The sequence below is a fragment of the Elaeis guineensis genome, chromosome 1 (genome assembly GCF_000442705.2).
Source record: "Elaeis guineensis isolate ETL-2024a chromosome 1, EG11, whole genome shotgun sequence".
In the NCBI taxonomy this organism is placed as follows: Eukaryota; Viridiplantae; Streptophyta; class Magnoliopsida; order Arecales; family Arecaceae; genus Elaeis; species Elaeis guineensis.
In genome coordinates, this window is record NC_025993.2 from 123,301,742 (window position 1) to 123,420,238 (window position 118,497).

At 36.6% G+C, this 118,497-nt stretch overlaps 2 protein-coding genes across 5 annotated transcripts; one reads left to right on the top strand and one right to left on the bottom strand.

The window, feature by feature from the left end:
- The first annotated feature begins 37,578 nt into the window (after window positions 1–37,578).
- Window positions 37,579–53,937, top strand: LOC105038885 (probable UDP-N-acetylglucosamine--peptide N-acetylglucosaminyltransferase SEC). Of its 3 annotated transcripts, XM_073261677.1 has the most exons (29): window positions 37,579–38,028; window positions 38,288–38,433; window positions 38,623–38,721; window positions 38,812–38,862; window positions 39,693–39,809; window positions 39,896–39,952; window positions 40,461–40,580; window positions 45,769–45,831; window positions 45,924–46,002; window positions 46,471–46,580; window positions 46,679–46,732; window positions 46,816–46,883; window positions 46,970–47,072; window positions 47,238–47,440; window positions 47,585–47,681; window positions 49,447–49,518; window positions 49,612–49,688; window positions 49,770–49,886; window positions 49,962–50,046; window positions 50,134–50,301; window positions 51,644–51,754; window positions 51,851–51,937; window positions 52,019–52,146; window positions 52,312–52,394; window positions 52,502–52,607; window positions 52,702–52,848; window positions 52,949–53,069; window positions 53,229–53,539; window positions 53,687–53,937. In XM_073261677.1, exons 1-28 carry the CDS (start codon window positions 37,794–37,796, stop codon window positions 53,340–53,342), a joined length of 3,018 nt encoding a protein of 1,005 aa, XP_073117778.1. In that variant the 5' UTR covers window positions 37,579–37,793; the 3' UTR covers window positions 53,343–53,539; window positions 53,687–53,937. The 3 variants fall into 3 exon arrangements, with proteins under 3 accessions (XP_073117778.1, XP_073117781.1, XP_073117785.1); XM_073261680.1 differs by lacking the exon at window positions 53,687–53,937 and having other exon boundaries at window positions 52,949–53,157; window positions 53,229–53,366; XM_073261684.1 differs by lacking the exons at window positions 52,702–52,848; window positions 52,949–53,069; window positions 53,229–53,539; window positions 53,687–53,937 and having other exon boundaries at window positions 52,477–52,562.
- Window positions 53,938–61,496: 7,559 nt separating this feature from the next.
- Window positions 61,497–66,977, bottom strand: LOC105038886 (small ribosomal subunit protein eS8). 2 transcript variants are annotated; one of them, XM_010914807.3, is made up of 5 exons: window positions 66,844–66,977; window positions 66,677–66,749; window positions 65,584–65,920; window positions 61,879–62,048; window positions 61,497–61,746 (listed from the first exon to the last, which is right to left on the bottom strand). In XM_010914807.3, the coding sequence occupies exons 1-5, from the start codon at window positions 66,845–66,847 to the stop codon at window positions 61,662–61,664; spliced, it is 669 nt and encodes a 222-aa protein (XP_010913109.1). In that variant the 5' UTR covers window positions 66,848–66,977; the 3' UTR covers window positions 61,497–61,661. The 2 variants fall into 2 exon arrangements, with proteins under 2 accessions (XP_010913109.1, XP_010913108.1); XM_010914806.3 differs by having other exon boundaries at window positions 61,879–62,054.
- Between the last annotated feature and the right edge of the window lie 51,520 nt (window positions 66,978–118,497).

A 118,497-nucleotide genomic window follows, 5' to 3' on the forward strand; every position in this document is an offset into this window, starting at 1 on the left:
CTTCTCTTAAATTTCTTATCAAATTTGACACGTTTCTTTATTTTCTTGTGTCATGTGATGACTCTTGAAATTATAGACGTAAAAGAGAAGAAAAAGTCCTTCTCTAGCAAGGAGTTTGAACGTCAAATTAAATGGGATGCCACATATATGCGTTGGATGATATGGAAGAGTCTTTAATATCATAGACTCTTTGTTTTTCACGCGTTTCCTTATCCCACGCACCATATGATGGCATTTTATTTTTTCTTGACAGAGAAATAGTCCTTCTGCAGATAAAATACTTCCTATTTCACACCTTGCTCTTGGGATTCCATGCTAAAAATTTATGTTGTGGCATGTAAGAATTAAAGGACACCAACATGGTGTCGCCCCTTCTTTCCTATAAAAAAGGGGGCGCTACACCTGGTTCCATGTGCCAATTTTGGCTGAGAGTAGGCATGAAAATGAGAAAAAAATGATAGAAAAAAGTCTAAAAAAATAAGAAAAAAAATGGAAAGGAAGAGAAGAAGAAAAAGGAAAGCACGTAATGCTTGTCCTAAAATCAGATTGTTCAAGTGTTGAACATGAAATCTGATTATTTTTGTGGTGTGTTATTGTGACAAATAGTTTTTAGAGTAGTCTTAGTGGAGATCTCAAAGGTATATAAGTGATGGTGCAATCCATTCTTACGAAGGACGATCGACAGCATACTTGTGAAGAAGGCTGCAGCACTACATCGAATTGGGAAGGGCCCTGATCAGTCCCGTGTGACTCATCGTTGGAGGGCTTCTACTTTGGAATCTTGTGGAGATCTCAAGATTATCAGTTTGTGATCTTCATGATGGTATATGGCTTCTAATCTCTTCTTGTTTTACATGCTAATATTGTTTGATTGTAATCATCAAGGTGTTCCTAGGGCTTTTGTATTCTGGTAGTCTAGTTTCATTGTTAAACTTTATTTTTAATTATTGATTACATATAAAAATTTTGAAATTTATATTCCACTACATTATCAAAATTCAACAGTGGTATCAGAGCCACTCTTGATTGATTCAATCAAATTTTATGTTATTATTGTGATATGGATTAGATCTAGTTCAAACTATGTCAAATCAGATTTTCTAACTGATGTTTAGTTGATATTTTTGATGCATCTTTTGTTGATGATAAAATATTATCAATCCATGATCGAACTTGGATATGAAAATTTTATGGTCTTTTGACTTGTGAGACAAGTTTAAATTAAATCTCATGATTTAATTTTTGATGAAATTGAAAAGTTAGTGCATATGTTGCGCGGAACCTTACAATGCTACATATGGATGTACATTACTAAGACTTAAGATTTTTGCATTTGATGCACTCACCTAAGATCCAAGGGCCGACCACCATGTTATTGGACACTCACCATTGTGGGTCTTCTATCTTGGTTATTGTCCAAGGTATGTGTGGAGCCAAAAAAATTGTTCATGGAAAGGATGCATCAGATATGGATTAGAATTTTTGACCGATGGATTTGTTTAACTATAATTCATTATTCTAATATAATTAAAATTAATGATTATAAATTAAATCAAATTTATAGTTCTAATTTGATTAAAAATTATGTTTAATTTAGGTTAATCAAATTATCATTTCTTTAATTTAATTAGGATTTGAGTTATGGTTGACCAAATCTATGCTAACCTAATTGATTAGGATTAACCTAAGAATTGATCAACATAACTCAAAACGATGACAAATGATTGACTTAAAATTATAAATTGAGTCAAGTGTTGAACCTTAATCAAAAATCCTAGATATGCCTTATGCCTGAATATTTAAACATCTTCATTGACATATTTATGAATGATATCACAATTAAGATAACATAAAAAGTTTGTTACTAATATTTTATAATTATTATAAAAATACATGTTGAGTAGTTATAGACTATGGTACATCCATGTGAAAGATGTATGCATGAATGCTTCCTTATTGACTGATTATATAAATACATCTGCAAGAGTTGCAATAGGGGCTGGGTGCCCCTGATGCATTGTATTATCAGTCATATCTTTCTTTTGTATGTTCACAACTGTTGATTGAAATTTTTATATATTAATGTAAAATTATAAAAAAAAAATTATTTGAGAATAGATAGAAATTGTTTCTTTCTATTTTCAAATAAAGATCAAGCATTCATGATAAACTTCATGGAGATGAAAACTTGACTACCAGACATTTGGAGAGCAGAGGTACATTAAGATTGATTATGAGATTGTTCAATCTATAATGCACCTAGGGTTAAACCCATAAATCATCTTATGGCTCGGATGATTTTTCTGAAATCCATAATCATTAGTTTCTCTTTATTTGCTCTTACATACTGGTAGTTTGAATTAGAATTTAGGTTGCAAATGATGCATCTTTCTATATGTTATGGATGTGCATGAGACCTAAGTCCCTCGTTTAAATTATATTAAGTCTTAATGGTGAAGTGTTAAGAATACTATCCATGCCTTCCTTCATGTCAAGTCAGTATTATGTCAAGAACCATAGTGGCTTGTTGTGCTATCCACAAGGCTTGCTATGGGGATTGATTTGATACGATCTTGATGCATAATGAAGCTAATGATATTTAGCTCATACTAAGTCAATAGAGTATGTCAAAAACTGCAGTGAGTTTGTTGTGCTATCCACAAGAGTAGTATTATTCAGATATGACCATATAAGATTGAAGGGTATGACTTAATTAAAATACTATAGTTTGTTGTGCTATCTACAAGGCTATAAGTATTTTAGAGATAAAAGTTACATTGAGAGTTGTATGAGATGCAATTGGTAAAGAGTTATTTACCTTTGAACTCATAGGAGCTTGTTGTGCTATCCACAAGGCTTTTTATGAGAAATTGGGATCTCAACCCCATTAAGAAACTTCATGATAAGATTTTTTATTTTCATACTTGAAGACTATGAAATTTACTAAAATAGTGAGAGACACAATTAGATAAAAATCTCGTCTAAATTATGTATGTCATCATGAGTAGTCCTTTTATGTTCTTATATACATATTTGCATCTTTACTATTACTGCATAGGATATTTTTAAAATTGATCGAACATCATGGAATGGTTGAGGAACCTAAGAATAGTTCTCATATAGGAGATAGTCTCCTATTCTCTTAATTTCGATTTAAACGGAGTTGATATTATATAGAAGAAAAAACTGCATATAAGATATGATGGGGATGACAGTATGACTATCAAAATATATCCTGATTGATTTAATCATGCGATTAAGTCATTATCATGGATGGTGAGTTAATCTAGGATTAGATCCTACTAACTCTCTTAAGTTTCTTCTTTAGCATCTCTTAGGAGAAGAAGGTGAAGAATGTCTTCACTATAGGTATCTATTATCATTACAGCAATAATGAGCATTAGAAATTAATTGCAAGAGTTGTCTTGCAAGTGTAAAGCAGTAGCAGGATGTAAAAGTTACATCTGCTAATGGTTGGTATATGATACAAACTAATAAATCATTGAGTATTTCAACTTTAAAATTCTAAATATATGTACCTTATATAGGTTCCACTTATGTAAAGTATTGCTGAACCTATAAAGCTGAAGTAAGGTGACTACCTGCCTTTTGATAGTGATGGATAGTCCATTCATGTTAAGGCTGTAAGAACCTACTTATTTAGAAACTAGTAGACCGTTGTTATATGCTTGAATTTATCAGAAGCATTATTTTAAATTTTTTGCTGTTGTAGCATGGTTTAGAAATTAATGTAAAGAGTAAAAATTATTCTCCTTCTGATAAATTTTATGGCTATGATCTTATATTTCTATCATTCAATGACATTGTTCTTCATATTGATGAGAATAAAAAATGAATATGTGATGGTCACATATCTCTGGCATTGCCAACTTGGCTATTTATGTAAGTCAAAGATAAACAAGTAATACAAAGAAGAATTCTTTGTCTGTATGATTATGAATCATATAGAGCTTGTAAATCTTGTCTCATAGATAAAATGATCAAGATTTCATTTACTTGACATGAAAAGAGGTGAGCAAGGTATTAGGACTTGAACAAGTAGATGTTCAAAGACTAATAATATTTTGACCTAGAAATAGGCACCCTATATGAGATATGGTGTGTTCTCTAATATGCTTCATAAATTTTGATTCTTATTCTAAGGATATATCCTAAAAATTACTGCATATATTTTTGAATTAGATACTAACAAAATCTGTTACTAACGCTTCATATAAGATACATAAAGAGGCATGTTGCCCTGCTTATTTTAAAAAAGTTGATATACATAAGTTTATGCTATAATAGGTTTATATAAGTTTATAGATTATCCTAAAGAATAGTATGTGATACTATTTCTTCCATCTTACTGGACAAAAAGTGTTTTATTAGTAGGTATGCCACCTTTTGAAAAGAAAAATTATATAAGAAGGGGACAGTGGGAGGATAATTAAACTTGAGAAGTTCAAAACCTATGAACTATCCTAATCTGTGGAGTGTCCATAAGTTGATCCTTGATCAAATGTGCACATTGATGAGGCATAACCATAACACACACCTCCTCATCGAAGGTCAATCTGAGTGTGTAAAGTACCACTCAAAATATAGATTTATCATTGAGAATGATGATACATCATACATCATTAAGAATGATATTTTTCTTGACCTATTCGGAGATTATCATGAATAGAGACTCTGATAGATGGCTTGAAACCATAACATTCAAAATGAACTCTCTGTACATCAATCAAGTATGGACTATGGTTGAAGCACCTATAGGTATTACCCAATAGGTTACTTACAGGAATGTCAATCCAGATTTTTGCTATTGTCACACACCATCTAGAGAGTTTGTCTCTAGTAGGAGGCAAATACATTTATCAATTAAAGCTGGCATTGGAGAGATGGTTCTTCTATTTTTGATGAAATAGTCAAAATATTTAATTTTTTTAAAATATAGACGAACTATGTGTGTGTGCAAGAAGATAGATGGGAGTTCCACTAACTTCTTGGTTATGTATGTGGATGACATACAACATATTGGGAAGATAGTCCCAATATTGCACTCTGTCAATGATATGCTTATCACAAAAGTTTTTATGAAAAAAAGACTTGGGTCAAGCATCCAATATACTAGGCATATATAGTGATAGATATAAGTGGATGCTGGGCTTGTCCCAATCTAGGTACATGATTTTTGTGTTGAAAGGGTTCAATATAAATGGGTGTCAAGGAATTTACTTACCCATGTACCGAGACTGATGTAGATCATGCTTTGTGCATAATCATTGATTTCAGGCAGATCCATGATAGGCTCTTTTGAAAATTATGAAAAATATTCTCAAAGTACTTGAGAAGTACTAGAGAAGCAGTGAATTGAAAGAGTTTCAAATAGCAAACTGTATTTATCTCAGTTATTTGCTGTCAGTGAAGATTGCTAAAGAAAGTTGCCTGATGAAAGGGTTCATCACTAAGTTAAGTGTGGTCTCACAAGGTACCCACACACATCCTATGACACTTTCACCTCATTCATAATTTGATCATAAAATAAATTAATATAAAGAATAGTATATTGGACTAGTTCACTAAGCCTTTACACAGCAACAGTGTGATCGCCACTTTGATTGTATGGGCATCAAGTACAGAGACGATTGGCTGTAGTACAAGTAGAAGATTAAAAGAATAGTGCCTTACAAGCCAATTGCATGGGGATGCGAAGAAACTTTTCTGTATTATTTTTCTGCTCATTTGTATGACATTAGTTATTTTATTCATAATGTATTATGTTTTATCATTTGCTGCATCATATTTTTATGATTATGATAAACCTCATAGATTAGGATAATAATTTTAGTGCCATAATAAGATCATGTCAGTGAGACCTAAAATCTTGATAGTCTTAATCTAAAATATTTTCAGTCATTGGATCATCGAGTTGAAGATCGATAATACCGGTAAGATTAGTACATCCTATGTATACTCGATGGAGAGGATGGTTGATCTCACAATCACTTGTGTGGTGACACTAATACAAAGATGTAGGTTCTCATTAGAGAATAAGTTCGCTAAATTGACCCATAGAAAGAATATTGGATGGAGCCTTACAGTATGTCGACAGATGGTTCTCCAATGGGAGTGATGCATGTGATTCTTTGATCTGAAATCATCATGGTACCTTGTGTATGTAGATCCTTACTTTGGTTTACTCCCTAGCATGCCATTTTGAGATGTGTGTGGGATATTCTGGATATGATAAAGTGTGCATGGAGGCTGTGAGTGATCAATAAGGAATCGGTCACTTCTTGTAAGATGAGAGAACATCCTATGTGATCTCATAGGATGATAACTTGAGAGTCTCTGGTCAGAGCAGGGATGAATAGTAGAAAAAAATTTTATTGGTTCATCAATCGAGTCATCATCATCAGATCAAGATACATATGGATAGGTATTTGGGTTTGACATGTTTTCATACCCATGACCTTTCCGGGATGTTGTGTGATCGAATGTTTGAATTGCATGGTAACTCACCACGGAAGGATAATTTTGATACTCGTATCAATTTTTAAATCTTTTAGGTAGTCATGACACGTTGCTAGATATCAATCTTGATTTGTGGACTCGTCAGAATTAAAAGAGTTTAATTTGAGAATTAATTAAGAAGAGTCCTAGTTGATTAGGATTCTTGAGCTGATCTAATCTAATCGGATTAGGATTACGTCAAGAGTCTGGATCTACTGCTGGCTAGATATAGAACCCAATGGATCACACACAATAGAAATTTGATCTTGATCTAATCTATTTAGATTTATTGTAAATTCAATGGGTTAATTGAATTGCTAGCATATGAATTAACCCAAATTCTCAATTGGATTCAGTGTAAAGGTGTTTGTGCTAACCCTTGACTTATAGTCTTGACCCAATGTGATTGAGTTTCAACCATCTAATTGTTAGGTGGCTGATCTGATTTTTATGAAAGAGTTCCATAAGTAATCAACCTCCTCTACGCTAAAACCACACGTATAAAATAAATGGCGTCACATATATTTTGGACGTTTAAGAAGAGGAGTCCTTCTCCTTTACTTCTCTTAAATTTCTTATCAAATTTGATGCATTCCTTTATTTCCTCGTGTTATGTGATGGCTCTTGAAATTATGGGCATAGAAGAGAAGGAAGTGTCCTTCTCTGGCATGGAGTTTGAATGCCAAATTATATGGGATGCCATATATATGCATTGGATGATATGGAAGAGTCCTTAATGTCACGGACTCTTTGTTTCTCATGCATTCCCTTATCCCATGCACCATATGATGGCATTTTATTTTTTCTTGGTAGAGGAAGAGTCCTTCTGTAGATAAAACACTTCCTATTCCATGCCTTGCTCTTGAGATTCTATGCTAAAAATTTATGTTGTGACATGTAAGAATTAAGGGATGCCAAGAGTTGGCATCCCATGGTGTCGCCCCTTCTTTTCTATAAAAAGGGGGCGCTACACCTGGTTTCATATGCCAATTTTGGTGAAGAGTAGGCATAGAAATGAGAGAAAAATGATGAAAAAAAATCTAAAAAAAATAAGAAAAAAAGAGAGAAAAATGAAAAGGAAGGGAAGAAGAAAAAAAAAAGCATGTGATGCTTATCCTAAAATCAGATTGTTTAAGTATTAAATATGAAATCTGATTTTTATGTGGTGTGTTATTATGAGAAAAGACTTTTAGAGTGGTCTTAGTGGAGGTCTCAAAGGTATACAAGTGATGGTGCAATCCGTTCTTACGAAGAACGATTGACAACATACTTATGAAAAAAGGCTGTAGCACTGTATCGAATTGAGAAGGGTCCTGATCAGTCCCATATGGATCACCGTTGAAGGGTTTCTACTTTTGAGTCTTATGAAGATCTCAAGATTATCAGTTCGTGATCTTCATGATGATATATAACTTCTAATCTCTTATTGTTTTATATGCTAATGCTTTTTGATTGTAATCATCAAGGTGTTCCTAAGATTTTTGTGTTTCGATAGTCTAGTTTAATTGTTAAACTTTATTTTTAATTATTGATTACATATAAAAATTTTAAAATTCATATTTCACTATGTTGTTGAAATCCAATAATTTATACTTGTATCTATGGTTGAGTCAAATAATAAGCTAAAAAATAGTCAAAATGCTAAATATAACTTTACTTGCACGATATCTTTACATCAAGATATAATTTTATTGACAAGAGATCAATGTACTGTTGTATGATCTTACTAGCAGAATATCGATATATCAGTATATAATCTTATTGATAAGATATTATTGTACCAATATACAACTCTTGCTAGTAAGATATCGATTTACCACTGCATAATCTCTACTGATGGAGATCAATGTATCAATTCATAACCCCCATGAGTAAAGTATCAATATATAGCTTGATAGAGTCCAAAACTAGCTCGAATCAAAATAATTTTCACAAAGTATGTTTCATATTTCATATCGATAAAAATATATAAAATCATGTGGTATCAAAATCAACCATCATAATCCATAACAAGATAAATACTTCTAAATATGCATCATCTTAATATCACAAAATAAGATATATTTAATAATAAAGTATTATTTATCAAATTTCTGCATCATGAAATATTACAAATAAAAAATTATTAATATAATAATTTATAATTTGCTAATAAATCTTAAAAAATGAAGCATCACTTATCGTGGGAGCATAACCAACCAACACATCCTTTAACCCTGAAAGTCTCCTTCAAAGCCTAATATTTAAAAATTATATTTCCATCAAATTTTGGTGATACATAATTTTAAATAAAATCTTAAGTCTTGACACTCTATATACAATCAAATTCTATAATTAAAAAATATTGTGATAAATATTAAGATAATGGTGGATAGACATGAACAAAGATATAGGAAGAATAGGATTAGCCAAGTGGTATACCCAATGTCCTGAGTCAGTCTAAACAAGATAATTTCATCTAATCAATGTCAAACTAGGGTATAATATAAGTGGCTCAATATAGATCGAGAGCAATCAAATATACTGATGTTTGATAAGGGCAGGTGGAGGCCAATATATTGCCAAACGGCCATGGGTCAGGACCTATTTATCACGATCAATGTAGGTTGCAAAAGAGGGGCTCTCTGAGATCACCCACCATCCAAAAGAGAGAAAGTAGAGAGAAAAGAGAATAGTGACTAGTGAGAGGAAAACTGAAGTAGGAGATGAGGTCTCTTCTCTTCTTTTCTTTTCTTTCTCTCTTTTTTTTGCAAAATAGAAGAAGAGGAGAAGGGATGTGGTGTCTTGCTAGTGGTGGCTAACTATCAAGAAACTAGTTGTAGGTAGAAAGAGCCGATAGCAGTGGCCATCTGTGGTGGAGCACTACGAATAGGTGTGATCGGGTCAACCAATGTGAAAAAAATAGGATAGGCCAAACAAGTTAATTTTGAGTCGAAAATCACCTATCGATGATCGAGGCCCCCAGCAATAGCTATGGCCTAAAGCAAAGGGCTGGCTGAATCTTTCGACAATGAAGGCTGCTGGCTCCAACTACCAAAATAATAAAAATATGGCCAATTTTCATGGGTTGAAAAGGAGAGAATTCTTAACATATTTTTTGGTAACTCCAAGACAAGATTTGATACCAGTAACAATGACCTTAAGGTTAAGGAAAGAAACATAAGAAGGGCATCAAATGACTACCTTGTTTCCAATGAGATTTTGAGGCATTCATGGAGCAAGAGTCTTACAAAAGAAAAAAAAAAGAAGATATAAGATATACTAGCCGCATTTTGGGCAGTGCTTTAATGATGGAGCTCAAAGGGGATGTGGGCATGTTCTTACATAGAGCAGAGGGAGAGTACTTGAGTCCTCCACAGCATCAAACTCCAAGTCAAGGAAGAAGATGACTTCCATTTAGAGTCCATCTCCATCATGGCATGTGTGATGTATGCACGGCTCCTTAGTTTTTTTCTTATTGGGTTGATTTTTCTATCTAGGCTAGTCAAACGGATTAGGACTATCTCTCTACTAGACCCAAATGGGCCGAGCATAATAGATGATCATCTTAAAAATTATTAATTTATTCTTATAAAAATTCAAATATCACTATACATATCTCTATCTCAAATAAAGAGAAAACTCAACCATTTTTTTAAAAAAAAATTAGAAAAAAAATCATAAAAGAATCATCTAAATTATCCAAAGAATATAAAAAATCATGAGTTATCTTAAGATGTTAAAGATATGTTATTTAGATATAGTATATATGTGAACCAAATATTTATCTACTTAACAAAATACCAAACAAATCTCATTATTATGATAATGAGGAATACTGATATTTTAAAATTCAAATACCACATAATTTTTTTTTATCTTCCTTTCAGAGAAGTATGAATTTGAATCTTGAAAAGATTCTTAAAAAATAATAAAAAATTTTAAAATAAATTTAAATAAATTGTTCTTTTTAACATATTTAATGTTTTTAAGAAAATTCAAATTAACTAGACTCTTCATGAAAAAAATCATACAAAACAAAAGGTATGATGTCATAAATTTTAAAAATCATAAAATTTTAAACCATGTAAATATTATTATTTTCTTTATTGAGATTTTATAGAAGTATTGAAATATCAAGAAAATCCCATCCTTTTAGAGAAGTACCAAAATACTGAGCAAATCTTATTATTACCTTATTACCATAATGAGGAATATTGGTATTCAAAAATTCAAACACCATATAAATCTTATGTTTTCATTTTAAAGAGAAAACTCAACTCTGTACTATTCAAAAAATTATAATAAAAATTATAGAACTTTTGTGTATCCAAAAAAAATAAAAAATAAAATTTATCTAGATATGTTTAAGTCATCTAAATATGTTAGAAATATCACCTAGCCATTTAAAATCCCCACACAGTGGAACAAATTATTTTAGGAAGCTATACATTAGAGTCCCTACACAATGAAAAATATCTTATTATTTTTCTATGAAAGAGAAAACTCAACCCCCTTCCCAAATTCAGAAAAAATAGAAGAACAATCATAGAAATCCATGCATCTAAAAGATGTTTAAGAAAAATAAGTTATCTAGATATGTTAAATTCAAAAATTCACTAAATATTTGTAATTAAAAGTTTAAAAAAATATCAATGCAAATTTGCATTAATTAAATATTATGTATGCTCTGCATAAAAGAATGAATTTTAAAATTTCGTATCAACATGAACTATTTTGCTTAAGCATAATGATTGATTTGCATGGTGTTAGTATTCAATGGAATAAGTACAATAAGCATAACACATGGACTTAGGACTTATTATCCTATACTAGAAAATTAGAAAAAAGAGTCCATTTGTACTTCTTATAAATATCTCCACTGAAACTCTTCTTGTGATCAATACTGAAAATTCTTGAGTAATGAAAATTTTATTGTGGGAATTATTTACTCCTTATTTTCTCTTTATGCTCTCTGCTCCCTTTTGGTGGATTTCTAGAGTTTGTGAGCAAATATCGTGAAAGCTATATCCTTAGAATGACCTATCAAGGTGGTGTTTTTGATCTTGAAAAAGAGTGATCTATTTTTGCCCCTCTTCTAATTACCATCTTCCTTATATCATACTTGTAGTAGTGGGTTTTCTATCTTGTCATAATCAGTTGTATCGATATTTTCTTCCTCTTTTGAGTTTCAACTAAAGTTCAACACCTCTTCGACATTACCAAAGGTCAATCAGGGGTCCACATAAGAGGTTGAGACCCTTCATTGGGGTCCATAGGCTAGGTGGAGAGAGATAAATATAAAGGAGGAGGAAAACCTCCTCTTGTTGTTCCCAAAGGAAGAAGAAGAGAAAGGATGGGGGTGCTTATGGCTCAGTAAGATGCAAAAGCATAATTAGAGGTCCAGCAATAACTGATGAGGCATGGCTACTGACGGTGATCAGTAGGAAAAGATGTAAAATCAACTAAAATAGAGTTGAAAAGGAAACTTTCTTGGACTCGATGGATTCCAAGTCCTAGCTCGCTCGCTAGAGGCTACGATTTTGGTGCAAGCCAAAGGCCAACATTGAGGAAAAGTTGAGGACTTCAACAATGAGCACTGACAAACATGGTCGAGAAAAAGAAGGAAAAGAGAAAAATAGAGATGGAACATAGGAGGGTTTTTTTTAGCAAAATCCGATGATCTTCCGCGAAGAATCCGAGCGGCAATAGCTTGAGAGTGAAGGCAAACAATAGGGGAAGCAATTAAGGAGAGATTGGGGACTTTATACCTCATCTCCTTCTAGTTTTTGTGGCTGGTATGGTGAACCCAATATTAGTTTTCAAGAGAAAAAAAGGGAGGAAAGGGGCGACGGTGGTCGGTGATCATTGGTGGTGCTCCAAGGAGAGTTGAGAGGCTTTTATATAGAGCGGAGGCAAGGATTCTCTATCCATTGGTAGAGTTTGAGGAGAATGCCTCCTCCTCTCCATGTTTGAGTAGGGCTTTGCCTTATTCAAAATTATAAAATAGGCCTTCGGGCCATTCCAAGTCAATCAATAGACCAAGCCTTCTTCGATATTTTAGGTCGAGTTTGACCTTAAGATCTAGACGTCATAGATATACTCAAAATCAAATCTCTAATGCAAAGCTAACTTAGATGAGGATTCTAAGAAATCTCTCTCTTTTTCTCTCTCTATGTATATACGTACGCACACACACTTATATATTAAATAGGAAGGAAAGAGAAAACTCAACCTCTCACCAAAATTTAAAGAAATTAAAAAGAAAATCATAGAATGATCATTTGGAATCACAAAAGTTATCAAATATGTGAAAGTTATCTAATTATGCTAAAGATATCTAAATATATTACAAATTTATATACCTATCAAATGAAAAGAAGAGAGAAAACTTAACCCATCTTCAAAATTCCGGAAAACTAGAAGAAAAAACTATAGAAAAATTATGTACAATTTATCCACAAAAGTTATCTAGTATGTTAAAGTTATTTAATTATGTTAAAGGTGTCTAAATATATTAGAAATCCTTAGGCCCAAGGAAAAACATTTTAGAAAGTTGTATATATCTAAATATACTAAACATTACAATGCATATGAAAATATTTTAGGAAGCCATTTTAAAGTTAATTTGGAAAACTTTTTTTTCAAGAATATATCCCTCCATATACATAGAGAAAAAATATAAACTTAATTCTTAATTATGCAAATAGAAATTTGATTTCGTATAAATGTGATACCCAAGATTTTAGAACAAATGATTTTCACGATTCAATCAAATAAGAGAGAAGCGTATCCGAATTCATGGCTAATTTCTATCGCTGTTCTTAATCGGAGATGTGAAGCCTCTCAAAAAACTCAGTTTCTCCCTCTTTCTCCTTAACGACGGCGTGTATGTGCATTAGATGTGAGTTGATTGAAAGAAGCACACACATCCTTTTATAAGCAAAGAGAGGACCGATTTCTAATGAGATTATTTGATATACATGTCCATCGAGTGTGCAGTTATCATAAATAATCTCTCAATTGACCAATAGAAATTTAGCAAAACAATAATTATTAAACCCATAATTGGCACGTGGGCCACCTTATGTATATTTGATTTACACCAAATCTGATAGTGATAAGCATAAACCAAAGCCGAATCAAAATCAAATCTTACATTCTCCCACTTGGCCCATGTGACAACATTCAACTTTGCAATTTAATAAAAACATAATGTGCAAAATACAAGCCAAATCCCTCTTAAGTTGATCAAATCTTAAATCATTATTAAGCAAAGAAAGTCATAAGGATCATGGCGGTTGTATACCATTTATTTGACATAGTCCCTTCCATATATCACGTTATAAGCTCTACATTTAACACGATCCGTAATGAGAGATATACCATAATGGTCCAACGATAATGTTTTCATAGAGACAAATCCTATTAACATCCTTATAATTCATACATGCATGCATAATAACATAATGAAATAGGATCCATAAATATATATCAGAAATAATATCTAAAAGCGCTTAGAGCGTCAAGTACAAAGAGCATAAAACATCATCCTTCATCCTAATATCAATAATGGTTTCCAATAATGCCCATCCTCTCAACATGACCATTAAATATTTTGGGTGGCAAACCTTTAGTCAACGGATCTGTAATCATAAGATTGGTGCTAATGTGCTCGATTGACACTCTTTATTTCTAAATTTTTTCTTGAATGGTAAAGTATTTCAATTCCAAATGTTTAGCACCTTTTGAATACTTATCATTTTTAGAGAAGAAGACTGTTGTGACATTATCACAATAAATTTTCAGTAGCTTGGCAATACTGTCGATAATTTTAAATCCTGAAATAAAGTTCCACAGCCATAAACTATGAACAGTAGCCTCAGAGCCTGCCACAAACTTAGCTTCCATAGTGGACACAGCAATGACAGACTACTTTTCACGTTTTCATGAGATTGCTCCTCCAACTAAAAAGAACAAAAATCCAAATGTAGATTTTTTTCATATTTACACATCCGACAAAATCTGAATCTGAATATCCTATCACCTCAAGATGATCGGACCTCCTATAAGTGAGCATATGATCTTTCATTCCTTGCAAGTATCTTAATACTTTCTTTGCAGCCTTCCAGTGATCCAATCTTGGGTTACTTAGATACCTGCTTAGCATTCCAATAGCAAAACTAATGTCCGGCCTGATACAAGCCTGAGCATACATCAAACTCCCAACGATAGATGCATAAGAAATTTGTTCCATTTGTTTGCATTCCAAATCTTTCTTTGGGCACTGCATAAGACTTAATTTATCCCCTTTCTGAATTAGAACAACACTTGCTAAATAATTTTCCATCTTGAATCTCTTTAGAACTTTATTAATATATGCTTTCTGAGACAATCCTAACAATCTTTGCGACCTGTCATGGAATATTTCAATTCCAATCACATAGTATGCCTCATCCATATCTTTCATTTCAAAGTTCTTAGAGAGAAATTTTTTAGTCTCATGCAACAAGTCAAGATCATTCATAGCAAGCAACATATCATTAACATACAGAATCAGAAACATAAACTTGCTCCCACTGATCTTCATATACATACACCGATCAACGGTGTTTTCCTTAAATCCAAAGAAAGTGATAGTATCATTAAACTTGAGATAATATTGTCAGAAAGTTATTTAAGTCTGCATATTGATCTCTTAAGTTTACACATTATGTGTTCCTTTCCTTCCACTGAAAAGCCCTCAAGTTGGTCTATATAAACTTCTTTCTCTAAATTTCTATTTAGAAAAGCGATTTTCACATATATTTAGTATAACTCTAGATCATAATGAGCCACCATTGCCATAATAATCCTAAACAAGTCCTTCTTAGAAATCGGAGAAAATGTTTCTTTATAGTCAACACCATCTTTCTGAGTGAAACCTTTGGCAACAAGTCTAGCCTTGTATCGTTCGATATTACTATCTGTGTTATGTTTGGTTTTAAAGATACATTTACGCCCAACTCTTTTACAACTTTCAAGTAATTCAATAAGATTCTAGACTTTATTGTGATCTATTGATTTTAGCTCTTTTTTCATGACATCTAACCACTCATTAGAATTAGCACTTTCCATGGCTTATGAAAATGAAATGGGATCTTCATCAATTCCTAAGTCAAAATCTGACTCTTGTAAATAAACCACATATTCATTAGAAATAGCAGATCTCCTTTGTCTTTAAGACCTTCTTAATGCCACTTCATGTGATTCATCCACTACAGGTTCATTGGTGACAAGTTCATCATGGGGTGTTGGGTCATTCATTTGTTATTCTTGTATGTTGTCAAACGATGCGATAACTGTAGGAACAACAACCTGAGTAGAAGTTATAGGAAAAGGAATTTATACCCTAACTTCTTCAATTTTCACTTTTCGTGGTTCCACACTCCCACTAATTTCATCATTTTCAATGAACCTAGCATTCCCAATTTCAACAATTCTTGTGCTATGATTAAGACAGTAAAATCTATACTCTTTAGACTTTTCTAGATAACTAATGAAGAAACAACTAATCATTTTTGAATCCAATTTTCTTTTATGTGGATTATAAATTCTTACTTTTGTCGAGCAACCCCAAACATATAGGTGCCTTAAATTGGATTTCCTTCCTGTTTATAGTTCAAAAGGAGTCTTTGGAACTGCCTTACTAAGAATCCTGTTTAACAAATACATGACGGTTTTCAAAGCATGCATCCACAATGTAAGGGTAAAGATGAGTAACTTAATATACTTCTAACCATATCCATTAAGATATGATTATGCCTTTCTGCAACATCATTTTGTTGCGATGTACCTGGCATTGTGTATTGAGCACATATGTCTCGCTTTTCTAGAAATTAAGCAAATGGACCAGGGCATTGTCTAGTTTCATCATACTTTCCATAATATTCACCACCTCTATTAGATCTGATAACTTTTACCTTTCTGTCTAGTTGCCTTTCAACCTCATTTATAAACACCTCTAAGGCATCCACTGATTGAGATTTTTCATGCAATAAATAGACATGGCCATAACATGAAAAATCATTAATAAAGGTGATAAAATACTTTTTCTCCATGAAATGATGGACATCAAAGCTAATTCGTGTGTATAATTTCAAGAGCTGTGTGCTTCTTGTGCTGCTTTCTTATTGTTTTTTGTATGTTTTCCCTTAATACAATCTACACAAATACCAAGATCAGGAAAATCCAGATCAGAAGGATTTCATTCTTTACTAACCTTTGAATTCTTTCTTTAGATATATGACCCAAATATTTATGCCACAAGTAAGCTAAACTCTCATTCACTAAACCATGTTTCATACCAACATTATGATGCGAGGTTAACAAAGTCTCAGCAAACAGATCGTCAAGCTTTAATTTATATAAACCATCATAAAGAACATCGAAACCAATAAAATAATTATTTTTAAACAAACTGAAACATCCATTTCTAAATTTAAAAGAATATCCAACTGTATCAAGTTTAGACAAGGAAACTAAATTTCGAGAAACAGAAGGAACATAAAGAGTTTGGAAAGGATTTAAATGATGTCCGGTGTCTAAAATCAAATGATACGTTTCAATGCCTCCAACTGGAGCTTTGACTTGATTTTCTATAAACACAAACTTTTCATTTGAGCTTGTGGTTTGGATCATAAGGAATCCCTGCACTGTATTAAAAATGTGAGCAGTACAATCAAAATCAATCCACCAAGTCTTATAAGGAACTTTTGCCAAATTAGATTCAAAACATACAAAAGCACTAGGCTTACCTTTCTTTTCGAACCATCCCTTACGTTTCAAGAAGTCTTTTTGAAAGTGTCCATACTTTCTATAGAAATGACGCATAGCACCCTTGTGTTCCTTATTGTGGATTTAAGCAGATGACTCATTAATCTTCAATGCTCCTTTATTGCCCTTTCCATCCTTCTTTCCTGATTTCTTTATAGCTCCTGCATACCCATGAGATTGATTGAGTGGAGTCCTTGTTTCTTAAGCCTTGCTTCTTCATGAATGAGCATGCTATGCAGCTCAGTTATATTCCACTTTTCCTTTATTGTGTTATAATTTATTTGGAATGGATCATACTCAGGAGGCAAGGAGTTTATAATAAACTGTACAAGGAAACTATCATCCACATTCATTCCCATGGTCCTTAATCTTGCTGCTAGATTTAACATTTCAATGGCATGATCATGCATGGTATGAGAACAATCAAACTTCATGTTGGTTGATGTACTTATTAATGTCCTAGAAAGTGACTTATCAGTAGATTCAGATTGAGAAATTTTTTCCACAGACTTCAAAATTCCTTAGCACTGTCAATTTTAGGAATTGTTAACTTAATGTTGTTTGCTACTGTCATTCGCATGAACATCAGGCTCAATCTATTTGACTTTTCGCAATCTTTATGAAAAGTCTTTTGTTCGGTGGTGCTTTCTTCTGTAAGTTCAACAGGTTTATCTTTCAAGAGAGCTAAGTCAAGATCCAGAACACCTAAGTGAAACTAAATTTGTTTGCTCCATTCAAAATAGTTAAACCCATTGAACTTCACAATAGATGAAGCTTGCGAATGAAGAGAAACATGAACAGTTACTGTAGAATACATAAAAAAAAATGCTCACACATTAATGCTTTGAGTTGTAACTTAAACACATAATACAGATTCAGATAACTATCATAAAAACATTAACTATATATTGAAGTTCTCATTTGGTCGATACAACAATATACATCATTAAAACATAATTGATGCTAAAATTTGGTTTCACATAATTGGCAATCGTATATACTCTAATTAGACATGCCTGCTATATTTGGATATACTAAACATATCTAACAAAGCATATTAATTAACCATGATTATGTTCATGATTGTAAAATTGACTGATCAGCCTTTGGGCAACCCTTAAATATTTGATAATAAATGAACTTCAAATTACTCATGGTAAGCATAATATATCATCATGTCATCTCATTAATAGCATCACATAATCATGAGTAATCAAATTTTACCTAATTTGACGTCTATGAAAACTTTCTAATTCGGCCACTTTGGTGACTAATGAATTATATATAATATAGACATCGAATTAAGCAATAATATATGTTTCATCATAATTCATTAATAATGCACATACACATAAATTGGAGAGAAAAAAAATGTGCATCTTAAAATGAAAGTGACGACGTTTTATCAACCCAGGCTTAAAATGGAAGTGACGACGTCATTTCAATGATGTCCTTTCCATTCCTGAGGAACGATGGAAATGATGTCACCTTAGATCCTGACGAGACGACACCATTTTTGACATCGGAGAAACAACTGTATACTTGAACGAGACGGTGTCGTCATCGTTCCACCATCACTTAAGAACGTCGATGTTAATAAATGAAACAGCACCATTTATAAACGTTAGAAACGACATCGTTTGATCATCTTCTACCTTTAGATGTGGGATTAAATCAAAATAATTTTCGGCCAATGCAAACGTAAGCCCAAACACATTCATGAAAAATCATATATTCTTAAACCAAGCTCTGATACCACATGTAAACCTAATTCTTAATTATACAAACAGAAACTTGATTTCGTATAAATGTGATGCCCAAGATTTTAGAACAAATAATTTTCATGATTCAATCAAATGAGAGAGAAGCGTATCCGAATCCATAGCTATTTCTATCACTGTTTCTAATCAGAGATATGAAGCCTCTCAGAAAACTCAATTTCTCTCTCTTTCCCCTTAACGACTGCGTGTATGTGCATTAGACATGAGTTGATGGAGAGAAGCATGCACAAGAGAAGCACGCATGTCCTTTTATAGGCAGAGAGAGGATCGATTTCTAATAGGATTACTTGATACACACATCCATTAAGTGTGTAGTTATCAGAAACAATCTCTCAATTGACCAATAAGAATTTAGCAAAATAATAATTATTAAACCTATAATTGGCATGTGGGCCACCTTACATATATTTGATTTGCACCAAATCTGATAGTGACAAGCATAAACCAAAGCCAAATCAAAATCAAATCTTGTAGAAAAAGTTCAAAACAAATTTCAAATATGAGTATTGATTTTAGAGTTCCTTTAAAGGACCATTAATTATTTTGGAAAGCCAGGTTAAAATTAATTAGTAAATTTTTTTCTTTTGAAGATATCATCCTCCACTTCTTAATTACTTTAGAAAAAATTATTGGACATTTAGGTTCCATAAATAAAAATAAACATGAATTTAGAGTTAGACATTAATTAAATCCACACATATAAAAGAATAAATTTTGAAAAACAATTGAAACAAGTTTGCCTTTGAGTGGGACTCAACTATTTTAGAATCCAAGAATACAGAGGGAAAAATTTTGAATGAGAGTTGTTGAACCAAGGAATGATTTTGATGAATATAAAATATTTAAATATATGATGTGACTAATAGTTTGTTAAAATGTATGTTGAGAAAATTTTTTAAGAGGCTAATTTGATCCAAGAATACTAAAATAAATTACAAGAATTTGATATCATAGGATACAAGTTTGAGAAGCTATATTATGAGAAAAATGAAGTTTGAAAGTTAAGAGTCAACCCTAAGTTTTAGCAAGACAGCTCTGATACACATCAAGTAGTATACAATTGCAAGTTGACCCCAAGTTTTTGCGAGTTGACTCTCTCAAACTAGAATAGAGAATACTATCTTTCAGCCTACTTTTTAACAGACTCTCTCAAACTATAAACTGACTCGAGGATAATTCAAGTCGATCTAAGTTCAGCTAAGTCAGCTCTCTCAAGGAAAAATAGACAAGTGCTAAAATCGAACTATTCTCAAGTTGAGCTCAAGTTAGTCCGCGTCGACCCCAAGTTGCGACGAGGTGACTCTACTGCATTTGATAACTTTAATAACTAGTTCTATAGAAGCTATAAAAGTGTGCAGAACAACTCCAATGGCTAGTTCTAGCCTCCTAATGACCAAAAATCCATTTTTAGAGCTTCCAAGAGATTTAAATGCATGCTAAACATTGAACAAATGAGACACTACAAGAAAATTAATTATTAATGATGGCTAAATACCATCGCTAATATCTGAAAAGCTATCACTGATATTATTAGCAGCAGAACACCATCGCCAATAAGCTATCAAAAAAAAGTTAGTCGCTAAAGATAATTATTAACGACAGTAGGAAAAGCCATCGCTAATAAAGTATTAGCGACAATAATTCACGATGACAAGTTTGTCGCTTATAATAATTTTTAGATCATTTTCTAATTTAAATTTAAAAAGTTAAAAAATATATTAGCTATTCTTATAATCCGTTGCTAATAAGCTATAACCATTGCTAATAGTTAGTGATGGTATTAGCGATAGATTTAGCTTTCACTAATAATAGATTTTTTAAAAAAAAAATCAATAAATATATTTATTAAAAATTTACTATAATTAAATTAATAACTAACATATATTTACAGATACTATAATAACTAATAATTAACTATCACCATAATAAATAAAAAATTAATATTATGTAAAAAGTATGAATTATCCAATTATATAAGATAATATTTTTTAAATATCAAAATTAAATATATTACACCAAAACTAAAAATAATCTACGAAGATTCTCCTCCTCCTGCTCATATACATCATCTGCAGCAGCAGATGGATGAGAGCCGGATGTTCCAGTATCCTATAATAAAAAAATAAAATATTATTAATAATTTTAGAACTAAATTAATTGAAATAATAAAACTAAAGTAATTGATACGTCTCAAGCCTAAATCTTTACGAAAGGATATATTTTGATATACTCCTTCAATTTTTGAATAAATTATTTCTACACATTTCATTTAATGATACGGAACTATAGACATCTTCAACCAATTCATCAAATGATTAGATTAAATTTTGACCCTCTGAATATCTTCTTCCTCCTATTTGAAGCCTAAACCGACATGAAGAGGTATATTTTGATATACTCCTTCAATTCTTGAATAATCATATTTCATTCAATGATATAAAGTTATAGACACCCTGATCCATCCATCGAATGGTTAGATTGAATTTTGAACCTCGGATACCCCCTTCGTCCTGCTTGAAGCTTAAACCAGTATAGAGGGGTATATTTCGATATACTCCTCTGATTCTGGAATGGATTATTCTTACATATTTCATTCGATGATATAGACGTATCTACACCTCCGACACATCCATTGGATGGACAAATTGATTTTTGACCCCTAGATCCCCTTCCTCCAACTCAAATCTTACTATATAAGATTTTTAATTATAAAAATTTTAAATAAATAAAAACATTTATTAATATTTCTTGACTTACCTGCTGTGATGGTTGTGACAATGAGCTTAGCTGATCGTACAGATGTAAATCCTAAAAAATCTCAACAACCATCTCATGGATGGCGTCCTAGAAACTCTGAGGTGACTGACAAAAAAAGTCTCTGCACGACCTCCTAGACATATGCATCACCCACCATCTAAGTCATAGAGATTTGAGAGGAGGATGTTGAAGACCAGTGAGCTACTGAAGGATCAAAGCTATACCCAAATTCTATAACTTGGTTCCTGCTCACCCCTTTGGTGGCCTTGAGCCATTCTTTTAGGCCAGAGAGGGGCTGAGAGGATGGATCCTCACTGTGCCGCGCTACGACATACTCCGCGTAATCTGCCATGCAGTTTAAAAATTTATTAGTGCTATTATATATATCAGTATATATATAAAAATTTAATAAATAATATTTTTAATTACTGCGATCTTTCTGGACCTAGAATCTAAGTAATCACTGGTCCTCCTAGACTCGTGTGTGGCCTCCCACAACTGGAGCTGTCCTGGTATATTATCCAACTGCCGTATCTATAATAAGTAAATAATAAAATTAAGTTAATAAAAATATACATACGATCAACTAAATATGAGATTAATATAAGTTTAGAATTTTTATCAATCTATATGTTATAACATGTGTATCAACGGAGCCGCTGATGTGCTTAATCAGATCTTGCTAGGCAGTTCGATTCTGTCGGGCCTTCTACCATCTATCAGAGTAGTTTTCACTGCTTCATTGATCACAGAGGACCTTCCATACATCTCTCTGCATCCAATGATCTGTGAAAGACTTCCAATTCAATAGTGACTCAAAACTAGACAACTCAATGGTGGATTGCCTAAGGTTGCATAGCCTATCCTGGAGCCTATGTATGGCGACCTCCTCGAAGGTCTGACGGCTAGCCTTCACATCCTGAAGAGTCTCGAATCAGTAGTATTTCTGTAATTAGAAGCAAGCATATATAAATAAATAGAATACAAATATATTACGAATTTAAAAATTAAATATCTTTGACTTATTAGGAACATCTCCCATGCAGCGTCACGAGCCTCCGATGGTCAACTAGAGAACTTGTTCATCGACCTCGACATCCATCATTGGATGATCCCGATAATCACATGGGACACCCCAAGCTCCTTAAATTTCCTACAAAATTGATTTTGAATAATAAATATTGATCCTAAAATGGCTAAACTTTAAACATATTTTTCAAAGATCTAGTACTTATGAGCGACTTTGAATATGGATGAGCTCTCTATCCTTCGATGGAATAGAAGGTACCGTGAGCTGGGCAGATCCTCTACCATGATATTAAGATTGAGAGCTGGTCACTGCTCCGTATGATCGTGGGATCAATGGTGACCCCATGTTGTCTGAATCTAAGAGTAGCAAAACATTCTAAAGAATATTATATTAAATAATAAAGGATAAAATAATCTAAAAGAGAATTTTTTAAAGTGTTAGAGTTTATTGAATGGTGTGGGTGCCACAAAATCATATGAGCTGGCCTCACGAGAGCTCTGTCCTCTGAAACTCTCTTCTTGACTAGCACGGCTCCATTCTCTAGTCCTATAATCTCTGAAAATAAAAATAAATAGATTCATGGATTAATTATACAATTATGGCAAGCAATGCAAAAATTGAAATGATGCAAGGTAAGTATAAAAAATAAATAAAACAAGCATACTAGAAAGACAAAGAAAACTAATGGTTATGCTGTCTCCGAGCTTGGGGTCAACTCTAATTCCTAAGGGGTCGACTCCATCTGCTCAGGGGTCAACTCCAATTATTCAAGGATCGTCCAAGGCAGTCGAGTCATGCATCCCATGTCGATGGGTTGAGTCAGGATATCTGTGGAGACGGCACACCCTACCACCCCAATAGAGCATCCAGACAAATCCCGCCCTGAGGGTTCCAAAGTATCGTATAGCATTGCAAATAGAAAGGGCCGGGATGCGCATCCCATGCACAAATTAAATTCAAACATCATTAATTTAAATAAACATCAAAATTTAAATTCAAACATTAAAAATTAGAAGATGAGGGAATGGCATGCACTACATGAAAAGAACATTTTTGCGACGAAAATATTTTTATCGTCACTAACGGTATTTATGATAATAAAAATATTCATCATAAATAATTCACTATTTATGATGAAAATAATTTTTCATCACAAATAGTCACGTATCAGCGATGGAAAAACCTTTTTGTCGTAAATACATATTATTTGTGATAAATATTTTTATTATAAATAATTTAAGATAAAAAAATTATATGCACTTTATCATATCAGTTATAAGATGTAAATATATTTCTAAAATTTAAATTTATTTTTATTTATAGTTTCTTGTGTATCTTAAAAAAGTATGTGCGTAATAAAGCACGGCTTGAAAGATCTATAGCGGAAGCATACGTAGCTACGGAGTGTGTCACATTCTGCTCGATGTATCTTAATAATATTGAAATAAGATTTAATCGTATAGATCGTAATGCAGATCATGAATGGGGTGACAATGAACCGACATTGTCTATATTTAAACAAACAGTTCAATCCATTGGTGGAAGGAGATATGAATTTATGAACGTGAATGAGCTATCCAAGACACACTTCTATGTTCTAAATAATTATGAAGAAATTAAAGATTTCATTTAGTAAGTACCATCTTAGTATACTATTTAATATTTTAAGTAATTTTTTTATATCGATGTAAAATTAAAAATCATGACTTATTACAGTGAGCATAAGAGTATACTATCCAGAGAGAATAATACGGATGCTGATGATTAACATAGGAGAAAATTTGTAAAATAGTTTGAAAATCTTGTAAGTTGCACTAGTAATACGTTATTTTTAATAATTATAGAAATAATTATTTGAACCAACATAATTTTTTATGTTATAGTGTAGATGAAATATATATATTTCAATAAATAAGATGGTGTGACCGCTGAGTTGTACGATTTAGCATATGGCTCCGATCGAAGAGTTAACCACTACGCATCCTATATCATTGAAGGAATAAGATTTCACACAAGGAAGCTTGAGATACAACGACAAACCCAGAATAGTGAGATTGCTATGATAGGATATGAAGGAGAAGAAGAGATTGAATATTATGGTGTACTGATAGATATTATAGAACTGAAGTATCGGTCCAGTAATTCTGCATTATTGTTTCAGTGTGAATAGTGGGATATTAATAATAAAAAGATCAGTATTCATATCGATCCATACTTTATCAGTGTAAACTTTGTACGAACATGGTACCAGAATGAGCCATATATATTAGCAACTCAAGCGAAACAAGTAATATATTTAAGCATCTAAAGTATCGAGGTAATTGGCATGTCGTACAAAGAATAATACCTAGAGGTGTATATGACATACCAACCTGACTAGAGATAGATGAAAATTTAGATTTACATGAAGAAAAAATTTTCAAGAGGAAGAACAAATATTAGCCGAGCTTCTTATTGATGAGAAACTTGTAACAGCTCCTTTGAATAGGACTAATCTGTCGTCCAATAAAGTTAAAGCTGATTTTGTATTTAATCTTAATGAGTCAAAGGATGATGATCAATTCATAAATAATGATGAGATAGAAGATGATACATTAGTCGATTATTGTGATTGAGAGGAGGACCTACACATCGAGGAAGATATGAATATTGATGAGTAGATCTATATTTTTTGTTGAATCTTCTCTTGCAATAATGGTATGCAATATAATTCTATTCATTAGAATATAATTTATTTTTTACTATTATTATTTAATATTATATTCATTTATATGTCAAGAATAGCAGATATGGCATCAGGAGACAGACGACAACGTTCGCATTCGCAACCTACCCCTGAGGCTGAGGTGCCTTCACCCATTTCCACTGCCACACCAGCAGAGTCACCAAAGGGTCCTACACTGGCAGGTCCGAGTGAGGCAATTCGAGTGAGACAGGTTCGAGTAGTATTATTATATTTTTTATATAATAAATTTATTTTTTTTATTTAGATAGCTATCATACTAATGATTATTTATTATTATTTCAGGTCAGTCTCCATCGATGATGAGGTGAGGGCGAGGTCTATCGAAGAATCTTGCTCTAGAGCATTGGAGACACGAGCATCCGAGATAACATCTCCGTATTGAGATATCATTCGGATACACCAGGCCCATTAGAAGATGGTGCGAGCCGTGGCAGACCGAGCTGGGCATCATTTGCTGCAGCTATGCCTCCATGATGCTTTTTGATTGGCATCACATTGTACAAGCTAAGAGAAAAATTTTCTACACCCAGTTATAGATAAAATAAATTATACTATGAATATTTAATTAGCATGATATTTTTTTAATATTTATTATTGACAAGATGTATTTGATATTATTGATTTTGAGGAAGATCGCATGTGGTAAGTTGTGGACGCTTATTTATATTTGCATTTCAAAGAGTATCGCCACCTCATTCATCAGCATTGGTACTATGTGATGCATGACCCTGGGGTTGAGGCAGCGTGGCAGCGGCCCTATGACAGCATCACTATGAATGATTGGGCTCTCATATGCCGGCATTATGAGGATCCGACATATCAGGTTACACATTCAATTTTTTTTTAGAGTTTAATGATTGAATTATTTATTCTTAAATTTAATTTGTTACCTATTAATTTGATTGCTAATTGTATAGAGATGATGTGCCCAGAATACCGTGAATCGGATGAGACAGACTGTGTCGCATTGTGGGGGTTTGAGATCGTTCGCTCATTATATGGAGCAGATGGTAAATAATTTCTAATTAGCATATTTTAACTCTCTAACTATTCAAAAAAAATTTAATTAGTTATTCTCAAATTACAGAGAGATGCAGAGAATGGTGAGCTTTCTAGTAGGTCGATATCTACCAACAGACCCACCAGCGACGGTCAGAGGAGTGGATGACAGGGAGCCAAGAGCTTTTTGTAAGTATTTTCAATTATTTTTTTTATTCGCAGTTTGATTTTCAGTACAAAATTAAAATAGCTATAAGTTTAATTTTCAAAATTGTATGATAGGTATCAGATCCCAGCCTATCCCTGAGGGCTCGATCGCACCCACAGATAATGAGATATGCGATCAGGCACTTGGTATGAGATCCTGTTATGTTAGGGATCTAGAGCATGGGATCAGTGCTTTCTCATCCTCATACTCATTCAGGGCAGACATCCATACTGTCTGTGATGCTCGACTAGCGGAGGTGCAGAGACAGGCTACAAAAGATCGATAGTGGGCTGAGCAGTGAGCTGATGAGTTAGCTGCACGCGTCGATGAGTACCAACTGCTCCAGACCCAGATGATGGAGCAGATAGAGCAGATGGAGTAAATGATGTAGCTGATGAGACAGCAGTAGACCGATTCGAGCTCTTTCGAGTGTTTTCCTTTCCCAACCCGTTCTCCTTCTACAGATACCGACACTTGACGGCTTGTTTATATAATTTTTTATTTTTATTTCAGATCTCTTATAATTTTAATTTAATATAATAAAATAATAAAATTTATTTATAAATTTATTATGTAAATTTTTTATTTTTATTTTATAGATTATAAATAAAAAATATTATAAATATAAAATTAAAAATATATATTTATAAATTATTTTAAAAAAATTATGTGTAAATTTTTAGCGATGGAATTATTTCTGATGAAATATTGATCATCAAAAAATATATTAGCGATGAAAATAATTGATTGTAAATAATTTTTTTAATATATTTAAAAATATTAAAATTTTATATTAAATTAATAACGATGAAAATATTTTTATCGTAAATAATTTATAATTTAGTAATGATGAAACTTTACATTGAAAATTATCATATTTGCGATGAAATATTTACGTCGCTAATATTTTTTTAAATTTAAATTTTATAAAAAATTTAATTAAATTAATAGCAAAAAAAGTGATTCATCATAAATAATTATTTTTTTATTAGCAACATAATAGTTTGTCACAAATTATTTTTTTTTATGACTAAAATTTTTCATCGTAAATAATTTTAAAAAAAAAATTTAACGACGAAAATTTTTGATCGATAATATTGATTATTGACGATGAAAATATTTTTTTATTATAAAAAATTATCAACGACATCATTATTTGCGATTAAATATTAGCAACGATAATTTCATCGCTAATAACTATTACCGATGAAAATCGATTAGTTGTGATGAATTTTTTATGTCGCTAATATCCTGTTCTATTGTAGTGATATGGTGACAGCTCCGTCGCCGTCATCACCATCGTCGCTAATACTCATCAGGGGATGAGAAGAAGAGGAGGAAATGGCAAGGAAGGACATGAGGGCATATGGGGACAGCAGATCCGATGCAAGGATGGGGGATCCAACGTGAGGACGATGGCGAAGGGACTGAGGTGTGCGGGGATGAAAGCTCTGACAGAATTTCGATGGCACAGTGGAGGAAGAACAAGGGAGACAGAGGTGTGGGGATGGCAAATCCGACATGGGGATGATGGATTCGGTGTGGAGATGGGGGCTCCGATAGGATTTCGATGATGCAGCGGGAGAATAAGGGGGGAGGCAAGGGCACAGGGATGGCGGATCTGACGTGAGGATGGTGGATCTGACGCATGATGGCACGGAGACGGGGGCTCCAGCAGTATTCTGACGGTGCAGTGGGGGAAGAAGGGGGACTGGAGGTGGGGAAAGAAGGGGGAGGCGGGTTCGCGGTGGAAAATAATCGATCAAAAATGGGAGGATTTTAGGGCACTGTATTAGCGATAGTGAAAGTTGCATCGCTAAAGCCATCACTAATAATTTATTAAATTTTAAATAATTAAAATAAATAAATAAATAAAATTTAAGAGTTATAGCGATGGCTATGCTATCGCTAATAACAAAACCCTCCATCGTTAATAGATCTTCAATCTTTTAACGACGGTTTTCTTTTCTATCATAATAATTCATCGGTAAATATCACTATTAGCGATGGCTTCTGAGCCATTGCTAATAAAAAATTTTCTTATAGTGAGAGAAGAAGGAAATAAAGAGAAAATCCAAGAAATATTAATAGTTTATTCAGGAGAGTATATTTACTTCTTAACTGCCCAGCTCTGGAGTTTTCTAAGGGTTCAAAGAAGAAGAGTAGTGCATTAATTCCCAAGCCCTCTCAGCAACATCCACTTAAGCTTCAACAACCTTGTTATTTGCTCTTTGAGAGCTTTTGTTTTTGTTTATTAATAGTTAATTATTTTCTACCGTAACAAACTCCAATAGGGATTAAAACTTGAAAAAATGCCCATTCAAGTCTTGAATTGGATTGTATTATTTATTCAAGCATAAAAGTGACTTAAGGGAGTAGTTTTGATTGACTTCTATTAAAAAAATCAACTAAACTTAATTATGAGTCTGAGCAAAATAATCATATTGTAATCCTCAAAAGATTATAGTGAAATTTTCAAGAAAGATATCTTGGGAGTGGTATAGGTATTGAGTTTTAATGCTGAACCACTATAAAATCTTATATTTATGTGTGCTATAGTTGTTCTTTATCTTGATATTATTTACTTCCACATAATTACTATTTAATCTATTACTTTCATTGCACATTCACTTAGTCCAGTATTAATAGAGTATACTTATTTTAGATGTCGAAAAACTCAATTTACCCCCTTCCTACTCTTAGGTTGTCTATTGGTTGACAAGAGCTATTTTAGAAAATTATGAATTATTTGGGGAAGCTATTAATTATGAAAATTTACCATTCAAAAAAAAATTCCTCCATACACACAGAAGAATTTTTTTTTTCCGAATATTTCCCTCCATGCTCACATTTCATTTTCAAAAATATTTTCCTCCACATATAGAGAAAAATAAAATTTGAAATAAATATGAAATTTGAGGGGGAATATTCTTAATTATTTTAAGAAGAAATTGAATTTAGAGTGCTCCATTTTTTAATAATTTTAGGAAAAATTATTGCCCATTTAGAATCCATGCACAAGAAGGTATGAATTTAGAGTTATTTTAAAAAATCATTAATTATTTCCATTCATATAGAAAAAATTTTGAAAAAATCTTAAATATGTTAAAATTTGTGTTGGACTCTTATAATTATTTTAGAAAAAAAATTATTGACTATTTAGCATACATGCACAAAAGAAAACAAATTTACAATTATTTTAGAAGGCCATTAACTAATTCCATGCATGCAAAAGAAAAAATTGAAATAAATTTAAATTCGAGTAGGACACTTCTTAATTAATTTAAGAAAAACTATGGCCATTTAGATTCAGCACACATAAAGTGAAATTTGAATTTAGAGCTATTTTTAGAAATATGTTAATTTAGGAAACCATTAATTGTGAAAATCTCATTCAAGAAAATTTTATCCAAGCACACGTAATGAAAAGTTTTATCTTTCATGAATATTTCCCTCATGCACGTAGAGAAAAAGAATTCAAAACATATTTTCAATGGTATTCTTCTTAACTATTTAAGGAAAAATGAATTTAAAATTCTTTAGAAAGCTGTTATTAATTATTTTAGAAAATATTGATCTTTTAGAGTCCATGCTTTTTTTAGGAAAAATTGAATTTAGAATTAGTTTAGAAAGAAATATTAAAATTAATTATCAAAATTTTTCTTTCATGAAAATTTTCCACCACACATGCAGAGGAAAAAATTTTGAAAAATAAAATATTTATAGAAATAATTTAAATTTATTTAAGAAAAATATTTAAAGATTGGACTCTATTTTGTTAGGTAGATGTCTGGCTAGGACACCACCTCTCAAGACCTTTTTAGTATCACGCAATGCAGCAGGAAGAAAGAAGAAATAAAACAAAACAATCAAAATACGTGGATCAATCACAAAAGGGCTCGCCTCCACGGAGCATGCAAACTTCACTATGAAAAAAAAAAATTTACAAGAAGAGACCTCACCCTCAACCCTTGTACACCCAATTCTCTCTCTTAGAAGTTCTCTTCTCAAAAACTCTCTCTCTCTTGTAAGACCCCCTGAACCCCTGAAGTGCCTGGCGTCCGCTATCCAGGAGCCTCCTGCTCCTTCTCTCTCAGTAACACGTGCTTCTTTCTCTTCCTTGATTCCGTACGGCGTCCACAGCAGAAAATCGGATCACACTCTTCTCTGTTGCCTCACAGGCCCTTTTAAAGGGCTTAAACCCTGATTAGAGATGGATTAGGAGTCCTAAACAAAGCCAAATAACCCCCTGGACCGTTAGATCAGGATCGGCACGTCCCTGGGCCCTCCGATCGCACTCTGGTCTATGGAATAGTTTCGTGGACCTCGTGAAATACGTGGAAAATGCCCATGCGGTCCACAGGCCCAGCCGTGGATCGGGGCACAGGGCCCAAGCAGGGCGCCTGGGCCTGGGATGGCCCGTGCGCGTGGGCTTGGGCCGCACCTGCGCGCGGGCTAGGCCGCACGCCCGCCTGGGCCGTGCGCAGGCGCAGCCGCACACCCGCCTGGGCCGTGCGCCGCTGCCTGTGGCCACGCCGCTGCCGCCCCCCACCGACCGCCGGCGGTTCTCCGTCGGGTCTTGTGCCGATTTCAAAAGCTCGTATCTCTTCCATCCGAGCTTCGTTTGGGGTGATCTTGATCTCGTTGGACTCCATTTTTCACCACGAATCTCGCTGTAGGCTCAATATGGGCTGAATCTCGAGGCATCAAATCCTAACAATCTCTATTTCGACTCGATATTCGACCTCCTCCAAACTCTGAGAGCTTCTGAATCTCCTCGCTCCCATGCCCTGAAGCAAACGCCTGCTGATCATGGATGGACAAACATAGGAGTCGAGCCAGGCTACTCGATCCCATCTCCATCGTATGCTATGCTCCTCCTGACCTGAGATCTGCTCGAGGCATCGTCCTCTGGCAATAGGAATCTCACCTTGCGACGTCGTCTCTCATCCTCCCGAGTCTCCTGTCTTGTGCCCGATCTGCTTCTTGGAGCTCCACCTCGCTCTGGGCTCCGCCTGACTCCTGAAGCTCCACCTCGCACTGAGCTTTTTGCCAGGTAATAATGTCCTCTGCTCCCCTTCTTCCCCTCCAGCACAATCCTATCGTCGCGTAGCACCCTCAGAATTTCTCCACCAGCTACCGTTCTGTAGCCTTTCGAATCTAGTCTGCTAAGTGAGATAAGATTTCGCCTGAAATCAGGTATGTATCGAACCTCTCCCAATCTTCTCACTGCACCATCATGTGTCCTCCAGCTGACTGTCCCGATGCCTCTGATCGCACAGCTCGATCCATCCGACAGATATACAGTGCCCTCACTATTCTCCAAGGAGTCAAACTGCTCCTCTCTGCAATATACATGATAGAGGCATGCATAATCTAATATCCACTGCTGGGAAGAAGTAGATACCTCATCAGATATCTCTAGGACATCTTCATCTGAATCTCTGCCGGTCGTCGCTACAGCAGCCACCGTTCGATTTTTGAGTTGAGGGCAATCTCTGACTAGTTGCCCCAACTTCTCACACCGGTAACACCTGATTTTGCTCAAGTCCCTCCTGGACTTGGACTGCCCTCATTGCGATTTTCTGTCGCTCTGTTTACCGCCTCCTGCTCCTCCAGAAGCCACCAAAGCTGAGCTACCACCATCTGAGCTCAAAGCTGGGTTCTCCCTCCTAAGAACCTCATTCTGGAGTATCACCACAGTGACCTTATCCATCTTGATAGTGCTCTTCCCCACTAGAAGAACAATCACCAAGGACTCGTATGAAGGGGAAAGCGATGCCAGCAAAACCAGCGCCCTGATCTTCTCCTCAACATTCTCGCCAACACTAAGGAAGTTGGTGAGGATCTTCTGAAAGTGGCTGAGATGCTCCTGCATACTCTATCCCTCAGTCATCCACAGTTGGTAGAACTGCCTCCAGAAAAAAAGAGTGTTGGTGAGAGACTTCGCCATGTATAACTCCTCAAACTTCGACCACAGCACCGTCGGAGAAGTCTCGCTCAGCACATGGATCACCACCTCATCCGCCACGTACATGCGGATGGTGCTCACCGCCTGTATCTGTAGCCATTTTCAATCCCGCCCTCCATGGTGGTCGGCTTCTCATCGCACAAGAGAGCATCGATCAACCTCTGTTGGATGAGCACATCCTTCACCCTTGCCTGCCACAAGGAAAAATTACTCTTACCATCTAATTTATTGATCTCCATCTTGATTGTTCCTATCTTCTCCATCTTCAGTCTTACTCACCACCGCTACAATCTGCATCCTTGTACCATCTTGCTCTGATACCACTTATTGGGTAGATGTCTGGTCAGGACATCACCTTCCAAAATCTTTTCAGTACCACGCAATGCAGCAGGAAGAAAGAAGAAACAAAACAAAACAAAATAATCAAAATACGTGGATCAACCACAAAAGGACTCGCCTCCACGGGACATGCAAACTTCACTATGAAAAAAAAAATTTTACAACAGGAGACCTCACCCTCAACCCTTGTACACTCAATTCTCTCTCTCTAGAAGTTCTCCTCTCAAAAGCTCTCTCTCTCTTGAAAGACCCCCTGAACCCTTGAAGTGTCCGGCATCCGCTGTCCAGGAGCCTCCTGCTCCTTCTCTCTCAGCAACGCGCGCTTCTTTCTCTTCCTTGATTCCATACGGTGTCCACAGTAGAAAACCAGATCACACTCTTCTCTGTTGCCTCACAGGCCCTTTTAAAGGGCTTAAACCCTGATTAGAGATGGATTAGGAGTCCTAGACAAAGCCAAATAACCCCCTGGACCATCGGATCAAGATCGGAATGTTTCTGGGCCCTCCGATCGTACTTCGGTCCACGAAATAGTTTCGTGGATCGTGTGAAACGCATGGAAAATGCTCACGCAGTTCACAGGCCCAGTCGTGGACCGTCCGATCCACGGTGGACCGGGGTAGAGGGCCGAGGCAGGGCGCCTGGGCCTGGGCTGGCCCGCACGCACGGGCTGGGACGCACGCCCACCTAGGCCGCCTGCCCGCCTGGGCCACGCGCCGCCGCCTGTGGCCGCGCCGTTGCTGTCCGCCGCCGGCCGTCGATGGTCCTCCATCGCCTCGGATCTCGTGCCGATTTCAAAAGCTCGTATCTCTTCCATCCGAGCTTCGTTTGGGGTGATTTTGATCTCGTTGGACTCCATTTTTCGTCGCGAACCTCGCTGTGGGCTGAATCTCAAGACATCAAATTCTAACATATTTTTTCATGCATTTGACCTGCCAAAAAAATATCACAATGACCATTGACCAAAGCAAGTGGGAAGTCTGAAAAAGAAACATCCCCACCTCTATTTCTTCATATATTTAATATGCAAGTTGGTGTCATAGCGATTGAAGGATCAAATGTCTCGATGTAAGCAACTATTTATTTGTCCAATTACAAACATTCAATGATTCCCTTAAACAATTTATTATTTCTATGAGTGTCATATTTTATCAATAAGATGTTGGAATCAAAATGGTCATTAATATTTAATATATCACACTCGTAATTTCTAATGGGATGTTGGAACCAAACACAATCAATTATTCTTTCATGCATTGTGCAGGTATTATTCTTATAATAATTGTTCTTTTCTGGCTTTCTTTTACAAAATTGCACTATTGTACTAAATCAAGGAAGCCTATGATGGATAATCTCATCTCACCATCAATTGCTCTTCCATCTCAACATGATAAGTACACTACTCTCTTTATATATGAGTTTTACATCTATATATACATAAAGCTCTATGCTATCTCCACTATAGGAGGCACTGCACTACAAATCTTTAGAGCAAGAAGATTAATGGCATTCAAGCACTCAACACGGACTACTATCCTCTTCCATCTTTTCTCCATGAAAAGTATTAGTAAGTATTATCGAACTCTTCAAAAGAATAGAAGAAGCTCAGCTGAAACTTGGCGTACCATATGTGGACTACCTTCTAAAAGATAATCGAGAAGGCTTTGTACATCACTGAGTCAATAGCTTCCTGGAGCATTATGAGAGCTTTGAAACTCTCCAAGTAATCGAAGGAGACGATAGTGATGTTATAGGTTATAAATTGTGACATCTTGAAGCGAGGAGAAATAGGCTTCTTTATGATCTATATCAAGAAGGGCTCAATGTTAAACTTCATGTTGCTCTCGAGCCCAATCTGATGCTGCTATAGTGCCTCAAGGAGGGGATTCATCTTCTCAAGCCTGCAGTCAATGTTGGCCTCCCTTCTAAAGACTCTCAAATTGATGGAGAGAGGAGTGGCGATATATTGATCCCTCTTGAGATGATGATGAAATGGGGGATTGATACATCTTGTCTCATCTAAGGCTTTGCAAACAAGAGTGCTTGCTATGGGGGCCCCTTCTCGGGTTCCAAGGGTGAGAATGGTTGCTATGTGGAGCTTGTCTTGGGCTCTGAGCAAGGGTGCAACGATTGTGAGGGATCCTCCCTGGGCTTCAAGGGTAGGAGTGGTGGCTTTGCCCTAGGCTTTGAGAAGGCAAATGGTGGCTTGGTCACATTGGGACTCCATGGTCATTCCGCTCATGATGAGCCTTGTGGTGCTATTTTTGCTAATTGTTGGCCATTTGCCATAGGTTCTAGACCATCGTAGTCTGTGTCAAAACTTGCTATTAGAGCAATTAAAACTACTTGGTAGCGATCATAGATGTTGTTTGTAGTTTTGGTAAAGGTAGAGCTCTTCATGGATTTTATATAGAGTCCTCGGACTCTACAAATATATATGATTGGGCAATTGATGCTGCTATCTGTGCTTTTTGAGAATTTATTGTTGCCTTCTACCAGAACCTTAGATGATGGGATTGAGACCCTTCCTTTAGCACTAGTTTGTTGTCTCTATGAGTTGATCCAACTAAAATGTTGAGTTGGCTGCTTCATTGGAGGGCTCGATGAAGTGCTAAGTAGACTGAAGGAGTTGGTTAGAGATCGCGATGTGCTTCTAAAAAAATCACACAATAGTTACTAGGTCAAAAAGTGATTATTGTAGCATGGATCGCACTTGAGATGAGGTTGAGGGAAGGAGATTGTGCTCGAACCTTCACGTCGATGCCAGATTTGACCTGAAACTGTATGAATGAAAAAGTCTTGTCAAAGAGTGTTTGGTAGGGGACTCTTTGAGCCTAAGTCATATAAACTCCTAAAAAATAGTGGAGATGTTGTAAGAGTAGCACAGTAATGATACAAGTATATGAGAGCTCATGAAGTGCATTTACTCAAAGAGTCCGTGAGAGGCACCCACCGCAAAAGAAATTGAGACGTGCAGATCAATTATTTCTCATAATCGATCGTACATCATGGAAATATTGCATGAGTGATTCTCCGGCACTTCATGTCCTATATATCTCACTCCATCATCATGGAAATCGCTTGCAATTGTAATCGAGTTGTCACTAGATAGGCAGAGGTCTTGGCATCTCTACACGACTTCGGGTTGGCCACATGGCTTAGTGTTGATTGATCAGATGGAGAATTCGTGACATGTTTTGATTGGTCAATCTGCCATATTAATTGTGGGCAATCCCTGGGCATATCATAATTCATGCATAAATCAGATCAAAAAATTATATTGTCACGGCTAGTAAGAACGATAACTTTATTTATCGGGTTAAATTATGTTTTGATCCCAAAATTAAATTGGATTTTTTTAAAAGTGTGAAAACTATAGAAACCTAATGTTGAGTCTCTATATTTTTTGAACCATTTTAATATGATCATTTTTCAGATTCTGACCACTTTCTCTTACCGCATCAAGGGCTTATATGATTCCCTTCTTTGCATAAGTTTGAAATTTTTTTTTTCTCCTCTTTTTTCTCTTATTTTTTTTGTTGATATGATTTTTTTTTGCAACTCATCTAACATATGAATGATTTTGTGAGAGTTTTGAAGGTAATCTGATAGACCTTGAAAGAGGCCTAGGGTTAGGCCATACAGATAGAGAAGAAGATGGTAGCCAACAGAGAGATCGAGTTTTTGAAGGTCAAAATAAGATTCATGGATGTTGAAGTGGTTGATGTTCGGTCGAAAAAAAAAAGGTAAAAATTTAAAAAATATTATGTTAAAATAGCTATTAAATATTAAATTTTTATAGTACCAAATTTTTTTTAAAAAATCCGGCTCAATGCTGAGACCAGCAATATAATTTATTCTCATATTTTTTTTAAGCTAACATTTATTATCGTCTTAATAAAATAATATGGGATAAAAAAAGATGGCAATATCTCCGTACGCTGCGCGCTCAAAGAAGTGGCGCATCCCCATCCACGTGGTCAAAAGGCAGAACAAAACAAAAACGTAAAACGGCAAGTTATCTTTTTTCCACTAAAATAAAGATTTGTTCATCGGATATTTTTCAGAACCCATCGGAGGCGGTTCCCGCATTTCCCGAGAGGATCCCAAATTCCTCTAGCTCGCTTTATTAGCCAATCCTTTCTCCCTTTGCTCGCCACGTACATGACTCCTACCAGTTCCTCAAACGAGTCAACTTGTTATATGCTAAATTAACTGCTCCCTGTTCGCATATTGCAGCTAAAGTTCACAAGGACCAACGAATGGTGACGTTGACACGTAACGCTCTCCGCGCGCGACACGAAGACTGTCGCGGTGTCTGACCGCGGTGGAAATCGATGGCCACGATCGAATCAGGGAGCGTCCCGGCATTTGACCCCCCACCCTTTTAGACGAGCTGTCCTTTTTCTTTTCCAGTGGCAAGATAGCGAGGGAGCGCGAGCGCTCGAGAGAAGAGTGGGGAGGGAGAGCGAAGCCGAGATCTCGAGGTATTTAAACCTCGTCTAGAATCCTCGCTTAAATCTTTCTTCCCATTTCCTTCGATTTTCTTCTCCTTTTGGAGAAGGTTTGGCGATCGATCGACCTCCGATCGGTGGCTGGTGGGCAGGGAATCGATCAAGTAAGGTGGCGCTAGGGTTTTTTTGGGGGAAGGAATGATGCTCTCTCTGCAGAGCGATGAGCGGCAGCATCAGAAGCAGCAGGCAGCGGCAGCGGTGGTGGCGCCGGCGCCTCCACCATCGCAGATGTTCGGATCGGGCAGGGCTGGGGTGCTAGTGTTTCATGGGGGGCCGTTCGGGAACGGGGAGCTCGAGGACCCGTCGTTCCTTCTGCAGCCACTTGATGCGTCGGGCGATGTCAAGGCCTTGCCTCCTCCAAAGCGTCGTGAAGGTTTGTCTCGATTCTGATACCTTTAAGAACTTCCGGGGAATGAATCCTTTGCTTTTCTTTTTGGAACTTGTTTGAACGGGGAAATATCCAATTTTGTGTGGTGGTTGGAATTGAAACGGATGAATCTTTGTTGCTGTGAAATTCATGTCAAAATTGGAATTTCCCCCCGAAAAAGGTGTCTTTTCTACATTCTATAAATTTCCATTCTAGACATTGGAAACTCGATGAGTGACGTGACTTGGATTTTTGAATGGTCTAGGTGAGGAGGACACATACCTGGCTCTCGCTCATCAGAATTATAAATCTGGGAACTACAAACAGGCTTTGGAGCATAGTAATGCTGTTTATGGAAAGAACCCACGGCGGACTGATAATCTTCTTCTCCTTGGTGCAATCTACTACCAGGTTTCTTTGATTAACTTCTTTTCCATACACACACACACACACACACACACACACACATGTATGCAGAGTAGGATAATTGTCCCTGTTTCAAAACATAACATTTTGTCTGATATGTGAAATTTCTTTTTGTTGTCATTATTTCTTTTTTCACCTCAGCTGATATGGTGTTAATCCTGTCTTGGTTTTCAGCTGCACGATTTTGAAATGTGCATTGCAAAGAACAAGGAAGCTCTTGCTATTGATCCACACTTTGCAGAGTGCTATGGAAACATGGCCAATGCTTGGAAGGTAGAAGATCAGCTATTTATTAAAAATGTAGGAACAAGAACGAGAAGTAAAATGAGGTTGATGGAAAATAACATCCATTTTGTTGTGCAGGAGAAAGGCAATGTTGATCTTGCTATTCGTTACTATTTAATTGCTATTGAGGTATGCAAAAGATGCTACCTACCGATTTGTTTAATGTATCCTTACTGAAGCTGTGTATGATATGCTTTTTAACACCTACAGTGGCAATTGCTGGTTATTAACTCTTTCATTGGTAGTCGAGATTATTATTTATTGAATTTTGAATATCTTGTATTCTTTGGAAGAAGCTAAATTCAAGAAACCATATTTGCAGAAGAAATAGGTCTCTTCGTTTTGAATAATGTATTCCATCATCATCATTGTTATTGTTATTTATTATCATTATTATTAGTATTGTTATTATTTTCATTATTCTTATTTATTATTATCGTCATCCATTTTCATGGACATGACTGGAGAGATTCTTTACTTTTTTAAAAAAGTATGTGAAGTTTGATTGGTTCAATTGATTGGGGAAGAGAGTATTTATGCTGGATGATATGAAAAAATATCCTAATAAAGTTTTTGGTGGGTTCAGAATTGGATAGCTCATGATAGTAATTGTCATTATGCTCTGAAAAATTTGAAAAAAATTCCCCCTTATTTTCCTACTCTTACTTTATGTTTGCATAATTTGCAGTATGTACATACATGCATACATGCATGTATATACATATATTCATATACATGTAGGTATACATACACACAAATATTCATATATGTACATATACATATTATTTTATCCACCTATTTATTTGTAGTATGAGCTTCTTTTCCCACTTTCTGTAGGGAATTCAGTGCAGAATTGGTTTTTTCTTTCTTTCTTTTTTTGAAGATACTGAGAAATTGAAAAATTATAGAACCACTTTGCAATGTGTTTCTTTTAACTCATTCCATCTTTCTTTTTGTAGCTTCGGCCTAATTTCTGTGATGCATGGTCAAATTTGGCAAGTGCTTACACAAGGAAAGGAAGACTGAATGAGGCTATTCAGTGCTGTCGCCAGGCTCTTGCCCTGAATCCTCATTCGGTGGATACTAATATTTGCTTGTTGCTTTCTTGGTTTTGTTTTGTATTTCACAAAGTTCTTACCAATATTTCACTTTATGTTAACAGGTTGATGCTCATAGTAACCTTGGAAATCTAATGAAAGCCCAAGGTTTAGTTCAAGAGGTAAGCAACAAAAACCCTCACCTACTGCTTCCCATTGTTAAATTGATGCAAATGTATGTCACTTATGTTTAGGGGTTGAGTTTGAAGTCCCAAAGCTTGTATTTCTGTATTTTTTTCCATGTTAGATATTCTGCTGGTTGTGCAATTTTGTATCTTCTTTTCCTTTACCTTTTGATGGAATATGCTTGAAACTTTTGACAAGTGTTATTTGATAAAACATAACATTTTGCTCATAATACTGGGATGTGAATGATATTATCTATGCTTTGGTTTCTCCCAGCATTCTGGATCTTTCATTAGAGGTGATTATAGATGTTGTCACTATCCATATTCAATTGGTTATCCTACCTGCAGATGGTGCCGGTGTGGAGACTTTATCTAGGATTTTGTTCAGAAAAGGATATTTTTCTGAGCATATTTAGTTGCTTGGTTTGTATTGTTATGACACGAATACATTTTAAATTTTGGATACTGGACTTGGTTGATGCAAGTGATTCTTGTCTGGCAGGCATATAATTGCTACCTTGAGGCCCTGCGCATACAACCTAATTTTGCAATTGCTTGGTCCAATCTTGCTGGGCTTTTTATGGAGGCTGGGGATCTTAACAGAGCCCTTTTGTATTATAAGGTAAATGGATATCTCCTTCTCATAGTCATATACAGTCAACATAGGTAGCCTGGCATATAAACTTTGAAATTAAAATTTTTTTTCCATCTTGGGATAATGACTGAAGTTGATTTTTTATTTTCTTCAATTGTTGATTTTGAATTTGGTATAAACTTTAAATTTAAAATTCTTTTTCCATCTAGGGATAATGAGTAAAATCAATTTCTTATTTCCTTTAATTAATGTTTTTCATTAAAATCATGTATCTCTTTTCATGTCTTTGATTGCTTTCATTTCTGATTAATTTTTTATATGCATATATGCTTAATATCTGCATAGGATTTTCCTTCTAGAGTACTTGGTATATGGTGAGCCCATATTACATCTCAGCTGTTGGTGTCGGTGATATATGTTGTCCAGTTTTTGTGCAGATGGTTTAGTAAATTGCTGAATTTTTCAGGCATGGGATTTAAATTGTTCTATAATACATAAGCAAGTTCAGTTTGAGTTGGCTGATACTGGAGAAGGCTCAGAGAGTTGGTCAGGCTGTTGATATTTGCACCTGACCATAAATTATCCCAAACCTGACTTGAACTGGTTCGTAAATAAATTAAGTCATGGGACAAATCCAAGTCAAGTCAATTATGTCCTAGAGTTTTGTCCTGTCAAGCTACTCTATAAATGCAAACAAGTGCACAGAAAATGACTTTGCCCTATTATGGTTTAGGGTTGGCTGCTGGGCGTAGGCTGAGCTAGATTGCAGAACTACCAATACCAACCCTCTCATCTGCTATGCAAACATTCTTCATAGGAAAGTTGGTAGAATCTTCTGAGTCAAACATAACCCAGATATTCAGATGTACATATCTGACATTTCAGTCCCAAAACAATGTAAAATCTAGCCAGTATAGGCTCAAGACTATGTCCATTGATATGACTAGCTCAAGAGCGCTATTTGGTAGGAGTTACCAAAAACAAGGGAATATGACTGGAAAACAATTTATAGTTTAGTTAGTGTAAGCCATAGACCATATCCTTCAATATGATTGTGTATGCCCATCAATGCAACTCAGAAGCGCTGGTTGGTAGAGAGTTACCCAAAAGGAGGGAGTTCCACTGCATTATTGGTAGAACACCCAAATGTTTAATATTGTCAAACTACTTATATAGGGTGGATAATGCTTATTGCTAATAATTATAGGTGAAGTGGAAATTCCAAATAAATTTAGAAAATAAAATGAGTATTTGAATGTTTCTAAATTCACTTTCAGTTAGCAAAACTTTGTTAAATTATTTACTTCACATTAAACATTTAAAAGGTCATCTAATATCTTTCTAATAGAGTGCATGTGGGCAAAAATATGAGAACATACATTGACGATAATGAGTTTTAAATCTACTGCCATGACAAAGCTTAACGTGAAAATGCTGCGGAGTGAATGAGATCTATTGGATTATCACATTGCCCAAGTTCGAATAAGTCAACATAATGTTCATGTCTTTGATGTGTTACTATAATAACAACCAAGAAGCCTTAGGTTGCATTTGGTAGTTGGCAATCTATCTAGATTGCTGGCGATTTAAAGTGGGCCCATTGGATTACTGCGTTTGGTATGTTTTTTGGGTGGCAATCCAAGTTACCTTAGTAATCTACATTGCTTCCCATGAGGCAATTTAGATAGCATTGGGGAGGGGTGGCTATCCGGATTACCACTTCATTGGCAATGTCGCAATAAAAATTTTGGACAAAATTATCCCTAAAAAAAATCACACAAAACCCGTAACCTGCGGCTTCTTCGCCGCCCCCCCCGGCCTGCCCATGGCTCCTCTACCCTCTTTGTCCTTCTCGATAACTGCCGGCATTTTCCCGTGGGAAGGGGCGACGGCACAGAGGGGGCGGGTGTTGGGGTTGAGGCGGGTGCGGGGGTTGAGGCAATGGTTTGGGGGGCGTGGGTGAGGAGCAAGTCGTCCTCGTCGTGGGAGGGGACAATGGATTGGACGAAGGTGATATTGAAGAAGGAGATGAGGTAGATAAGGGAGGCGACAAGGCCGACGATGGTGAGGAGCTCGGAAAGGCTGATGATGTGGAGCAGTGTCGACGAGTGGATCTTCTTGTGCCACCGCCGCATCAGGAAGACGAGGGAGGCGGCGAAGGTGGAGAAGAGGAGATTTGTGTGTCAGATAGGGAGCGGGAGGGCATTCGATGCCTGGACCCGGGCAGCGCCATCGACGGAGGCGGCCTTCGATGGGCTGGCAGCGGCGGCAGCAGTCTTAGGGAACCTCCGGCAGACGTCCATTGGGGAGGCAGAGAGGGGAGCGAGGGAGGCATAGCACAGCACCGCATTGGGTCCTTGGAATGCGGATAGCCAAGGGACCCCTTCCCCCCAATGCCTGTGGTTCCCGACATCCCTGGCTTACCACTTCTTTGTGCCACCATCACACCCACACCACTCTCGTTGCTTTTTATCGAGGAGAAAGAAGAGCACCAGGACAAAATTAATGTAGGTATTCTGAGAATTTGATTTCACATTACCGGTAATCTGATTGTCATACCAAACATGTCAATCAAGATTTTCAGTAATTTTACTGCAACATTACCCGCATGTACCAAAGACAGTAATCAACATTATTGGCAATTTAATTGGTGGCAATCCACATTACTGGCAATCCACATTACCTTCCAAGATTGCCTAGCGATGCACCAAATGCAATCTTAACATTTTTCTCTGGTTCTGGTCTATAAATTATAGTGGATGGTTCTATCTTGGTTTTTTAGGTCCCCCTCTTTTGTTGTGGACCCCAGAAACAAAAACTACTGCCTTATTGAGACATTTGGAGTTGTTCTCTTGAGAAATATACCAATTTTGCATATATGTCTCCTGTCCATCCTTTACCAATGAAAAACTAAATAGAGGTAGCGAACCCTTTTAACTGGTTTTTGTGTTTAATCAGCAAGTCCACTGAGTAATTAGATTTTATCTTTCTTGAGTACACACTAATTTTTTGGGTCTTGTTTTGCTATTTCGAAAGCCATCATTTATTTAGATTGCAATAGTTCAAAAATATGTTTGAGGAGAACCCATTTGCTGTGAAGACACTGCTGCATCCCTTTTTTATTTCTCCCTATTATTTCTCCAATAATTGTAAGAGGGTTGCTGTCCTTCGGTCAACTTGCTTCATACTTATGGTTGTGTAAATACCTTTCTTTGGAGATTCATCTGTATTCTTTCTATATCCTAAATATTGCAGCCCTTGCCTTATGTGTATGCGAAATTCTTATCACTGGTTGCTGCTGTACTCAATTAGGTAGTAGACCTTTTATATGTATAGTTTGGGCAGCAGAGCTCTTGTCAGTAGAGTTCTTAATAAAAAGCTGTTTGTTTGTTTGGTAATTGCATTTCTGAAGCATTATGGAACTTCTAACCTCTTTTTGGCAATCAAACTAAAAATCAAGAAATGATAATAAAGGGCGTTGCATAGTCTTTTAAATTATCTAACTGTTTATGCTATCAAAAACTATTGTTATGAAGTTTTGTTGATTGATAAATTATTTTTTGATATTATAATAAATAATAGATGATATAAATATAATAATATTCAGCAATATGATTATGTGATGTTATAATAATTTATATTATAATGTTATAAATATCAATTATTATAACATGATTGTTATGATATAATATTATAATATAAAAATTATATTATAATAATGTATAGTATAATATAATATAATGATAAAATTGTATTATTATATTATATTTATAATCATGTCATGTAATGTAATAATATTATTTTATTGTCGTATATTGCAGCAATATTATTATCTTACATCATATTATATAATTTTATTATATTTATATGATTACTAATACATATTATAAAAGTTTTATTATATTATGTTATATTATTATATTATATTGTTATATTATAATATTGTATTTTATTATAATACTATATTATATTATTACATTATAATAATATTATATTTTTCATTGTCTTTTATTATATTATCTTGGTTGTTCTCATCTCTGCAGAATTTTCATATAATGAAAATAACTTCCTGACGCCACTCAAGTGGAGCTTTTACCCAAAAGCAGAAGTTGTAGTGCTTAACCCATTTGACCTGTTTAACTTGATTCAATATAGGTCATGTTGGTTTATCTATGCAATAAATTGGTCAGGTTCAGCCATTTTTGTTGGATTTTTGACCTGTATATAAACATGAGTTCAGGTTGATAGATTTTTGACCTAACCTATGTCCAACTTGATCCGATTGCCACCCTTGCCCAAAAGCTCCAAATTGGAGGTTCTCTCTTATAGATATTTTTTCATCTTTTGGAGGAAGTAGAAAGCTATTTCAATACTTTTACCAACCATCTCAAAATCATCCAAAAGAGCTTTTGGCCCTCTAAGATGAGCTTTTTGGCTCTCCAAAAGCAATGCCAAATGGAATCTAATACCTGCTACAACATTAAACTATATTCTGTATTTGAGATAGTTAGCTTCAATGAACTATTTAATGTAGATAGTACTTCAAATGGCTTTTTGAACTGTTTGAACTGCAGCAAATTGGCGGAGTTTATGTGATAATTTGTATGCTTGTTATTTTTGAAGTAAAAAACCGGGTTACTGGCAATAATATCAGGTCTTCATAATACTGTAGAAAATAGGGTAGACTATCAGGCAGCAGTTACTTACGTTTCTTTGGCCTTAACACACACTCTCCCCCTTCCCTTCCCTCTCTTATTCCTGTTAAGATGAATCAGCGATCAGTTAGTTCTTTTTTTAATCCTGTCTTTGTTTTCTGGCTTTATTTATCTTTTCTTGTAATTATCTATACTGCAGCTATACAAAAATCATGGTTTTTGGCTTGAGTATCATTTACTATTCTCTCTCCCCCCCCCTTCCTATTTTCTTTTACATATGTTTCTTTGGCCTTAACTCTCTGCCTCTCTTTGGTTAAAGATGAAACAAGCTTTTATCAACATTATCAACTGTTAGTGCTTCAACATGTGTTTTTGCATTATGGGGTTTTTATTTGGCCACTTATTTTGGTATTCCCAACTTTATTGAATAGCTTCCCTTGGAATTCCCTTATATCAATGGTTTGTTAGGTCCATGGAATATTATAAATGCCCATTGCCTCTATAAAATGATCATTTAGCAGCTGCATTACAACATACTGTTGTGGATCTTGACTTTGCAGGAAGCTGTTAAATTCAAGCCATCTTTTGCTGATGCCTATCTGAATCAAGGGAATGTCTACAAGGTAAGCCTTCATGAATTTTGACAATAGCATCAGGCGACTGCAGTTGCTAGGGACTGGTTTCCAGAGAAACAAATATTTCTTGGCTTTTCCAGGCTCTGGGCATGCCTCAAGAGGCTATAATGTGCTACCAGCGTGCTCTTCAGGTACATCCAGACTATGCCATGGCATATGGTGAGCACCTCAACGGCTCAACCTTTAGCATAATTAAGTCATGTTATCCTATTTTTTCATTAAGTGGCTGATAATCAATTAGAGGGATGATTGCTTTTTAGTAATTCTTTTCACTAAGAGGCTGTAAATTTGATTTTAATGTTCATATTTGTATGTATAATGCATTCTCTTTTGTGATTGATTTCTATGATTACCATTACAAGTGAACTTGTAGATGGTTTACACTTGATAAGAAGCTGGACTTACTGAACTGGGGTGCAAGGGAGCAGAACACAGCCACCTTTCCATTAAAAACTTTACCAGACATCATACTTTATCATCTTTTCATTTAAACTTTAAGTTTTAACATCCCATAACAACAATTTACTCAAATTTCAATTATCAGGCTTAACAATATTGTGTTATTGAATATGTGCTGACCTGGACCTTGCTATGCATCTTAACAAGAGTAATGAGTCTTTGATGCAGCAAATCTTGCTAGTACATACTATGAACAAGGCCAGCTGGATTTGGCGATACTTTACTACACTCGGGCTATAACTTGTGATCCACGGTTTGTGGAGGCATTTAATAATCTGGTAGATTGCTTATACATACAATCCCCTAAATATCTACTTACATTGTTATCCTTTAAACTAATATGATTTGATTGACCTAATTTTTGCGTGTCTTAAAGGGAAACTCTCTGAAAGATGCTGGTCGAGTGGAAGAAGCTATCAGTTGTTATCAGGTGAGTTTATTACACTGCTATGTGTCACAAGTTCCTAGTTGTGTTCTGCTTCTTATCTGACTGTATATCTTTTCCTTGCGAAGTCATGCCTTCAACTCCAACCCAACCACCCACAGGCTCTTACAAATCTTGGAAATATATACATGGAATGGTGAGGCTTTGGTAATGATGTTTGAACAAGAAAGTATGACCTCTGTTCTTTGGGTAGTTTATTAAAATTCAGATATGGATGTGCAGGAACATGATAGGTACAGCAGCTTCATTCTACAAGGCAACATTAGCTGTAACAACTGGTTTATCTGCTCCTTTCAGTAATTTAGCAGTAATATACAAACAACAGGTTTGCATCAACTTTTAACTCCACTCATCGAGTCACTTTTTACTTGCTTATTTAAATGCAGGACGCTATGTTATATCAACTAAACTATTCGTTAGTTGCAGTTTTGCCATTAATTTTGCTTTGAATTGCTGTTGTTTTTCAGTACACCCATCTTTCATGTGACAGGGAAGTTATGCCGATGCTATAGCTTGTTACAATGAAGTTCTCCGCATAGATCCTATGGCAGCTGATGGGCTGGTGAACAGGGGGAACACTTTCAAGGAGATTGGCAGAGTTAGTGAGGCCATTCACGATTACATTCAGGCTGTCACAGTCAGACCAACTATGGCTGAAGCTCATGCAAATTTAGCTTCAGCTTACAAGGATAGGTACTCTATTTTGTTTCTCCCTTTGTTCCCTCCAGATTCCTGCTTCTGCTTTAGGCTGTTCAAGATATTGCTGTATTGGGGATATTACTGTATTGATGCATAATTGTTGATTTCGTCCTTTTTATTTTATGTGATTATTTACAGTGGACATGTAGAAGCAGCTATAAAGAGTTATAAACAGGCACTGCTTCTACGTCCAGAGTTTCCAGAGGCAACTTGTAATCTTCTCCACACGTTACAGGTAAGATCACGAGGCCTCAATTTGTTTGGAGCGCAGTTTAGAGCACGGTTTACCAAACTGACCTTCGGTTCGGGAGTACCAACCTCAATTGGTGCAGAATTGGGTCAGTTGAGCCTCTTGCTTTACGAAATGGTGCGAACTGGTCCGAACCACTCTGGTTTGGTTCTGCTCAGTTTGGCGTGGTTCAAGCCAGTTCAGACTAGCCCAGGACTAAAAAGATAGAAGGTCATTGGACGCCATTCTCCTCTGTTTTCTTCAAAATTGTGAAAGGAAGGATGGGTTTGGCGAGGCAAACTTGTATATTCTACTGCAAGATTTAATTTTGGAATAAAAATTTAAAATCTTTGCCCTAAAAGTTTGAAAGAGAAACTATTGAACACACAACACAACATTTAATATTTGAATAAAAATCTTGCCCACCATTAATAAGCTTTTTCATAACCTATGCCATGCCCTTAAATAAAATAATTCACCATCAATTGAGCTTTCTATTGCTTAATAGAACCATCAACACATAAAAAATCACTTTCCATGAATAGTGATTGGAGATGACAAGCTCGTATATGTTAGTATGTTGAAGAACAAAATGCACCTTAATCATAGCCTTTTGTCATTTAGGAACCTTCGATATTCACCTGTAATGTTTTAACTTCTGATGGGAACAAAGATTGCATAAACGAAATGAAAGTTTAAGAGATCGTAAGAATGTTTGGTTAGATCAATGTGTCTCTAGTAGATGTTGATTGTAAATCAGGCAGCACAGAGAGAGAGAGAGAGAGAGAGAGAGGTGCAACCTTAAGCCTAGGAGCAAGACACCTATAAGACCTTTGGTGTCATGTTCACTTATATTTTGGGATAAGGTAGCCTATTTAATGAAATGAAGGCAAAAATAGTAGAGTTGAAAGTAAGGGGAGGATGAGAAAAGTCAAAAGCAAGAGTTCATGAAGAAGGTAACAGTTCAAAGAAAGAGGTAGATAATGAAAACTAGGGCATACAATAATATGCATCTGCTATCAAGTTACAAATATATGTTTAATTATAACAATTGCATCCATTAAGCAATCATATGGTCTCTCAGGACCCATATGAAAAAAAATAACATCAAAACACGCTTAAAATCATAATTTTAAAAATCAATAAATCTAATATTAAAAATTAAAAACCGAAAAAACAAAAAGGGTGAAAAATAGTGAACTTGTAATCAGTATGGATTTGTGTACCAAGTGTCATTACGGTTCAGCCAGGTACCCTTGGTACCATGATTGCAGACTTTGATTTGAAGTCTCATTTATGTTCATTTGTTTTTCTGTACATTTGAGTGTGCATTTCCATTTTCATTCCCTCATGTTCTTAAAAAGTGAATGTCATTTTTGATGAGTTTGCTGATTTAGAGTACACCAAATAAAAATAGAAGCTGAATTTTGGGTACCAAGGCTCATGCCGATGCAGTTAATGGCTGTTTAGATGGTCACTTGCAACATACAATTTTCTAGTGTAACCTGCTCCCAATTGAAATGAGCATCATGGGTTTTATCTTTAAGCATGTCTGATCCTAAGCTCCACCTTACCCTACCTACTCTGTCCTACCATTAAAGCTAATTATGTAATTTCCTATAGGCCCTTTATGACCTTCAGGCTGTTGAAGGCACACCTATTTCTCATTTGTGATTGTAGTTCAAATGAAATCAAGATGCTTTATTGTTGTTGTTGTTATTATTATTATTATTATTTTGATATAATGTTTTCCTTGGATTAATTTGTGCAGTGCCTCTGTGATTGGGACAATCGGGAGAGCAAGTTTGTTGAAGTTGAAGGAATCATTAGAAGGCAGATAAAGGTCTTCAACCATTAAACTGATTGTTAATTGTGTCTTTCGCATTGTTTGTTTGGACAGGATTTGGTGAGTTATCCATCTATTCTTTATAACCAGATGTCAGTTCTTCCAAGTGTGCAACCATTTCACGCTATTGCATATCCAATTGATCCCATGCTTGCACTGGAAATTAGGTGACAGGCTCTTTTCTTTTGCCAGCTTGTTCATTTATTAAAAAAATGAAGCTGTGTGCTGATTGATTGTCATTGTCTCAGCCGAAAATATGCAGCTCATTGCTCTTTGATTGCTTCTCGTTATGGGCTCCCTCCATTTGCTCATCCCCCTTGTATGCCTGTGAAGAGTGAAGGTAGACGTGGACGACTCAGGGTGGGGTAAGTATATTACCATTTTCTACATGATAAACCACCTGTTACTTGATTAACTTACAAGGCTTGCATGGTTTGCAGATATGTAAGTAGCGACTTTGGTAACCATCCTCTATCACATCTTATGGGTTCTGTATTTGGAATGCATAACCGAGAAAACATCGAGGTTCCTTCAATGCTTATTTTTTTTCTTTCGGATGGTCTTTTGCTACCTTATAATTTCTTTGGATATTTATATTAGTTGAAGTTACAGGTCTTTTGTTATGCCTTGAGTCAAAATGATGGCAGTGAGTGGAGGCAGCGAATCCAGTCTGAAGCTGAACATTTCATCGATGTGTCTGCCATGTCATCTGATATGATTGCCAGAATGATCAATGAGGATAAAATACACATCTTGATCAACCTGAATGGCTACACTAAGGTATTTGCTGATTTGTTCAGAAAAAATTCTTTGGTTGCTTGGTTACATGCCTCTATAAATTTGCAAGGAAACCATATATTTGATCCATATATCATTATACTATAATTATCTCATAAATAATTCTGTGTATAAGTGGAGGCCTTAATCACACAAGCAGTGTAACACTTTTGGCTTTCAACTTTAAGTATGCTTAAAGTCATATAAATTGAATTCTCATGAAGATGGGAATAACATGTAGAATTTTCTTATTGAACTGTGTAATTCTTTTTTTTTTTTTTTTTTTTTTTTTTTGCGTCTCAAGTAATATAAATGATATCGCCTTCTAATTGAATTCCAACAGAGATGGGTAACATGTAAAATTTTCTTATTGGGCATAGGTCTAATTTGTGTGTGCGCTTTTTGTCTCAAGTAAGATAACTGACTATTGTTTTCTTCTCATGCTAGCATGTTCTGTTCCTCTTGTGGAGATTATGCATATCATGTGAAATTATTAAAATACAAAAGAAGTGCACAAATTTCAAAATGCAATGTCTAAGGTTTTAATGTATAACCTAGACATTTTTGCATATCAAGGTGCAGAATTGTGCTCCGGAACAGGTGCAGCAGTGAGCTTGCTGCAATCAGGCAACAAAAGCCATCTTCTACTCTGCATAAGGCTCATTTGGTCACTGCATGCAATGAACCACAAATTCATGACCTGACTTTCTGAGGAAACCACCGGGCATGGTGAATGTATCTTGTGAGTTTGGACTAAGTAGCAGCTTGATTAATAGGGAACAACAAACTTGTTGGCCATGGTTTTGTGAGAAGGGAAAGCAATGCATATGGTTCCACTGCATCTGACTTCGGCCTTGGATTGGTATAAAAGAATCCAGAAAGCTGAACCTGGATAGAAAGGGAAGACACGCTACATATGCTCAGGCTTCTTGGTTTTCATTTTCGTGATAGGCATATAATGGTTGTCAGATAATGCAAAAAAAAAAACTAGAGTCTAATGGATTGGGCAGGAAAAGATGAATTGATTTCTCTCATATCGGATGAGTTCTGCTTAGGATGGTAAAATTGATATTATGGCTGCCACTAATGTCATTGTAGTTGATTTAGTCTTGCTCATTAGTTTGGCGCACTTCTCAGTTTAGCCTCAATATTAAGCTCCATTAGCATGTCAGTTGTAATTATGCTGGGACATGACTGTTAAATAATAGCTAAAAGGGTTTTTCTAAGGCCTTGGCTCTATCGAATAACGTCTGAAAAAATATTTTCAAAGCTTACCCAGTGTTGCCATATAGATTACTTTCATTACATATTTGAAGTCTTTTCTTTTTTTTTTGACATTTCACAGGGTGCAAGAAATGAAATTTTTGCCATGCAGCCAGCACCCATCCAGGTTTCTTACATGGGGTTCCCAGGAACCACAGGTGCAACATACATTGACTACTTGGTCACTGATGAGGTTTGACAAAATGAGTATCTTTTTCTGTGTTTTCTGCCCTGTTAGCTTGTGAAGTTTTTGCTTTCACAATGGTTTTATTATTATTCATCTTTGCAGTTTGTTTCTCCTACATGTTTTTCACATATCTATTCAGAAAAGCTTGTGCATCTGCCCCATTGTTACTTCGTGAATGATTATAAGCAGGTATTCTGTATTTTGGTTTAAGGTGTATTACTTGCTATTTATTGAAGTTGTCCTTATATTGTGTTTGTGCATGTTTTTCAGAAAAATCGTAATGTTCTGGATTCAGCCTGTCCGCATAGCCGTTCAGATTATGGACTGCCGGAAGATAAATTTATCTTTGCATGCTTTAATCAGCTGTACAAGATGGACCCTGAAATATTTAATACTTGGTAATACACTTTTATTAATGCGAGAGGCACATCATTCTATACAAAGTCACTTGATGCTCAGATATATATGTTTATTCATACATCGCCAACAGTTGCTGCATATTTGAACATAAACATCAGATAAATCTCTCTATTATTCCTGCTGATTCATTTTCCCAATTTCAGGTGCAACATTCTCAAGCGTGTTCCAAATAGTGCACTATGGCTGCTACGATTTCCTGCAGCTGGTGAGATGAGACTTCGAGCATGTAAGTAGATGTTGCCAGTTGTCTTTATTTGGGTGCTCTGTAGATGCACTGGATTCAGTATGTGTGTTTTGCATATGACAAGGATAACTACATACTGGCATCTGCAGATGCTGTTGCACAAGGAGTGAGACCAGATCAGATCATATTCACAGATGTTGCTATGAAGAACGAACACATCAGACGCAGTGCTTTAGCGGATCTTTTTCTCGATACGTAAGCTTGATCAACTGCAATATAAATTCCTTGTATATATGCACACATTCACATTGAATTTATGCATACTGGTGATGTGGATTTATGTTGGCAGGCCTCTATGTAATGCGCACACAACAGGTACAGATATATTATGGGCTGGTTTGCCAATGATAACACTACCACTAGAAAAAATGGCCACCAGGGTGGCTGGTTCACTGTGTCTAGCCACTGGAGTTGGGGAAGAGATGATCGTAAGCAGGTAATTGTAACTATCTAGCTTTGCGGCTTAAAAAAAAAAATGAATTCACTATTAAGATGAAAATCAAATGTATTTTTGTTGCTGTTTCTGTTGTTTCTAGCATGAAAGATTATGAAGACAAGGCGGTTGCTTTGGCTCAAAACCCTTCAAAACTTGAAGCATTAACCAATAAGTTGAAGAAAGCTAGGATGACCTGCCCTTTGTTTGACACCAGAAGATGGGTAAGTTCTTATTCTAGATGAGTGGCAGTGGCTTCGAATATAGTCTCTATCACAGAGCAAGCATTCGTGAGAGTTATTCTGCCACAAGGTGCACCTTCCCTTGCATGACTTTCTTCAACATGTTTTGATGGGCTGACATGGTACTGCTGATCATTTCAGGTTCGGAATCTGGAGAGAGCATACTTTAAAATGTGGAATTTGCATTGCTCTGGTCAACATCCACAACCCTTTAAAGTGACAGAGAATGATAATGAGTTCCCATGTGACAGATAGGTGGCGGCGGCTTTGTAAATAAAGCTAGGGTTGCAACATACCATAGGAAAATGGTGTTATGATTGGTTATCCAAATGATGCACGGGGCTGTATTTGATTAGCCCTTGTTTGGAAGGAGATAAAGAGGTCTCCATTGAATTCAAATACCATGCTGTCTGTGCCCGGATATGATCTAGGTATATGGTGTATTGTTAAAGGTAAGATCAAACTCCCTGTATCAACTCTGTTATATAGTGTAGTACTAAATACCAGTTATCATGAGATTGGTATTGAATCTGGTATGAGATGCCTGGCGTTTGAGGTTTTGGATATGTTATTTATGAGTCTGTTGTTGCTGTTAACAGATAAATTGGCTGATTTGGTAGTTTCTGGATGAGCATGTTAATGTGGTTCCCATCTGGCGGGCTTGATGTCGATTGTGAAAGTTCTCCATGACTTGGTGGTCGGCATTTGCCTTGCTGGCTAAAATATTTTTAAGGCAGACATGGTGATTCGCGGCATTGAGAAGAGGTTTCATGATACAAGCATTAAATAATTTTGCAAGCAATTTGTGCAACGTCTGCCAGTTGAAGCTTTTTCACTATTGATTTTGAAATTATGGGATCGGGTCTCAGCTCTCGTTTTGGTGTGAAGTGGTTTACTGTCGATCTGAATTGCAAACCACTGTGATGGAAGGTTGTCAGAATTGCTTCAAATCGGGGAAGAAAATGTTTTGCGGCTTGGTGAGGCAAAAATTCTATGAACTCTGGATCCTGTTAGCAAACTGTGCTTGCCAGTGCTTCAAGACTGTATAGAGTACCAAGGCTGCACTGCTAGGATCGAAGCAGCATTATGTTTGTTGCTGGTCTGGAAATTGCTGTTTTGGAGTTTTTGCAGCAACGCTGGGACTTTGATCTCATTCAGCCTATCACTTAGGATGGTCCTAAAGTTTCTCCAGGTCAGACTGGGGGAGGGATCCTCTGGAATCCCTTGAATTTATTTTTTATTAGTGATCCAGCAAGCCCGGGACAACTGGGAGACCATGGAAAACAATCAAAGATGGTAATGGGCAAATGGGAAAAGGAAGATGATATTATGAATGATTAGATTCCTATAGTGTTAGGTTTGTTGGTCCACCTTGGAGGTGATCAGATAGAACGGCAGTTTTTGCCAGTAAGTCGAAGCAACAGCCGAGGTAGAATTTGTCTTAGTTGTTGAGATCTGGCTCAATTTTTTAGTGTCTTGACCTGCACAGTTGGTGGGGGGAGTCCAGGAGCTGGCTCCAGACCCCGTGAGCCGGGAGGGGCCTTTGGTCATCTTGGGCTTCTCGAGAAGCTGAAATGTAATTAGATTTTGCACTGCTACCAAAAATGAATAATGAAAAAGAATACAAATTCCATGGTAAGTGGAATATGGAATATGGTGATTAGGAGGTGGCGCGGTACCTTGGCATTCAAGATAAGGTGCGATTATCTAGCCTGGAAACTTCTGTAGCCTTATGGTTATCGAAGCATGTTGTGTGGCATCTGTGGTTAGGGGAACGATGCGAGTATTGCTTGCTGATAAAGTGAATGCACCCAATTTGTCCATAGTGTGAGAAATAGTGGGAATACAACTTCCATTGTTTACAGTGCTGTTCAATTTATGCCGATTTGTGTTGAGGTTGTGGCACATTCATATTTGGATTTTAAGAATACGTATCTAGAGGCTAAATACTGGTTGCAAGGCTAATGTGCTCGCACTTGTTTTATATGAGACAATTCAAACTAAAGGCCTCAAAACCTGTAAGTCCAATTCTGACTCCTAAATTCTGCTTGCTTGTAAATATAGTTAATCGTCGGAAAAGGAGTCATCTGTACCGGTCTGACCTGGACCTAGCGACCTACACAGGTTAGACATAAAGTAGAAAAAGTGGTTCTGTAAATATTTTCAGGTCTATAATCAGTGATGGGTCCGAGAGCTGATATATAGAGTCATGAAAGAAGTGGGTTCCAGGTTTAGGTCTATTAACCAAGACCAAAAAATCTGATACTAGTTGTAATGTTTCTTAGGCAATGGATTGATTTAATCACAGTTTATTTGGCTTATGATCCATATTTTTGAGGGCATAAAAGGAATTAATCTCATTTAACATTGCTCCTTCTAGTGGACTCAAGCCTCGATACAATTCCATATCTGATCCAGAACTGCGTTTGGGTAAGTCATGGGTCTTAACATCAGAAAAATCGATGGAAAAGGAGTCATCTGTCCTGGTCTGACCTGGACATAGGGACCTACACGGGATGGACATGAAGAAGGAAAAAGTGGCTCTGTAAATATTTTCAGGTCTATAATCAGTGATGGATCCGAGAGCTGTATTTAGATTCATGAAAGGAGTGGGCTCCAGGTTTAGGGCTATTAACCAAGACCAAAAAATCTGATACTAGTTGTAATGTTTCTTAGGCAATGGATTGATTTAATCACAGTTTGTTTGGTCTATGATCCATATTTTTGAGGGCATAAAAGGAATTGATCTTATTAAACATTGCTCCCAGTGGTCTCAGGCCTCGATACAATTTCATATCTGGTCCAGAACTGGGTTTGGGTAAGTTATGGGTCTTAACGTCAAACACTAGGAGTTCCATGCTCTCTTATGTCTTGACTGCTCCAGCTTGGACATAAGCTGATTCTTGGATTGCTAGTGTTTGGAGTATTTAGACCTGACCTAACAGCACCCTGCTTGAGAATGAAGATAGGGATGCAAATCGGTTGGATCGGATTGGGTCATAAGTGACCCCGATCTGATTTGATTTTTTGATCAGGTCTTAATGTTGGATTTATATTTAATCCAATAGAAGATCGGATTGAGTCGGATCAAAATTTTTGATCCCACGGGTCATTCAGATTGAGTTTATATATAATTCGGTTCCAATCCAAATAATTTGGATCTAGTTAGGTCTGGTTCAGGACCGAATCAGATTCTAGATATATTATACTTGCTCTAATAAATTTTAGACCTGGTTTTTATGGCCTTACATAAGACTAGCTCGAGCCATACTATCTTTGAAAATAGGTGCAAGATCTCAATCTGCAAATAAAATTGAGCTATATGATGAATGTTAAGTATTGCCTAGCTACTTATAATTGTACAATGTATATAAGTGATAATTTATAACATTCACCCAGTTTGTTGTGTCTAGAAGTAAATATAAAGCTGTATCCTGTTAAGCCTTTAATCAAAATTATAGTGATACTATCAATAACAACCATACTAAGAAAAAGGCCAAAATTTGAGTTATTTTACTCAACTCAAAGTCAGGAAAATGCAAACATTCAGATAATTGCCATTTCCAGCAAACCGAAGTGACTAATTGAGGAACCAATACGAGCCATGTCTAGGGTTCGAGTCATAGTCTTGGTTTTTGGTATTGTATCAGTGTGACATGAGCCTCCATTTCCAATGTGCCATTGCTGTAGTCCATCTCATTCATGTCATTGGCCTGAAGCAAGCAGTCGTCGAGGACTGATATGGATTAGTTTGCAATTAATGTCACTTGCTCATAGTGGGATGCAGGATAACTTAGAAGAAGTAGGCATATTCTCTTGCTTTAGGTTCCTGAGGGTCCACTCTTTAACTATCGGTAGAGTGTACAAGAAAAGCTTGCAATTAGCTCCGATCAGGACTCCAGAGAATAATGGGTTCGGCCGTTTGGATCCATATGCTAAGTTTGGGTTGGGTCGGGTTGGAATGGATCATTGAGCAGAAGATCAAAATCAATCTAGAAATCAGATAAGTCTAGTCCGATCCAAATTTAGTAAATCCAGATCCAATCCGGATTATAGAATGGATTCTATTTTAGAACCTCACGTAGCCCTATTGGTCTGGCCCTTTAGAATAGTTCGGATTGAGTCTAAATGGGTTAGGTCGGGCCAATCCGACCCATTTGCACTTCTAATTGAAGTAATACTATTGCAATTATTTTTTAGGGTTTTTTTTTTTCTTATTTATAATTTGTTTGGAACATTCAGCAAGATTGATGTGGATTTCTTATTGGATATATGGAGTAGGCGGCCTATTTGGTTCTAACTTATATTAGTCCAACACTCCTGTAATCCAAATCTCGTGGTAGTGGAAAAAAGAAAAAGGACCTCCATAGGTCTTTTTTTTTCCTCCTTGCCAATCAATAAGCTCGCAGGCTGGGACGTAGACTCGCACTTGGGCAAGCTCTTAAAGACTATTGGCCAAGCAGGCTAATACTAGGTAGGCTAACCGGCCCTATTTTTGCAGAAATATCCAGATGGGCTCTTAGTAGAATAAGCGAATAGAGCTGTAGTCTCCTCCAGCAGCTTTCCTCTAATCTGATATCTGATATCAAGTTGTGCTTCTCTGTAGAATTGAGTCCATTTTATCCCAATCAAACCAAAAGCATTGTTGCTAAGGTCTTCAAATATTTATTATTACAAAGTGACAATCTGAACTGGCTCGTGACCTAACGGAAACGTGCATCGCCATGCGTTCATCCTCCGTTGGATATCATCACCGTCTTGTTTTGTTCGCCACCCAAAAGATCTCCCTCCATATAGTCTCCTCAATCCTCACTCTTCACTGTTCTCCTACATAAACAACCCTATACCCCTTCCTCAGCCCACGGCATCAATCCTATTCTCCTCTTGCTCCCTCTCTAATCCTATTCTCTTCCAAACCCAAAATTGTATTTTTAAGCGACTGCAAATCAGTTAGAAATATGAGTTCAATGCTCCTGACATGACTGTCGGTTGCCTTTTCTTTGAAACGGTGATGAGATGTTATTCAAGGTATAGAAAGAATTCTGAAGGAAGCAATCATATCTAACACTTTTTGTTAATAATTAACATAAAGGAGAGTTTCCTTGGAGAGAGAATATCGCCATAATTTGGAATAGCAAGAAGGGTTGAATATTTAGCGCGTGGGTGACAAACATTATACTTATATCAACTCAGGGATTTCAAAAGGGAGCTGGAGGTTTACTAATTACTCACTGAAGAATATGTTGAAAGCCATGAAGTGCAGTGCTGGAGATCAACCTAATATGGGCACATATCTTTTTAATTGGACATTATCTTGATCACAAGATTTTAATAGTACATGTACTGGGAAACTACTAGTAGTAGTAGTACATAAGGAGTTATTGCCACGTAAACTAGAGATTAAATCACAACTGCTGATGGTACCGGTTCCGTCAAAAGTATTTGCACCCCCTCTTTTCATCCCTTGCACCGCTGCTGTGGTAGGCTCCTCGGATAATCATTCATCTCTGTCTTACTGTGATATGTAGCTGAAGTTTTTTTTTTTCTTATAGTTTCTTTATTTTCATCTTATCTATGTCCATTCTACTAGTCAATATTAACTTTCTTGATATGTCCTCAAATAAGGTGCTTTTCACCGTCCATATATTCCCACTATACTTTTCCCATATTGTGCATTTCCTCATCCTGCTTTCCTTATTCTACGTTTTGTCGGTGTGTTTTCCCTTTCTCCTCGTGTCTATTATCGGACAAAGTCTCTCTTTCTCTATACATCTTAAATTTGAGGGAGGGAGAATGGAAATTGATGAGGTGCTATTCCTCCTCTTAGTGGAGTCGCAGACATATTAGGGCGACCAAAGTTGGTAGAGATCGGTTCCTCTCCTTAGAGAAACCTAATACCAACTCTAATTGCTTGAAGGCTCAAAATCTAAAAGAGTTGAAGCACTCTTCCAAATAAACAGGCGGAGCATGGGCAGTTAGGTTAGGGTATAGGCATGAGGCACTGGATCAGCAAGTCGGTTTGGATAATGTAGGCAAATGGGCTTGGTTAAACATATTTACCCTGACTTGTTTTGATTGGTGTTAAGCAAGTTAAACAGATTAAGCAGGTTATAATCTTGGAACTTGAATGATTAAGCAGGTTATAATCTTGGAACTTGAATCCATTCTGTTTAATAAAAGTCAAAATGGATCGGCCTATTTATGACTCGATTTTATTTAATCTAAATCCAAATATATTTATTGTAGATTAGATCCTAATTGAGTTAATATGTTGGTTCATTATTTGTCAACCTGAAGTTGTACCGAGTGAAACTGATAACTCCACGCAGCTTTGAGTAGTTCAAGATAGTTCGTATGGAGTTCTAAACCGATATAGTTTGAATTGATTTGGTGTACTCAGTGTTCTTCTTTGCTCTCTCTGTTTTCATTTTATTTTATTTTTTTGAGTCGAGCTTGAGCGGGGCTTTCCCAACTTGGCCTTTCTTAGCATGCTGGAGCTTCACTCAAGTTTGTGGCAAGCCCAAGCTGACTTGATTTAGACTCAAGTTGAGGTCAAACAGGCTCTAGCTTTCCTCATTTACACACCGGCTCGTTTACAAACCTACTTGGTATTGAATCTCCCCTCATGCCATTCTTAGCCCCCTTGAGGAGCAACCGAAGGGCTTTAAAAGGGAATATCGAAAGAGAGACCAGCCATACCTAGGGATGTAAATGAATTGAGCTACTCATGAGCTATTCGAGCTCGATTTGATTTGGTTATTATCGAGCTTGAGTCGAGTCGAGCTCGAATAGTAAGATACTCAGCATGAAAGTTCATGAGGCCACTCGAGTTATATATATATATATATATATATATATATATATATATATATATATATATATATATATAATTTGTATTAATAATTTATATATTAAGGTATATATTATTAAGAGGCCAAAGCTCGATTTTGAGCTCGAGTATGGTTCGGTTGATATTCTAAAGGAGTCGAATCGATCTCAAGTTTTATTTATTTTTTATCGAGCTGAGCTCCATCTTAGAATATTAAGGTTCAGTCGATCTCGAACCGAGTTTTAAACTCGAGTATTTTGAATCGAGTCAAGCTCGAGCTTTCAGTTGCTCGATTTGATTCAGCTTGCCACTATTGCGGTCAAGATCTTATGGCTCGGCACGTAAAGTATTATCTGTTCTACCTTATGGCCTGCAATCCCGAGACTGTATGGGCTATTTTGAGCTTCACAGTTTTGTCCTTCAAAAAACACATTACGTAGGAAAGATGATCCTTTCTTATATAAGCTAGAGTGTTCCTTAACTCACGACCAATATGAGATTAATGATGTTCTTCCTTCTACACCACAACATAGTCCTTTAGTCAAGAAAAATTTTGTATATTTTCACAAATCGTATCTGTATACTTCCATAGATTGATATTCAAACAGGAGGAGTCCCACAGTCCGTGGAGGGTGGCACCCTAGTTGTACCTACTTTGCCCAACAAAAATGCCCTAAAATTACATGGAAAATCCCAAAAGCTAGTGGTACAAGCCAATCAAGTCAAATTTACCGCACCTCTACTTAGGTGTTCTGTTTTTGGTTGCATTCATGTTAGGATTGTATAAATATTCTATCTTACCAAAAAAAAAAAAAAAAAATCAAATCCAATTTAGAGCTTCACTTAAATTAAATCAAATTTAAGACCTGTTTAAATGATTGGACTCAAAATCTCATAGAAATCATTGATACGGATTTTTACAACCACCTAAACAGAGTTGGACTAGACTAATCTTTATACCTATTAAGAGGACCATCGCTCTTCTCTATAAGATTGGGACCAGCACACTATAATAATTTTCTGGATATATATAACAAATGACTGAAGCAGACCTCATTCAGAATGTTTGCATTGGCCCAAACCCATAATTCCTATGAAATTTCGGACCGGTGATCCAATAACAGACCCTTAAAATTAATTTCTAGCCTAGAAACAAAAAATAAAAAGTGCGTATCTGTTATGTCATTGGCATCATTAAGCTTGATCTTGAAGTCGGGTTCAAGCCTATTTCGATCAACTCAACAACTTCAATCAAACCATAATCAGTTCACTCTTGCATCAAGCTTGGATTAAATTTGATTATCTGCTAACAAAAACCAAGATATAGACAAGCTTGGGATGGTGCTCTCCCTCCAACCAGATGCATGATTCAACCTTTGCAGGTAAGACACTAATAAATTCAAAAGTTAATAAACGAAAATTTCTCATTAGCTGTCAGATAAAAATGAATCTCAAATTTCTTTTTTCATGCACAGAAAATGCAAGCTTCAATCATCCCCCTACATCCTCCAGCCATAAATTCAATGCCTTTAATCAGCAAAGTTCGCATTTTAAAGTCAGATCAACCTGCTATTGAATGCTTTGGTTGGGAAATATAATGATTAATATAGCAACAGTATATCGTTCTCATCTCTAACAGAGCTCAAATGCATGTCAACATTTCAAATGACCCATTACTTGTTCTTAGTCTACATAAATTCAAACAAAATAAAACTGAAGAACCAAACAACTAAACAAAAGTCCACTCAAGCAGCTCCGGCACCACCCTTGCCCTTCTTCCTTTGGATCTTTTTCATGTAGAACTCCAGCTCCTTCCCTTCCAATATGTATCTGCAATAAACAACCAAAGGAATGAGGAAAACTAAACCAAGACCCTACCAAGCCAAGCATACATGGAACAAACAGTAGATGGGAAATTATCTTTTTCATAGTTCTCTAAAGTTCAAACAAGTTTCAGCTTACCCGTCAGCTCTGCCACACTGGCCGGGGCGGGATGAGATACAAGCTAACAATCTCCCGCTACCAAATTGCTCCTCAATGTGGGGGTCAAGTTTACGACCCTGCTGACGCTTCTCCAGCTTCCTAAGGACGTGGTTGCTCTTCTTTGGTTCTTCGGTAGCACCTTCGCCCTCCTGCCCCTAGCACCAGTGATGAATGGATAAATGTCCAGCGTTAACCATTGGAATAAAGTAAATCACTTGGACACTACAGTTAAAATGAGTTCCAGATTCTGACTATATGACAATATAAACAGTGAAATCCCTATGCCAAAATATATAGAATTAGAATCAAGCATGCCAAAACTATAATACCGAGCAGATCAATGTGCAACTCGAATCTGTACTTGGTTAAATACATGCTACAGTAAATTTTTGCAGCATTTGGATTCTGAACAAGCCATAAGGAAACTACTTAAAAAGTTGTTCATGATTAGAAAATTCCCCCGTATGGCAGTAGGGACACACAAAATTGTTCAAGCAAACAGCAAAAAGACTGATTAAACCCAATCTCGAGCCCAACTTGACTAGCATCCCACTACTCCACATCCATCATTAAAGCCTGGATGATACAAGCCTTGCACGACTGCTTCAGAAACATATGCAAAATTGAACCCCATACTGCAACAGAATCAGGAACGTGAGGGGGGTTGACAGACTGATGACAGACCCATACAAGCTACATGGCCGCCTAGATGCAACGAGTGGGGCCTTTCAGCAGAATCTGGCCAAACTCATTACTTTGTAATAATTATACAAGACACAACTCCATACCAGCAGAAGTCTTAAAATATGCAAAGCCCAACTCCACCACAAGCATCTTAAACAAGCATTGTCACGATGTGAAAAAAAAAACCGTTCTATTTAGTCATTTAATCATTAAAAAGGGAAGAGATGCTTCGGGCTCAAGTACTATAGTAAAAAAGAACAGAAAACAACAAAATAGTCAGACAGTATGTGCTGTATACCACAAGGCAAGGCCACAACACCAGTTTTAACTTCACATTTAAGGAATCTGCCATATGACGCTATGTCGAGAGTAAAAGAGATTCTTAAAGTGCTAGTGTGTCCTACAAATTAAAATAAATAGAATTACTAGATTAAGATAATGTAATTCAAAAGTACATAACATTAAATAAAAAGAAGAAAATAAATTGACAAAGTTGAACAATCAATTGTTTTCAAATGAAAGATTCAAGCTGACACATCAGGTACTTGATCCTCCTTAATCTCGAATTAAGTCATCAAAAAATTGTGCGCTGCTGATTTTGTAATTACCAACAATCATACTCCTTTTCTGGTCAAATTCTCATTGCTTGTCAATCTTCCATAATGAATAAGTTCATTATCAAAATGATATTTGTAGTTTTAAGTCTCATCCTAAGAAACTGATTTCCAATAATGCATATTACACAGCAAAAAAAAAAAATGCAAGCATGATGTCCATAAGTGATGCTTTACAAGAGAATCTCTCTTCTTTCCACAAGAATGTATTCTAAAACCAGCCAAAGTCCAAAACAATGATGCACAAAATAATACAGGTATAACATTTAAGATCATTATTAAATCTACAAAAAACAATTGTAATATATTATACTGCGATGTGCATATGGGTCGATTGGTCAACAGGAGTTACAAACATGATGAGAACAAAGATGCGCAGCCATTAGAAATCACCAGTGGAAAAGATGCGATCAATAACTACCCAGCGGAAGTTTTGCAGACAATATTAACAGTACAGGATGAAGTAGGCTGGTATCCAAAAAAAAAAAAAAAGCAGCTTTGCATTAAGCAGAAACCCTATTATGAACTCCTCCCCAAATGATATGCAATCACAACCAATAAATTCTCTGAATACCACGGAATTCACATTCAGGATCAACAAGGCTAGAATCCTGCTGCTCGTACTTCTTCAAAGATGTCAGAGCTCTAACAAAAAGATCACCCCTTAGTGACACAAGAAAGCAATTACTGAAGTTGTTACTTTATATATGTGGTTCCAGTATACCTGTCATGTAATATTCATACTTTGAAAACTAATATACATAATCTAGTCCATATCATTAAGGCATTAATTGTGCTTCCTGATCAGTTGAACCAAAAACTTCACAACTTTCAGATTCCAAATTTTGCACCGACAACTACATCTAGTTCATGTCCCTATCAAACTACCATAGAGTTAGCCTTAATAAATGGAGAGCACCTCCAACCCCTGCATCTATTTTTTTTTCCAGTATTGTCACTTCTTGCCTACCAGCAAAAATTATATCAAAGAACATTAATAACATACAAAAAGCATTGAATAATCATTTTCAGAAAGAAGATAACAAGGAATAAGTACAAGCTAATAGATGCTTCCATGGTAAAAACAATGGATTCAAGCACAATTCACATAAATAAGAGAATCAGATTTCAGGAAAAAATTGGTGAACTCAATGAATGTACGAACTCAACCCATTAAAAGATTCAAAAACAGATAATTTAAGTACAGATACTCATTTTCCTGTAATCAGAAACATGGATGAGAAAGAGTCATTAGAAATAGCAAAAAAGCAAACATCAATGACATCAAGAATTTATCACCCATGAGCAATTCCTAATTAAGTCATGAAAAATAATAAATAAATCATAACATCTATAAATATAAAATGGTCATGACTGATTGAATTACCTAATCCTAATTCAGATGACTCAGTATGGAATTATGCAAGTTTAAAAATTTTGAGGATTACTATTATTATGTGATTAAATCTATCCAAGTAAAACAATTATCATCCACACATCCAGGAGAACATGGCGACTAAGTTTTCCTTCATGATAGATATTTGTTAACAATCAGATCATTGTGTTTTGTCAACCTAGGCATACTGAACTGTATTTTAGGACAAGAAAAATCACAGGTAAACCAAAGAAAATCAACCTGCATCAACCAAATAGGGTATCTACCGATAAGACGTACTAGCTCCACACTCTAAGTTAGTATTTCCCGGTAAAGGAAAGATAAAAAACCTCTGACAAAGGTATGCTTAGCATGTGCAATAGAAGTATGATGCACCCAATCAATTTAGTGCCATAAAAAAGCAAACATTATTAACAAATATACAGATATATCCCAATTAAATAAATAGTGGATCTACTCTCTGCATATTAAAAAAATGTGGCATTAGCATATGACAAGTAATCTAATTAACCTAAAATTCTCAAAATAAAATATCACAGATCCACTAGATAGATAAGGTTACCAACCAAAATAACACCATATGTCTTATCAAAGAACAAATGATCCACCATACCTAAGCCCAAAAGGAAAAGACCAGAAATGCAGTGCACATATAAGGGATATTAACAAAAATTTCATCATACAGCTTAACACTGCTAATTTAAAAAATGGATTGGAGAACCACTAACTGAAATTTTACTGTAATCATATCGGACCATCAAATCACAATATAACAAACAAAATTTCCAATACTGCATAACTTCCCAATCTATGTAGTGGCCCATAAAAAGATATTCAACTAAAGTATAAGAAAATGGATTACAAATTGAACGCCACCAACCAAAATCCTAATATCATAAACCAAGAATGCAAAAGGCGAAACCAATTTTAATTGGAAGTATCCCACAAACATCAGTCAAAAAGAAAGTTACAACTGTAAGAGAATGCTACCTCTGTTGCTTCCTTCTTGGTAGCAGCTGGGGCCTTCTTCTTCCTACCAATCTCAACACCATAGTGCTGGAGGTACCATTGCTTGAAGGGGGCAGCATCAACCTGGATAATGGCACTTTTCACCAGGGTCTGTGTCCTCACAAGCTCATTATTGGAGGCATTGTACACGACATCAAGGATACGAGTCTTTCGGGTCACAGCTTCACTCCCCCAAGAGTAATTGCCAGTATCCAAACGAAGGGCCCTCCACTTCACATTTCCTCCACGAACACGAACCCTTCTGACAGTCTTGTTGCTCGAAAGCTTTGTATTTGCCGGCTGCCGGCCCAACTCATACCTTCACAACCAAGATAAAACACACCAAAGATGTATTTCCATGAAAATTAACAACAAATCAAAAAAGACAAAGAAAAAGGTTTTGAGTGGAAGTATTATCTCGATAAATACATAAAACCACATGAGATGACAACAACGTGTAAATAACATTCCCCGACGCGCCTCATACCTTTCTAGAGTTAAAACCAACATAAAACTACATGAATAAAAATAATGACTTTTCATGAAAATTAATGACAAATTAACAAACCTTCGAATGGAAAACCAATATAGACCCTCCCCCAACCCCAAAAAAGAAAAAAAAATTAAGCACATGACACTCGCGAAATTTGAAAAGAGAAGAAACCTAAACAATAAAGGAATATAAATACCCAATGATTTCACAAAAAAAATGGCGAGACACTGGATTTAATGGCAATATACATTCATTCTCCAAGTAAATAACAATCTCGATATCAAGTAACTTCAGTGATTTAACAAGCAACAGCAACAGGTGATAAATTGATCAGAGGAAGGTTTCAGAGTATAATTTACTTCCAAAAAATTTATCTTTAAACAAAAAACGATGAGATATCCAACTAAACTGGAAAACTAATTAGTTTACACGTAAATAACAGTCAAGAAACAAAAAATACGAGCAAAAAAGAGAGAAGAAATAAATATGTCAGTAGATCAATGGCTAAGCTGTAAAGAAATCGATTAACAAAGGGAAGAGCATCAGATCAAGAATTCTCTCACAAGCTAAAAAAGGGCTTACTTTCTCTTCTTCCTCCAGGCCTTCTTCTTCCCTCCCGTTGCGCGCCTCTTATGCATAGAGTCTCGGGAAATACCTGCGAGAAAAAGAAGAACGCCATGGACGTGAACCCCGGAGGAATCAAAGAGATCGAAGGGTTAATTTCGCTGCAGAGGAGAAAATATAGGTACCCATCTTGGCGGAGGCGAGGAAGACCTCTCTTTCTCCTCTCTCTCTTCCGCGCTTGGAACTTCGCCGCCGCCTGCTACCCCTCGCTCGTCTCCCCTCAGAGGCCCCTCCACTTCGTAACCCTAGCTATTTATTGGAGACGCCGTAAAATAGGATGGTGCTTGCTATGGGTCGCATATAGAGTATTCTATGCGAGTGTAGGATCTGCCGTCCGTATTTCCGATAAGACCATCTGATCCGCTAATAGAATGTGTCAGGGATTAGGCAAAGCGACGTGCAGATATGACGAGATGTATGAACGGAAAGGATCTTTCAAGATGGGGATTTTGACGGCAGATCTAACTTTCTTAGGTATGTTTTACACGGAGATGACTCGAGATTTCTTTGCGTTGTAATGTGCCATCCAGGGTTTATAGAACGGCAATATAACGGAAATTATGGAACCCATCCCAAACTAGGCCTGGCGATGGGTCGAGCAAGGTTGGCCGGGGTCGGGACAAGAGGCGTTCGAATTGAAAAAAAAAAAAAAAAAAATCAAACCACACCTATTCATTTATAATTAGATTAGATAATATTAATTATAAAAAATCATTTTATTTTACACAAAACCATATTCCTTGACTAATCCATTTAAATTTATACTCATCAATTATGTATAATTAAATTTAAAAAAATTATAAGAACATCCCCTCAAATATAACCCAATTTTACTTACATCATTTTTACTTTAAAAAGTATCAAATCAACCCGTTAAATTTTCTAAACATTCCAAAATGATCCTATCATTCTCTTGTTAGTAGACGACGTTAGCCTGTCATTTCAATAGATAAAAAATATCCCTCGATTATATATATGGTTTGAAATGGGTTTTTACTATCTATTTCAATTTTGGTGGTTATTTCATTTGACTCCTATGCTCCCATTCTTCATTTTTCGATGAATTTCTAGCAAGCATCGAGTATTCACACCCTCTGCTTGAACCAAATGTGAGGGTGAGGGTGGAGGTGGGATAAACAACCATGCTGCAAGCTACATATGACTCCGTGAGTGAATTTAGATACTCATCTTAGACCCATTGACCATGGAGTTTTCTTTTGATCACCACCACAACTACCACAACTACAACAGCAATGAGGAGGGCGGTGCTATTCTCCATCCAACTATAGCCCCTTCGACATGCCACACCCTCACCCCCTTGCTACAATCGCTCAAGTGGCGAGGGCTATGGCCGCCCACCTACCTTTCCCCATAGACCCACCACGTGTCCCATGAGTTATGGCTACAAGCTACTGTGGCCCTGCCTTGGTGCTGATTATGGAGAGGGGGGGCTATTCTGGCCTCCATAATTGCCCTCCTTGCTCCTCCCGCATTCATTTTCTTTGTTCATGTTCCCTACTTTCTTTTCAAAATTTGATCCAGCATTTGAAGTTCAATTTTTTGGATTTTTGGTTTCCTACCTATTTTCTGGTTCATCAAGTTTAATTTCTATTTTGATTTTTGCTATATTATCGACATCTCTTTTGCAGGTTGTGTAAAATTTTATTTTTCTTACTCACCGATTTTTGATTGCTCAGTATGATCTCAACTCTAATCCATTGGCTTCTAATGCTTCTCATTCTGATCTTTTATTCCCCTTATTTGTGGATTCTAGCATTTGATTAAAGATATGAAGTATACCACTAAGGTGAAGATGAATATTTTTCAAGCTTTGCTCTTATTAATAAAAATCATTGGTGAAGCTATAAAGCACTCCATTAGTGCAACCCTTCTTTAAGACTGAAACTGATTTTCTATACCTTGTGTTCTATTATACATTTCACTACCGGTTGATCTTTTCTTATTATGAACATTATTATAAGGGAAGAAGTTGCTAATTTGTAGCAACTGTTGCAAATAATATTATGCTGATGAAGTTAAAGCTTGTTATATCCTTGGTAGATATACTTAAATAAGCAGAGTAGATTCATAGATGTTCAAATGATATTGGATAATGAATACCCAAGTTGTAGTAATATAACAAGGTTTGACCAAAACTTGTATGTGATGAGATGTCGCAAAGACACCCAAGAAGCACAAAAATATGTAGCAGTGAAAACTTATAGATAAGGATATATAGTAGACCATGATCAAAAATTATTTATGGACAGATGAACCAGGCTCGAATAATTTGCAATGTTGTAAAGCAGATCCAAGCAAGTAAAGTAGCTGGAAATCCCTCAGCAAGAATGGTAAAGCTAACACCTTGAGAAGAGTTTAGTTGAAACATGAGAGGCTGATGGAGTGGATATAAGTACACATATGAGAAACAGAGAACAACACCCATTGAATTAGCTTTGGACCATTGAAGATGAAAGCATTTCATAACTAGGAGACATAGAAGCTATATTTTGGAAAGTAGGAGAACTTAGTAGATCTAGAGTCAATAAGAAATCAATCCATATTAAATAGTCTAGTGTTATAGTTGTAGTAATGCTTCTGACACATGCTGAGCACAGTTCTAAATGAATAAGAGATCTGAGATAACAACATCCAGAATATATTGTGGCACTGCTTCTGATATATGGTGCGTAAAGCTTTAGAATCATAAAAAATATGAGAAAGTAGTATCCAGAGTACTTTACAATGTTGAATAGCATTATGCAATCATAATACTGAAAGGGCCTCCTGTTGGATTTGTGCCATAGAAGTCAATTGTTGGTTGACACATTATATAATTCTAGAGCCTAAACTTGTACATCTTTTTATTATCAATAAAGGATTGTTTCATTCCAATCATGTTTGTGTCTATGATTTGTCCTAAAAATTAATAAAGATAATTTTTGTATATTCTTCAAGAGTTAAAAATTTGAGATATACATTAATTAGTGGTTAATTTCTAAATACTTCGGATCAAAAGATCGTCACGAAGGACAGTGATCAATTCATTTGAGATCGATACATGGTTCATCTCCTTTGTGGGCAGATAAGTTGTGGATTTGCAGTGTTATGACATTGGGGTGAAGGTGTAGGTAGTTGTTAGAGAATAATTTGTACTGAATGTGACCATCACGAGAATCACATGGATGTCTGCTCACTCATCAGTGATCTTCTCGATGCTGCAGTGGTGTGAGTGGTCCTTTGACCTGAGGTGCCATTGGTTATTCGCAGTAAAGCTACTGGGTTTGACTGTATGTTTCTTTGATCCCTAGTCATTTGGATCCTTGCTGTGTATGTTGGCTTCAGCAGGTTCAGATTCGCTGTTTAGAGTAGGATGCACCTAGATGGAATCTATCGATCTTGGTAGAAAAGGAGAAGTCCTATGCGATTTGCGAGACTGAGTTCAGAAAATCTTTGGCCAAAGCAAGTGTGAATATTGGAAAAAAATTTTCACGGGATTCACGAATGATTTCGAATCGAGCTAATCTAGCATATGACTGACAATGGGATTTGACGAGTTCTTCATGACCTCCATCAAGTCGAAACTTATAATAGAAGGACTGAATCATACAATAACTGCACCTAGAGATTCGTACTTTCATTCTACTGGATTGCCACTACATACTGTTAAGTGTCACTGATGGATTGTGAGACTTATCAGATGTCATCTTGATGATCGATGGCTCTCAAAGGGTAGAATTGAAAATATTCCAATCCATCAAAACGAGTTTCAATGATATTACGATGGAGATCACAATATATCTCACTACTAGATAAAATGGAACCTATGGGATCACACATTAGGAGATTTAATCTCGAATTTATCAATTGAACTTATGAAGTTCCAATTGTGCTAGGGTTTATTGAAATCCTATTAGGTTTATGAGAATCATGCTAGCACATGATTAAACCTAATTCTTCTCGAAAATTTGATTTGATCGAGTCCATATCCTTGAACCTAACCTAAATCTATTTGAGTTTAATTGGGCTCTTAATTGTGAGCTCAAAAAGATTTGATTAAGTTAATTAGTTGACATAATTATTTTAATATTATCTCTTCTTTATCTCCTAATTATCTCTAAGTGTGCATGTGGAATTGAAGGAAAGAGGACGGCGCAATCTTCTCTTTTTGGCAAGACCACGGGGCGCCAACCCTTTGGATTTGGCAAGTGGGGCTCGCCCCTTCTCATGTGTGGCATGGAGGAGAGAGTGGTGGGGCCACGCCTCTTCTTATTTGGCTAGAAATCCTTTTGTGGGACGCCAAGAGTTGGCACCCCAACTATCGGATATGTATTTCTAGGATGCCTCTTGTACATGCTTAAAGGGGTTGATCATATACCATTTATATCTGATTTTAATTAGAATAAATTAGATTAAAAAGGTAGAAGATTTTTATGAGATAAGGATCTACCTTTTTAAGATAAATGGGTTCTTATTATGTGTCAGGGTAGTGCCTATATAAAGGATATGTTTCTAGGGTTTTAAGCTAATTGACTTTTGATGAAAAATCTCTCCCTCTCCCTTCTCCATGCCTCCTCTCCTCCCTTTCTTCTTTTCCATGCCCAAGGGTTAGGCGTCCTCTTTTCCACATGCCAAGAGGTGCTGCTTTGTCCTCAAGAGTGAAGATCGAGGAGAAGAAGAAGAAGGCTGCTGATTAAGAAATTGATCCTGCAGTCTAGATCAAGATGTTGATCAAAGTGCTCAAGGTTAAGATTCTTTTTGAGAAGAAAAATCTTCTATGAGGAGAAATCAGTTCGAGATTGATGCTGATGGATATCCATAGAGGTAGGATACGTGTGTAGTTCGAGCGTCTACGAATCCGTAATCATTAGAAGCAGTGAATATCTACCCACACCAAGATAATGAGATTTAATCTCATATTTATTTCTAAATTTTAGATTATATATATATATATATTTTCTCTTGAACTTGGGTAGGATTAGATTTGATTTTTTGTATGTGGGGTTAAAGGGTTTAACCCGTTTTGTTTTTCGCTATGTATTTCAAAAATTTTAAAATCTACACATGCTGTTTATCTAATTTTCTAACAGTAATATCAGAGCCATAGATTTTTGAAAACATATATGATCTGATATTTAGATTAGATTTGAAAGTTTTAATAATTTAAAATCAATTTTATGCTGATATAAGGTTGTCCTGATATAGGGTTTACCTTCTATATTGCAAAGATTGTCCTAGCACAAGATTGATTGATTTTGAAAATTATTTTTAAAATAATTAAATCAAATCTCTTAGATTTAAAAATTAGCATATATGATATGTTTAATTTAAGTTTAGATCTGAAATTAGAATGATTACAAATTTACATCAAACTAATATAAGGTTATCCTGATATAGGGTTTACCCTCTATATTATAAAGATTGTCCTAGTTTGATGTAAATTAATTTTTGAAAAGATATTTATAAAATATTCTAATCATTATTTTAGATCTAATTATATATATATTTGATATGTATAAATTTAGTTTTAGATCTGAAATTTGATGTATATGTGATGTATTTTTATTTAGATCTGAAACTACATATATTTGATATATGAAACTAGGTTTAGATCTGAAATAGTTTCAAGATCATAAGTCACTAATTGTATGTAATAAAATATAATATAAAAAAAAATATTTTTAGATCTAAAATTATGTTGTTGCATGTGGGTATGGGATGAATAAATTAAGTCTAAGTGATCAAACTACAATTAGGGTCTAATTGATTAGATCAGGCTAGAACTCATTTTTTGATTTTGAGCAGTTGATTGAACCTAATCGAGGATGGCTAGGATTAGATCAAAGGGGCTAACAGTCGAGTTTAGTTGTAGTTAGTCACATCGATTCATATTTTGATGTGAATTGATTGACTCAAGATCGAATTTGGCTCAGTGGTTCGGATCCGTATTAATAGATTAATCTAACCAATTCTAATCGATCAATTTGGTGTCTAAGACAAGTATTTAGATGGTGATTATTTAATTAATTTTATTGTCTGATCTGATCAATTTTAATTGATGTCTAAGGAAAGCAATGAGGGGATTCCCACACATCTTAACTTATCTGGCCATATTGGAAGATTCAGTTTCATGTTAGGTTACTTGTTGACTCGAGTTCATCGATGCTGACTAGGCTAGTTAGACATATTGATGTGCTGATCTAATTTAATCAGTCGGATGTCAGATCTGCTGATTTAGAAGAGATCTAAACTTAAATCTCCTCATTAAATATTAAGTCTAGAGGTCTTCCATTGTTGTAGAGATGCGGATGCCTTTCTGACGTTGATTGTTCTCAACTGGTTATAGTGGTTCGATTGTATCGGGAAGATATAATTACTCTATTGATATTTGATGTCTCGAGATAGAGATGAGGTTGGGCCCAATAACTGTTAGGTGAGGATCTCAATGATGGCTTTACGTTCGCTGGTGAACAATGGATCTAACTTAACTAAGAAATGTGCCAATAACTATTAGGTGAGACCACAAGACTTGGAAACCAAGCCCACTGTATCTTGCTTAGTGAAGCAATGGATAATGTGTTATCCACTCATTGGTCTGTACTCAACAATAACTGTTAGGTGAGATGTGTATAGATTAATGGAACCACAGTACCCACTTGAAATCGATCACGTATAGATTTTCGTTTCTCCACCCAAAGAGTGTGGGAGATTCGAGAAAATAGTGAGAGCATTTGTTTGTTTTTAAAGTCCCTAGGACAAGCAATCTTATAAGTATAAAATCTAACTAAAAACTATTCTCTCTGTAGATAACCATGTCGAGTTTAAACTCCTTAGTCTGAATTTTTGATACAAATAGGTTGACCAGCATAAATTACAAAGACTGGCTCCAAAATCTGAGAATTATTCTCAATTATGAAAAACTCACACATATCCTAGATCAGGAAGCGTCTGTGTTACCTGCTCATCCATCTGCTGATCAATGAGCTGCACTTGAGAAGTGGATGGACGAAGATAACAAAGTGAAGTGCTACATCTTAGCGTCTATGTCCAATGATCTTCAGCAACAGCATGAGGACATGAGGACTGTCAGGTAGATGCTGGTTCACCTGCGAGAGTTGTATGGTGAACAGAATCGCACAGCTCGCTTTGAGATCTTTCGAAGATTTTTTAGAGCAAAGATGCATGATGGACAGTCTATCAACAATCATTGTCTGACAATGATCAAAGACATAGAGGAGCTTCAGAAGCTCGGAATGAACATAGACAAGGAACTGCAGGTGGATTTGATCCTCCAATCTCTTCCTGATTTATATGGATAGTTCATCATGAACTACCATATGAATAAGATCGATGCTACTTTTTTTGAGTTGTTGAATATACTGATGACTGCAGAGGGCATCTTGAAGAGTTTAAGGAGCACAGTTCTAGTTGTGGAGCGGGCTTCCTCCAAAAGGAAGTCTTTTTTTAAAAGAAGAAAAAGTCCATAAAGAAGCAGAAGAATGAAGCCAAATCCAAGAAATAGATTCCTAAGAAGGCCTACGATAAAGAAAAATATTTTCATTGCAACATCGAAGGCCACTGGAGGAGGAGCTGTCCGGCCTACCTGACGACTGTCAAGAGCAGGAAGAAGGATGGGCCTTTTGAGGGTATATCTGATATGCTCGTTATTGAAACTAATCTAATGATTTCTTCTTCTTCTAGTTGGATTCTTGATTTTAGTTCAAGTGCTCATTTGTGCACTTCAATACAGGGTCTTGAAGAAGTTAGAGGGTTGAGGGAAGGTGAGATCACTCTTCGGATCGACAATGGAGCAAGGGTTGTTGCTGTAGCTGTTGGAATCTACCCTCTGCGACTACCTTTAGGACTTAGTTTGCTTTTAAAAAACTGTTATTATGTACTTGTAGCTAGTAGAAATTTAATTTCTATCTCTATGCTGGCACAGGATAACTATAATTTTCATTTCAATAAAGATATGTGTTCAATTTATTTCAAAAATAAAATTATTGCACGTGTTTTCTTAATTGACGATCTTTACCATTTGTTGGAGTATGATCCTGGCTCCTCCCACAAACTTTGGGTGCAGCGGAACCAGCAACGAACAGATCTGAAAACTTCTGGACACGATCTAAGACCCTTGACAAAATCAGCCTGGTTGCTGTCTTCTTCATTAGCCTTTCGTTCCAGATGATAAATGCCTCTGAAATCACCTCTAAAAATCCAAGATCTGGTACCCAACCAGATCAGGCCTGGATCGAGATCTTCCAATTTGTAGATCTTGAATCGGGATATTCTAGATAGGAAAAAAGATAGATGGAGGCAGACCTCGCAGATCTGTCCTGCTGCAGCCTTTCCTGTAGATCTGTTGATGGAGATCTCACCCGCACCTCAAACGACCTCAGATCAACTCCAGATCTGAGAGAGACTTGTATCAACCTCTTCGCAAGAGATTTTAGATCCTGTACCTGGTGCTTGGGTGGCTGCAAGAGAGGGAGAGAGGAATCTGGTTGGCGGCACAAAGGAGAAGGGGGCTAGCGCCTCCCCTTCTTTTCTTTCCTTTTATGGACTGGCGGCAAGAAACCCTAGGATTTCTTGCTCCTGGGGCATGAAGAATTGCTGGAGAAAGAGAGAGATTTGGGAGAAAGAGTTGTGTATTACTTGTGGCTTAATCAAACCTATACAAGTACATGTATATATAAACACAGGGTCAAGTGACCCAAACCCAAAACTCCCTTGACCAACTCTATGGGAGATTAGGTTAACCCAAACCCATGTACACCCATGACTCAACCTAATCTCACCTATCCTGGATCCAGACCTGGCCCATAAAGAGTTGGTCCCTTGAGGCCCACATAACCTAGACCTCAAGAATCCGAAAGGCCCACAGCCTTTCAACCTAGGGCCCAACTAGCCCTAGAACCTCCATGAAGCCCTCATGAATGATGGACCTTGGCCTTAGCCTTGGTCCCCTGGGCCTTGAGCACACCACCTGGATCACAACAATCTCCACCTTGGTGTCCCAAGGCCTCAACCAGCTCCACTCTGTCCATCGGCCGAATCAGCTCAACACATCTCTGAAAGCTGTCCCGTGGAAGTACCTTCGTAAGTGCATCAGCTGGATTCTCCTTGGTGTGTACCTTTATCAGCTCCACCTCGCCATCCTCCACAAGCTCCCTGATTTGATGATACCGAATGTCTATGTGCTTTGTCCTTGCATTATAGACTGAGTTCTGTGCTAATAGAAGTGCACTCTGGCTGTCACAGTGCACTCTAATGACCTCTTGAGTAAGGTCCATCTCCGTCAACAAATCCTTTAGCCAAATTGCCTCCTTAGCTGCTTCTGTTAGCCCGATGTACTCTGCCTCTGTAGTGGATAGGGCTGTGATAGGCTGCAGAATCGATCTTCAAGAAATAGGACCTCCATACAGGCTAAAGATGAAGCCTGTCGTAGACCTCAGGGTATCCACATCTCCACTGACGTCTGCATCTACATAACCACCAATCAGTCTCTGAGCCTCCCTGGACATGTCAGAGTATCCCACTGCACCTCCTCGCTATCCGTAGCAAATGCCAACTCCAACTGATCCCATCAGGTATCTGAATATCCACTTCAGAGCTCTCCAGTGCTTCCTGCCAGGCTGTGCCATGAACCTGCTAACCTGACTCACTGCATGAGCGATGTCTGGCCTACAACAGACCATCGCATACATCAAGCTCCCAACTCCTGAAGCATAAGGAACCGTCTCCATCTTCTGAGCCTCCACCTCAGTCTGTGGCGCCATGGTCTTCGAGAGTCTGAAGTGACCAATGAGTGGCAGCTCCGTCGGCTTTGCTCCCTTCATCCCGAACCTCTCTAAGACCTTCTGTATGTAGCCCCCCTGAGATAGATGCAGCACCCTCCGGGCTCGATCTCTGAAAATCTCCATGCCTAGGATCTTCCTTGCAGGGCCCAAGTCCTTCATCTCAAACTTCCGAGATAAGGATGCTTTCAGATCCTGCACAACCTTCCTACTCTTGCATGCTATAAGCATGTCATCCACATACAAGAGTAGGAACACCCTAGAACCATCCTCAAGAGACTGAACATAAACACAGGGATCAAACTCATACCTGAAAAGTCCAATGCTGCACACATAGGAGTCGAATCACTTGTACCATTGCCTCGGTGACTGCTTCAGCCCGTACAACGACTTTTGCAACAAGCATACCTTTCCCTTTGATCCTGGATCCCTGAAATCGGGTGACTGCTCCATGTAAATCCTCTCATCCAAATGCCCATGGAGGAACACCATCTTGACATCCATCTGCTCCAGCTCTAAATCCTGAGCTGCTACAATGCTCAGCAACACTCTGATCGAAGTATGTTTGACGACGGGAGAGAAGACCTCGCTGAAGTCGATGCCTTCTTTCTGGGAGTATCCCTTGGCCACTAACCTCACCTTGAATCTGATACCTCCCTGCTCTGAAGGCCCTTCCTTGCGACTGTAGACCCATTTGCAGCCAATGGGCCTCTTCCCCTGTGGCAACTGCACCAATCACCACGTCTGGTTCTGGTGGAGAGACTGCATCTCCTCGAACATCGCCTGGACCCACCGCTCTCTGTCCTGACTCTCAATAGCCTCCTGATATGTATATGGGTCTCCATTCACTGTCACCAGGGCATATGACAGCATCTCCTCGAAGTCATATCGGTCCGGTTGCCTGATGGTCCTCTTGGGCTTGTGTCGGGCAACATCGATATCAGTCCTCGATCCAGCTCGCTCCTGCTGGACCTCTCCACCTCGATCATCCGTCCAAGTCCTCTCCACCTATGGAGACACCTTAGGTAGGTGCTCCACCTGAATGTCATGTCCTCCAGTAGTACCTGCAAGAGGCAAAATCAAAGAGGTAAGCTGTCCAGCAGCGTCCTGCTGGACCTCCTCCTGCTCCTGCTGCTCCTCCATGCTTGCTCGCCTCCGTAGGACTGACTCCTCATCAAAAGTCACATCCCGACTAATGACGACCTTCTTTTCCAAGGGATCCCACAGTCTGTATCCCTTGACTCCTCGCGGATAGCCTAGAAACACCATCTTGCGTGATCTAGCGTCTAGCTTGCTCCGCTCACCAGCTCCAATGTGCACATAGGCCGTGCACCCAAGTACCCGTAGATGGCCCAGCCCAACTGTCCTCCCAAACCACACCTCCTCTGGAAGCCTGCCATCCAACCTGGTGTTAGGTGACCGATTGACCAAATAACCCGCTGCATCAACTGTGTCAACCCAGAACGTCTTTGGAAGCCCTGCCTGCAGCCTCATGCATCGTGCCTTTTTCAGAAGTGTTTTGTTCATCCTCTCGACCACCCCATTCTGCTATGAAGTCCCCTTAACTGAGAAGTGTCTCCTGATCCCACACTCCTCACAGTAATCCTGGAACTCCCTACTAGTGTACTCTCCATCATTGTCTGACCTCAAACACTTCACGCTCCTCCCCTGCTCCTTCTCCACCTCAGCTCTCCAGATCTTGAACTTGGTGAAGACCTCTGACTTCTCTCTCATAAAATAAATCCAAAGTTTTCTTGAGAAATCATCAATCAAAGTCATAAAGTATCTGGCCCCATTCCTAGCTGAAACTGGGGTTGGTCCCCACACATCCGTGTGTACTAACTCCAGAGGGACTGCACTGTGGGCTGTACTGATGTTGAACTGAACTCTCCTCTGCTTTCTCATCTGGCAAGGATCACAGATCTTCCTTGTAGCACCATCCTTCAGATCAGAGATGAGTCCTCTCCTACTCAACTCCCTCAGCCCCTTGTCACCCATGTGGCCTAGGCGGTAGTGCCATATCCTGTAAGCCCCCTGCTGGTCCTGTGCTGCAGCTGCTGCATCTGACTCTTCGGTCACCACAGATCCCTCTATGCGATAGAGGTTATTGTCCAACTTCCTGCCTCTCATCTCTACCATAGCTCCATTGGAGATGTTCAGTACTCCGCTTCTAGCCCTACTGCTGAAGCTGTATCCACTGCGCTCCAAGTAGCCAAGTGACACCAGATTTTTTTCCAGCTCTGGGACGTGCTTTACATTTGTCAATGTCCTCACAATCCTATCAAACATCCTCACCCTGACTGTCTCTATCCCAGCCACCTTGCAAGGATGATTGTCACCTAGAGTCACTGATCTCTCATCTGTCTTGGTGTATGTCGCAAACTAAGACCTGTGTGGTGTGTAGTGATGTGAGCACGTAGAGTCTAGTGTCCACTCCTCTGTGTGATGCCTGTGACCATCTGATACCACAAGTAGATCATCCTTCACCTACTGCCCAGCAACTGCACTCACTGATTCTGAGCCACTTTTTTTTCCCTTCTTGCTCTTCTATAGTGGACATTCTCGCTTGAAGTGCCCGAACTCGTTGCACTTGAAGCATTTCACCTCTTTCTTTCCCTTCCTGAACTTGGACCACCCCTGGACTTGCTTCTGCCTCTGCCTCTACCTGTCCTCTCCCCTACTACCAAACCCTCCTGGGGAATCCGATCTCTGGTCAACTTTTCTCTCTGCTCATTTGACCTCAGCACCGAGATCATGTCCTCATATTTCAGAGTCTCCTTGCCGTAGAGCAGTGTAGTCACCAAAGAGTCATACGATCCTGGTAGTGAACACAAAAGCAACAGGGACTTATCCTCCTCATCCAGCTTCACCCCGATATTCATCAACTCCATGCACAACTGGTCGAACCTCTGAATGTGGCCAATCACATCAGATCCCTCCTGCATCCGAAGACTGTACAACCTCTTCTTCAGCATCAGCTTGTTGCACATATTCTTCCCCATATATATGGTGTGCAACTTCGACCAAAGGCCCTTCGGGGTCTTTTTTTCCAGCACCGAATACAACGCCGCATCCACCAAACATCCTCTGATCACCGAGCATGCTTTCTTCTCTAACGATGCCCATTGTCTATCCATCATTCCCTCAGGCTTCTCATCCAAAGCCTGATCCAGATCTGCTTGCACCAAAAGATCCTCCATCCGGATTTTCTATATGGAAAAATTTTTCTTACCATCAAACTTCTCAAAATTGACTTTCATATTGCTGCCCATGACTGGATCCAAGCCAAACAAGCAATATAAAATCAAGAAGTGTAGAATATACCTTGATGGTACCTTGCTGAAAATTTTCAGCACTTAGGATCTTCAACTTCTCGCGCTTGGAACTGCTTCCTCACCACCGTGGCTCTGATACCAACTATTGGAGCACGATCCCGGCTCCTCCCACGGACCTTGGGTGTAGCAGAACCAGCAACGAACAGATCTAGAGACTTCTGGACACGATCTAAGGCCCTTGACGAAATCAGTCTGGTTGCTGTCTTCTTCGTCAGCCTTTCGTTCCAGATGATGAACGCCTCTGAAATCACCTCTAAAAAATTCAAGATCTGATACCCAACTAGATCAAGCCTGGACCGAGGTCTTTCAATTTGTAGATCTTGAATCGGGATGTTCTAGATAGGAAAGAAAGTAGATGGAGACAAACCTCGCAGATTTGTCCTGCTGCAGCCTTTCCTGTAGATCTATTGATGGAGATCTCACCCACACCTCAAACGAGCTCAGATCAACTCCAGATCTGAGAGGGACTTGTATGAACCTCTTCGCAAGAGATTTCAGATCCTGGACCTGGTGCTTGGGAGTCTGCAAGAGAGGGAGAGAGGAATCTAGTTGGCGGCACAAAGGAGAAGGGGGCTAGTGCCTCCCCTTCTTTTCTTTCCTTTTATGGACTGGCGGCAAGAAACCCTAGGGTTTCTTGCTCCTGGGGCATGGAGAATTACTGGAGAGAGAGGTAGAAGAGAGAGAGAGACTTGAGAGAAAGAGTTGTGTATTACTTGTGGCTTAATCAAACCTATACAAGTACATGTATATATAAACACAGGGTCAAGTGACCCAAACCCAAAACTCCCTTGACCAACTCTATGGAAGATTAGGTTAACCCAAGCCCATGTACACCCATGACTCAACCTAATCTCATCTATCCTGGGCTCAGACCTAGCCCATAAAGAGTTGGTCCCTTGAGGCCCACATAACCTAGACCTCAAGAATCCGAAAGGCCCACAGCCTTTCAACCTAGGGCCCAACTAGCCCTAGAACCTCCATGAAGCCCTCATGAATGATGGACCTTGGCCTTAGCCTTGGTCCCCTGGGCCTTGGGCACACCACCTGGATCACAACACCATTTGCATACGGATGTGAGTGTAAACATTAACGAGTAAGTAGTGAATGCCATAGGGTCTAAGAGACCTAGAGATAGGATCAGCCAAAAGTACCTGTGGCACCTTAGGCTAGGCCATATTGGAGAAGACAGACTCAACAAACTGAAGAAAGATGGTCTTCTTGGACCATTAACTTTCGAGTCTTATCCAGTTTGTGAATCGTGTCTTCAAGAAAACATAACCAAGCTGCCCTTTGTGGGACAAGAAAAAAAGACCACTGAGATATTAGTCCTGGTACACACTGATGTGTATGGTCCATTCGATGTACAAGCCAGAGGTGGCTATATCCACTTCATAACATTTACTGATGATTTTTTATGGTATGGATTTGTGTATTTGATACATCGAAAGTCCTAAATCTTTGAAAAGTTCATAGAGTTCAGACATGAAGTAGAAAAATAGATCAAAAAATTCATAAAGATTCTTCGATCAGATCGAGGAAAAAAATATCTTAGTGGAGAATTTTGGATCTATCTTAAAGATAATGGCATAGTCTCATAGTGGATACCTCCAGGGACACCTCAACTCAATGAGGTATTCGAAAGGAGGAATCGGACCCTATTAGATATGGTTCGATCTTTGATGAGCTTCACTAATTTTTCTGACTTTTTCTAAGGACATGCTTTGCTTTCTGTGATTCATTTCTTGAATTGAATTTTCTCTAAATCTATTCCTACCACACCATATGAGTTATGACATGGTAAGAAGCCAACTTTTGGGTACCTCAAGATTTGAGGATGTCCGGTCCATGTCAAGCAACAGCAGATGGATAAGTTAGAGGCTAGATCCTTTAGGACTCATTTTATGGGTATCTTAAGAAAATAATGGGATACCACTTCTATCTTCCTGAGGATCACAATGTGATTGTGAGCCGCTATGCCATCTTCTTGAAAAAAGAATTTATCCAAGATGGAGGCAGTGAGAGGAAGATTGAGCTCGAAGAGAAAAATCTTTGAAGAGCATTGAGTCTAAGAACCTGAACCCAATAATGAGTCAGTAGATGTGATACCTCCTCCACCTCGTAGATCGAGTGGGGTCTCTCATCTTCCTGAAAGATACTTAGGCATTCTTACAGGAGATTTAGAGGAAGCATTCCTTGTGGGAGATAGGGACATTAGGAATGATCTCAAAATCTATGATGAGATAATGTTAGATGTAGACTCTGATAAATAGATAGATGCGATGAAGTCAGAAATTTACTCCATGCATTCTAACCAGGTTTAGTCCTTTGTAGATCTACCTGAAGATATTGTACCTATTGGATATAAATGAATTTATAAAAGAAAGATTGGGTCGGATGATAAAGTAGAGACCTATAAGGCAAGGCTAGTCACAAAAGGTTATAGTCAACGCGAAGGCATTGACTATCATGAAATATTTTCGTTCGTAGCCATGCTGAAATCCATCCGTACTCTGCTTGCCATAGTAATATTTTATGATTGTAAAATTGGCAGATAGATATAAAAACTGCCTTCCTAAATGGATATCTTAAGGAAGATATCTATATGAAGCAGTCTCTGAGTTTCATGTCCGATAATAGTGATCACAAGATCTGCAAGCTGCAAAGGTCCATTTATGGACTCAAGCAAGCATCTTGGAGTTAGAACACTCGCTTTAATGATGTGATCAAAATATTTGATTTCATCAAAAATGAAGAGCCATGTGTGTACAAAAAAGGTCAGTGGGAGCGCTGTCACATTCCTCATATTGTACGTAGATGACATCCTCCTGATTGAAAATAATTTTTTCATACTGATGTCGATTAAAGTATAGTTATCAAAAGAGTTCATCATGAAAGACCTAGGAGAAGCTTCCTATATTCTTGGTATAAAGGTCTATAGAGATAGATCTAAGAGAATGATAGGACTCTAACAGCATATGTATATAAAGGAGGTGCTGAAGAGGTTCAGCATGAAAAACTCCAAGAGGGCTCTTTTGCCTCTTAGACATGGCATTCATCTCTCCAAGAAGATTGCCCTGATACACCTGAGGAGATCTAGTGCATGAGCAAGATCCCTTATGCTTCGACAATAGGGAGCCTCATGTATGCCATATTATGTACACGCCCTAATATAGTACTTGCCGTAAGTGTCACGAGTAGATATCAGGTGAATCCAGGTGAAGAATATTGGATTGCTGTTAAAAATATCCTTAAGTACTTAAAAAGGACTAAAGATTTGATGTTGGTTTCTGGTAGATGATCGGAGCTGAAAGTTGAGGGATACACCAATTCAGACTTTATGACTGATATCAATGATAGAAAGTCTACATCGGGGTGTCTCTTCTTGTGTAATGGTGGTGTGATTAGTTGAAAGAGTTTTAAGCAGCCGATCATTACAAGTTCGATCATGGAAGCTGAGTACATCGCCGCCTCTGAAGTTACTACGGAAGCTTTTTGATTCAAAAAGTTTGTTGTGGAGCTGGGTGTGATGCCATCAGATGCCATTGCATTACACTGCGACAATAACGGTGCTATAGCCTTTGCTAAGGAGTCAATTTCTCATCAGAGTCTAAGCACATAGAGTGGCAGTTTCACATCATATGCGAATACCTTGAGAAAAAATTTATCGAGATGCAGAGAGTTGACTCCGCATTGAACGTGGTAGACCTGTTGACCAAGCCTCTCAGCCACCAGAAGACCGAAGCTCACCTTGAGAAGATGAGTCTTAGTTATATGGCCAATTGGCTTTAGGTCAAGTAGAAGTTTATTGGATTTGTGCCCTAGAAGCCAATTGTTGGCTGACACATTATGTAATTTTAGGATCTAAACTTATACTTGTAATCTTCTTATTATCAATAAAAAATTTTTTCATTCCAATCATGTTTGTGTCTATAATTTGTTCTAGAAATTAACAAAGATGATTTTTGTATATTCTTAAAGAGTTAAAAATTTGAGACATATATTAATTAGTAGTTAATTTTTAAATACTTTCGATCAAAGGATCGTCACGGAGGATAGTGATCAATCTATTTGAGATCGATACACGATTAACCTTCCTTATGGACAGATGAGTCTCGGGTCTGCGGTGTAGAGGCACTGGGATGAAGATGCAGGTGGTTGTTAGAGAATAATTTGCACTGAGCGTGACCATCACGAGAACCACATGGATGTCTACTCACTCGTCAGTGATCTTCTCGATGCTGCAGTGGTGTGAGTGGTCCTTTGATCTGAGGTACCATTGGCTATTCGCAGTGAAGTTACTGGGTTTGATTGCACGTTCTTTTGATCCCTAGCCATTCGGATCCTTACTGTATATGTTGGCTTCAGTAGGTTCAGGTTCGCTATTTGGAGTAGGATGTACCTAGATGAAATCTATCGATCTCGATAGAAAAGAAGAAGTCCTATATGATTTGCGAGACTGAGTTTAAAATTTTTTTGACCAAAGCAAGTATAAATACTGAAAAAGAGTTTCCACAGGATTCACAAATGAACTCGAGTCGAGCCAATCTAACATATGACTGACGATGGGATCTGACGAGTTCTCCATGATATCCGTCAAGTCGGGACTCATGATAGAAGGACTGAATCATACGATAACTGCACCTAGGAGTTCATATTTTTATTCTACTGGATTGTCACTGTATACTGCTAGGTATCATTGATGGATTGTGAGACTCATCGGACATCATTTTGATGATCGATGGCCCTCGAAGGCTAGAATTGAAAATATTCCAATCCATCAAAAAGAGTTTCGATGATATTATGATGGAGATCACAATATATCTCACTATCAGATAGAATGAAACCTATGAGGTCACACATTAAAAGATTTAATCTCAAATTTGCCAATTGGGCTTATAAAGTTTCAATTGGGTTAGGATTTATTGAAATCCTATTAGGAACCATGCTAACACACGGTTAAACCTAATTCTTCTCGAAAATTCGATTTGATCGAGTCCATAGCCTTGAACCTAACCTAAATCCATTTAGATTTAATTGGGCTCTTAATTGTGAGCTCAAAAAGATTTGATTAAGTCAATTAGTTGACATAATTATCCTAATATTATCTCTTCTTTATCTCCTAATTATCTCTAAGTGTGCATGTGAAATTGAAGGAAAGAGGGAGATGCAATCTTCTCTTTTTGGCAAGACTAGGGGGCACCAACCTCTTGGATTTGGCAAGTGGGGCTCGCCCCTTCTCATGTGGGGCATGTTGGATAGAGTGGTGGGGCCATGCCCCTTCTTATTTGACGAGAAATCTTTTTGTGGTACGTCAAGAGTTGGCACCCCAACTATCTGACATGTATTTCTAGGGCGTCTCTTGTACATGCTTAAAGGGGCTGAATATATATAATTTATATCTGATTTTAATTGAAATAAATCAGATTAAAAAGGTAGAGGATTCTTATGAGATTAGGATCTACTTTTTTAAGATAAATGGGTTCCTATTATGTGTCAGGGTAGTGCTTATATAAAGGGTATGTCTCTAGAGTTTCAAGCTAATTGATTTTTGATGAAAAATTTCTCTTTTTCCCATCTCCACACCTCCTCTCCTCCCTGTCTTCTCTTCTACACCCAAGAGTTGGGCATCCCCTTTTCACATGCCAAGAGGTGCTGTTTTGCCTTCAAAAGTGAAGATTGAGGAGAAGAAGAAGAAGGCTGCTGATCAAAGATTTGATCCCACAGTCCAGATCTATTGATTAAAGTGCTCCAGGTTAAGATTCTTTTTGAGAAGAAAAGTCTTCTATAAGGAGAAATTAGATTCAGATTGATCCCGATGGATATCCGTAGAGGTCGGACATGTGTGCGGCTCGAGCATCTACGAATATGTGATCATTAGAAGTGATAAATATCTACCCGTGCTAAGGTAATGAGATTTGATCTCATATTTATTTCTAAATTCTAGATTGTATATATGTGTTTTCTCCTCGGCTTGGGTAGGATTAGATTTGAACTTTTGCATGTGGGGTTAAAGGGTTTAATCCATTTTATTTTTTGCAGTGTATTTCAGAAGTTTTGAAATTTACACATGCTGCCTTTCCGATTTTCTAACACCTCCATAGTTGTGAATTATAGAATATCGATATTTTCATTAACTGTACAAATACTAACACACACTATAATAGTTGAACAGCAATACAATATATTCTCATAACCAAGGATGAAGAAGATAATAGTGGGAATTATGTCCTAAAATCAATCGTGTGAAGATTGAGTTTCTCTTTGTATATGAGTTATTGATTAATAAATAATAGGTATTCTGATATTTTTCATCATAAAGTAACATCTTCTTTGAACTCTTGTGCTATGATGAAGTCCTCAGAACTATGCTAGTGTGTGATAAAAAGAAAATTTATTGTATAGTTCTTAAACATGTTCGTAACCAAATGATACGTCATTACAGAATGATGACGTTTATTAAGTGGAGGTCGTTGTGTGCCATATAGATTGGTTGTCCTCTTAACCAAGGAGTGCGGTGACACTGGTATGGTATACAGATGAGATATAAGAGTATATCATTACGAAATAAATGACTCACCTGCTGAGCATTCTGCTATCAAGAGTTGCTCGCGAAGACATGGGTATATGTGTCCTTTAAACTTGAGATCACTATAGTGACTTGCAAGCAACTCATTGTGCTTTGGTGTTGGACTATTTGGATTTCTAATGCAATGACGGAAGGCTACTGGGTACGGTCAAGTACTTGCGAAGTTTGTATTTGGATCAAGATGGGATTGACCCCTCCAGATTATTGGAGTTGATGTATCGCTGTATTTCAATTTAGCAAAGTCTTGGCTAGGATAATTTATGAGATGGATTTGAAAGGTTAAAATATAATGTGGATGAAGCAATCTCGGTTGAGAGTTAACCTGAGACCATCTTAGAACATTCAGGGTTAAAAGGATGAATTATGCGATACCCATGTGTATGGATTCTGAAATATTTTTTTACGATAATTCAACCTATCTGGATGTCGGAGACCATTACTAGATGGTATCTCGATTAGTGTAAGATTGGTTATTGTGCTACCAGCTTAGTATTTGAACTTATGGAGTCATACATACAAGTTAGACAAAGTAGGAAGGAATTGACCTATGTTTATATGTTCAATTTTGAAGTACTTGACTTGATTGATTATATAAGCTAACTTGATTGAGAATTAAGTTATGAATCAAATGGAATTGAAGAGTTGACTATGTCTAGCTAGCACTACACATAAGATTCAGATTCAATCCCGGAGATGAACAGTTTCTGATCTATGATCCATGGAGTATATAAAAGATTAGATTTAAATACTAATTAATTTTAGATTAGATCTGAATTAATTAAACTTAATTGGATCTAAAAATCTAAGTTAGACTTGGTACAAAAATCCTAAAGAGTTTGAGATTGATAGCCTTTCAAAATTATTTCGAATTAGCTTCAAATTGGATTCGAATCGGATCCATTTTGGATGAGATATGAAAAATTCTTCTTGCACTAAGATTTTCCTCTCATATGGGCCGACCAACACCTGAAATGGTACTGATTTGGGGTATCCCATGTGGGTGTGGGATTGGGTGTTGTTGGGTATAAAATACCCTCAGCCAAAGTTCTCAACGGGATTAACCCTCGCGAGTCTCCTCCGACTCTGGCTGTAGAGAGACCTCGTCCGGACTCCTACGGGAGCCGGACTCCGCCCACAACTCCGACTGCAAGGAAGACTCCGCCCGGACTCCTACGGGAGTCGGGCTCCGTCTCCAACTTCAACTGCAAGGAAGACTCCATCTGGATTCCTACGGGAGCCGGGCTCCGTCCCCGACTTCAACTGCTGGTAAGCTTCGTTCGGACTCCTACGGGAGCCGGACCTCGCCCCTGACTTTAATTGCAGGAAGACTCCGCCCGGACCCCTATGGGAGTCGGGCCTCGTCCCCCGACTCCGACTGTAGATAGACCTTGTCTGGACTCCTACGGGAGCCGGACTCCGCCCATAACTCCGGCCGCAAGCAGACTCCGTCCGGACTCCTACGGGAGCCAGGCTCCCTCCCCAACCTCAACTGCTGACACTCCAGCCGGACTCCTACGGAGCCGAGCTCCGCCCACGGCTTCACTTACAGGTAAATTTCGTCCGGACTCCTACGGGAGCCGGACCCCGCCCCCGACTTCGCTCGCAGGTGAACGTCGTCCGGGCTCCTACGAGAGCCGGACCTCACCTCTGACTTTAATTACAGGTAGACTTTGATCGGACTCCTACGGGAGCCTGATCTCGCCAGCTACAGGGAGATTTCATCCGAACTCCTACGGGAGCCGAACTTCGTTCCCAACCTCAGCTGCTGAAAGGCTCCACCCGAACTCCTACGGGAGCCGAGCTCCACGCACGGCTTCAGGTAAATTCCGTCCGGACTTCCACGAGAGCCGGACTCCGCCTTCTACCCCAACTGCGGGAAGGCCTCGTCCGAGCTCCTACAGGTGTCGGACCTCACTTCCGACTCCAACCGAACTTCGACCGACAAGTCTGGACCTCCTGGCAGGCCACAGTAACAGACAATACTGCTCCACTCTCTGCGGCGGATCCTACGTAGCTCCATTACTCCCTGGCAGGCCGTACTAACGGCCACGATTCTGCTCCACCCCCTGCAGCGGATCCGATGCGATTCTACCACTCCTTGACGAGTCATGACAATGGACGCCGCTCCGCTCCTCGCAACTGATTCCACGTGATGAGCTACGGTGATAGCCATGATTCCACTCCACTACCCTTCGCAATAAATTCCTCCTGACTATGGGCGGCCCACTACCAGACGGTTACGAACGTCGCTATCAGTCTGTTGCACCCTCCGCCTATAAAAAGGGAGACCCCAGATACGTTATTCTCTAAGCTCTCATTTTTACCTAGAAACTCTGCTAAAATTTTCGTTCGAGCACTCCAATCCCATTGAGGCAGAGAACTGACTTGAGCATCGGAGGGTCTTGTCGGAGCAACCTCACCTCTGGTTTAGACTTCTTTTGCAGGTCCCGACGGCGACCGCGACTCCAGCTTCTCCGGCGCAAGCGGATTTTTGCACCAACAGGTGTAATTTGGTTGTCATATGTGATGGTAATTCTATCTCATGTAGGAATCCTTCTTTAATGAGTATTGGATTGATTCAAATCAGATTTAAGTTAGGACTCCTATATTTATTGGGTTATGGGATTCATCTATAAATAGAGAGGGTCTCTACCTATGGATGCATAGTAAACAAATCAGATTGAGAGAAGAGAGAAAGAGAGAGAGAGGTGTGTGAAGAAAGAAGTCATTCTTCTTCTCCTTAGCCTCTCTCCTTTGGTGCCGCCCCTCCTCTCTTGGGCATCCCACCTACTAGTGTGAGATGTCACACTAACACATCTCCTCCCTTATTTGATTGGGTTGCAAAGATCAGAGTTCATCCTACTTTCCTGCAGTGTCTGGCGTGCATGTGAAGTAGAGAGTCTGCACTTTTAAGTCTCCGTGAAGATTTAATCTAGATTATTTAAGATTTGATCTCTGATTCTTATGCTAATCAGATAAGAATTTGATTCTTATTCATGTATATTAATAAAAAAAATTTTAAATGCAATCTGGGTCATCCGAAGAGAAATAATTTTCCTTCCCTTCAATTGGTATCAGAGCAGGTCTGAAATACATTCATGCATAACTAAATTTTTTGAGATTAATTATATAATATATAATTAAATTTTTTTTATGAGATATTAAATCTAATTTAAATCTATTTGTATAAAATTTTTGATCTAATTTTGATTGGATTAGATGAGCCTAATCAATTGTTGATTAAGGTTGTTATAAGTTTGTTATAACAGAATTCTGCTGTTACTGAATTTTTGATGGAATAACAACATGAATTAAAATCTATTTTAAATTTATTTTAATAAAATTTTAATATTATTATTTTCATAATAAAGTGGAATTTATTTTAAATCTGAATTGAATCTATTTCGATGGATACTTAAATCTGAATCCTATCAAAATTCAGCACTATGTAAAAATAGATTTTATCAAAAATTTATTCTTTATGTATTCATGTTTGTATTTAATTAATTTTTTATATGATATCAAATCTAAAATTAATATTTTATAATCAGTATAAGATGTGTTTTAGATCTGATATGATGTATATGATGTATCAAATCTAATTAAATTAGATAAAAAATATAATTGGTATGATTAAAGATATGTTCATAACATAAAATTATTCTGTCCATAATTGTATGTTGATGTAATTATATATAAAATTAAATTTTAAATCTTAGTAGCCTAATACTCAGATTGATGAGATCACCAGACCATCCAGTCATAGGAGATTGAAGAGATTAATCTTTCTTTTGCCTGTTCAATAGGTTCTCTTATGACGTGTAGGGGTGTCGTTGTGTTCCGATTTCATGAAGAAGAAAAGCGAACAATTTTTATATATTATTTTGATAATAAATATATTTAGATTAGATGTAAAGTAATTTTTGATTTATTATAATAGGATAAAATTTAGATATAAAATTATTTTAGATCTGAATTACATATTACATAAGATGTAATTGGTATTGATCTAAAAATTATCATGATGCATGAGATGTATGTATGAAGTTTAGATCATATCTATGCATATTTAATTGTTAAATATATTATGAAATTTTATTTTCATAAATTGAAACATATAGTATGCTTCGTCTGAAACTCTTGTAGAATAGTTCTATAGACTGAAACACATATTTCACATACTTAATTTTGAATTAAATTTTGAATGATCTAGATTTGAGAATTAAAGATCATTAAGACACTACATAAACTGATGGACAATGGGTTAGCTTGAATCAGATCCTTCTAATGGGTTAGATCTAGGGTTAGAAATATATATGGACCAAATAGAGAAATTGATTAAATCTAATCAAGTATTGAATTAGATTAGGTCAGGATTTTTCTCAATCAATCTTAATAGTTAAAGTTTGATCAAGTCCATATGTTTGATCCTAATAAATAGACCATGATCATGGCTCCATGGTTGAGCCCGAATCTTCTAGTAGACCAAATCGAAACTAATTAATCAGTTGGTGTCTAAGATAAGTTTGGCAGATTCGATCAAGTAATTTTTAATTGGGAGCTATTCACCTAGATGTGTCTACGGTGAGTTAAAGGCATATTCCTCGCACTGATCTCACTTACCTGGCCAACATGGTAGATTATATCTTGATTAGGTCACTAGTCGATTCGAGTAAACCCATATCATTATGGTGAATCAGTGTGATTGATTTAGATGTCTTTAGACCAGTTTGTGTCTAATCCTTTACATGACATGGTGAAGTCAGTGGGAGGATTTGCAGCTTGCAGGTCGACTTCTTCTCTTACTCTCAGATCAATGAAATCAAAAATTTGAAATTATTAGGTCCATAAAATGATAAAATTATGGGATAACTTGGTCATAGCCTCCCATTAAGGTGCGTGATAATGAGTCCAATATTTCAAATAGGCATTGGAGGCACCATACGCCTGGTGTCTATTACGTATTAAAATAATCATTCATCATATGACCATCATGATGTACGTTCAGATCAATGCTCAGATTGATCGAGCCACACTCAGGCCTAGACATCTGTTTGTTGGATGTACTTGGTGTGTCATGTTAATGGTTGGACCTAACTGAGATTTTCAGTAGAGGCACCATACGCCTGCTGAAGGGATGCCAAGGGCAAAACCTAATTGCTAGAAGTTGTTTGGAGAAACAATTGGTTATGAACCTACCCCTGGATGCATGAGGGTTGGTCGAGCCACATTCGGACCCGAATACAGTCTGTGTGGATTCTAGTACCCGTTAAAAAATTAGTATAATTTCTCAAATTGGAGGTAGAGGCTACCAATTCGTAAAAATAATGGAAGAACCTTTAGACTAAAGTCCATATCTTCATGATTAAAAAATAATTTATATCTTAATAGACTAATATTTTTTCTTTCAGTTATGGCCAACACACTATCCCTCTGTACACTGTTGGACAATGATAAGCTTACTAGATTCAACTTCGATAGCTGGTATCGAAAGTTAAAAATCGTCTTAGAGCACGCGAAGATTTTATATGTCCTTACGGATAAGGCACCTGAAGAACCTGTAGCCAACTCTCCTCATGCTGCGAGAGACACTTACGTGAAGTGGCTCAATGACCGCATAACTGTGTGTTGTGTGATGAGGACAGCTATGAACGATGAGCTTAGCTGTAAGTTCGAAGATGCGCAGCCAGAGGAGATTATTCAAATATTGAATGAGTCCTTCGGCACCCTTGAGGATGTGGAGAGATACAAAATCTCCTGCACAATATTCAATGCCTGTATGCAAGAAGGAGCTTCAGTCACCAATCATGTACTATATAGGATTGAGTAGATTGAATGCCTTAGCATACTTGACTTTTCGTTGTATGAACAGTTAGACAAGGATGCTATCCTCAATTCGTTACCAAAATCCTACCATCTTTTCTCAGTCATTATAGAATGACGAAGCCTGCGGTGAACTATCATTGTTTGCTAGGGTTACTGCAAACTTTTGAGAAGGATCACCAGCTTCAAAAGGAGTCAGTGAATTTAGTGGGAGGTATATCTGCAGAATATCGATCCTCTAAGAGAGTAAAGAAGAAGAAGGTGCAAAAATCCCGTGCCATCGATCATAAGCAGAGCAAACCATCAAAAGTTGACAAGAGCTAGGCAAAGTGCTTCTTCTGCAAGAAGCTGGATCATTGAAAAAAAAATTGTTCTGCTTATATAGCTATCCTTGACCCAAATAGACATAAAAATAAGAGAAAGAAGCAAACGGTTGCTTTACAAGGTACTTATATGATAACTCCTTTTAATTTCTCTGTTTGTGATACTACTACTTGGGTATTGGATATCGGGAGTCTTATTAATATATGCAATTTATTGCAGGGACTACAGATAAGTAGAAAATTTTGAGAGGACGAGAGATTCCTTAACATTGGAGATGGAAGTCTTGTTCCAGTTCTGATCTTGGGAACTTTGTAGCTTATCTTCGAGTCTAGTAGTTTCATATTAGATGATTGTTATTATTGTCCCTCTTTTTTTATGAATGTCATCTTTGTAGGTCATTTGGCTAAACTTGGTTATAAGTTTATAATAAAAAATAATTTTTGTGATATCATTATGAATGATACTGCAATTATGCATGGACAATTAAAATATCGTATATACATAATATCACTGTTTGTTAGTGTAATATATACAGCCAGCAAATACCTTAGATTAGATAATGTCAGTGAATCCTACCTTTGGCATTGTAGGCTTGATCATGTGAACAAAAATAGGATTGACAGGTTGATCAAAAAATATGTCATTAAGATAGATGATTGTAAATCATTACCAACCTATGATCCTGTCTACTTGGTAGGATGACTAAGTCACCTTTTAAGAGAAAGGTGAAAGAGCCAGCGATGTCTTAGGTCTAATACATACTGATGTATGCGGACCTATGAACATAAGTACCAGAGGAGGATACTTCTACTTCATTACGTTTACAAATGACTTATCGAGGTATGGGTATGTCTATCTTATGAAGTATAAGTTAGAATCATTTGAAATATTCAAATGATTCCATGCTGAAGTAGAGAAATAGACTGGGAAGAGTATTAAGATCCTTCAGTCAGATTGAGGAGGTGAATACCTCATCAGTGAGTTTCTGACATATCTGAAAGAGAATGAAATACTCTTACAATGGATCCCTCCTGGAACACCACAACATAATGGGATGTCAGAGAGGAGAAATCAAACTTTGTTAGACATGGTCTGATCCATGATGGGCTTTGCGAGTTTGTCAATCTTCTTTTGGAGATATGTTCTCAAAACTGTCTGCTACATTTTGAATAAAGTACCCAATATGTCTGTCGATAAAACTCCATATGAGATATGGACTGAGTGTAAGCCGGTGCTCTCACACCTTAGGGTCTGAGGGTGTCTAGCTTATATCAAGTATTTAAAGATAGATAAATTTAGATCGAAGTTTGATAGATGTTTGTTCATAGGATACCCAAAGGAAACTAAAAGGTACTACTTCTACCTCGCTACAGAGTAAAAAGTGTTTATCATTAGCCGGACAGTCTTTTTGAAAAAGAAATTTCTTAATGAAGGAGTTAAAGTCTGTAAAATTGAACTTGATGAAGTTTATGAGGTAGAAGGACCGACACACATAGAATTAGATTTGATTGAAGAATCGAGTCTAGAGCTAGTAGAGGTGCCATTAAGGAGATCTGGTAGAGTACCGCATCAGCCAAATAGATACTATGATTTTTTGGTGAAGGACGGTGACCCCATTGAACTTGATGAGAATGATGAGGATATGATCATCTATATGGAGGCCATGCAAAGGTCCGACTCTCAGAAATAGGTTGAGGTCATAAAATTTGAGATGGAGTCCATGGAGATCAATGATTTATGGACACTAGTTGATTCATCCGAAAAGATAAAATTCATAGAAGTAAATAAATTTTCAAAAGAAAAAGAGGAACAAACAGAAAGATAGAGACCTATAAAGTCCATCTAGTTGCCAAGATTAGCATCAGCATTATGGTATTGACTATGACGGGATGTTCTCTTCTGTGGTAATGCTTAAATCCATCCGGATTATGCTTGTTATTACTGCACACTTAGATTATGAGATTTGACAGATGGATATCAAAATTGCTTTTCTTAACGGAGAGCTGGAACAAGAGGTGTATATAATACAACCTGAAGGGTTCACATCCACAGATGAGTCGAAAGTGTACAAGCTGAAAAGGTCTATTTATGGACTTAAGTAGGCATCTAAGATTTGGAACATGCATTTTGATAAGATGATCAAAATGTATTGCTTCGTTAGGAATGAAGAAGAGTCTTGCATTTACAAGTAGGCTTTCGATTTTATAGTTATCTTCCTTATGCTCTATGTGGATGACATACTGTTACTAGAAAATGACGTTCCAGTTTTACAGAATATGAAGCTGAGGTTATCATCACAATTCTCCATAAAGAACTTGAAAAAAGCATCTTACATCTTAAGGATGAAGATCTATAGAGATAGATGTACAAGATTACTTGGATTGTCCCAATCTATATACATCGATACCTTGTTGAAGTAGTTCAACATGAATAATTTCAAGAAAGGCTATTTTCCGATAGGCCATGAAATTACTCTTTCCAAGAAGGATTATCCGACAACTCCTGAGGAGAGAGAGCGCATGAGTAGAATATCATATACCTCAGTAGTGGGATCTATCATGTATGCTATGATATGTACGAGATCAGATGTGGCCTATTCACTAGGGATAGTGAGTAGGTACCAGTCTGATCCAGGTGAGAAGCATTGAAAGATTACGAAAGTAACTCTTAAGTATTTGAGAAATACTAAAGATCAATGACTTATTTATCGAGACACTGATCTGAAACTTATGGGATATACTGATTCTAATTTTCAGTCAGATTGTGATGACAGTAGAAGCATGTCTGACTATGTATTCATCTTGAATGGAGGAGCTATTTGCTGGAAGAGTTCCAAGCAACATACTGTGGCCGATTTATATGCGAAGCAGAATACATTGCTGCATCGGATGCTGCAAAAGAGGTGGTGTGGTTGTAAAAATTTATCACCGAGCTGAGAGTTACACCTTCTATTGATGGCCCTATTCTGCTGTACTGTGACAGCTCTAGTGCCATAGTTTAGATGAGAGAACCAAAATGGACCATCGCACTAAGCATGTTCTGTACCGCTATCACCTGGTATGAGAGATTGTGAACGAGGTGACATCGTGCTTCAGAAGATCGATGAAAAGAAAAACTTAGCTGACCTCTTTACTAAAGCTCTCGGGATCAAAGAGTTCAATGACTTCAAATGGAAGATGGGTATAAGATACTGTCCCGATTGGCTTTAGTCTAAGTGGGAGTTGTTGGAAATTGTGTCCTAAAATCAATCGGATGACGATTGAGTTTCTCTTTATATATGAGTTATTGATTAATGAATAATAGTTATTCTGATATTTTTCATCACAAAGTAACATCTTCCTTGAACTCTTGTGATGTGATGAAGTCCTTAGAACTATGCTAGTGTGCGATAAAGAGAGGATTTATCGTATAGTTCTTAAATATGTTTGCGACCAAATGATACGTCATTACAGGACGATGATATTTTTCGAGTGGAGGTCGTTGTGTACCATATGGGTTGGTTATCCTCTTAACCAAGGAGTATGGTGATACTGGTATGACATACAGGTGAGATATAGGAGTACATCGTTACTGAACAAGTGACTCATCTGCTGAGCATTCTGTTGTCAAGAGCTGCTCACGAAGCAGATAGGTATATATGTTCTTCAGACCTGAGATCACCATAGTGACTTACAAGTAACTCACTGTGCCTTGATGTCGGACTATCTGAATTTTTAATACAGTGACAGAAGGCTACTGGATACAGTCAAGTACTTACAAAGTCTATGTGTGGATCAAAATGAGATTGACCCCTCCAGATTATTAAAGTTGATGTATCACTGCATTTTAATTTAGCAAAATTTTGACTAGGATAATCCATGAGATGGATTTGAAATGTTGAAATACAATGTGGATGAAGCAATCTCGGTTGACAGTTAACTTGAGACCATCTTAGAGCATTCAGGGTCACAAGGATGAATTATGCGGTAACCATGTGTATGAGTTCTGAAATATTTTTTTACAATAATTTGACCTATTTAGACATCAGAGACTATTGCTAGATGGTATCTTGATTAGTGCAGAAATTAGTTCCTGTGCTACCGGCTTAGTGTTTGAACCTATGGAGTAACGCACACAAATCAGATAAAGTAGGAAGAAATTGACCTATATTTATATATCCAATTTGAAAGTACTTGATTTGATTGAACGTATAAGCTAACTTGATTGAGAATTAAGTTATAGATCAAACGAAATTGAAGAGTTGACTATGTCTAGCTAGCACTACACATGAGGTTTAGATTCGATCCCAGAGATGGATAATTTTTGATCTATGATCCATGGAGCATATGAAAGATTGAATTTAACTACTAATTAATTTTAGATTAGATCTAACTTAATTAGATTTAATTGGATCTAAAAATTTAAGTTAGACTTGGTATAAAAGTCCTAAAGAGTTTGGGATTAACAGTTTTTCAAAATTATTTTGAACCAGCTTCGAATTGGATTCGAATCGGATCCATTTTGGATGAGATATGAGAAATCTTTCTTGCATTGAGATTCTCCTCTCATATAGACTGACCAACACCTAGAATGGTGCTAGTTTGGGGCATCCCATGTGGGTGTGGGATTGGGTGCAATTTGGTTCTCATATGTGATGGCAATTCTATCTCATGTGGGAATCCTTCTTTCATAAGTACTGAACTGATTCAAATCAGATTTAAGTTAAAACTTCTATACTTATTGGGTCATGAGATTCATCTATAAATAGAGAGGGTCTTTACCTATGGATGCATAGCAAACAAATAAGATTGAGAGAAGAGAGAAAGAGAGAGAGAGGCATGTGAAGAGAGAAGTCCTTCTTCTTCTCCTTAGCCTCTCTCCTTTGGTGCCTCCCCTCCTCCCTTGGGTGTGGGCCCTCCTTGGGCATCCCACTTGCTAGTGTGAGTTGTCACACCAGCACATCTCTTTCCTCGTTTGATTGGGTTGCGAAGATTGAAGTTCATCTTGCTTTCTTGCGGTATTTGACATGCATGCGAAGTAGAGGGTCTGCACTTTTAGACTTCTGTGAAGGTTTAATCCAGATTATTTGAGATTTAATCTCTGATTTCACTACTAATTAGGTAAGAATTTGATCCTTATTCATGTAGATTAATAGAAAAATTTTAGATGCAATCTAGATCATCCGAAGAGAAATAGTTTCTCTTCCCTTCCCTTCAACTGAGATCTGAGATAACAACATCCATAATATATTGTGGCACTACTTCTGATATATGGTGAGTAAAGCTTTAGAATCATAAAAGATATGAGAAAGTAGTATCCAAAGTACTTTACAATGTTGAATAGCATCATGCAACCATAATACTGAAAGGGCCTCCATAGTTGTGAATAGTAGAATATAGATATTTTTATTAACTGTACAAGCACTAACACACACTATAATAGTTGAACAGCAAATACAATACATTCTCATAACCAAGGATGAAGAAGATATGCTCCAGCAAGTGAAAAAATGATGAACAAAGTAAAAGAAATAGATGTTTTTGGGTGAATGATACCTATGTGATAGATAAAAAGAGAAGAATTTTATTGAGCAATAAGTAAGACATGGTTGATGGCCATTCAAAGAGGAATTATTTGTCCTACTCTTATTTTGATTTGTTTCTTTTTGTCTCCTGCTTAATATTCCTTGCAAGTTTGGCTAATTTGGTATAATCTAGATTATCTTAAGGATTTGGTTCTATGGGTTGAGAGGAAGGACACTAGTGAGGGCTTCCAATGCATAAGGATGGGAATCAACATTCGCCTACACTTTGATGCTTTTCATGGTGATAAGGACCATGAAGGAGTGCATGATGGTACACTGTTTGCTCGTCGGTGGATCCACGGACTAGATGTAGTCTGAGTTTAGAAGAGAGAATAAGACAGCAATAGAGGAAGAGGAAGATAAAGAGAAAGATTGGTGGGTGAGATGAGGGAGAGAAGGAGAAGAAAAAGAGGAACTTGTATCATCTCCATCTTCATCAGAGCAGGAGAAAAAGGGGTGGCATGATATTTGTGGCTGCAGTGGAGGGAGGAGACATAAGAGAGGACAGAGGCAATAGCAAAGAAGAGGAGTGGGGCTGCTAAGGAGGAGGAGGTGGTGGTGGGCTATCAGAGAGGATAGAGGAGTTGGGTTTGAGGTAGTTGTGGAGGTAGAGGTTAGAGAGCATTAGCAATTAAGGGTAGTTTGGTCTTTTTCTAAAATAATGCTATCATGTGATTATCACGTGATACTGTTTCATTAATGAAGATAAATGATAGGATCATTTTGGAGTATTTTAAAACTTGAAAGATTAATTTGATACTTTTTAAAGTGGAGGGGGTGTAAACGAAATTGGGCCATACTTGAGGGAGTGTTCCTGTAATTTTTTCTTAAATTTAAAATATAACGTGTATAAAATGATCGCAAGTAATAAAATTAAATTTAACTTCAAAAATATCATTGTAAATATGATAACTTCAAAAGTTCACAATATATGTTACAAATTCGCATATACCACATTTTGACTTGTGGTGGAAATCTCAAAGATTGGTTAGATGATAGCCATATGGTGGTGCCAAGAACTGAATAATATTGAAAGGCCTCTAGGAACTGTATAATAACAAAAGGTCTTACCTTAATAATGAAAGTAGGGCAAGCATTTAGGTTTGATTTAACTGAAAAAGTATTGTGGCCACTAATTGGAGTTGAGTGTTAAATAGGACTATTTACATTACATCCTCATTGAGTACATAAAGATCAACTAAAATGATATAGTTGGTTAGGTTTGAAGAAGGCCGTAAGAAAGTTAAAGAATAGACTAGAAAAAGATTGTGCAAGTCAATCAAGTTAGCATACGGTGCCATATAATATTTGCATAGCTATGACATCAACCAAATACGGGAAAAAACTCAAGAGTAGGACATGAGAAGTGGAGATGGTTACTAGAAGACTAAAATATAAAGAGTGGATAAATGGTTAGAACTAATTGCAGTAACTACCATGAGAAAGTGGATGATGTAATAGTAACAACAAATAATATGCATTAATGTTAAAGATGTATAATTGTCTCACAATCAATAAGAAGATGAATAAATATGAAATCATAATACTAAAAAATAAATCTTTCACTAATTAGTTATCAATATTTTCTATTTTATCTTTTAGTTACTCTCACTTAGTTGTATTTATTTCTCAATTTGTAGTTCTTAGCATAGCACCATGTTACTACTCTTTTCTCGTAGAAGGCAGCACTTAGTAGTGAAAGTACTTGAAGGTCAAAATAGTGTTCAAGTTTGGACACCTATGCAGGCCCATGCATGGATCTAGTAGGGGAGAGGGGGGAGCAATAATTCTTTGTCATGCTTAATGGGGACACAGTAGCTACTATGATACTGCCTGAGAAGAGAAGTGATGTTCAGATATTAGGCTCTATGAAAAGTTTGACTTGCAATGTTACTGAAACTAGATCGTTTGAATAGAGTCCATGAGGTCAACCCAAAGTAGAGTTTCTCATGGCTCTAGCCCTTTAATGGATTATAGGCTTGAAGGCTAGATTCCTCAAATAGAGTTAGTTTGGCTTTTAGCTAGTCCTTGGTACCATATAATCTCACAATTTAGATTCTATATGGATGAGAGCTAGTGAGATTTGTTGGAAGCAGTAGATACTATGTTAAGGTCATTTAGAGTGCAACAGGAGTCTTCCTCTACTTTGATTGTAAAATAGGTCGAGAGTTAATCAATACTACATACCATAGTATCCGCCAAGCAAATCTATGGTGAATGTGATTGATGGCAACCTTTGTGTGGTGAATAAATTGGCTGATTCTCACTTATAGTATTATAGTATCACGATACTAAAGAAGTCTAACCTCTAAAAATATATGTCTAATGAAGAAGGAAGGCCAAAAAAAGTACTGGAGAATCCTTAAGGTCCAATAATTGAGATGATGAAGAGGATGTTCCACCAATAAATGTGGAACCTTTGAGTTAGGTTGAATATACTATCACTAATGCTTTAGTTAATGTTAGGCTAACTTTGGAACCGAGAATGAACTTTCACTATCTAGATCTATGACTGAGTGTAACAAGGAACAACATCAATGAGGGAGGTATCTCAGGATAGATTTTGGCATTGAAGGCTATTCAAACTTCTAATTCAATAGCTAAGAGGCAACCTAATAATTGGCTTAGGGTGCATGTTCCTTTATTTTGAGGGTAGGGGGCACCACCTACAATGGATATTTTCTCCTTTGAATTAGCCATGCATGTTAAACCTATTGGCTGGAGGAAATCTCAAGTTAATTATGATGCTTAAAATATTTATTAGAATCATATATATCAACTATTTTCAAGTCTTACAGCTCAACGTATATTTAACATTACAACATTGTCTCAAATTAGGGCAACCTGTTATATAATGTAGCTATTGGCTCTCTTTTTCTTGGAATGGGGTAAGGAAGGAGAATAAGTTAAATAAATCAACTTTGAGGTGAGATATAATAAAGAGGTCTTCACCCCAGTCATTTTGCTCCAAAACACTTCACCACATCTCGAGCCCTTAGCTTAAACATATCTTGTAGCCATGCCATGTTAATTCAGTGTTGGTTTATCCTTCCAAGGAGTACTACCTTTCTAGGTAGTATGATAATCTTCTTGTTGGTTAGTATAGCCCTAGGATTGGTGAATCACAACCCCACAAGCATGATAATGTTGATAAGATTAAGGATAAGTTCGTGGTCAAGAGGAGGAACAAATTTTTCTTTAGTTGAAAATGATTGCAAATAATATGGATAAAGGATCACCCACTTTGAAACTTTTCGATATTATAGAAGTCCTTGAAGTTGGCCCTGTGCAACAAGACCTTCATATAGTTAGGATGGTCGGCATACCAATCCATAATCTCCAACCTTGCATGATAGAGCATGCATGATAGAGCTCAGCCTTAAAAAGGGCATAAAAGAGAGACTAGTTAAGGGGAGGAGGTGGGACACCTAGGATGGGGGGTGGGAAGAAGGGGGAGGGAGGTTTCACACCTGAAATAGGACTACTGGAGCTAGGTTGTGACAAATGGCTGCTTATTCTAAGGAGCTCAAGCTCATAGTACATGCCACACCTAAAATCTAAAATTATAGCGCAATAATGAGATGTGCAAAAGAAAAGATTTCATTCAAATTTCACATGAATTGTCGGGTTTAGGACATCTATTAACTATAGACATAATTTAAAACAAAATAAGTATAACCCAATCCAACAAATCTCCACAAATAAGGAAATCCACTAGTATGAAATTATTAAAACATGTATTTCTCAAAGATACCAACAAACACAAGTAAGTTCTAACAAAACTTTGCAACAAGTAATATGATAGTTTCTAAGCTCTTCATGCTCACTCCTATTGGGTTCTGCCCATGTGGGGCCCAATTACTAATGGGCCACATGAGGGTTTTGAGAGAGCATCCTCTCTTTCACTCTCTCTCTCTCTCGATCACTTACTCATGCACGCAGACCCACGAATGCCATCGTCCGAGAGAAATAAAAGAAAGGATTTTCTTTGGCTGTGACCTTTTGGCTCCGATCGAAAAGTGATTCAACTCTGATTGGCCTAAAATTTTACAGGCATGTTTCCTGCATATGGTTCTCTAATCCAAGATTTTGATTATTATCGGATATCCTCTCAAACCTATATTTTTATTTGACTTTGGATTGTGAGATTTTTGGGGTTGCTGTTTGTTGTGGATTTGGTGATTTGTGGTCTATGTGATCTCTGGAGTTTTCAAAAGAACTGTGTATCTCACTGATTATAGTGAAAATTTTCTCTCTGACTTAATCTCATGATTTTTTCTATTTCTAGATTTTCTATGTAAAATTTTTGATATTTTTTTGTATAGTTTAATTTGTCTTTGTTATTGGTGCTGGTTATCGTTGGTTGCTTGTATTTTTTTTAACAAACTGATAGTAGAAATCATTTAATCTCATAAGAAGAAAAAGTCAATTTGCTTATTTTTTCTAATAAACTGGTATCAGAGCAGGTTCAGCTACAGTGATATTGTGTGATTAGATGGAGGACAATGGCACATGCACCATGTTGAAATTAATTCAGTCGAACTATTTGATTTGGAAGCTAAGGATGAAAAATTATTTATATTGCAAAGATCTGCATGAGCCCATCGAAGGAGACAGTGCGAAACTAGAAGGCAAGTCAAAGAGAGAGTCGCAGGTTATGCATAGGAAAGCTATTAGATTGATCAGATAGTGGATTGACAATAGTATATTCCATCATTTTGTCATAGAAACCAATGCTAACTCACTCTGGACAAAATTAGAGGAGTTGTATGAGAGAAAGAGCCCACAGAATAAAATATTTTTGATGAGAAAGCTAGTCAACTTGAAGTATAAGGAAGGCCATTCAGTGACTGAACATCTCAGTGAGTTTCTTAACTTGATGAATCAATTGACTAGTATTAAAATAGCCTTTCATGATGAAGTACAGGCATTATTTCTATGAAATTTTTTAGCTGACAGATGGAAGACACTTGTTGTATCACTTAGCAATTCTGTCCTTAAAAATATTTTGACATTGAATATAGTGAAGGACAGCATGTATAATAAAAAAATATAGAGTAGAGAGCAAGGAATCTCTAACCAATCTGAGGTACTTGTTATAGAGAGGAGAGGGAGGGGTAACAGCAAAGCTTCTCAGCACCGTAACAAGAATAGAGGGAGATCACAAGAAAAGAAGAACATCAAGTGCTACTATTATGGCAAGATAGGACACTACAAGAATGGATGTAGAAAACTCAAAAGAGAGAATTCAAGAGAAAGAGGTGAAGAGAAAGATGACAAAGAGAAAGGTACAGCAGCAGCTTCAAATGGTGATATATTCATTATCTGTGATGATGGATATGTCAACCTCATCTATCAGGACTCTACTTGGATAGTTGATTCAGCTGCTTCATATCATGTCACATCACGACATGATTTTTTCACATCCTATGTGAAAGGTGATTATGGCCAAGTGAGAATGAGAAGCAATGGTGTTTCCAAGATTATAGACATAGGAGATGTATTGCTAGAGACCAGCATAGGAGGCAAGCTACTGCTAAAGAATGTTAGACATATGCCAGACATTCGCCTCAACTTGATTTCTACATATTGCCTTGATGAAGAAGGTTAATGTAGTACCTTTAGTGAAGGGAGATGGAAGCTCATTAGAGGCTCATTGATAAAAATCAAAGGTAAGAAGTTAGACACTCTCTATAGGTCAGAAGTCAGGATATGTAGAGAGAAGTGAATGCTCTTGAAGACTCCTTCATTGAGCTGTGGTACAAAAGGCTTGATCACATGAGCAAGAAAGTCCTAGAACTTCTTGTAAAGAAGCAACTCCTGTCAGATTTGAAAGGTACTAATCTAACACCATGTACTCGTTGTTTGGTTGGTAAACAACATAGGCATACATTTCATAGATTGCATCCACATAGATGTTAGAGTATTCTTGATTTGGTTCATACTGATGTCTGTTCTATGAATGCTAAAAATCTTGATGGGACTACTTATTTTGTTACCTTTATTGATGACCACTCTGAAAAAATTTAGACATATCCTTTGAGATCTAAAGATCAGGTGATAGATGTATTTAAGCATTTGTATGCAAGTGTTGAAAGAGGGACAGAAAAATAGCTGAAGCATTTTCGTATTGATAATGACGGCGAATACAGTGATCCTTTTGAGAAGTATTATAAAGATCTTGGTATTAAGCTTGAGAAGATTGTTCCAAAGACACCTCAGTACAACAGATGGCAGAAAGGATGAACAGAACAATTAAGGAAAGGATACGATGTATGCTTTCACATGCTAAGCTGCCTAACTCATTTTGGGGTGAGACAATGAGGACTGCAGTTGATTTAATTAATCTTTCTCCTTCAGCTCCATTGGATGGTGACATACCAAATAGAGTGTAGACAGAAAAAGATATTTCCTACAGATACTTGAGAGTGTTTGGCTGCTAGGCATTTGTTCATGTTCCTAAAGATGAGAGATCTAAGCTTGATAGCAAGGCAAGACAGTGTATTTTCTTAGGTTATGGACATATAGAATTTGACTACAGACTGTAGAATCCAGTTGATAAGAAGGTGATCAGAAACAGAGATGTTGTGTTTATAGAAGATCAAACTATTGAGGATATTGAACAGACCAAGAAAAGACAATCATTCAAAGATGATCTCAGTGACACAGATGTAGTCCATTCACCTGCAGTTAACAGAGGAAAGATACAGGAAGATCACCACGAACTAGTAGATGCTGAGATTTCTATTGATGTTATGTCTACACTTGATGAATCTCCTACAGTTGATGAAGTAGTCCCTGAGTAGCTTGGTGAGCAGGTACCTACAGAGCCAGTACCTTTGAGGAGATTTAGTAGAGAGAGATAGGCTTCTATTAGATATTCTACTCATGAGTATGTGTTGTTGATTGATGGGAGAGAACCAGAGAGAATTATCAGAAAGCTACTTTAAGTCAGCAAAGTGAAGAATGGATGAAAGCTATGCAAGAGAAGATGCAAAGTTTGTATGACAATCATACATTTGAGCTAGTGGAACTACCTAAGGGTAAGAAAGTATTCAAGAATAAATGGGTGTTCAAACTAAAGAATGAAGAGATCAGCTTACAACTAAGGTATAAGATCAGATTAGTTGTGAAGGGCTTTGGTCAGAAGTAGGGTATTGATTTTGAGAAGATCTTCTCATTTGTAGTGAAGATGTTATTTATCAGAGTTATACTTGGATTAGCTGCTCCCTTGAATCTAGAGATTGAATAGCTTGATGTGAAGACAGCCTTTCTCCATGAAAATATGGAGGAAGAGGTATACATTGAGCAACCAGAAGGGTTCAAGGTCAAAGGCAAGAAGCATCTTGTATGCAGGTTGAAGAAGAGCTTGTATGATCTAAAGCAAGCATCTCGACAGTGGTATAGAAAGTTTGAGTCATTTATGATAGATCATGGATATATGAGAATCCCTTCTAATCATTGTGTTTTTGTTAAGAGGTTTGATGATGATGATTTTACCATACTTTTGCTTTATGTTGATGACATGTTGATTGTAGGTCAAGACAGAAAGAAAATTGACATGTTGAAAAGAAAGATGAGTAAGTCTTTTGCAATGAAAGACTTAGGACCAGCCAGGCATATTCTTAATATGAAATTTTTTTTTTACAGAAAATAAGAGAAGTTATGGCTCTCTCAGCAGAAATACATCGAGAAGGTTCTTGACAGGTTTAATATGAGCAAGGTGAAACCAATGAGCTCTACACTTGCAGGTCACTTTAAGTTAAGCTCACAGTAGTATCCTATTAGCAGAAAAAAAAAAGATGAAAAAAGTGCCTTATGCATGTGCAGTTGGTAGTTTAATATATGTTATGGTTTGCACCAGGCCTGATATTGCTCATACAGGTGGTGTGGTCAGTAGATTCTTCTCTAATCTAGATAAACAGTATTGAAAAGCAGTGAAGTGGATATTCAGGTATCTTAAAGAAATATCTGATATTTGTTTATGCTTTGAAACTGATAAACCAGTATTATGTGGTTATAGTGATGCAGATTGGGGTGGAGATGTTGACTCCAGAAAGTCCACTTCAGGATATCTGATTACTTTTGTAGGGGGAGCTATGTCATGACAATCCAGATTGCAGAAATATATTATTTTGTCGATCACAGAAGCATAATATATTGCTGTGACTGAAGCCTATAAGGAAGTACTCTGAATGAGAAAATTTTTATGAAAATTAAGACTGAAGCAGAAAGGATTCATAGTTTACAGTGATAGTTAGAGTGGCATCTACTTCAGTAAGAATCCAACTTTTCACTTTCGTTCCAAACATATTGATATTCGTTATCATTGGATTCATAATATTTTGAAAAATAAATTGTTATCTCTTAAGAAAATTTATATTGATAGAAATGGATCAGATATATCGACAAAATTATTACCAAGAGATAAAATAGAAGTGTGCAGATAGATGACAGATTTGGTGAAGCCCCTACATCGGTCAGAAGGGGGAGATTTGTTGGGTTCTGCCCATGTGGGGTCCAATTACTAATGGGCCACATGAGGGTTTTGAGAGAGTGCCCTCTCTTTTGCTCTCTCTCTCTCTCGATCACTTACTCATGCACGCAGACCCGCAAACGCTGCCGTCCAAGAGAAAAAAAAAGAAAAGATTTTCTTTGGCTGCGATCTTTTGGCTCCGATTGGAATGGTGAGTCAACTCCGATTGGCCTAAAATTTTGCAGGTGTGTTCCCTGCATATGGTTCTCCACATCCAATAGTTTGATTATTGTCGGGTACTCTCTCCAACCTAGATTTTTATTTGACTTTGGATTGTAAGATATTTTTGGGGTTGTTGTTTGTTGTGGATTTGGTGATTTATGGTCTATGTGATCTTTGGAGTTTTCAGAAGAACTGTGTATCTCACTGATTATAGTAAAATTTTTTCTTCCGGGCTTGGTCCAGTAAGTTTTTCCATTTCTGGATTTTCTACATAAAATTTTTGATGTTCTTTTATACAGTTTGATTTGTCTTTGTTATTGGTACTGGTTATTATTGGTTGCTTGTATTTTTTTTAACAAATTAATAGTAAAAATCATTTAATCTCATAAGAAGAAAAAATCAGCTTGCTTGTTTTTCCTAACAACTCTCCATGAGGCAACATCCATCTAGCTACTCTTTGAGAACAGAAAAATTAGAAATACATGCACTAATAAGCCTAGTAAGTTACCACTAACACAACTAGTGGTATCAAGTTTGAATAAAATAGATAAATAGATAAAAATTAAAATAATTTAATTAATATCTTAGAGTAAATTATGAAATATTGAGCATTTGCAGTTAGTTGTGTGAATGATTAATGACTTTAAAAGCCAATAGGCAATAACTTATAAAAGAGGTAGAATCATTAAACCATAATAAAATAATTATCAATAACATATAGTGAGTCCTCGAAAGATATACTATGCATGTTATCTCACTTTTGATGACTATAGTGATGATTAACCCTATGACAAAGTCCAAAATAGTATTTGGCATTGGAATGCAGACATAAAGTCATATTTAATTAGCCTTGTGATGGAGTGTTGAAAAAAATTGGATTTTGATTATAATGATCAATGATTAGCATCACCATTATTTGACCCATGTAAAGGTCTAGAGAAAGTAATCTTTGAGTATAACAATGCCAACTATCAGCCATGCTGGCTAGGCTCGAACTACTATCACACTTAAGAGTTCACTATAAGAGCCATACTAACAAACCAATCTCTATATCAACATTTCAGGTCATTTAAAATTTATTAAATTTTTGATCGTTCATAATTCTTTCAAAATATGATTCCATCGTAAGGAATGAATCTAACAGGGATCTACTTATTTTTCACACTTAATCTAGATCATAAAAATATTAGATTTATAAAATTCATAATACTTTGTAGTTTCAAATATTGTGAGTGTTCAAGAAACAACTAGAAAAATAAAGTTTTATAGGAAATATGACTATTCAGTTAACATCATATATTTTAAAGAGTTAAATGCATAAAATAATATTTATTAATAAAATGTATTCATCCATGTTTCACAACACAATTTTCCAATATATAATCATATATAATTAATTCTATAACCTATTAGAACTACTATAGATAACTTACCAAATCAAGAGAATGATTAAGTAGATCCTTCCAATAAAGAGTAAGCAGTATACCCTATCTGGACTACATGAAATAATATTCATTTAGAGTGTTGATAACTCAAAAGCTTGATCCTAGATCCAAACTATGGATATCCTCCTACACAAGGCTGCATAACTTTTTTCCTTTTAATGTCTAATTTACCAATTCAAAACAATTAAGACCTTTTGGTGCATTATAATATGTGGCTAAAAATCAAGAAGAGCAATAATTACCAAATAGTGTCTAGGTGAGGACGACTACTATATTGTAGTCTAGAGATGAAATATAAATCTTCTTACATCTCTCATGAAACAAAACTAGTAGCAAAATTTTCAATGATGATCTATGAAAAAATAATTCAATGATCATAAAAGGGAACATCTGTAATTTATTATTAAAAAATTTTATCATACATGTGTCATCCCTAACATATGTACACAATCAATCTATTTAAATATACATAAATATCCAAAAAAACTTGGCTATATCTCCACTTAAACGTGATTACTTGTCAATTCATGCCTTTGATTCTCTACTTTCTCCTAGTGATGAGAAACCCTATCCTCTATTCGTATGAGAAATAGAGATGGAAAAGAGAATATTAGCAGGCTTGCTTGCAAGAACAAAAATATAGATAAAAGAAAGAATAAGAGAAGGAGAGATCACCAAAGAGACCATAAAAAAGAAGAGAAGAAAGGATTACCCATCCTGATAAAGAGAGCATCAACATGAGAAGAGAGGATGTTACAAGTCCTAGGGTTAGGGTGAGGATGGGCTAGTTTTGATTTTATGTTTGGGTCAAACATGTCATGGATGATAGGGAGAGAGAGAAAAAAGAAGGATGGAAGGAGGAGGAGAGAGGGGGGGGGGGAGGCTAAGAGAAATTGCAAGAAAGAAAGACGGGGTGTCTATGGGTGCATCAATTAGGAAAAAAAAGGAAAGAAGTGATAATGAGGACCAAGTCTCGACTTTGAGTCTTACTTGGCTTTTTTCCTTCTAAGTATATTAGAGAGCAAGGGAGAGAATGTAGAGGGAGGGAGGAAAAGTGTAGGATGGAGGCAGAGTTGGAGAGTAAGTAGGAGCATCAACTGAGACGAAAGGAGAAGTCAAGGTTTTCTTGCATTTCCTTTTTTTATTTCTTATTTTTAATTTTTTAAAAAATATATAATACTATTTAGATTGCATTGTTTTGAGATAAAAAAAATGGTGTACTTGAGCCTAGCTTGACTTCTTGTTGGCCTTGAAAATCTAATCTAGCTTGGCTTATCAACTGAAAATTTTAGTCTAAGCAGGTAACAATTAGGCTAAGTTAGGCCTGATATGGTAGACTGGGCTGATTTTGCAAAATCTATTAATAACCTCATGTTTAATTCTTATTGATAGTTTTTTCTTGAGGAGAAACTTTTTTACAACTAGATTTTCTACATATATCCATTTGTCCAACTCTGAAGATGATGTGTCACAACCAAATCACTCTGGAAGCATCAAATAATGAATGATCAATACAAACTTAATCAAAATACTATTAATCAGTAATTAAAAATATTATTAATTTATCAAATGGCAAGTTATTAAAGAAAAATACTATCCCTACATGGCTTAAAAAAAATTAAATTTTTATTAAGGTATTGATTAAATTATGATAAGCAAACCAAGTTGTCAATGTCCCATAATTTTATGTCATCAAATTTTTCATTAAGTATGATTGTATCTTGGAGTTTATAGTTTATCAATGGATCATAGTGTTAAATATTCTGCTATAACCATGAACCTATTAGCCATTTCTCTTGATCTCTCTATTATGCTTATTCAGAGGCAAAAGAAAATAAAAAATAGTAAAAGTTCACAAGTTCTCTAAACCAATCCAGAAAATAAGTTTGCCAATCAAAATATGAAGTTAGCCAACTAAGAAGATATCTATGCTGACTCAGTCTCAGATAGACAGAATAGATAAAAAATAAAAAAAATTACATATGTTCTTGAGCTGATCCAAAGTTTTACTTAGCCAAATCAGTACTTTAGGTTAGCTAACCAAGAGCCTGGATGAGCTGAGTCAAAGATTTCTATCAACATAATGGCTAGTTTTTTAGATTATTTCAAACAACCATATGTTGTGTCAAATAGCTATTTTTGAGCTTTCAATAGCTAGAGTATTAATTACAGACATGTTTGAGACTATAAAAGTGAAGAATTTAAATAAAAAACTAAGGATTCAAAGATATTGAATTTATTGAAAAAAATATTCAAGATATTGAGTGAAACCAAAAGAGAAAGAGGAAGGACATTCAAGAAATTTTTTATTCTCACCTTCCTATATTTACTTAACTCAAAAGAGAGAAAGTGTAGACTTAATTGAGCTAGCATCCATCAAGCAATAGCATTCAAATCTCCATCAATCCTCTCTTAAGTATTCAAGAAAGAAGTCAAAGCAATTTAAGAGCTCAACTACTCTGATTTCTTCAAAAGTTTAAAGATTTTATTTTTTGTACTTTAAATTCTTGAATATTTTTTTGTAACTATTATAACAAATTTTTTGAGAAAGAAACTTGGATTTTAAGGATTGATATAAGCCATAAATTTGATGATGTAAGGTTTTGATTAGTGGGCTAGTGAAAATCAACTGGATTGATTACAGATTCGAAAAAATAGTAATTATAAGGTTTTGATTAGTGAGCTCGAAAGAATCAACTAGATTAGATTATGAACTCATGAAAATATTAATCAAACTATAATCTTATGGAATTATAGTTGAAATCCTCAAGTGGGTTGGCTTGAAAAGTGGATGTAGCTATTGAGTTGAGAACTGAATTACTATAAATTTCTTATATTTGTGATTATGTGATTGTCTTTGTATCTATTCTTTTACTATTTATTTATTTACTGCTAAGTATTGCACAAATATTTTTGACTTTCGATGACTAGATCCACATAGAAGCGCTATACTCATTATGTCGTAGCCACTATTACGAGCTTTCCACCACTGCAATTGATGATCTATCATGGTAGGCAAAATATCATATTGTCCTAAAGATCCATAAAACTTGCAAGATAGTAGGTCATTGATACTAAAGGATTGTTGCCAAGTTGGTAGCCAATAGGTTGGAAAAGTGGAGTGTATCCTAAGAGAATTAGTGCAATCGACCTTATATCTATATTTTCATTGTATAATTGTATTAGCCGAAAGTATGAAATAGCATGGCTTTCAAGTTATACTTTTTCATATACTTTCCAAAGTATAGGATAATACTTCTTTAAATATTCTTAATGGATCAACCATGAATTTCACTATCAATGTCCCTTAGCATATAGAGTCCTCTAGACAGTACTTGATGAATAATATATGATGCTTCCTAATTTAATAAATCTAGTATCTCACAACTCAATAGGAAGTATTTTCTTCCAAACCAAGTCTCTAGCATTGAAGGACTTTAGCCAAATCTTCTTATCGTAAGAATGAGTGACTTTAAACTTCTAGCCATGCAAATGATTGAACACTATCAATCTTGATTGGTCAACTTAGACGAGTGGGATACCCTATGTGAATTGACAATCATCTCTATCAATAGCACTATGTTGTGACCATAAGTCAAGGAGTACAGAGTTGTTCTAGCGGTTGATATTTTAGAAGTCCCATATAATACTTTAGAAATGACTTCATGTCGTACTCTCGGCCTATCTCTAACAAAATTATGAATGTTGGCTATTAATATCTTATTAGTTGATTCGACCTATCTAATGCTCATATGGGGCTTGGCACCAATTGACAATATATAAGGCTGAGCTCCAATCTCCTGTCCAAAATAGATGCTTTTGAGTAGATGTCCCAAACTCTACAAGATGAGTGGGAAAAATAAAAATTACCGTAAGAGGCCGCTAAGATAGAATCCTTTTGTAGTGGGCATTAGATGTTCGAGAAATATTTTGTGCACCATAGGTGGTGCAGCTCGTGCTCACTGCCCGCGGTGGTTGGCTCACGTATAGGGTCGGATGCAGTGCGAGAAATTTTTTTTTTTTTCACCGGCCTCACACGGGAGCCAATCACTACGGTCAGTGCATGCAAAGCTGCATCGCCTATGGTGCACAAAGTATTTCTCTTAGATATTCTTACTTATATTAACCTCTTGCTCGAGGTCTAGTAACAAAAATTTTTCTCGCTAATTTATAATATTATTCAGTACTTCATTATATTCCCCCTTTCATGTTGAACTTAGTTCTCCAATCTTTTAGTGGATATGTAGTGTGAAGATCAACTCCCTATTGTCGACACGAGGATCCTTGATGATCGAAAGATTGAACTCCAAATCACAAAAAAAATTTCCCCAAAAGTTTCTAAGATGATCATGCCTCTTAGCATATGACCTCGATTCACAAACTAGTTGAGCCGGATGCATTTGCTTCCATTGACATAGTTTCTCTTTAACTCTGGTGATAGGAATGACAAGTGCCGTAGGGTTGTAAATTTGCCCCCCATCCCTAAGGGGCGATTGATTCCATTCATCGAAGTATAAACGCTTTCCTTGGTCCAACATGATCCCTTGTGCATAATTTTTTTTCTCTCGATCCAAGAATGCCAAGAAGTCTATTATATCATCTTCAACCTCATTTTCTTGGTGGGTCAAAATCAGATAGACAAATTTCTTGTGGATCTTGATATTGTGTTATGAGAACTAACAGGCTGATTTACTTTTCCTAATGGCTTGATCAGCTAATTTTACTATAGTACATATCACAACATGCTATAATTGGCAACTTTGATCCTCCATATATCATAGAATCAAGCTTTTTAGCTTATTCTGTCATCAGCTTCAGAGTTGCATGCCTAGTTCGCTTTATAAATGACTCTAGCTTGGTAGTCACTTGGCATGAAAACATCTCCAAAAAGCCATACCGACTTTCTTCTAAGTAGAATTGGAGTCATATGGTTGCTTCTTCTAGAAGACTAGTTGGTACATGGGTTATCATCATTTGGCAAGCATCCACTTTCCTTCTCACCAATACGATAGTAGCTATGGAATAATGTCCTACTAGGCATGCCAAAAGAAACTTTATGGCGAACATGTCCCGCCAAGCATGCAAAAAGAAACTTGTTAATACTAGCTCTCTTTTCGATTGTTGGGAGGGTGTGACAAGCTTGTGACAAAGCTTGCTAGTTGATGGATATGGGTGAAAAGTCTAGTGGCTAGGTTGGGGAAGACGAATGTTGGATTGATAGAAAATGGGATGATCATAAAAGTAGTATGGGTCCAGATGTTCTAACCATCAAGAACTTTTGTTACAATTATACAACCCATTTGAAAGAAGAATAGGATGTAGTATGGTTGCGACTAAATCGCTCTATTGCTTCTCCTACGAGTAAATTAAAGTCTTACTAGCAAACTAAAGCAAGTAATATAAATATAAAGGTAAATATAAAGATAAACTACTTCTATTAATAAATGAAATGATTTTCTATTGAAATTATAATCCATTATATATACACACATCAAAAACTATAAAATAACTATTGATTTCTATAATTGTCCAAGTTGGCTTATCATGATCTTGAGCAGTTTTGAAAGTTCATCTATGATTCCATGTACTTCACATATGGTATATGTTGATCCAAGAGATTGATTTTGATGATTACAAAATAATTAAATTGGTTACTAATATACATATGTTTTAGAGCAGTTTAAGTTATTTTTTAAGGAAGCGTAAGAAGTTTGAACACTTAAAAAACTTGGAGAACCTCACAAATATTGGAGGCAAGTTTGAAGTCATTTGGTAACTTTTGTAGCATAGGAGTTGACTCTACTTTGCCAAGAATCAACCATCGATGCCTACTAGTGAAAACAAAGGGATTACGACTTCCTAATTAAGTATCATGAGTTAACCCTTAGGGCCTAGGACTCAACTCTGGCTCAGCTCTAGCATGTGGGAGTCGATTGCCACATTTGGCATGGGGTAGGATTCGACCCTAAGGTCAACCCTAGGTCAAGAGTTGACCCTAGGGTTGATACTTGATTTGCCATAGGTGATAAATAGAAGCATGCATATTTTGATTCCTTCGAGAGTCCATCCTAGGATCGACCCTCGAATTAGGAGTCGAACCTAGACCCACCCTTTTGTTTTGTCTGACCTATAATGGTTAGTTTTTTAACATAAATAGATGGTATTAAAGACATCCCAACCACTCTCCAACAGTCTTCAATGGCTAGAATCCATCCTCCAGTATATCTTCTTCATAAAAGGGCTTCCAAATGTAAAAGAAATAAGCCAAGCATTGAGAGATCGATCACATCGAAAGAGGGTTCTCCTAGCAAATCAAAAAGAATTTATTTATTTTATTTCTTCTTATTAAGGAGTATTTATTACACTCATTGTTCATTATTATTTCACTTTTTTCTTGTGAGGGGCAAGGTTTACATGTGCTGAAATTTAGGGATTAGTCGATCCATATCTTGAAACAGAATGTATAGGGCTTGCTCATACTTGGGATGAGTGGCTACCTTGAGATAAACCAGGATTCTTGGTCACTTGCTTGAGATAAACTAGGATGGATTCAATTGGTCGGTATTATTCGAAGTTTGTAATCATTTGCGGATGGTTAGTGGATTGAAAATTCTATATAGGTAGCTTGAGGAGTAGATATAGGTTTTAGATTTGACATCGAACTAGTATAAATTTTTTATATTTTTGTTGCCTTGATGGTTCTTGTGTATTTTATTTTTTATATTATTTATTGCTTATACTTATCTTTGCACATCATATATACCTATGAAAGCTAATTTTTTGTTGCACATAATCTATAAACTTTTTGAAAAAACCTAATTCTACTCCCTCTTGGGTTGCTCTACTTGGCAACAAATAGTATAAAAGCTTGGTACTCTAGCCCCTGATGGATCTAATGTTCAAGAGTCAAAGATCTATGGTAGTCTAAATTAGATCTTTAGTCACTGAGGGATAATCCATAAATTAACCCTTTTTTTTGGATGGCACAAACTCCACCTACTAGGTAGAACATATGAAAATCTTTATTTAAGCACTTAGATTATAATATATAGAGTATAATAACTAATGGACCATACACACACCCATAAAATTGAATAATGGTGTGCACTCTCCCAAGCGTGAAAATGAATGGGATGAGTTTGATAAGAAAATAATTTTAGTCATATATTATTTTTTGGATGCAAATGAATTTAATAGAGTTTTAACTTATAATTTTGCTAAAGAAATTTAGAATAGATTGGAGGTAACTTATGAAGGTACTAACCAAGTCAAAGCATCTAAAATTAATATGTATATATGTAAATATAAGCTTTTCAAAATAGAATCAAATAAGGCTATCACTAAAATATTTACTTATTTTACTAATATTATTAATAGTTTTAAAAATTTTGACAAATTTTACTTTGATAGTAATCTTGTGAGAAAAGTACCCAAACTATTGCCAAGATCATGAGAGGTCACGATAATCCAAGAAGCAAAAGACCTTAACAATCTACTACTGAAAGAGCTTCTTGACTAGTTGATGATACAAGCTAAGTATGAAGCAACATCGTGAAGAAGAATCAAATAAAAAGAAGACTATTGCTTTGAAGTCTATGGAACAAAAAGAGGAAGAAACATACCAATATGAAAATGGAGACGATAATGAAGAAATAGTACTAATCACTCAAAAATTTAAAAGATTCATGAGGAGAAAATGGCAAGAAATAAGGAAGAGGCCAATGATTAAGAGGAGGCTAGCGAAGAAAAAGAAATGGAGCAATCACTTGTTTACTATGAGTGCGAGAAATTTGATCACTCATCGCTAGCTGAGGTGTTAATTTATCTACTAAAATATGATATATTTTTATCCAAGATTCTAACATAATGATTCCATTTCTATCTAAATTTCTGAGTAAGCACTACTACGAAATAGGGCTACGGTAGCGGTTGAAAACTTCAACCACTGCCGTAGCCCAAAAAATTGCTGTCATAACTTACGACAGTGGTGAGACAATCACGATCATTGTAGATCTATGACAGTGATTTTTTGAGATGCAGCATCGGTTATGTCAACCGCTGCCATAGAAAGATATGGTAGCAGTTTTGCAACCACAGTTATAACAACCACTGTCATAGCCCGTAAAGACTATGGCAGCGGTTGTCCAGTCACTGTTGTATAGCTATGACAGTGGTTGGATACTACGATAGCAGTTGCCAAACCACTACCATAGCCTTTTATCGATCAAAATAGCCAGTAGGTAACGGACGGTGGCCAGCCAGCGGGAGGGGATGGCTGCGGTAGTGGATGGTAGCGGCGGATGATAGGCGACGAGTGGCAATGTATATATGAATAATCTAAAACTATATGTCGCTTGCTACTCATTCTTAAATTCTTTAAGTAATTGTACTTGTACTTTTATAAGATGTGCTCAAGTAGATTCTAACATATATTATAGTTTGAATTTTATGATCACTACCATACAAATGATTAGAATACTAACAAAGATTATTTATCCAAAAAATCACCTCAATCGGATGTCGATTGGCCTTGTGATCACTTATTTTTATTTAATGATCAAAATTATCTCATGCTAAATTGATCATGCTAATGATGTCCGATTGAAGTAAAATTTTGATAGTATGCTACAAATATCATCGAGATCATCATCATAAATTTTTAGATCCAATGATAGTCTCTATCTATCAGATCATCGCATATTCATTCGTATTCGTCGAAATTAAATTTTAATGATCGACAAAGCTAGGGCTATCGGATCGAAACGATCTTTTATGAGGATATTTTAATGATAATTATTTAGATAATGAACGATGAAGATGTGCTTGAAATTTGATTTCACTTTTATAAGTTTATGTAATCATCCAAAATTATTTGTAAGTATCGACTAAATTTTTTTGAAACTCCAATTTGAGGGGTAAAATGATGTTTTTTCATAAAATCATCATCGCAGCCACATAGATCTCGAAAAGTTATATGAAATCAAAAAAAAAAAATTGAAATCGGACCTCTAGATCAAAAGTTATGAATGACAAAGATTTTACCTGCGACAGTGATTATAATAATTGTTGCCGTAGTTTCGACCTACCGCAACAGTTACTGTTGCCATAGATCACCTATGGCAATGGTTATTCATAACTACTGTGGTAGTTATAGTTCGACTTACAATGGTAGTTATCCTTAACCGCTGCCGTAAGTTATGCCTACTGCAGCTATTATAATAACCAATGTCGTAGGTCCGATTTACGGCAGCGGTTATTTGTAATCACTGCGGTAGGTAAACTTATGGTAGCGATTACTATAACCACTATTGTAGGTCCGATCTACGACAGCAATTGTCCGTAATCATTACCGTAGGTCCACCTACGGCAACAATTATCCGTAACCATTGTCGTAGGTTATGCCTACCTCAGTGATTACAAATAATCGTTGCCGTAGGCTTGATCTACGGCAACGGTTATGAATAATCACTGCCGTAGGTTCTATGGCAGCGATTTTAGAAACCGCTATCGTATAAATACTGCTATAGTCTTTTTTTTTTTGTAGTAGTAAAATCTCTAAATGCGTTATCTTCTTAATAATTTTTTTAGGACCGTGGCTTGTCACATGAGTCTGAATTTTATATTTTTGGATATGAAAAGAGATACAAATATCTTTATATATTAGATGTTAGCTAATGAATATTGTATCTTCAGAATTATAAACTTCTCATGGCATAAAAGATACTGATATATTTTTTCCTAAAATGAGCACCCAACCAACTATAACCATACCATCCACTAAAATTTGTCCCTTTTTAATGTATATACCCTATGGAACCTTAGGTTTTTGATGTACACAAATATTTAATCCGGAATAGTTATAGTGCTTTTATTACTTGAAAATAATTTTGTGAGGATTAGTATAAATAATCTTCCCCTTGCGTTTGACTATAGCTGAAATCCCTGGATTTAGAGCCATTTGGCGTTCTAGTCCCGTTCCAACAATGCACTTTTGAGGCTGAGAAAGCAAAATGGTATTGCATATTAGAACTCAATAAAGATCGATTCGCATCATTATGCTCGATAAAAAAATGAGGACAGCTCTAATAAAAAAATATTGAAAGGAAAAAAAAAAACTTTTAAGATGAATTGTTCTCGTACAATAATAAAGAATAATCCTTGATGATATAATGCTGGAACAATCTGTTGTTCCTGAATACCTCAATTCA

Bases quoted from the DNA above. Each gene is read 5' to 3' on its own strand.
- LOC105038886 (XM_010914806.3), bottom strand. The intron at 62,055-65,583 runs GTAGCATTCTCT...CACTGGTGCTAG, and splicing joins CCAAGAAGGAAGCAACAGAG to GGGCAGGAGGGCGAAGGTGC. The intron at 61,747-61,878 runs GTAAGCTGAAAC...TGTTTATTGCAG, and splicing joins CAGTGTGGCAGAGCTGACGG to ATACATATTGGAAGGGAAGG.
- LOC105038885 (XM_073261677.1), top strand. From the start codon at position 37,794: ATGATGCTCTCTCTGCAGAGCGATGAGCGGCAGCATCAGAAGCAGCAG. The intron at 39,953-40,460 runs GTAAGCAACAAA...CTTGTCTGGCAG, and splicing joins CCCAAGGTTTAGTTCAAGAG to GCATATAATTGCTACCTTGA. The intron at 45,832-45,923 runs GTAAGCCTTCAT...TGGCTTTTCCAG, and splicing joins ATCAAGGGAATGTCTACAAG to GCTCTGGGCATGCCTCAAGA.